This window comes from Notolepis coatsorum (assembly GCF_963971535.1).
Source record: "Notolepis coatsorum genome assembly, chromosome: 16".
Taxonomy (NCBI): domain Eukaryota; kingdom Metazoa; phylum Chordata; class Actinopteri; order Aulopiformes; family Paralepididae; genus Notolepis; species Notolepis coatsorum.
Genome location: NC_140180.1, coordinates 75,962,478 through 76,106,656, shown reverse-complemented (window position 1 = coordinate 76,106,656; position 144,179 = coordinate 75,962,478). Strand labels below are relative to the sequence as shown.

General features: G+C 44.3%; 3 protein-coding genes across 3 annotated transcripts; 1 reads left to right on the top strand and 2 right to left on the bottom strand.

The window, feature by feature from the left end:
* Nucleotides 1-4,811: 4,811 nt before the first annotated feature.
* Nucleotides 4,812-54,248, bottom strand: thg1l (tRNA-histidine guanylyltransferase 1-like). The gene is made up of 7 exons (XM_084332246.1): nucleotides 54,119-54,248; nucleotides 52,300-52,505; nucleotides 51,038-51,214; nucleotides 48,439-48,608; nucleotides 35,160-35,248; nucleotides 6,608-6,715; nucleotides 4,812-5,979 (listed from the first exon to the last, which is right to left on the bottom strand). Exons 2-7 carry the CDS (start codon nucleotides 52,491-52,493, stop codon nucleotides 5,818-5,820), a joined length of 900 nt encoding a protein of 299 aa, XP_084188372.1. The 5' UTR covers nucleotides 52,494-52,505; nucleotides 54,119-54,248; the 3' UTR covers nucleotides 4,812-5,817.
* A 14,874-nt stretch (nucleotides 54,249-69,122) lies between these two features.
* On the top strand, nucleotides 69,123-84,438 carry lsm11 (LSM11, U7 small nuclear RNA associated; the record flags this gene model as incomplete). Its single annotated transcript, XM_084332565.1, has 4 exons — nucleotides 69,123-69,561; nucleotides 70,661-70,800; nucleotides 72,710-72,793; nucleotides 83,632-84,438. The coding sequence occupies 4 exons, from the start codon at nucleotides 69,123-69,125 to the stop codon at nucleotides 83,914-83,916; spliced, it is 948 nt and encodes a 315-aa protein (XP_084188691.1). The 3' UTR covers nucleotides 83,917-84,438.
* Nucleotides 84,439-86,883: 2,445 nt separating this feature from the next.
* Nucleotides 86,884-142,149, bottom strand: clint1a (clathrin interactor 1a). Its single transcript, XM_084331871.1, has 12 exons — nucleotides 141,998-142,149; nucleotides 126,801-126,905; nucleotides 126,208-126,304; nucleotides 125,952-126,060; nucleotides 122,561-122,731; nucleotides 121,807-121,981; nucleotides 120,841-121,054; nucleotides 117,320-117,407; nucleotides 104,976-105,041; nucleotides 100,246-100,502; nucleotides 89,964-90,150; nucleotides 86,884-89,827 (listed from the first exon to the last, which is right to left on the bottom strand). The coding sequence occupies exons 1-12, from the start codon at nucleotides 142,036-142,038 to the stop codon at nucleotides 89,601-89,603; spliced, it is 1,737 nt and encodes a 578-aa protein (XP_084187997.1). The 5' UTR covers nucleotides 142,039-142,149; the 3' UTR covers nucleotides 86,884-89,600.
* Between the last annotated feature and the right edge of the window lie 2,030 nt (nucleotides 142,150-144,179).

Genomic DNA, 144,179 nt, shown 5'->3' with positions numbered 1-144,179 from the left:
CCGTGTGATGTGTGCTGTTCACCCTGTCATGAAAAAACCCAGATCTGAGTCACTTTGACTGCAGTCTGAATGTAGCCTTAGAGAGCCATGCATGGTAACCAAACCTGGTACAGTAACAAACTACAGTATGTCTCTCCACTACAGGCAGCCCTCCGGTCATTCATACTGAGCCGTTATTTCTAAGTGTGTTAAATGTGTCACAGGCTGCATGCCAGGTGGAGTGTGTGTGGTATTCTTAGATCTGGTGACAGTACAGCTAAGCACATTCATTCAGGTCTCCTCTAAATAGGAGTCCTGGCAACAAGACAAGGCTCCTCATTATTGAGCCAGGTATTGATTTTCGAGGTTATTCCATTAAATCCTACCGGCCTCTTTACCGGCAACGAGCGGGAGATGTTATAAAACACTAATATATTCAAAAAGACTGAGAACTGTGACTTGTGTACTGAAACGGGGACATTTGATATTCACCCACAGAGGGGACCACGCCCCGGCACAAGAGGCTTAGGGGTCTGAAAGAGGATCATGTTAGGGAGTTTGACAGATCAAGTGCGGTTAGGCTACTCTGTATATTCTAAATGTCATTCATGATATCAAATGATCCTATATTTTCAGAAGAGCGCACTAGGGGAGAGACATACAGTATGTGCCCAGGGTGTGTGGGCTAGGAGAGGGACAGGCAGATGGCCAGGGTCAGCGTGCAGAGACTGCCCACGGCAGATAGCTGGCATTCCCCCTATAGCTGCCAACGCCAACTTGACCAGGCATGCATGTGTGTTGCTATAAAAGTTTGCTTCTCTTTTCGACGTAATGAAACTGTGACCGTTTTTACAAGGAGACAGCAATTGGCCACAGAACCCACTGCTTAACATATCCAGTGCCGTTCACGTGAATTCTCGTTTCTGTGCCCCAACGGTTCAGTGCCATAAACGAAGATTCTCGTTTCTGGGTTGTTTTGAATTTTTTCCGATTTTAATACCCGATTCATTCTCAGGGTGCTGTGTGTTGGCTGACAAATGCATAGTGGGAATCCGAAGGTGCAGTACCGGCCGCATCCTACCAGGCGGCGGTATCGAGCTACATTTCTAACATTGTATCCTCAGCTGTGGAATGACTCCAGGTCTCAGATTTCATTTCTTGTTCTCGGCGAAGCACACAGTTCAGCCGGTTACATCGAAGCCCATCAATTATGCTTGATCCGTATGTTATGGTTGTTTATAATGTCGATCAAATGGGGATTGGATCTACCAGATGGCGATCAAGAAATTGGAATATTTTTTTTGGATTACTTTCGGCCGAAGGTAAGAGCGATTTGACGTAAATTCTAGCCTGATCCTGCAATGCCTTCTTAGCGATCGGGCTGGTAACCGTGTCGTGTTCAATGCGAATGCCGTTACCGACACTCGAATAATCAGAAACGACCCCCCCCCCCCCTTTCATGCGTTCATGATGGAACATAATACCGATAATGTGGACTTGAATCCGGAACAATAGCGGGTTCAGGCGAAGAACGCTAGAGTCCACAATGTAATCGATGTGTAGCGCTATTACTCAGCATTTCATGGATTACGATAGACCGCCCTAAAACCATACTTATATTCACCACGGTATAACACAGGAACGTATGGATGAATTTTTTATTTTTTATTTGCATCTTGACCGGAAGAAACCCAGTGTCAAATGACTATAGTACTGTATCCACATAGGCTAGCTATAATATAGAATATGGTTATAGCTCTACAAACAAGGTGACCGTTTACATGGGGTTAATAGGTGGCATGAGGGGTTAACGATGAGTAAGAGGCGTGGCACTGGATGTGTTAAAGGGGCACATCACCCAAAACATGCAGATTTATTTTGCACATAATCTCACACACAAGTCCAAAAACTCTAAAAAGTTTTGCGCACGTTCATTTAGTTTGGCGGCTATTGAGAGTAAATAAGTTTGAATATGGCCACCAGTGATGTCATTGGGGGACATTGAATCCTTGTGTTGTGTTAAGTTAATTACAGCACTGTGAAATAATGTAGATGAAAAAAATAATAGCAATAACTTGTCTTATACAACTCAGGTCCATGGACGACAGTTACGGTCTGGGCAGCTCTCAGTTTATGAGCCTATAGGGTTCCTATTCACAGAATGGCTTTCTGTCTACAGCCTGCCGGCTGTGGAACTCTCTGCCCAGGGCCATCCAAAACTCCCCCACTATTGCTGTCTTCAAGAGGGGTGTGAAGCGACATCTGCAACAATAGGTTGCAGTGGGTGCTTGGCCACCACTCTTGAAGAACAGGAACATGACAAAAAGTAGATAAAAAAAAAAGAACAGGAACATGACATGCTGTAATGAGGCTCTTTCAGAAAATTGTGTAGTCTATTATCTACTTGTTTTATCTATCTTGTCTTCTTAACTCTTTCTTTGTGATTTATTGTATTCTTCTTGGGACCATGTTGGAAACCAATCGACAGACTTTCACATGTTATCCTTGTACCCCTTGTTTTTATACTTTTGTATAAATTGTATGTACTAAATAAAAATCAATCATACCTTACCTTATAATTTTATTGAGCTGTAATTAACACAAGGATTCCCAGATGACATCACCCATGGCCATATTCAAACTCATTCACTCTCAATAATTGTCAAAAATGAATGTCATTGTCATAAATGAATGTGAGCAAAACAGTTTTTGGATGTGGGTGAGATTATGAGCAAAATAAACCAACATTGCTTTTTGGTGAAGTGCCCCTGAGATTATGAGCAAAATAAATCAACATTGCTTTTTGGTGAAGTGCCCCTTTAACTTCTCTAGCTCCTTGTCAGCTGTATTAGGTAAAGAATCTGCAAGTCGTGTACACTCCCGTACTATGCTCACAGATGGTGTATTTCTTTGATTGTACGTACTAAGCAGTTTTTTTCTGTGTTTTCGCTGTGACCGGCGTTATCTTTGGAGTGCCCCTTTAACTGCTTAATTCATGTCACCCGTTATCATTTTTGTTTGGCTCCTGCTTAAACTTCTTATCCATTCCGATGATTTATTTGTTTATATACCGGACTGTGGAATCTGTTCTGTATATAATATGACAGCACTTGGTTTATGGTTCCATCTTTGGCTTTGTTTCACTGGGGCTTTGTCACTTTTAACTTAGCTCTATGAGTGATTGCTTACTTCTATACTTTGCCTTTTCTGTGTGAGCTATTGGACACCTGAAGTTCCCTTGGGATGAATGAAAGTACCTATCTAAGTTGTTAAAGGAACACACCAACTATTTGGGAAATTAACTTATTTGCCATCTACCCTGGAGTTAGACAAGCCGATACATACCCTTTTCTTCTCTGTGCATGCATTAGGCTTAGGGAACAGCCGCAATGTTAGCCTAGCTTAGCGTCATTCACTGGAAGTAGGTGTGCCAGTGTAGCCTAGTTCCCAACAGTCACAAAATACACTCCAAATACAATTCCTGTAAACATGCTGTGACCTGTGTATTTACTAGGGCTGTCCCCGACTAAGGATTTGGATGGTCGACTAGGATTGGCCAAAATTTGCCATTAGTCGACTATTGGTCGACAAAAAAAAAGAAAAAAAAAAGTATAATATTTTAAATTGTTTATTAAATTTTTTTATCATTCCATTTGGGCTGTGGGGGGTGCTTAATGTTTGAAGGAGTCGACTGAAGGCTTCTTGTCCTCTGCAAAAGCATGCAATTGGTCCATCTTGATATTTGTCTAGTATAGTGTGTTCATTAGATGGGTGAAATCCTCTTTCAGTGCCTCTGTGCCTGTTTTCGTAGGCAGTTAGCCTCTGGTATGCGTGCCATTAGCGTTAGCCACGCTTCTATGCCTCTTTTCTTTTGAAAAAAATGATAAAAAAAATAAAATAAAAAAATTAATATATATATATATATTTTTTTTTTATTATATTCGACTAAGAGGTTGGCCAGTCGACTACGGCCCCTTTCTACCGATTAGTCGACTAATCGATTAATAGGGGTCAGCCCTAGTATTTACCATGTGAAAAAAAAACAGATATATACTCGGATTTTTTTTTGCCAAACCACTGCTGCCTGGGCAACAGGGCATAAAATTATTGCTTCCCCCCGACAAAAAATATTGATTAATGAATTTATCATTTAAAGAATGTTGGCAGGTCCAAAAGGAATATTGTTTACATGTTGCAGGCATGTATCCCCTCCATCCATACTTCCCATTTCCCTACGTGGAATATACCTGATTGAATAAATGACATGCTGATGCTCTAGTGCAACATCTAGTGGCTAAATGTTATCTATAGCACCTTTAAAGAGGACATTATGTATCTTTTAAAATAATGTATACAACATGTTTGTTCAAGTCTAAATCTAATTGTAATTGTTTATTTTCAAACACATCTTTTCTCCCTTGTATTAAACATAGTTTTTTGGTCGGTGTAGCAACACACACATTTTCAAATTAATTATTTCCTTCCCTGCCTGGCTACCACACACCTGAGAGCAAAACAACGTTTACAGATGGGTAGGCCTGGGCCATGTTCCTATCTCCAAAAGGCACAAGCATATTGATAAATCAAAGCCAATTCATCCCATTGTTGTACATCATGAGGGGAAGCAATTCTGAACAGCTTGTTAGGCTTGTTAATCTCAAGACGCCAAACTATTTTCCATATTAAATGAAGAAAGACAGTGACTGTAAGGGGAGAACATGACAAAACAGTTTAATTAAAGATCCAGTACAAAGAAAATCTTGTTTTTCAATCTTATTAAATCTTTTTAGAATTTTCTTTTACAGAAAGTATGTTGTATCATGTTGTTAACATTTGCCAAAATGATGACTAAAGACCTTTGATGTCTATCCCCGGATATCAACAGAATCAAGCCATGTATCAATCATCTATATAGTGTCTAGTGAACAGAAGACCACGCCCCCTGAGCCTAGTGAGTTAAGCATCTATATATAGTGTCTAGTGAACAGAAGGCCACGCCCCCTCAGCCTAGTGAGTTAAGCATCTATATATAGTGTCTAGTGAACAGAAGGCCACGCCCCCTCAGCCTAGTGAGTTAAGCATCTATATAGACCTGTTCGCTGTATACAAACATACTGTGTTCGAGCCAATCAGCAATACCAACTGAGTCACATGACTAAGTTGCCACATACCTGCACGAGCTGCTGCGCTAAAATAATATACGACGGGGCTCTATGGAGAAACCATGACACTCCCCTGACTAAAAGTAGTTTCAAACGAAAACGGCTGGATGTAATTTTGCCAAATCAGCAGGGCTGTCAAATATATTGTAGTCTGGCCCATTGTTCTGACCAGGATTATGTTCCTTTTTCCCCCTGTGATGCACGCGCACACCGAGTCTGACATGCACAGCGAACAGGTCTATAGTGTCTAGTGAACAGAAGGACACGCCCCCTCAGCCTACTGAGAGTTGGCTGTGCTGAGAGAGGGGCGACCTAAAACACTTGTCAAAACAAATTATACATCTGAAACTGCAGAAATTATACCTATGACACAATAAGCAATTTCTGACTGGATTAAAAAAATCTTTAAGGAACAAATGGCACGACGGCTGTGCGAGAGGTTTCCTGTGAAAGTCAACCAGTGTCAGGTGTCAGATAGGGTTTCACTGTGAGACGGCAGGCGGACATATTGGAACTCAGTGACTCATGGGAAGCAGGATGTTACTTAACACATGGTGTCACTGTCATTAGTCTACATCAGTCTACATCAGTCTGTCTCTGGTCAGACGCTAAAGCCCCTGATGGATCCACTTCAACCGATTCGGAAAAGTCTGGGCTTCCTTCGTGGGAACCATCGTTAGCAGTTCTCATCTTCGAGGACGTCTGCGTGTTCCTCCCAGAACCCGTCCCCTATGATGTCACAGTGGTGGGCCTGCACTCTCCTCCTGCTGCGCATCACGCACACCTCCTTCTCCTCCTCATTGGGACGCTTCACTAGCCTGGTCACGGTCTCCTCTTCCTGAGGAGGAGGGATGAGAGCGGGAGGTGAGCTCGACGAGGGCATTTTTAATTTTATTGTCAAATATTTTCACCCAACAAAACATTTTTTTTGTTCAATAGTGTATCAACAACTTGTTTAGCTTGTTTTCCTCCCAGCTTTTTGTTTCCCCCTCTCCCTTTTGTGAGAGTGGCCAGCAACCTTTACACCAGTACGTACACAAACACCAGCCTGTTCACAAACATTCCTACTAGAGATGTATCTACACACTGTGCACGCACGCACGCACGCACGCACGCACGCACGCACGCACGCACACACACACACACACACACACACACACACACACACACACACACACACACACACACACACACACACACACACACACACACACACACACACACACACACACACACACACACACACACACACACACACACACACACACACACACACACACACACACACACACCTGCATGGGTGTCCACCTCCCACCACATGCACGCACACTCACACACGATCATAATAGTAACAATACTTAAATCAATTAAACAACAAAAAGACAACAAAACAAAATGAGCGAGGGCTTTACTTGCTCATCTACAAAATAAAAATCATTCAAAATGTTTCTTGTCAAGGGACCCACCTTCTGCCAAATGAGAACAGTGCCTTTCCTGTGGAGGAGAGACTCGTTGTTGTAATTGATGTTAAACTCGGCGAACAGGATCTCGTTTTTGTCTGCGGCTAATGTTCCCTGGAAGAGAAAACATTGTCAAAATTACAAATTATGCACATATGATTTGGGGTTTTCCCCAGGGCTGTTGAAGTTACGTTCAGACTGCAGGTGAAAGTGGCCCAATTCTGATTTTCTTTCACTCATGTGACTGTGTGACTGATCACATTTTTTGCGTCACACTTGGACCTTTATCACAATTCTGCGCTGGTGAGTCAGTGAATACAAACATGGAAGACAGCTGTGATGGAGGTGGTCAGTGGAGGGACAGGGAGGTGTTTACCTTTTAAGTATTTGGGGTGATACTTCTGTACAAGCAAAACTTGAGGGGGCGCATCATAACCGGTCCAGTGTTTGAAAGCATATCGAAAGAAGAAATAGCTCTCTATCACCTCCTCCTCGCCTCCATTATCACTACTCACAGATTATCTGGCCTCCACTGCACATCAATTTATAAATTAAACCATGGCATAAACTGTGACTAAGTTCAGTATCCTGCCTGTTTATGTCCATCTTCATTATTGTTCATATGCACCTGCGGGTCAGTCAGTTCAGGAGCGTGACCAGTTCACACTGGATATTGGCCACATTTAAAACACAATGTGAACAGCCAAACAAAAAAATCGGATCTGAGCAACAAATCAGAATTGAGCACTAACGGCCCAAATGCACCGAACGCGGGACGCGGGCGATCAGCGCTTCACTTTCGCTCCCATGTTAACGGGCGTCGCTGTTTACACCGGCCATGAGCAGGCGAATCGCGGGCTGGAAGCGTTGGATTCAGAGGCGTGTGCCACGCGCATTTTCACAGAAATACACTCAATATCTGCATTATTACCACACATATAGATGTTGTTCAACCAGCTAATGTGTCTGTATCTTTCCCAATAGAAATAAAACATACTATACTTTTTCAGGAGTACAGTCACACTGATTTCATCATTCTAAAATGTATTCTAACATTCTAATTAATGAGATAATAACGGGTTATACATGCAAAATGGACAATAGAACACTGGAACTGGAAATCTTTAAAAAATCTTAAACGGAGACTGACTTCGCATAGACTAGGCATTTACAGCTGTTCCAATGTAAATCCGTGCGCTTCCGCCCGCTCTGAAGTCGGACTCGGTGTGGACGGCCACGCAAGCTGTTCTCGCACGAAACCAGCGAGTGCCTGCGGGTGAGGTTCCGGCGTAAGGCTTACAATATGAACGTAGCCATAGTGGAGTTGCTGTACGTCCACTAACGCTGGTCAGGAATGCATTTACATTCAATTAAACCTCAAGACTCTGACTATTCTAATGCTTAATTGTGTTTAAATGTATTTTCTATTTTTCAACCACACAAAAGATTTGCCTACATCACCATAAGAAATAGAATGTCGAGACTCCCGAGGCTCTGGAACTGTCAATCATTCGCCGATTGCGAATGATTATTGGATGATATTGGACAGGGTTGTAGCCAATGAGTGTAGCTTTCCAATGATACCCCACGTGGGGTTGTGCGAATCAGGGATCTAGGTGAAAATTGACGAGCAAAAACCGGAAGTGAAAAACACATGGAATGCTTTGCCGTCAATGAGGAAATGGATTACTGGAGAACTTCATTTTTTTTTACACAGTTTAGCAAAATCACCCATTTCTGAATGGATTCTTATGAAATTTGGACCTGTATTACATAAGACTTCAGGCTATGTTTCCCAGCTTATACAATTCTTTGGGGATATTGCAACTACTACAGAAAAACGTGAGTACACAATTACAAGTACAACTCAAGTTCAGCCCTATGCTACTCTATTGCATTAGCAGCACTAAAAGTGATTTTTCTTTATTGTGTAAGAAACTTCAGAATGTTATCTTTCAAAAGAGACCAGGCTTATGCATGTGCTATAAGTATAAAGATATGCTTTTCAAAAAAAGTATGCAGTTCAAGTAAAAAAAAAATTCCACTTTTCTGGGTGCCTGTTAAGAAGTTAAAGGTCCCCTGTCTTATAAATGGCCTTTTCCAGTGTTTAGCATTGTTTTCTAGCAATCTGGGGCTGTATCAACAATGTCTATTTCTCTAATTCTCATTTTGGCGCACTCCGCCAGTTCAGATCTCAGGAGATGCTCCCACACTGAACTAAGCCATTTGAATTTGACTGTTTTGCTGATGTAGAAAGAATTCTCATCTGCATAGTAACGCCCCCTCTATGTAAGAATTATCATCTGCATAGTAACACCCCCTCTATGTTTGTAACCACCGCGCACACTCAACCATTATTTATTGCAGTACACAAGCAAATGCGTTGAATTGAAGTTTAACAGTTAGTTAGCATTGGGTTAGCATTTTAAAACGTTATGAGCAAGACGGGCAAGATATGTTGTGCTGTTCCTGACTGCCAAGCAGCGAATACGTCCTTGCATTAATTTCCTGATGATGTCGTGATCGGCCAGCAATGGGCCAAGTTTGTTTTGTTTTTGGAGACCCACCGAATGTTTGTCCCAACTGCTCGGAGTCCGGTGTGTACCGCACATTTTTGCAAGGAGGACATTGAGAATCAAGGACTTTATAATGCTGGGATGATTTCCAGGATGATTTCCAGGATGTTACTAAAGAAGGGAGCTGTACTGAGTAATCGGGTATTCGGGACCCGAAAAGAAAATATCGAATCAGTAAGTACAAATGTCGTAATTAGTCATTGATTCACTGTCAGGGTTATATTTATTATGGACAGAAGTTGTCAAATCATTACTCAGCAACAGTCAACTGTCTGCACATGTGTCAATAGTGTATTAATGTTACTATTTTACTGTAGCGTTTCTGCATTTAGCGATTTTCCTCTTTCTTATACAGTAGGAAGGGGGAAGCACGTGGGTGTTCCTATGACTTGTATTCAGCTTACAGCTTCGAAACTCCACTTATTTTGTTTTTACTATGTCAAAGCCTTTTAAATATAATCAAAACGTTCCTGCATTTCTGTCCGCTTTATCGTTTTATGACAGAAATCTGATAGTGTATGCGCGCGTTCACGTGAGGGGGAGTCGGATTCTGGCAGGGAGTCCGAATTCGGCATAACACCGGCCGAGGCATTATTTGTCGCCGAGTTGAGAGCTCCCCAGAGTTCAGACTACAGCGAACTATTGAATATTATTATGAAGAGGAAGAGGACAAACGGTGATGATCCATCCATAACATAACTATGTTGGATTCTAGTATTTTCAAACAGGCTGGATGTAACGTTGGTTGGTGACTGTCACTCAAAGCGCTTTGCGAGTATGGGTGGAGCCCAGCCAAAAACAGCTTGAAATCTTGAAGTGGAAAAATGCTGCTTTAGAGTACTTGATTAGAAATACGAAACAATGAATTAAAAAAGAAAAACACTTACAGATGTGTTCCATAGACTCACAGGAATTGTGTAAAATTGCCCAAATAGTGAAAGGAATAGCAAAACAGGGGACATTTAACACAATCTGCACCAGAAACGAGTTAACTCGTTATTGCCCGCCATGCGTTCAGCGCCAGAAACGAGTTAACTCGTTTTTGGGATCGTTATTTCGTTTATTCGCTATATCTATTCATAATTCATAGCTGCAGCCTCTGGTATACCCTTCAGACCCTGTCTGAGCTGGCAGACGGTCAACCCTGCCATACAGAGCTATTGCATCTCATTGAAAATTGGCTGGTGTGTTTTAGGAGCCGATCTGAGCCGGGCGGGCGGGGTTTAAATACTCAGGCGAGCCAGTTCTATACAACGATGGCATCGAACAGTAACCCCGCCTGCCCGCCCGCCCATATGTAACGGTCGGTAGTGTGGTACGGACCTCCACAAGCAGTATTTGGAATTGCGATCAGATAATTGGATTATTTCTTTTGCATTACATCAGATACAAGGTAAGAACACTATATATAAATTTGATCATTGATCTGACATTTATTTCTACCGCGATCACAGCTATCTGTGTGTAAGTGTATGTGCTTATTACCATTGACTGCGGTGGGGGGGGGGGGGGGGGGGGGCGAGCGCCCCGCTACGACGGTAATTTCATGTATGCACGACGAGATATAATAATGATAATTGTAACTGAGGGGTACAATTCCCTGACTGTATTACTAGATATGATACTTACTACCACTACCTTTGTACTTAATATTCGGCCACCCAGTACACGGCATAAATATATTATGATGAACACTGTCACGTAGATGAAACGGATCCAACACAAATGTACGAATTAGAAATAGGTCTTTATTTCTACACAGCGATGGTGTGTAGAGCAAGCACTTAATCAAATCAATCACATTTATGAATGGGAATTAGTATGCACTTTTATGGCAAGAGTATTCGTCAGTATATCAATAGAGAATGTCCAATCTCTGAAGGCGCAGGTGGTACATATACGACCTGGAATAGTTTAAGGAATAACAGCAATGATACTTTAATGATTATAGGCTGGATACACTAGGGGGGGTTAATCCGGTCGCTTGTAAGCCGACAGGAGTAGGAAGTGGGGGGGGGTAGAATCCGGCTGCCTCATCCGGCCAAGGGTATCCCAGGTGAACCCACTGTAGTGCCGTTCAATGCGCCGGCGATCCTTGGACCACAGATGAAAGCAGATGGACTCTTTGTGGGCCGGCGTCCTCCGGTCCACGGAGGAGAGACGTGAAGCGACCTCGTCTTGCAGAGCGTCTCCTCACCTTGCGTCCTCTCCAGGGGGGTGGGTTCCAACACACGGCAGTGTCGGGGGTCTTTATCCATGGAATAATCAACGTATACAAAGCATAATCCGTGCCTGGGAAGGCGGGCTGTCGTCGGTAGAATAATCCGGTATACAGGTCCACTCGCTCGTCGGCTCTGGGGCTCCTCGGGTGCAGCTTCACGTGGGGTCAACCACCCTGGATAAGCAGCCAGTTTTCTGCCCGAAACGATGGGGTGCTGACTACGGTAGTATTCTCACCGCACGAAGCACTATATATTAACAGACTATTATTAGCTTAATAGACTACGTCCAACTCGACAATATAGTGCCAAATATGACTATTCAAATATTAATATACACGATGTCTCAATACCGATGGTAAGCCGAACTTGGCCTTACTCCCACACGTGGCGTCGCGGGGAGGCTTTACGTCTGTGACTCTATTGGAGGGTAAGAAACTGGACTGAAAAGGAAGTCCTACTTTAGTAGCGCAGTATATATACGCACTATGAACAAATAGTCCCATTAGTGGTGCGGTAGCCAGATTCCTACGCGGAACTAGGACTTGTTCGTACATGTTGAGCGGTACGTTTGAACTGGGTCTGGGAGGTATGGCAGCCTGGCACCAAGGTCTCGACCAATAGTAGAATGGAGACTATTATGGGATGTTCAGTAGGCTAGAATGGATATTCAATGCATATTGTACAAGGAATATACAAGGGATATCAGGGAATATTAGAGAATATACAAATACAATTAAATATATATATATAAATAAATATATATATTCGGTTTAATCTGGCCCTTCACAACAGCCACCCCCTGATTGGTCCCAGACCTAATCAGTTAAACAGAGACAGATTAATCGCGTTGTCTATTTACACATAAGGGTTTGCTGTAGGGGTCAGTCAACTTCACAAAGTCATAGGGTTATAGGGTCATGGTCATCATCGATTGTGTCTGGGAGTCGGGGCAGTTCTATGAGCCTCGCCACGGGACGGGTGTAAGTGCGACCCTGGACAAGCACTTCAGCTGCTCGGACCTTGCCGTCGGCACCGGTGATCACTTTGCATACGCGGCCGGCCGGCCACATAGCTCTGGGCAGTGATTGATCAATAATCATGACGACTGTTCCTTCTGTCAAATTGTCTCTCTCCTTTACCCACTTCTGGCGGGTCTGTAGAGACGGTAGGTAGTGTAGTAGGAAACTGCTCCAAAACTTGTCGGCTAATACTTGGCTGTACCTCCACATTCGTCGGCCGTTCGCTTCTTCAGGCCGGTACATTGTCTGGGGTAACGCGGGATCTAGCCGCCCCATCAGGAGTGTGTTGGGGTCTGCGGAGATAACAGTGCTCAATCCACAGAACACAGACTTCTTATTTTCCACCTCCTCTGGACTTGCTTCCCTCGGGATAGGCATGGGCCACTGTCCTTCCGGGAGTCTTAGGAATGCGGGGCCGTCACTGTAGACATTGCGACGGGTGAGGTCATCTAGGGGCATCCCCCGGGTGATGACGTCAGCTGGGTTCTGTTTTGTATCAACGTAGCGCCACTCTGTTTCTCCGGTTAACTCTTCGGTTAAGTCTTGAATCTCGGTGACTCTGACTCCCACGAAGACTTTGTACTTGCATGAGTCCGATTTGATCCAGGCGAGTACTGTCGTGGAATCTGACCACAGGATTGTTCTAGACACCGGTATGGTGAGCTCACGTTGGATGAGCGTGGCTAGGTGCGCTCCGGCTAGGGCTGCGCAGAGCTCTAGACGTGGGATAGATTGTTGCTTGCGTGGGGCTATTCTCGAGCGGGCGAGGACAAATGCTGTGTAGATCTCTCCCCCCCTTTCTTGGGCCCGCAAGTAGGCTACTGATCCGTATGCGACCTCTGAGGCGTCACTGAAGACGTGTAAGTCCATTTTACATGTCTCTGGCCTCACCGTGGGTGGGAAGTAGCTTCGGCGCATATTAACGCCTGGGAGTGAGTGGAGCTCCATCTCCCACTCTCTCCAGGTGGATGCAAGGTGTGCGGGAATGGGGTCGTCCCCGCCCTGGTCCTTGTCCCACAATGCTCGTACAATCATTTTTGCCCTGGTGGTGTACGGTAGAATACATCCTAGCGGGTCATATTGTCGGGCGAGTGTTGTGTACACACTCCGTCTGGTGGTCGGCGCCGCCGCCGGCCTTCCCTGCTCCGTAGTCAAGGGCTTGTGTCTGTAGTGAAGCGAATCTGTTTTGAATCGCCACACCAATCCCAGGGTCATCTCCTGGGCTTCTCCCGGGATTGTAGCCATCCAGGTCTCGCTGCTGGCTGCCTTGTCCTCGGAGGAGAGGCTGCGCAGTACTTGCGGATCGCTGCTGGCCCACTGCCTGAGATCAAAGCCGCCTTTGATCAATGAGGCGCGGAGTTTAATCAGGAGAGCCTCGGCTTCTTCCTGGGTTGAAAGGCTTTGTAGACAGTTGTCTACGTAGAAGCTGTTCTTTACGCTGTGTCGGACCTCTTCGTCCGCTGCTGGGTCCTCTGCTACATGTTTCTGTAGTGCAAATGTAGCACAGCAGGGGCTGCACGTCGTTCCGAAGGGGAGGACTTCCCATTGGTAGATGGCTGGGTGCTCATCTCCAGGCTTCTCTCTCCATAGGAACCGTAACAGGGGCTTGTCCTCCTCTACTAATCTCACCTGCAGGAACATTCTTTTAATGTCCCCGCTGATGGCCACCTTTTCCTGGCGGAAGCGGAGTAGAACGCCGAGTAGGGAGGGGCCGAGTGTGGGACCGGGCAGTAACTCTTTATTCAGATTTTGGGATCCGATCTGGTAGCTGCAGTTAAATACTATGCGGTCTTTACCGTTGTGATGGACCTTGTGGTGAGGCACGTACCACGATTCAGTGGTCTGGTCAGCCTCTTTAATGTCCATCTTTGTGACGTGTCCCGCTGTGATGAGCTTCTCAATCTCAGCGCGGTATACACTCTCTTGGGCGGGGTTCTTGGCTAAGCGCCGCTCCGTGTTCAGCAGGTACCGTTCTGTGGCGTCTGTCTTGGCGTGGAAAGTAGGCATTCCTTCTCGCCGCAGGAGTGGCGTGGCGTATCTCAACACGCCGTTGACCGGGACTCTCTTGGTCCCTGTCTCGAGGAGGTGAATGGCGTAAATGTCATCTTTAGAGCGAATGTCTTTCTTTCCGTTCTTAAAGGGCATTTGTTCCAAGGTCCATAACCGCTCTACGTGTTGCAGGAGTGCGGTTTCTCCCTCTGTGACTCGGGAGTGGAGACATCTAGTGGCTGTACTTCGGTTGAGAGATTTGGCGAGCGGGCCTTGGAGAGTCCATCCCAAACGGGTCTCGACTGCTGCAGGACAGCCTCGGGGTCCGGTATGAACCCGGTCTATCGGGACAATGAGGTCTGCATGGTCGGAGCCTATCAACAGGGTCGGCATAGCATTGTCTATGAGCGGGATCGGTAACTTGCGCAGATGTGCATATTTCTCCATCAGCTTGGCGACGGGGTATGTGTACCGCGACAGTCCTATTTCTTGGCTGGTGAAAGCGTCTGTAATCTGGTACCGTCGCTCAGGCTGGCCGCTTGCTGCGATAGAGAATGAGACATTCTCGCCCTTTATCGTCTTCAAATCTCGTCTTATTGTCCGAATTGTCATTTGGGTTTCGCTTCCCCGCAGCCCTAGCTGGGCCGCAGCGGAGGCGAGCAGAAGGGTCTTCTCTGACCCGTCATCGAGGACGGCGTAAGTGTCCAGGACTTTATTCTGGTAGCTTAGTGTCACACGCACTACTTTTAGGAGTACTCGGGCTCCACTGCTGCTGGCGGGATCGATGTACATGACGCTCGCTTTGCTGCTGGATGGTGCGGGTGAAGGGCGCCGTCTGTTACTGTCGTGAAGTATGTCCAGATGGGCTCCATCGCACTTGGTGCACCTTTTCTTTAAGCGGCATTCGGCTGCCATGTGTGAGCGCGCACAGCGAAAACAGCGCTTGTTGGACTTTATCCATTGACTTGCTTCCTCCGCGTTCAGCTTGGGGAAGGAGTCACATTGCGCTAGCCAGTGTTCTTTCTCACAGTAGGGGCACACTATCTTCCACTTCTCCGTTCTGGAGGGGGTACTGTGGCTCCTGCTGCTCGGTACTGACTCCGATTGGTGCATCACAGTCACCGATCTTCTTCCATCATTTAGTCGTCTGGTTCCTTCTCTGGAGCCAGGGGTGCTCCGTCCGAATGTATCTAGCCGTAGGCTGCTGACTTCTCTCGCCAGGAAGTCTGCTAGATCGAGGAGGTTCGGTTCGGGGCCATTCGGGTCTCGGTGGTCTCTCTGCCGCCTAAAACGCTCCTGTCGAGCGGGCGGCAGCTTCTCCAAGATCCTTTCCACATTTGAGTTGGCGTAAAGTTCATGCCTCCCCTTCTCTCTCTGTGCTCCCAACATCCCTACCAGGGACTGCACTCTGATGGACAGGTCGTCCAGTGCTCGATTGTCTATTGCTGGGGGTAAGCGGTCGATGTGTCGGATCTCCTGGATCACGTAATCCCATATGCGCCCATACCTCTGGTCCAATGCTACCAGCGCTGCTGTGTATGGGGTGGTGGAAGTCGCGTAGGCGAGCGCTATATTATGTGCGCGGGGTACCTTTAAGTGCTTCAGTAGGATGGCGTATTTATGGCGTTCATCCAATACATCCACCAACATGGTCTCCAGACACATGCAGAGTTCTGTATACTGGGCCCGGTTCTCTTGGGTGAAGTCGGGTACCATAGGCGTGCCAATGTATGACGCTGACTGTGGATACATCGGCGAGCGTTGGGGGAGAGGCCTCCTAGGCGAGTCTCCTCCCGCTCCTTGGTATGGGCTGGTACCGGCAGTGTACCATGGCCCGCTTGTCCAGGTGCTGTTCCTCGGTGCGGGTCGTGCGTCGTGCTCACCCGGGTATAGAGTCGGGGGTCTGTAGCGCAGCTCCGCGGGAGTATAGCCTGGGCTGTACCGGACCTCCTGGTCCGGTAGAGTACTGTGCTGTCGTCGGGCGTGGTTCTCCTCCTCTTCCTCTTCGTCTTCAGTTAGGTCATCCAGTGCTTGTAGTCTCTGGTTTAGCCTCTCCACAGGATATGCTGCTCCTTCCCGGTTGCTAGGTCTCGCTTGGACCGGTGGGGGGAGGTGGTCTGTGGGGGGTATAGACCTCGTCTGTTGGTCAAGTTCAGGGTTGTTTACTCGGCTAGGGGATGCCGCCCTGGAGGTGTGTCTAGACGAGTTCCTGGAGCCTCTGGCGGAGGGAGAGGGTGTTGTCCGTCTGATCAGCTGTTCTATTAGTTGCGCTTGCTGTCTGTCGCGCTCTGCGTCCCGTAGAGCACCAGCAGCTGCTCGCTGGCTGTCTGCTCGGTCTCGGGCCACATTCTCTTCTCTCTGAATGCGTCTTATTTCTAGACGTATATGCTCTTCTTCGCTCCGCTGCTGGATCTGCAGTCGGTCGCGTTCAGCAGCGGCGTTCAGGCTGATAAGGAAGGCCTGCTGTAGGGTCCTCTCTGCCTCGCTGGGAGAAGGCGGTTGTATAGGGGAGCCTTCCCTCGGGGTACTCATGCGGAGCCTTGGAGCTCTATCTCCACGGTGCTCTCCCCGTCTTCTTCCGTGCCGAGTTCTCTCTCGGTAGCGTTGTATTCCTCCCGGGACTCGTCGGGGACTACTTCTTCAGTACTGGCGGGGTGTGAAGTCATGTCTGGTTCCCACTGGTCCCCACCGTGAACTTGGTCAGTTACATTAGAACCCGTAGGGGCCTCTATGGTCGGGGTAGTCTGGGCGTTGGGGTTAGACATACTTTTACTTTCTAGTTTTACCGCGTTTACTGTTAGTAGAAGACTAGGTTGTTGACTGACAGCGTAAGCCTCTAAGTACTGAGGGAGCCGTCGTTCGCGCTGCGGGCGTTGGTTAGGAGGATCGTTTCGTGGAGTGTTCATCATAGGCCATTTCAATATTAATAACACTATATTAATATTACACTAATTACCCTCCGGCTCGAAGGACCAATTTTAACTGAGGGGTACAATTCCCTGACTGTATTACTAGATATGATACTTACTACCACTACCTTTGTACTTAATATTCGGCCACCCAGTACACGGCATAAATATATTATGATGAACACTGTCACGTAGATGAAACGGATCCAACACAAATGTACGAATTAGAAATAGGTCTTTATTTCTACACAGCGATGGTGTGTAGAGCAAGCACTTAATCAAATCAATCACATTTATGAATGGGAATTAGTATGCACTTTTATGGCAAGAGTATTCGTCAGTATATCAATAGAGAATGTCCAATCTCTGAAGGCGCAGGTGGTACATATACGACCTGGAATAGTTTAAGGAATAACAGCAATGATACTTTAATGATTATAGGCTGGATACACTAGGGGGGGTTAATCCGGTCGCTTGTAAGCCGACAGGAGTAGGAAGGGGGGGGGGGTAGAATCCGGCTGCCTCATCCGGCCAAGGGTATCCCAGGTGAACCCACTGTAGTGCCGTTCAATGCGCCGGCGATCCTTGGACCACAGATGAAAGCAGATGGACTCTTTGTGGGCCGGCGTCCTCCGGTCCACGGAGGAGAGACGTGAAGCGACCTCGTCTTGCAGAGCGTCTCCTCACCTTGCGTCCTCTCCAGGGGGGGGGGTTCCAACACACGGCAGTGTCGGGGGTCTTTATCCATGGAATAATCAACGTATACAAAGCATAATCCGTGCCTGGGAAGGCGGGCTGTCGTCGGTAGAATAATCCGGTATACAGGTCCACTCGCTCGTCGGCTCTGGGGCTCCTCGGGTGCAGCTTCACGTGGGGTCAACCACCCTGGATAAGCAGCCAGTTTTCTGCCCGAACGATGGGGTGCTGACTACGGTAGTATTCTCACCGCACGAAGCACTATATATTAACAGACTATTATTAGCTTAATAGACTACGTCCAACTCGACGATATAGTGCCAAATATGACTATTCAAATATTAATATACACGATGTCTCAATACCGATGGTAAGCCGAACTTGGCCTTACTCCCACACGTGGCGTCGCGGGGAGGCTTTACGTCTGTGACTCTATTGGAGGGTAAGAAACTGGACTGAAAAGGAAGTCCTACTTTAGTAGCGCAGTATATATACGCACTATGAACAAATAGTCCCATTAGTGGTGCGGTAGCCAGATTCCTACGCGGAACTAGGACTTGTTCGTACATGTTGAGCGGTACGTTTGAACTGGGTCTGGGAGGTATGGCAGCCTGGCACCAAGGTCTCGACCAATAGTAGAATGGAGACTATTATGGGATGTTCAGTAGGCTAGAATGGATATTCAATGCATATTGTACAAGGAATATACAAGGGATATCAGGGAATATTAGAGAATATACAAATACAATTAAATATATATATATATATATAAATAAATATATATATTCGGTTTAATCTGGCCCTTCACAACAATAATCTAGCATTGATTTCAGGATGATTAGATAATCAGCCGAAAAATTACAACGTGATGACTGGATTACAGTAAAATGCCTTTTTCTCGTCTTTTTCCTGGAATTACTCAAAAGCACCCAAACCATACTCTATTCAAAACGGTATGAAACGGAAATGTATGGATGAAAAAACAATCTGTTTTGGGCATGTTGACTAGAAGCAACTCACTGACAGTCGACGGCGTTATTAGACCCATAGATATAATATAAGATATATTTTAAGTAGGGATGTCCGATATTATCGGCCGACCGATATTATCGGCCGATATCGGCAGTAAAATGTGATATCGGAAAATATCGGTATCGGTTTAAAAAAAAAAAAAAAAAAAACAATATTTGTTATATATATATATATCCAGTGAAATTATTAGTTACCTGAAATTATTCCGTTTTTTGGACGGGGAAACCCTGCATATATCGGTATCGGTTGATATCGGTATCGGAAATTAAGAGTTGGACAATATCGGAATATCGGTATCGGTAAAAAAGCCAATATCGAGCATCCCTAATTTTAAGCACTCGCAAATGTCGCAGTCTAAAACTATATCCATTGAATAAAGACCTGGCGATGAAGGGGGATCAGCGCCCCCTGCTGCTGGCGGTCAATGTGTTAAGCAAGGTCAAGTGGATAATATTGGAGGAATAATATTGTTGACAATGAGACAATTCCTTCATCCATACAACCATATAAATGAGGGCGGTCAGTTTATCGCGTTAGATTAATTAATTACACAGCAAATTATTGCGTTATAATAATAATAATAATTTTCTTTTTTATTATTATTTTTTAGCTCATTCATTCCATATGAACGTAGAATACACATTTACAGACTTTTTTTTAATATGGACCATTTGCATGTTCTTGGTATCTGATTCTAGGGACATCTATATGGATCTCAGGGAATGTATTCCCAGTGTCAGAAATACTGTGTCTGTTACTAGGCTTGAGTAAATTGTAATGAACCAAATGAGAATATCAATAAAAACATTTTTATCTTTAACTGTGAATAACACCATGCTAAAATTGACCAGACCTGAAAAATCTAAGCAAATTAATAAATGGAAGATGATTAAACAGAAGGTTTTGTAGATACAGTACTGAATTCTGCCATCCGGACACATTTGAAATATGATTATTAAACAAACACATAAACAAACATGACAACACACGATTAGATATACAAGCATTGTAAAACAGTGTAGATCAGTTAACTCACCGTTTGGATAAATGTCTTATACAAGATATACCCCTAATACCTGCTATCTATTCCCCTACACACATATGCTCTTGCTCGCACCCCCCGCCCTGGACCCCCCAATGGATAATCCATCCATTATCCTTCGCTCCTAACCAGACACTACCATTAAATGCTAGCTTTTATTCTCTCCACCACTTCTAACCACATTGTCAATTTGGATTCATTGAGACCCAAAATTCTTGCTGTAGATATTTCTAGATAAATCACATCGAGATATGTAAGAATCCAGACCTTTCGGCAATTTTTTTCCGGTTGAAACCATCGTGATGCTATCAGTTTTTTAGCCACTGTAATACCAGATAAAACCAATCTCTTTTGCTGTATAGGTACTGCATATTCAAAAACATCATTCAGCAGTAATATAGAGGGGTGTACAGGTATATTCAGAATTAAGAGATTTGATAATTGCTGGGTCACTTCTTCCCAGAATATCTTAACTGGTGGGCAGTCCCAATACATGTGCATAAATGTCCCCTCGTCCCCATTTGTACATAAGGAGCATTTGGAGTCTTGTTTAAGACCCATTCTGTTCAGTCTTATAGGAGTCAAGTATGTCCTATGAATATAGTTAAGATTGATTTGTTGATGGTCCGGGTTCCTTGATGCAAGTCGAACATTTGCCCAGGCTTCTTGCCAATCAAAATCTTTTTCTAGGTCTGGTATATCCCTCCTCCAAACAGAGTCTAGGTGGAGGGTTTCATACGAAGCCGTTAGTAATTGATGATAAAAATCTGATACAAAACCTCTCGATGTCTCTCTTTCATAGAAAAATTTGTGGTATCTGTGGTGTGCAATTGGTATCCTTAATGGAACACTGTGAGTCTTCAAACATAACAATAATTGTGCGTAAAAAAGATATGTGGAACCGGTGAGATTAATTTTTTTCTTCTATTTCATCATAGCTACAAATACCCTGTTTGTTGAAAACATCTCCTAATGTATGTATGCCTTGCTTTTCCCATCTAGGGAATCTTATAGGTCGTTTTCTAATCAGGAGTGCATTGTTATTGAATAAGGGAGTATGATTATGCCATTTATGTGGATTAGAATATTTTCTTTGTGTTTCACGCCATATCCGGATCGCATGTGTAATTATGGGGCCAAATTTCAGTTTGCATTGCTTAATTGATATTTTGGTGTATACTATGTCCTGCAGTCTCTGTGGTGCTACTATATTTACTTCTACATTTCTCCAGGATACTGATGCTTGGGGTTCAAACCAGGTTGTCAGTGGTCTTAAAGTGTACGCCTTAAAATAGTGGAACAAATTTGGGATTGCCATCCCTCCGTCGGCTTTGTTTCTCTGTGCGGTGGATCTTTTTATACGTGGTGGTTTGTTATTCCAAATAAATGTATATGCGGAAGAGTGTAATTTTTTCCAGTAACAATCTGGAGGGGGTAACGGAAGCATTGAGCTGATGAAGTTGATTCTAGGTAAGACATCCATCTTAACTATTGAAACCCGTGCCTGTACTGAGTTTTTAAGTTTTGACCACCTGTCAAGGTCATATTTTATTTTATTTTGGATTTCTATGTAATTGTGTTTCACCGTTTGGCTTATGGTAGGGAATACTTCAACTCCCAAGCATCTAAAGTGTTTAACCATTGGTATTTCTTCTGGAAGACTTGTATTCTTTGCAGGGGCGTTCAGTGGAAGGAAAGCCGACTTTGGCCAGTTTATTTTAAATCCTGATAGTTCGCCAAAGTCATTAATCAACTTGAGAAGATGAGGCATTGCGGTGTTAGGGTTTTGCATGAACAGTATTATGTCGTCCGCATATAGACTAATTTTGTTAATTACAAATCCTGTAATTAATTAGATACATTTTTTTAATCGCCTGACAGCACTAATATAAATATTAACAACAAACATTGTTAATGCCGATTTACAAGCCTATGCCCTTTAATTGATTAAACACCCCTTGGTACTCGACTGCACTTGGTACACTCTGGGTCTCCCGACTATAAAATGCCTTGGACTCTCCCAGTTCTAGTTTGGCAATCAGTGAGCCTACCTGGGAGAATCACAAGTGCAGGTAAATGGTGTTAAATGGTGTTAGTAATGCATACTGTGAAAATAAACAATGAAATAAATGGCCTAAGCTAATGCTTGGCTAGCTTCAGCCTCAACACATGTGAAGACCAGCATCAATAAAGTAACAACAATAATTCTACATGCCGGCAAGATGTATTATACATAGAATTGTGTTACTGCGGGTGAGTTGGCCTAACTCTACAGGGCATAGAGCAGCACTGTGACAATGCACCTCCTCGAATGTATGCCGTTTTGAGCTAAACACCGGATCGATAAGCATCACACGGCTGCTCTTCCTCTGAGGCACTTAGCAGCACCTCCGCCAACTAAACCCTGAGGCTAATGTACATCAGCTATGGCAGGGACGGAAAGTAAGTATAGCACTTGAGTAAGTACTTATTTTTTTTAAACTTAAATGTTTATTTAACATTTATAGACATACAACACAACATTTACAGTGACATCCATAAGATAACAACATACAGATATGGGTCCCTTGGCGCAGCCTCTCAGATCCCCCTGAGAGAAACCCCTCCCTCGCGCCCTCCTCCCCGAGAGATAGAACACCCCCATATCCTGGTCCACCATGCACGGAGCCGAGCACCCAGAGCCCCCACCCGCCCCCGCCCGACCGCCAGGCCCCCGGTCCACGAGAGCCCCAAGCCCAGGTCCGCAGAAGGCCCAAGCACCACACCTCAATGGCCCCCCGACCCCCCGCGACCCCAAGCCCGGAGACCAGACCGCCCGGCCACGACGGCCGAGGACCCCAGGAAACCCCGCCCCCCCCCACACCAATCCCACAACACGCAAGGCCCCCCCTCCCCCGGGTCGAACCGCCGGAACGATGGCCCCTCCCCCCGACCCCACTGAACCCACTGTGCCTCCCATGTCACTGACATCCCCGCATACATTTATGAAATTAAAACTAACAACACAATAAGAAAAAATTACATGGATATAAATGGTTATATGGTTCGCACTCTTTCCCCGGTTGGCGGTTTGGAGGGGGATCAGCCCTCCCACTGGAGAAGCCCCCCCCCCAGAGACGAAGATACCCCCCGAAGGAGGCTCTCCAAGCCTCTCTTCATGTCCAACATTTTGAATTCTTGTCCTTCATATTTGTCCATGTGCACATTTAAAGCAACTGCTATTCTAACATAACTGAAGAAATAATATAAAAGAAGACTAAAGACAATTGGCACTTCCCAGGTAATTCCTTTTAACCCTGTTTGACCCCTGTTGGCGGGTTGGAGGGGTAAGGCTCTCCTGGAGAGGGCCCCTCCTATAACGACGGAGATGTCCCCTGTGGGGGTTCTCCAATGTCTCTATTATTGTCCAACATTTTATTTGAATTTTTATCTTTTATATGATAGTACATTTCCAGAGCTCCCGATCAGGTCTCTGAATGTGATTCCCCATGTTCCCCGTCCTCTTAGCTGTGTATCCTGTGTGTTAGTGTCTATAGTTTAGTACGTATTATTTGTATTATATGTCCCGAGTCAAGTCTCCATTTCCCCAACTAATGTGTTCACCTTGTCTGTATTCCCAGTGGTCTGTGTGTTGTCTGCAGTATGTCTTGAATCATTGCCTCCATTCACTATCTAATTATATGCATATGTGGTATTGAATCTTGGTCGGTGTGTATGACCTCAGTGCTCGAGTCCTGCTTGGTGTGTGAGACTTCGTTATTCGATTTCTGGCTGGTCCGGTTGATCTCGGTGCTCGGGTCCCGGTTGGTGTGTGTGGCCTCCGTGTTTGCATCTTGGCCGGCCCGGGCGACCTCCGCGCCTGCATCTCGTGTGCGGATGGTCCGGCCGACCTCGGTGCCCGAGTCCCGGTTGGTCCGTTTGTATCCAGCGTCTCCCTGTCCCTCTCCCGGGGGCCGTCTGTTTCGCCTCTCCCGAACCAGCCTCCATGCTCCTCCGAACACCCCACCCTGCATCGAGTCCAGTCCGCGTGTTGGCCATGTTAGCTTGTACCTCCCTCGCCCACCAGGCCTTGCTGCGGCCCCACGTCCCGTTAGCTTGTATCCCTTGCTGCTTCATTTTCACCGTGATAACTTCCATGTTAGCTTGCAGCTCCTTCTCCGGCCAGGCCTCGCTGTGGTCCAACGAGTAAGTACTTTTACTCAAGTACTATACTTAAGTACTTAAAAGTGCTATAGACATAACATTTTTATGTAGAGAAAACACTACAGAGCTTTTAGAAAATGTGTGGAATAAAAGTATTGGTCCAAAATTAATGTTGTTGTTTACATGTTGCATGCATGTATGCCCTCCCTACTTCCCATTTCCCCACGTGGAATACACCCGATTGGATAAATTACATGATGGTGCTCTAGTGCGACAACTAGTGGCTGAATGTTATCTATAGCACCTTTAACTTTGTGCATTTCCATTTTAGTGACGCTTTTATTCCATTTATGTTACAAAGCAAAACATTCTCCTTTACACTCCGCTACCTTTGTCTATGCCTCCTGCACCTACCAGTTACTTTTAATAAAATGCTTTTTGCATATAAGACATGCAATTAGTGTATGAAAGTGATGTACTTCTTAACATTGATCCAGGCCAACCTTCAGGACATAGAGAAGAACCATAAGTGGACCACCAATCTTTTTATCTTAAAGGAACACGCCAACATTATGGAAAATACGCTTACCTCTCTGTGCATTCAGTAGAAAGGAAAGCTATCCGACTACAAGCTAGCCTAGCTTAGCAGTTGGTGTTCTTAATTAGTAAGGGATGCAGAAAGTACAGTTTTAAAAACGACAATATTACATTGATTCTGATAGGGGCTTATTATGGGACCTAATTTGTCACCCAGAGTTGTCCTAGTATGTCTATTACAAAGAGGAGGGGTTGACTGAGAAATCTGCCAATCATCATCATCATCATCATCATATTTATTTATTTGTACATGGAATTATTACAATCCAACAGTACATATTAATATGCTCCACTAAATTCCATGGCCGAAAGGAACAGGAAGAAGAAAATTAAAAATATAAAATGCCTCGTGTGCATTTTGTGTTTAGAATTTTGAAGCGTTGCAAAAGCTGTGTGATGCGCAGCACATGAAATGTCACGTCCATGACGTTATGGAGGAAACGTTTTGATAGCACAAGCATTTTACACAGGACTGTATCTAAACCTTCTGCGCAAAGCAAACTTTCATGAAGGTTCTGTGTGATCAATAAATGGCCCAGCTCCTGTGTTTATGAGAGCAGATATTTGCGTAATGGATGTGACATGTCTGTAACTACTGTACCGATGCACTGTGTGCAAGCCAGAGGTGAAGCATTTATGCCACTTAGTGAGACGGTATGTCTTAAATCTACATGAAAAAATGTAATCCATGTTACATTAAAAAGGTAAAAACATGTTGCAGAATGAATAGGCCTATAAATACATTTTATAATTTACAAACTACAGAAAATATAATAATCTTTCACCCAAATTTGAACCCTTTCACCCTATGCTCCCTTTTAGCAATGTATCCCGTTAATCTTCATTCATAATAGTTAGTGTTATTGCACTCATCACTTGAACTGTCATTCATAGTTAGTGTTGTTGCATTAATCACTTGAACTGTCATTCATAATAGTTAGTGTTGTTGCATTAATCACTTGAACTGTCATTCATAATAGTTAGTGTTGTTGCATTAATCACTTGAACTGTCATTCATAATAGTTAGTGTTGTTGCATTAATCACTTGAACTCGTGAGTCACATTGTGCATACCACACGTTTCCTATTCAAAATATACATGCAAGTAATTATATGGGCTAAAAGAGTATGTAAGAAATATTACTGTGTAAATAGTTGTCTAACTCCATCAATATTTGGTGACAAGTGACAAGCTGTAAAAATTGTGACAATCATCAAGATCCAATCTACAAGAGGAAGTTGACAATTAGATTTATTGTGACAACAGATATAGGCTAAAATAGAATATAATGTGGTTTTGGGGGGTATGGCTATATGTGTGTGTGTGTATGTGTGATCTGTGAAAGAGAATTTCTGAGAATGTTCTGCAACACACCAGCCTGCGTGTGTGTGTGTGTGTGAGTGTGGCATGGGCATGACCAAATTAGGATACGTTCAATGTCTCTGGGCAAAATGGCCAACAGTGTCAAACTGTGGTTGCTATAAAAAAAAGCATTCGTGCTCATCAAACCTACCCTGGGTAAATTAAGATAAAAATGTGCCATGAATTAAATCTACACTTGTATGTGACCCGACACGGTCTAGGCCGCCATATCTCGGAAGAGAGGATTCTTCAGAAATGCCGTAAACGTTGCACAATTCAGAAATAGGTAAAAAAATTTGATATTAGATTCGTTATTTGCTAAATGTAATACGACTTGTAAATGTGTTAATTAGAGAGAGAGAGAGAGAGAGAGAGAGAGAGAGAGAGAGAGAGAGAGAGAGAGAGAGAGAGAGAGAGAGAGAGAGAGAGAGAGAGAGAGAGCAAGAGTGAGAGCGAGAGAGAGTGAGTGAGTGAGAGTCAAGAGTTGTATTTGTCACGGCATAGTAAGCATACAGTGAAATGCGGGGGGAGTGAGTGAGTGAGTGAGTGTGTGTGTGTGTGTGTAGGGTTGGGTACCGTTCACATTTGAACCAATACCGGTACCTGTGAATCGATACCGGTACCCAATGGTACCTTTTTTTGGTACTTTAGTCTAAAAATTTATCTACCTACCTCAGTTGTAAAAAAAAAATCCAAACTTCTAATTATTTATTATCATTATTATTTATTTAGAACAATTTGTTAATATATTGTTAAGCTTTGTAAAGTGTAACCACACTTGCGACAGTTTTCGGCTTGCCATTGCCCCAACTGCTTTGTTGTTGAATCAAGTCAAATCCTAGGTAAGCGTGTATTGTGCGCGTGAACGTTGAAGTGAACGTGCGGCACACTTCATAGGTTTCGTTTTGCGGTAAACTAAACGTTGAGTAGTAAGTAGTACCGACGTGATTTGGTCGATACCCTTAAAAGTACCGGATTCTGTACCCATCCCTATGTGAGGTGGGGTGATTGTGCAGGGAGTGATGTCATTTGACAGTTAAATATTCCTTTAATGTTTCTCACACGATTCCTATAAGATGTGAATGCTTATTTCAGACGTGTCACATCCATAATGACATCCATGTCAGGATAGATAACACAAGTTCTCCATCTCCCTCTTCCTTAGAGGAACACACCAACATTATGGGAAATGTGCTTACCGTCTTCTCCAGAGTCAGACAAGATAAATACCAATTTTCTCTCTGTGCGTTCAGTAGAAAGCTATCTGCCTGCAAGCTAGCCTAGCTTAGCACAAATTAACGAAAGTGGATACGGACCACTAGCCTACTCCGGGAGAGGTGTTTTTGACCAACAGCTAGGCTAGCTGGTCCGTATCTACTTCCATTAATTTGCTTCCCTGTCGGTGGAAAAGGGGTAATAGAGGTCCACTCACTGTGAGGAGCGAGACGTCATCAGAATCGCAGAGGCTCAACGCTCTATCGCCGTTAAGACGAGTGAGGCACAATGCTATATCGCCATTAAGAGGAGTGAGGCTCAATGCTCTATCGCCGTTAAGAGGAGTGAGGCACAATGCTATATCGCCATTAAGAGGAGTGAGGCACAATGCTCTATCGCCATTAAGAGGAGTGAGGCACAATGCTCTATCGCCGTTAAGAGGAGTGAGGCTCAGCGCTCTATCGCCGTTAAGAGGAGTGAGGCTCAATGCTCTATCGCCGTTAAGAGGAGTGAGGCTCAAAGCTCTATCGCTGTTAACAGGAGTGAGGCGCAATGCTCTATCGCCGTTAAGAGGAGTGAGGCTCAATTCTCTATCGCTGTTAACAGGAGTGAGGCTCAGCGCTCTATCGCCGTTAAGAGGAGTGAGGCTCAACGCTCTATCGCTGTTAACAGGAGTGAGGCTCAGCGCTCTATCGCCGTTAAGAGGAGTGAGGCTCAATGCTCTATCGCTGTTAACAGGAGTGAGGCTCAGCGCTCTATCGCCGTTAAGAGGAGTGAGGCTCAACGCTCTATCGCTGTTAACAGGAGTGAGGCGCAATGCTCTATCGCCATTAAGAGGAGTGATGCTCAATGCTCTATCGCCGTTAAGAGTGAGGCTCAGCGCTCTATCGCCGTTAAGAGTGAGGCTCAGCGCTCTATCGCCGTTAAGAGTGAGGCTCAGCGCTCTATCGCCGTTAAGAGTGAGGCTCAGCGCTCTATCGCCGTTAAGAGGAGTGAGGCTCAATGCTCTATCGCCGTTAAGAGGAGTGAGGCTCAGCGCTCTATCGCCGTTAAGAGTGAGGCTCAGCGCTCTATCGCCGTTAAGAGGAGTGAGGCTCAATGCTCTATCGCCGTTAAGAGTGAGGCTCAGCGCTCTATCACCGTTAAGAGGAGTGAGGCTCAACGCTCTATCGCTGTTAACAGGAGTGAGGCGCAATGCTCTATCGCCATTAAGAGGAGTGATGCTCAATGCTCTATCGCCGTTAAGAGTGAGGCTCAGCGCTCTATCGCCGTTAAGAGTGAGGCTCAGCGCTCTATCGCCGTTAAGAGTGAGGCTCAGCGCTCTATCGCCGTTAAGAGTGAGGCTCAGCGCTCTATCGCCGTTAAGAGGAGTGAGGCTCAATGCTCTATCGCCGTTAAGAGGAGTGAGGCTCAGCGCTCTATCGCCGTTAAGAGTGAGGCTCAGCGCTCTATCGCCGTTAAGGAGTGAGGCTCAATGCTCTATCGCCGTTAAGAGTGAGGCTCAGCGCTCTATCACCGTTAAGAGGAGTGAGGCTCAGCGCTCTATCGCCGTTAAGAGTGAGGCTCAGCGCTCTATCGCCGTTAAGAGTGAGGCTCAGCGCTCTATCGCCGTTAAGAGGAGTGAGGCTCAGCGCTCTATCGTCGTTAAGAGGAGTGAGGCTCAATGATCTATCGCCATTAAGAAGAGTGAGGCTCAGCACTCTATCGCCGTTAAGAGGAGTGAGGCTCAACGCTCTATTGCCGTTAAGAGTGAGGCTCAGCGCTCTATCGCCATCAAGAGGAGTGAGGCTCAATGCTCTATCACCGTTAAGAGGAGTGAGGCTCAATGCTCTATCGCCATTAAGAGGAGTGAGGCTCAGCGCTCAATCGCCATTAAGAGGAGTGAGGCTCAATGCTCTATCACCGTTAAGAGGAGTGAGGCTCAATGCTCTATCGCCATTAAGAGGAGTGAGGCTCAATGCTATATCGCCGTTAAGAGGAGTGAGGCTCAATGCTCTATCGCCGTTAAGAGGAGTGAGGCTCAGCGCTCTATCGCCGTTAAGAGGAGTGAGGCTCAATGCTCTATCGCCGTTAAGAGGAGTGAGGCTCAGCGCTCTATCGCCGTTAAGAGGAGTGAGGCTCAGCGCTCTATCGCCGTTAAGAGGAGTGAGGCTCAATGCTCTATCACCGTTAAGAGGAGTGAGGCTCAATGCTCTATCGCCATTAAGAGGAGTGAGGCTCAATGCTCTATCGCCGTTAAGAGGAGTGAGGCTCAATGCTCTATCGCCGTTAAGAGGAGTGAGGCTCAGCGCTCTATCGCCGTTAAGACGAGTGAGGCTCAGCGCTCTATTGCCGTTAAGAGGAGTGAGGCTCAATGCTCTATCGCCATTAAGAGGAGTGAGGCTCAGCGCTCAATCGCCGTTAAGAGGAGTGAGGCTCAGCGCTCTATCACTGTTAAGAGGAGTGAGGCTCAATGCTCTATCGCCATTAAGAGGAGTGAGGCTCAGCGCTCAATCGCCGTTAAGAGGAGTGAGGCTCAGCGCTCTATCGCCGTTAAGAGAAGTGAGGCTCAGCGCTCTATCGCCGTTAAGAGGAGTGAGGCTCAGCGCTATATCGCCGTTAAGAGGAGTGAGGCTCAATGCTCTATCGCCGTTAAGAGGAGTGAGGCTCAATGCTCTATCGCTGTTAACAGGAGTGAGGCTCAGCGCTCTATCACCGTTAAGAGAAGTGAGGCTCAGCGCTCTATCGCCGTTAAGAGGAGTGAGGCTCAGCGCTCTATCGCCGTTAAGAGAAGTGAGGCTCAACGCTCTATCGCCGTTAAGAGGAGTGAGGCTCAACGCTCTATCACCGTTAAGAGAAGTGAGGCTCAGCGCTCTATCGCCGTTAAGAGGAGTGAGGCTCATCGCTCTATCACCGTTAAGAGAAGTGAGGCTCAGCGCTCTATCGCCGTTAAGAGGAGTGAGGCTCAGCGCTCTACCGCCATTAAGAAGAGTGAGGCTCAGCGCTATATCGCCGTTAAGAGGAGTGAGGCTCAGCGCTCTATCGCCGTTAAGAGGAGTGAGGCTCAGCGCTCTATCGCCGTTAAGAGGAGTGAGGCTCAGCGCTCTACCGCCGTTAAGAGGAGTGAGGCTCAGCGCTCTATCGCCGTTAAGAGGAGTGAGGCTCAGCGCTCTATCGCCGTTAAGAGGAGTGAGGCTCAGTGCTCTACCGCCGTTAAGAGGAGTGAGGCTCAGTGCTATATCGCCATTAAGAGGAGTGAGGCTCAGTGCTATATCACCGTTAAGAGAAGTGAGGCTCAGTGCTCTACCGCCGTTAAGAGGAGTGAGGCTCAACGCTCTATCACCGTTAAGAGGAGTGAGGCTCAGCGCTCTATCGCTGTTAAGAGGAGTGAGGCTCAGCGCTCTATCGCCGTTAAGAGGAGTGAGGCTCAGCGCTCTATCGCCGTTAAGAGAAGTGAGGCTCAGCGCTCTATCGCCATTAAGAGGAGTGAGGCTCAGCGCTCTATCGCCGTTAAGAGAAGTGAGGCTCAGCGCTCTATCGCCGTTAAGAGAAGTGAGGCTCAGCGCTCTATCGCCGTTAAGAGAAGTGAGGCTCAGCGCTCTATCGCCGTTAAGAGGAGTGAGGCTCAGTGCTCTACCGCCGTTAAGAGGAGTGAGGCTCAGTGCTATATCGCCATTAAGAGGAGTGAGGCTCAGTGCTCTACCGCCGTTAAGAGGAGTGAGGCTCAGTGCTATATCACCGTTAAGAGAAGTGAGGCTCAGTGCTCTACCGCCGTTAAGAGGAGTGAGGCTCAACGCTCTATCACCGTTAAGAGGAGTGAGGCTCAGCGCTCTATCGCCATTAAGAGGAGTGAGGCTCAATGCTCTATCGCCGTTAAGAGAAGTGAGGCTCAGCGCTCTATCGCCATTAAGAGGAGTGAGGCTCAGTGCTCTATCGCCGTTAAGAGAAGTGAGGCTCAGCGCTCTATCGCCGTTAAGAGAAGTGAGGCTCAGCGCTCTATCGCCGTTAAGAGAAGTGAGGCTCAGCGCTCTATCGCCGCTAAGAGAAGTGAGGCTCAGCGTTCTATCGCCGTTAAGAGAAGTGAGGCTCAGCGCTCTATCGCCGTTAAGAGAAGTGAGGCTCAGCGCTCTATCACCGTTAAGAGGAGTGAGGCTCAACGCTCTATCGCCGTTAAGAGAAGTGAGGCTCAGCGCTCTATCACCGTTAAGAGGAGTGAGGCTCAACGCTCTATCACCGTTAAGAGGAGTGAGGCTCAATGCTCTATCGCCATAAAGAGGAGTGAGGAACTGATTGAGGCCCACTCGCTGTGAGAGACGTGGACGTAGTCTGCGTGAGAACTATGTAGGGTGAACTACGTGCATCTGAGCGAGCCGGGGCTGCACTACGACCTGCACGGAGGGCATCTCTGTCGGCACTGGGACGGTGTGAGCTCCGAGGGGAGGACACAACCAGCCTGTGCTTGAACTTGTGTGCGACTGACTGGGAGCCGTCTGCACAGGGGGGGATGTGGAAAGTGGCCGCAGATGAGGAAACCGTATCGGCAAGCGACCTTGGGTTCTATGAAAGGCGCTATATAAATTTGATCTATTATATTATTATTATTATTAGCCAGCTGACAGCGGAAAGTCTGCCATGGCGTCAGCTTCCTATCTGGGTGCCAGGTGGAGTCGTGGGCAGAACAGGGATACCAGGGCCTTGTCCAGGGGTGGGACACAAGACGTCTGCTGGCACACGCACCCCTCCACCTGCATAAACAGCAGGTAGATTGGATGCAGGTGCTTTAATCCCGGCCATGTCCATACCAGCCAGAAGAGAAGTCGTCCTCGATCAGCGTCAGAAGGTATAAGCAGAATCTGGGGGGAAGGAAGGACGGCGGCCGGCCACTGTACCTGCTTATATTCCAGCAGGGGGGGGCTAGGCCCTGGTCAGTAATAATAATAATAATAATTTAGGACCTGCTCCGAGGTCATCATTTGGCACACATGCGAACCATGCATACAATGCGTATCTGCGATTAACCCATCCCGTCGTCCTTCCCCCCCAAGGGCAGCCGGGAGCAGACAGGCGCCACGTGAGCCGCGCCAGGGGACCAATCCAAGTGCTCCTGTCCGTCTTCGTCAAGGACGCCACAGCGTTAGCGATCTTGTTGTTGTGATTGGTGCATTGATGAAAAAGATTTCAGCAAGCGCTCATTGGCACATGGACTAGTCCAATAGATGAAGCCAGATGCGCAGCCAGTATGATATACTGTATAACACCATGTTCCCACATTTGGCCTAAAGCATACAAAGAAACAGAAAACCTACCTAGATAAAGACATTGGTCTTTTCACAGATTTTCTACCGGGATCCTATTGTTCTGTTGTGAGGAGGACGTGAGATAATCAGACACAAAACGAACCACCATGTTCTGTGTCTCAAGAGCTCAGCCGCATCGACCTCCTCCTCCCCCACCAGCGGAGAGCAGACCTCTAGTGAACTGCAGACACTATTTCCTAAACTACTTATTAAATAGTTGGGGAAATATAATCTTCTGCACTTCACCAGACATCTGTTCTCCGTCACCCGGGGGAGGTCCTCAGAGGGCCAAGCTCTCGCAACACAGAACATGTTTCTGAGGGCCAATAGTACTTGATATGATATGGGGTATTAAAATTGCAATATCAACATCTGCCACTAGGGAGGAGCGGTGAGGCAGCTGAATCAAATGCCTGGAGGCTGATATACAACTACGGCATTACTATAATAACATTACTGTAATAACATCATGGTCCAAAAACGAAAAGACAAGGCATGTGGTACACACAGACACACACACAGACATAACACACACACACACACACACACACACACACACACACACACACACACACACACACACACACACACACACACACACACACACACACACACACACATGCTCTGGAAAGCCAAATAATCTTGGTGAGCTCAAGAATATTTGTGAATATGACCAGCTGTCTCTGAAATAAAGAAGGAAGACGGCCTTGACTAATCTGTGATGTCATCACGTGGCATCTTCTGGAGCAGCTCCTTTGAACACTACTAAGATGCTGACTGTGTGCACTCAGAACATATGTTTCAACGTCTGCATGAATGAGACGTATTTATTTCATGGCGCTGCCAACAGCCATGCACCAGAGAATGTCCCCATGTCATGTCACACCAGAAAGCTGTCCTTTGTACTGACTCGCAACGCAGTGTGCAGTCGTCTTAAATGTATTAGGTGGTCCCAGAAGAACCAGTATATATAGAGCCGTACATGTGACCACGCCCCCACTGCAGTGGATCTCTGGTAATGACATGACATATTCAAGTCTGGGCTCTCCTGTAAATGGAGAAAGACTAAACGATTGCCAGAGGTCATAAGGATTTAATGTGCTTTCTGCTTTAGGATGAATTTCTGCTTTACATTTAGCTAACGCTTTCATCCAAAGCGACTTACAAATTGTGAACAAGTCAGCAGGAGGGGTACAACTTTAAGCGCATAGTTGTATAGACATAATTGGCATTATAGTAAATGGTGCATTTATTGTTCCTCAAATTTTACCCACTGTTAGATTCTGATCATTCGGCCAGTATCACGTCTTCTTGTGTTATCCTCTCTCCATCCACTCCTCTGCGTTGTGTACTTTTAATGGTCCTGACGTCTCATATACTGGCTGATACAATCCTTATCTCTCCCCGTTAGTGCGATCCGCAAACCATAATAATTCTCCACCTTCGTAAGAATTCGACACTTTGACACAGCGTAATACCTTACAAGGAGAAGCGTTGTTTATTGATGTAAACAGAACCTCATAATCAGATGTTATCAAATTGTATCGTCCTTGCTATCGTCCTTCTGCTATTCAGTCCAATGGTGGTCAGGCCTGGTCGTTAGCCAAGACCATCCTCGTGGTAGCCGAAGCTAATAATGATGTGGCATCCTTCCTCCCCCCCCCCCCTCTCCGTGATGAGAGGAGAGAGTCTCTAGTCAGATTGTAGTCTGCCCTTAGCCGCTTCTGGTCTGCCTTACACCCGGAAACACTGTTCGACTTATAGATCTTCGTCATAGCAACGACGGCCCCCGCCCCTCTCCTGGTTGTCATGCGACGCGCTGTCATGACAACTGCTCATAACCTTTCACACATTTCAAAACGTTTCATTACTGTCAAAACCTCCATCGCGCTCTACCTCCGTGTCTCCTGTGCTGCTCCGTTATCTTTGTGTCCTGGATCGGAATTCAAAACATTCTGCTCTGCTAACGCGGCCTGTGCCTGTGAAACCGCTGGTTCACCACCGTCTATATCATCCCGTGATGATAATGGTATTACCCTCTTAAAGCCTCTTTATATCAGTTTATAAACCAAATATACATTGAAAAAACACCGTTTTCTCTCACCATGCAGAGGCAACCATGCAAGGTGCCTGCCTGCTCATTGGGAGCAGTTAGGGGTTAAGTATCTTGCTCAAGGACACTTCGACGGGAGGAGCAGGAATTTAACCGGGAATACCAGACGACTGCTCTACCTCCCGAGCCACTATATAGGTAATAGTATAGGGATAGTAACAAAGTACATAGTAGATAGTGGTATGGTACATAATAGTCAAATGTATTTCATGTGATTTCTGCTTCAGGGTGAATTCCATGTGATTTCTGCTTCAGGATGAATTGCATGTGATTTCTGCTTCAGGATGAATTTCATGTGATTTCTGCTTCAGGGTGAATTTCATGTGATTTCTGCTTCAGGATGATTTTCATGCCATTGTGTTCTTACCTTTAAACGGTCATCTGCCTGGGTTGTGGTTAGCCCCCCCTTTTGCACCAATGCCCAAAATACGGTGTTGTACATGTTGTTTATATGACCTGGAGCAGAGAAAAACACGAAATATGCCATGTCATGGATGGCCAATGTCATATACAATATAATTTGTATCTATTATATTTTGTTTTTAGCGGAGGTGGGAAGTTGGTAAAAACGTGGACGCTCACACTGAACTTTTTTGGCAATGTTTTCTCACAATTTGTCTTTAACTTGCATGATCACAAAGACAGTTTACAACGACATATAATAATAATAATAAACTTTATTTGTATAGCACTTTTCATACAGAAGTTGCAGTTCAAAGTGCTTCACAACAGTAAAGAATACAGGCATAAGCAAACATAAAAAAAGATAGAGAGGTAGCAAGGTAAGGTAAATCACAGTGTTTCACATTAGGATCTAGCATCCCAATAGGCCTTTCTGTTTACAGTTTCATTCAGTAATACAAATAATAAAAATAGAATAGACAGAGTAAAAACAAAGTGCGTTGGATTCAGTTTAAAAATAGGCAAACAATTATAAAATACAACGGACATACAACAGGGTATTTAACATACAACAGAGCAGTGCATCAGTAAGAAGTAAAAAAGTGTGATAAAATAGTTCAATTTTGAATTACAACAGAGCAATGCTCTTAAAATTACAGTGCATAGAACCTACACATGAATTTGATAGGAAGTGTAGGTAGGGTAAGAATATTGCAGGTAAAGTACAATTTGTTCAAGTACAAGTTCAAGTTCTCAAGTTCTTTAATAGTTGTCATACAGAAGTACAGAATACTTTCATACAAAATGCTTCTTACTGTTACGCTCCAGAGACTGTGCTAGACAAGATAGTATCAAATAACATAATAACATAATATAGCATGAATTTAGAAGAAGAAAATGAGGTCACAGTGTTCGGTATAGACATATGTACAATGTTCTGAGTTACCATATAATATACAATACACAATACTATGCAGTGTACTAATGTACAGTACTATCTAGTGCAAAGCAGAAATGGGATGAGGTACAATTTTAGGTACAATTTACAGTAAGGTGTACGAGTTGTAGTGCAATCCTTCATCCATAAATATAAAGTGTGGGGAGTGGGTGCTACAGTGTGTTTGTTTAAAGTGGGTGTGTGCTATAAGTGTGTGGAGTGGGTGCTACAGTGTGTTTGTTTAAAGTGAGTGTGTGCGTGTGGATGTGTGTGCTATGTGCGTTTGGTGGTTGTTGTTGTGTAGTGTTCATTCATTGTTCGTTTAGCAGCCTGATGGCCTGGGGATAGAAGCTTCTTCTGAGTCTTTCTGTGCTCGCCTTGAGACTCCTGTATCGCTTGCCTGACCGCAGCAGTTCAAAGAGGCAGTTGTTCGGGTGACTGGAGTCTTTAATGATTCTCTTAGCCTTGCCCTTGCAACGCTTGTAGTAAATGTTCTGGAGGGTGGGGAGCCCCCCTCCAATTGTGCGTTCGGCTGAACGTGTCACTCTTTGTAGTCTGCTTTGGTCTTGTGCAGTGCTATTCCCAAACCAGGAGGTGATGTTGCCGGTCAAGATGCTCTCTATTGTACATGAGTAGAAGTTCTTAAGGATCTTCTGGCTGACTTGGAACTTCCTTAGGCGCCTGAGGAAGTAGAGGCGTTGTCGTGCCTTCTTCACAACACTGTTAATGTGTGTGGTCCATGTCAAGTCCTCGGATATGTAGGCTCCGAGGTACTTAAAGCTGTTGACTCTCTCAACAGCTTTAGGATATCCCTGATGTTTCATTTAAATGCCTGAGCAAAGAGATTTAAGCTGTCTTTTGAAGATGTCTAGCGAGTTGGCTTCCCTGATGTTTTGGGGTAGTTTGTTCCATAGTTTTGGGGCATAGTTGATAAAGGCTGCATTACCGATCCTCTTTTGACTGTGTCTGGGAGCCTCTAGTAGTCCAGCAGCTGATGATTGCAGTGTTCTTGCTGACCTGTAATGTATTAGAGTGTTGGCGATGTAGCTAGGTCCCTGTCCATTTAGAGCTTTGTATGTAAGGAGAAGGACCTTGAAGTCAATTCTAAATGTTACAGGAAGCCAGTGTAGAGCAGCTAAGACTGGACTAATGTGCTCTCTCCTTTTGGTTCTAGTAAGCAGTCGGGCTGCAAAGTTTTGGATTAGCTGAAGCCTCTCTGTGGTTTTCTTAGGGAGACCTGTAAAAAGTGCATTACAGTAGTCTAACCGGCTAGATATGAATGCATGAATTAGCTTCTCAGCATAGTTTTGATTAATAAATGGTCGTACTTTTGCTATATTTCTGAGATGGAAGAAAGATGTTTTGGTCACTTTGTTAATATGAGAATTGAAGTTCAGTTCTGAATCTATGATAACCCCGAGACTTGTGACCTCAGATTTGATCCAAGGGGTTAGTCCTCCCAGGTTCTTTATTAACGTTTCTTTTTTTGTTTTGGGGCTGATAATTAGAATTTCAGTTTTGTTCTCGTTTAGTTTCAGGAAGTTCTTACTCATCCATTTATTTATTGCCAATAAGCAGTCTGTGATGGAGTTAATAGCTGTATCATTTGGTTCAGCAGATATGTACAGTTGTGCATCATCCACATAGCTATGGAAACCTACATTATGTTCTCTGATGATATCACCCAGCGGTAACATGTAAAGGGAGAAGAGTAAAGGACCTAAGCAACTCCCTTGTGCAACTCCATAGTTGTTGTCATATATCTCAGACATGTGGCCTCCTAGTTTAACATAGAATTTCCTCCCTCTGATGTATGGTTTAAACCAGCTTAGCACATAGTCTGAGAAACCGACAAGGTTTTCAAGACGATTGATTAGAATATCGTGATCGATTTTATCGACATATAGCTAATATACCGTACTTTTCGGACTATAAGCCGCGGCTTTTTCCCCCATTTTTCGACCCTGCGGCTTATATAACGGTGCAGCTTATATGTGGACCAAACCCGAAAATATAGATTTTTTTACTGCATTGAAATGTTATTTATCTGTTCCCTTATTTGCTAAACTTAATAGAACTTGTAAATGAGTTAATTCTTGTTATTTGTCCGACAGTATTGTGACAATCCCCTCTGTGCACGAACCCTTACATATGGTAATTAAACATTAAAACACCTGCGGCTTATAGTCCAGTGCGGCTTATATATGTACACATCATTCAATTTAGCTGCTGCGGCTTATAGTCAGGTGCGGCTTATAGTGCGAAAAGTACGGTACTTACAAATGTACTTTTAAAACAGCTAATAACATTAACGTTTACAAGATGTGGGACGTCAAATGACGCTGAGGCTTGAACTGGGGGTTGAGAAATCGTACCTGAGTTTGCGACTAGGAACTCTGAGCTGACACACCGTTTTATTAGATTTTTCCTAGTAGGAAATAGTGTTGTCAGTCACAATACCAACATTTTGACTTCGATACCAAGTATCACGATACCGATTATAAAATGATACCATGGTAAAAAACTAAAATATCAGGAAAAGTTATGGAATATATTATTAGATGACAGAAAATGAAGAATTATAATTAACACTTTGGTTGCCTAAGGTTAAATTCATGATATACCATAGATTGCCAGCGCTATTTGTCTATGGAGAAAGTCCCCTTCTTTGCAGGGCTATAACTTTTTAAATTCTATTGCTACATTGCCATTATTAGGGCCCATTCAAAGTCCTATATGTATTGTTCATTGTGTAGCAACGTTAAACTTTTTCATTCACATATTCATAGTAAAGTATGGTCTAATCATGAATAAGTATGTTTTCATCTCTTTCTGCAGCTTTCTCCAGAACGTGATATATAGCCCCAAATGCATTATATTGATGATGAAATACAGTTTGATGGCAATCAGCGCGATATAAAAAATTCCAACTAGACGTACTTCTAGAAGTTACTACACGTCATCTGATGTTGACCGGATGGGCGAGGGGGCGTTTATAATTCCGTGGGCAGCGTTATACCAATCATCTAATGTGGGTCAAATGTTGATAATAGCAGTTAGTATCAAAGACGGTAACGTTACACGCTGAAACTCACCCCAGTCTCCGCGCGCCGTTGGGCGATCATCGTCGAGTAGAAATTTTATCATTATGGGATATATTTTTACCCGGTCCATCTCCAGCTTGTATAATGGTATATACGTCCAAATCATGTTGTTTATCGAGTTATTGCCAATCGATCACCGTGTAGCGTGGCGAGCCAGAGTCCCATGAACTATAGCGAGCGCCCGGAAGTACTACTGTTGTGAAGGGCCAGATTAAACCGAATATATATATTTATTATATATATATATTTAATTGTATTTGTATATTCTCTAATATTCCTTGATATCCCTTGTATATTCCTTGTACAATATGCATTGAATATCCATTCTAGCCTACTGAACATCCCATAATAGTCTCCATTCTACTATTGGTCGAGACCTTGGTGCCAGGCTGCCATACCCCCCAGACCCAGTTCAAACGTACCGCTCAACATGTACGAACAAGTCCTAGTTCCGCGTAGGAATCTGGCTACCGCACCACCAACGGTACTATTTGTTCATAGTGCGTATATATACTGCGCTACTAAAGTAGGACTTCCTTTTCAGTCCAGTTTCTTACCCTCCAATAGAGTGACAGACGTAAAGCCTCCCCGCGACGCCACGTGTGGGAGTAAGGCCAAGTTCGGCCTACCATCGGTATTGAGACATCGTGTATATTAATATTTGAATAGTCATATTTGGCACTATATCGTCGAGTTGGACGTAGTCTATTAAGCTAATAATAGTCTGTTAATATATAGTGCTTCGTGCGGTGAGAATACTACCGTAGTCAGCACCCCATCGTTTCGGGCAGAAAACTGGCTGCTTATCCAGGATGATCGACCCCATGTGAGATTGCACCCGAGGAGCCCCAGAGCCGACGAGCGAGTGGACCTGTATACCGGATTATTCTACCGACGACAGCCCGCCTTCCCAGGCACGGATTATGCTTTGTATACGTTGATTATTCCATGGATAAAGACCCCCGACACTGCCGTGTGTTGGAACCCCCCCCCCCTGGAGAGGACGCAAGGTGAGGAGGCGCTCTGCAAGACGAGGCCGCTTCACGTCTCTCCTCCGTGGACCGGAGGACGCCGGCCCACAAAGAGTCCACCTGCTTTCATCTGTGGTCCAAGGATCGCCGGCGCATTGAACGGCACTACAGTGGGTTCACCTGGGATACCCTTGGCCGGATGAGGCAGCCGGACTCTACCCCCCCCCCCCTTCCTACTCCTGTCGGCTTACAAGCGACCGGATTAACCCCCCCTAGTGTATCCAGTCTATAATCATTAAAGTATCATTGCTGTTATTCCTTAACTATTCCAGGTCGTATATGTACCACCTGCGCCTTCAGAGATTGGACATTCTCTATTGATATACCGACGAATACTCTTGCCATAAAAGTGCATACTAATTCTCATTCATAAATGTGATTGATTTGATTAAGTGCTTGCTCTACACACCATCGCTGTGTAGAAATAAAGACCTATTTCTAATTCGTACATTTGTGTTGGATCCGTTTCATCTACGTGACAGTGTTCATCATAATATATTTATGCCGAGTACTGGGTGGCCGAATATTAAGTACAAAGGTAGTGGTAGTAAGTATCATATCTAGTAATACAGTCAGGGAATTGTACCCCTCAGTTACAATTGGTCCTTCGAGCCGGAGGGTAATTAGTGTAATATTAATATAGTGTTATTAATATTGAAATGGCCTATGATGAACACTCCACGAAACGATCCTCCTAACCAACGCCCGCAGCGCGAACGATGGCTCCCTCAGTACTTAGAGGCTTACGCTGTCAGTCAACAACCTAGTCTTCTACTAACAGTAAACGCGGTAAAACTAGAAAGTAAAAGTATGTCTAACCCCAACGCCCAGACTACCCCGACCATAGAGGCCCCTACGGGTTCTAATGTAACTGACCAAGTTCACGGTGGGGACCAGTGGGAACCAGACATGACTTCACACCCCGCCAGTACTGAAGAAGTAGTCCCCGATGAGTCCCGGGAGGAATACAACGCTACCGAGAGAGAACTCGGCACGGAAGAAGACGGGGAGAGCACCGTGGAGATAGAGCTCCAAGGCTCCGCAAGGAGTACCCCGAGGGAAGGCTCCCCTATACAACCGCCTTCTCCCAGCGAGGCAGAGAGGACCCTACAGCAGGCCTTCCTCATCAGCCTGAACGCCGCTGCTGAACGCGACCGACTGCAGATCCAGCAGCGGAGCGAAGAAGAGCATATACGTCTAGAAATAAGACGCATTCAGAGGGAAGAGAATGTGGCCCGAGACCGAGCAGACAGCCAGCGAGCAGCTGCTGGTGCTCTACGGGACGCAGAGCGCGACAGACAGCAAGCGCAACTAATAGAACAGCTGATCAGACGGACAACACCCTCTCCCTCCGCCAGAGGCTCCAGGAACTCGTCTAGACACACCTCCAGGGCGGCATCCCCTAGCCGAGTAAACAACCCTGAACTTGACCAACAGACGAGGTCTATACCCCCCACAGACCACCTCCCCCCACCGGTCCAAGTGAGACCTAGCAACCGGGAAGGAGCAGCATATCCTGTGGAGAGGCTAAACCAGAGACTACAAGCACTGGATGACCTAACTGAAGACGAAGAGGAAGAGGAGGGGAACCACGCCCGACGACAGCACAGTACTCTACCGGACCAGGAGGTCCGGTACAGCCCAGGCTATACTCCCGCGGAGCTGCGCTACAGACCCCCGACTCTATACCCGGGTGAGCACGACGCACGACCCGCACCGAGGAACAGCACCTGGACAAGCGGGCCATGGTACACTGCCAGTACCAGCCCATACCAAGGAGCGGGAGGAGACTCGCCTAGGAGGCCTCTCCCCCAACGCTCGCCGATGTATCCACAGTCAGCGTCATACATTGGCACGCCTATGGTACCCGACTTCACCCAAGAGAACCGGGCCCAGTATACAGAACTCCGCATGTGTCTGGAGACCATGTTGGTGGATGTATTGGATGAACGCCACAAATACGCCATCCTACTGAAGCACTTAAAGGTACCCCGCGCACATAATATAGCGCTCGCCTACGCGACTTCCACCACCCCATACACAGCAGCGCTGGTAGCATTGGACCAGAGGTATGGGCGCATATGGGATTACGTGATCCAGGAGATCCGACACATCGACCGCTTACCCCCAGCAATAGACAATCGAGCACTGGACGACCTGTCCATCAGAGTGCAGTCCCTGGTAGGGATGTTGGGAGCGCAGAGAGAGAAGGGGAGGCATGAACTTTACGCCAACTCAAATGTGGAAAGGATCTTGGAGAAGCTGCCGCCCGCTCGACAGGAGCGTTTTAGGCGGCAGAGAGACCACCGAGACCCGAATGGCCCCGAACCGAACCTCCTCGATCGAGCAGACTTCCTGGCGAGAGAAGTCAGCAGCCTACGGCTAGATACATTCGGACGGAGCACCCCTGGCTCCAGAGAAGGAACCAGACGACTAAATGATGGAAGAAGATCGGTGACTGTGATGCACCAATCGGAGTCAGTACCGAGCAGCAGGAGCCACAGTACCCCCTCCAGAACGGAGAAGTGGAAGATAGTGTGCCCCTACTGTGAGAAAGAACACTGGCTAGCGCAATGTGACTCCTTCCCCAAGCTGAACGCGGAGGAAGCAAGTCAATGGATAAAGTCCAACAAGCGCTGTTTTCGCTGTGCGCGCTCACACATGGCAGCCGAATGCCGCTTAAAGAAAAGGTGCACCAAGTGCGATGGAGCCCATCTGGACATACTTCACGACAGTAACAGACGGCGCCCTTCACCCGCACCATCCAGCAGCAAAGCGAGCGTCATGTACATCGATCCCGCCAGCAGCAGTGGAGCCCGAGTACTCCTAAAAGTAGTGCGTGTGACACTAAGCTACCAGAATAAAGTCCTGGACACTTACGCCGTCCTCGATGACGGGTCAGAGAAGACCCTTCTGCTCGCCTCCGCTGCGGCCCAGCTAGGGCTGCGGGGAAGCGAAACCCAAATGACAATTCGGACAATAAGACGAGATTTGAAGACGATAAAGGGCGAGAATGTCTCATTCTCTATCGCAGCAAGCGGCCAGCCTGAGCGACGGTACCAGATTACAGACGCTTTCACCAGCCAAGAAATAGGACTGTCGCGGTACACATACCCCGTCGCCAAGCTGATGGAGAAATATGCACATCTGCGCAAGTTACCGATCCCGCTCATAGACAATGCTATGCCCACACTGTTGATAGGCTCCGACCATGCAGACCTCATTGTCCCGATAGACCGGGTTCATACCGGACCCCGAGGCTGTCCTGCAGCAGTCGAGACCCGTTTGGGATGGACTCTCCAAGGCCCGCTCGCCAAATCTCTCAACCGAAGTACAGCCACTAGATGTCTCCACTCCCGAGTCACAGAGGGAGAAACCGCACTCCTGCAACACGTAGAGCGGTTATGGACCTTGGAACAAATGCCCTTTAAGAACGGAAAGAAAGACATTCGCTCTAAAGATGACATTTACGCCATTCACCTCCTCGAGACAGGGACCAAGAGAGTCCCGGTCAACGGCGTGTTGAGATACGCCACGCCACTCCTGCGGCGAGAAGGAATGCCTACTTTCCACGCCAAGACAGACGCCACAGAACGGTACCTGCTGAACACGGAGCGGCGCTTAGCCAAGAACCCCGCCCAAGAGAGTGTATACCGCGCTGAGATTGAGAAGCTCATCACAGCGGGACACGTCACAAAGATGGACATTAAAGAGGCTGACCAGACCACTGAATCGTGGTACGTGCCTCACCACAAGGTCCATCACAACGGTAAAGACCGCATAGTATTTAACTGCAGCTACCAGATCGGATCCCAAAATCTGAATAAAGAGTTACTGCCCGGTCCCACACTCGGCCCCTCCCTACTCGGCGTTCTACTCCGCTTCCGCCAGGAAAAGGTGGCCATCAGCGGGGACATTAAAGGAATGTTCCTGCAGGTGAGATTAGTAGAGGAGGACAAGCCCCTGTTACGGTTCCTATGGAGAGAGAAGCCAGGAGATGAGCACCCAGCCATCTACCAATGGGAAGTCCTCCCCTTCGGAACGACGTGCAGCCCCTGCTGTGCTACATTTGCACTACAGAAACATGTAGCAGAGGACCCAGCAGCGGACGAAGAGGTCCGACACAGCGTAAAGAACAGCTTCTACGTAGACAACTGTCTACAAAGCCTTTCAACCCAGGAAGAAGCCGAGGCTCTCCTGATTAAACTCCGCGCCTCATTGATCAAAGGCGGCTTTGATCTCAGGCAGTGGGCCAGCAGCGATCCGCAAGTACTGCGCAGCCTCTCCTCCGAGGACAAGGCAGCCAGCAGCGAGACCTGGATGGCTACAATCCCGGGAGAAGCCCAGGAGATGACCCTGAGATTGGTGTGGCGATTCAAAACAGATTCGCTTCACTACAGACACAAGCCCCTGACTACGGCGCAGGGAAGGCCGGCGGCGGCGCCGACCACCAGACGGAGTGTGTACACAACACTCGCCCGACAATATGACCCGCTAGGATGTATTCTACCGTACACCACCAGGGCAAAAATGATTGTACGAGCATTGTGGGACAAGGACCAGGGCTGGGACGACCCCATTCCCGCACACCTTGCATCCACCTGGAGAGAGTGGGAGATGGAGCTCCACTCACTCCCAGGCGTTAATATGCGCCGAAGCTACTTCCCACCCACGGTGAGGCCAGAGACATGTAAAATGGACTTACACGTCTTCAGTGACGCCTCAGAGGTCGCATACGGATCAGTAGCCTACTTGCGGGCCCAAGAAAAGGGGGGAGAGATCTACACAGCATTTGTCCTCGCCCGCTCGAGAATAGCCCCACGCAAGCAACAATCTATCCCACGCCTAGAGCTCTGCGCAGCCCTAGCCGGAGCGCACCTAGCCACACTCATCCAACGTGAGCTCACCATACCGGTGTCTAGAACAATCCTGTGGTCAGATTCCACGACAGTACTCGCCTGGATCAAATCGGACTCATGCAAGTACAAAGTCTTCGTGGGAGTCAGAGTCACCGAGATTCAAGACTTAACCGAAGAGTTAACCGGAGAAACAGAGTGGCGCTACGTTGATACAAAACAGAACCCAGCTGACGTCATCACCCGGGGAATGCCCCTAGATGACCTCACCCGTCACAATGCTTACAGTGACGGCCCCGCATTCCTAAGACTCCCGGAAGGACAGTGGCCCATGCCTATCCCGAGGGAAGCAAGTCCAGAGGAGGTGGAAAATAAGAAGTCTGTGTTCTGTGGATTGAGCACTGTTATCTCCGCAGACCCCAACACACTCCTGATGGGGCGGCTAGATCCCGCGTTACCCCAGACAATGTACCGGCCTGAAGAAGCGAACGGCCGACGAATGTGGAGGTACAGCCAAGTATTAGCCGACAAGTTTTGGAGCAGTTTCCTACTGCACTACCTACCGTCTCTACAGACCCGCCAGAAGTGGGTAAAGGAGAGAGACAATTTGACAGAAGGAACAGTCGTCATGATTATTGATCAATCACTGCCCAGAGCTATGTGGCCGGCCGGCCGCGTAAGCAAAGTGATCACCGGTGCCGACGGCAAGGTCCGAGCAGCTGAAGTGCTTGTCCAGGGTCGCACTTACACCCGTCCCGTGGCGAGGCTCATAGAACTGCCCCGACTCCCAGACACAATCGATGATGACCATGACCCTATAACCCTATGACTTTGTGAAGTTGACTGACCCTACATCAAACCCTTATGTGTATATAGACAACGCGATTAATCTGTCTCTGCTTAACTGATTAGGTCTGGGACCAATCAGGGGGTGGCTGTTGTGAAGGGCCAGATTAAACCGAATATATATATTTATTATATATATATATTTAATTGTATTTGTATATTCTCTAATATTCCTTGATATCCCTTGTATATTCCTTGTACAATATGCATTGAATATCCATTCTAGCCTACTGAACATCCCATAATAGTCTCCATTCTACTATTGGTCGAGACCTTGGTGCCAGGCTGCCATACCCCCCAGACCCAGTTCAAACGTACCGCTCAACATGTACGAACAAGTCCTAGTTCCGCGTAGGAATCTGGCTACCGCACCACCAACGGTACTATTTGTTCATAGTGCGTATATATACTGCGCTACTAAAGTAGGACTTCCTTTTCAGTCCAGTTTCTTACCCTCCAATAGAGTGACAGACGTAAAGCCTCCCCGCGACGCCACGTGTGGGAGTAAGGCCAAGTTCGGCCTACCATCGGTATTGAGACATCGTGTATATTAATATTTGAATAGTCATATTTGGCACTATATCGTCGAGTTGGACATAGTCTATTAAGCTAATAATAGTCTGTTAATATATAGTGCTTCGTGCGGTGAGAATACTACCGTAGTCAGCACCCCATCGTTTCGGGCAGAAAACTGGCTGCTTATCCAGGATGATCGACCCCATGTGAGATTGCACCCGAGGAGCCCCAGAGCCGACGAGCGAGTGGACCTGTATACCGGATTATTCTACCGACGACAGCCCGCCTTCCCAGGCACGGATTATGCTTTGTATACGTTGATTATTCCATGGATAAAGACCCCCGACACTGCCGTGTGTTGGAACCCCCCCCCCCTGGAGAGGACGCAAGGTGAGGAGGCGCTCTGCAAGACGAGGCCGCTTCACGTCTCTCCTCCGTGGACCGGAGGACGCCGGCCCACAAAGAGTCCACCTGCTTTCATCTGTGGTCCAAGGATCGCCGGCGCATTGAACGGCACTACAGTGGGTTCACCTGGGATACCCTTGGCCGGATGAGGCAGCCGGACTCTACCCCCCCCCCCTTCCTACTCCTGTCGGCTTACAAGCGACCGGATTAACCCCCCCTAGTGTATCCAGTCTATAATCATTAAAGTATCATTGCTGTTATTCCTTAACTATTCCAGGTCGTATATGTACCACCTGCGCCTTCAGAGATTGGACATTCTCTATTGATATACCGACGAATACTCTTGCCATAAAAGTGCATACTAATTCTCATTCATAAATGTGATTGATTTGATTAAGTGCTTGCTCTACACACCATCGCTGTGTAGAAATAAAGACCTATTTCTAATTCGTACATTTGTGTTGGATCCGTTTCATCTATGTGACAGTGTTCATCATAATATATTTATGCCGAGTACTGGGTGGCCGAATATTAAGTACAAAGGTAGTGGTAGTAAGTATCATATCTAGTAATACAGTCAGGGAATTGTACCCCTCAGTTACAACTACGGTCGTCATGACAACCTCTATTCAACATCCTGTTTGGCGATTGCGCCGATCGGCCACCAGATGGCGCTCCTGAACCGCCAGAGAGCTCAGTGGGTCCTGCTGGTGGATCTCAGGCCAGCGGAGGGGAATCCGATCGCAGATTTTTGAAATATTGATATAAGGACGCTGTACAGCGTCCCCCGGCAACTTGAGCATGGCCAGCAATGACGTGAAAAGATGTTTCATGGCAGTCAAAGTGTTAATATTTTGACACTTTTGAAATGTAAATAATCAAAAAATAATAAAATGATTCTGTTATAGCTGCTAAGCTATATACAGTACTATAGCTAATGTCCATTTGTTATTATGTGTATTATGAGTTATCTCTCCACTCAAGCACTAACACTGTTAGTGCTTGTGCCAGCACAGGAGATAAGATTATATTAAAAAGATGATATATATACACATATGTAAATCAATATCTCCCTTTTTAATAAAATAGGTTCAGGCAGGAATCAGGATAGTTAGCCTAATTCATGTCAAAAAGAGTAGCCTATAGCAAATGTAGCATTATACAGGTAAATCTCATTAAGACAGAGATCTCTATTACAAGAGTGACCTGTTTACAATAGACATTATAATGGACATGGAAAATAGACTGCATTTATAGAACAGCTTTTATCCAAATCCAAAGTGCCTCACATTCACCCATTCACTAACACATTCACACACTGACGGCGGAGGCGACCATGCAAGGTGCCAGCCTGCTCATCGGGAGCAGTTAGGGGTTAAGTGTCATGCTCAAGGACACTTCGACACACTGCCGGGAGGAGCCGGAATCTAACCGGGAACCATCTGATTACCAGACGAGCACTCTACCTCCTGAGCCACTGTCACCCCCACCTCCTTAATGATCTAATAAAAGGAGAGGTGTGATTTGCGCGAGTGTCTTAAGTACTTACAGTCGGCTTGCCTCCAGCTGAGGTAGTCTCTCAGGTTGCGGTTGCTAGGATAGAGGACCACCCTTCCGTCGAACCCTGGGGGGTAGAGGAGGGGCTGCTCCCCGAAGAACTCCTTCCAGTAGAAGACGTAGGAGGAGGAGAACTGGGAGGCCACATGGGTCATCAGCTTACTGCCAGTAGAAGAGAAGGAGGAGAGGGGGTGGGGGGAAATAATGTAGTGAGGAGGCGGAGGTATGGAGAGCAGGGATTTCCCTAAACAAAAGGTATAGGGGCGCAGCCCCGCTATGATAACGCGTCAGCGCCACCATGTGTTTAATTTAATTGTTTTATTTTTTGCAGTGAAGGCTTTGGAAACAGACGCATCATGATGGGGTGGGAATCACCAGTTTCATCACGATACGATACGATATCGATTCTTTGGACAACGATACGATATTTTCCGATATCACAAAGTCTGCCACGATACGATACGATTCGATTCAGGTGCCTGCGATCGATATGAGACGATATTATATGCCCATTTAACACAATCAGTAACATTTAAATCAACAAAAAAAAGGCAATGGAAATATCATTTGAATTTTTTTTTTTAGCTCTTCCAGACATTTAAATGAAAAACAATCTATTGTCTTTAATACAAATAGACCTCTTGTTCACTGTTTTTGGTTCGTTTTTCCTTTTTTTTCTCGATATTAATATCCTATTCACTGTCAGAGCTGTATTTTGGTGGGGCGCCCCAGTGGCGAACCACATAGCGCGCTCAGCCGCGACACGGCCGACCCGGGTTCGACTCCCGAACCCGTCGTTATTTGCCGAATGTCTTCCCCCCACTCTGTCTCCCATTCCTCCTCTGTCTCTCTCTACTGGACTGCCCAGTAGCAATAAAGCGATAAAACGCCAAAAAAAATCTTAAAAAAAAATAGCTGTATTTTGGCTGGAAAAGGCATATTGGGAGTCCGAATGTGCAGTACCGGCCAGATCCTGGTAGTGGGGCTATCTCGAGAATGCAGTAACCCCCCTCCTTCCCAGTCTCTAGTGGACCTCGGCACGGTGGTGTAGTGGTTAACACTGTCGCCTCACAGCAAGAAGGTCCAGGGTTCGATTCCCGCTTGGGGACCAGGTTTCCATGATGCCAGTTACCCAGGTGGGGTATCTCCCAGGCCTTTCTGTGTGGAGTTTGCATGTTCTCCCCGTGCTCGCAAGGGTTTCCCCCCCCGATAAGATAAACCCAATGGAAAAACATGCACTACAATAGATCGCTAACGCTGTGGCGTCCTTGACGAAGACGGACAGGAGCACTTGGATTGGTCCCCTGGCGCGGCTCACGTTGACGCCTGTCTGCTCCCGGCTGCCCTTGGGGGGGAAGGACGACGGGATGGGTTAATCGCAGATATGAATTGCATGCATGCATCGCATGTGTGCCGATTGGTGACCTCTGAGCAGGTCCTAAATTATTATTATTATTATTATATTCTCTTTATATGGCTCTGATCAGCTTAGCTTAGTTAGCTTACGCTAACGCAACGTTAATTTTGGTATTTAACGCGACGTGGGCATAAAAGAATGGCGAGGATGCAAAGCATGTTAGATGCATTTGACCCGTTGTGGGGAAAAAAACAACAGCCACTTATTTCGGGTCGCAAAATAGGCGGACTCTGAAGCAATGCTGTCTAACGTTAACACACACTGCTACTGAGCTACTGTTGCGGCCGGGCGGATATGCATTGCTCACCAGGGGATTTTCAAAATAAGAGTATCGCAATATGAATCGATCTTTTTACGTTGCATCAATCCTATTTGATAATTGATAATAGATCAATATATCGATCTGGATCGATGTATCGTCCCACCGTAATATGTGACTGCTCGGCCCTCTGTTCCTGTGTGTGTGTTTTCATATTCAACGTTAAACTATTGTGCAACCTTATACACTGTACTGAAATGAATAATTTGGAAGTTACCCATGTGTTTGCTATTTTATTCAAATGATGTTGCATTACACAATTACAGAAAATGTCTTTATTGCAAATAGTTTTGCCTCACAGGGACAGTGCCCCCCTCCAGACCCACGCCCTAGTTGCAACTCACCACCATCTTGTTTGAAAGTCCCGGGGAAAGCCCTGGAGAGCATGAACATGCCAGTGTTGTAGTCAAGTCACTAAATCTCAGTCCCCAGTGTTCAAGTCCGAGTCACCAAAGAAGAGTCTGAGTCGAGTCCCCATTATCCTAGTCTGAGTCCAAGTCCAAGTCATCAAGGTTGAGTCCGCTCCACTCTGGCAGAGCTGACATAGAAATAAAAAAAGATCTACATTAAACATAAATGACACAGCGGCCACCATTTCAATGGGAGTTTATTTACTTTGTGACACAATAGCTTATGCCAAATGATTAGGGCCTATTACAAAAAATTAAAACTGTATTTATCAATTAACAAGTCCGAGTCCGAATGCAGTCAATGCTTGAGTCCGAGTCATCAGTGCTCAAGTCCAAGTCGAGTCACGAGTCCTGAAAATCAGTCCAGGACTCGGACTTGAGTACTACAACACTGGAACATGCATATACGAAAACAGTGCCATGGGGAGGAATGCGGCTCCCGTACCTGGCTCTTCTCTTGAACCAGTTGGAGCTTCTTTTGAAGACGAAGCTGAACTCGTCACTCTGTCCGTAAGCGATGGCTATATCCTCCAGATCCTCCACGACAGAGCGAGCGCTGCGTGTCATCAGGCCCAAGGCCCTGTTGTCGTTGGGCTTCTCAAAGTTATGCTGCTCTGCAAACCTAAAAAAATAACCGGGTCAAGATCAGTATTGAAAACATCTTATTATTCACCGAATACAATGAATGTACACGGTACAATGATAACATGACCTCACATGCAGCACACAGGGAAAACGGCCTACTTATACATATCACGTTCCATAAAACAATACATAACATTACAGATTTATCTAATTTAAAGGAACATGCCAACATTACGGGAAATGCGCTTACGGTCTTCTTTAGACTCCAGGTATGAATGGAAGTGGATACGGACGGACCACTAGCCTAGCTAAAATCTCCGGAAGAGGTGTTTTTGGTCAACAGCTAGACTAGCTGGTCCATATCCACTTCCGTTCATTTGTGCTAAGCTAGGCTAGCTTGCAGTTGGGTAGCTTGTGGACTTGACAAATGCACTACTAGTGTGTTTCATGCGGAGCCAAGTCGCTTGAGTGTGAAACTTAGGGTGACTAACTGTCAACATCCGAAACTGCATAGTGCTTTTAAATGAGTATCTTTGTGAGGTCACTGTTTTATTATAGACATTATTACATTGAAAAGATACAAAGATATGTTTTAAATTAGTATCTTTGTGAGGTCACCATTTTATTATTTACATTATTACATTGAAAAGATACAAAGATATGTTTTGAATGAGTATCTTTGTGAGGTCACTGTTTTAATATTTACATTATTACATTGAAAATAGACGAATATGCTGGGTTTTCTAATACAGAAGAGGTATTATTTAGAACATTATTTAACTTTTTTTGTTAATAATTTTGTCCAGTAGGACTTGAAAAAAAAGCTATTATTTTGTTACAGGTTGATTCTTAAGTTATTTTCGTACAATTGAGATTTGTAAGCGATTACTTTAGGCCTAATAAAGCATGTTGAGTAACTTTGGTTATAGAGAGATATTATTTTGTTATATAAAATAATATAAATAATAATTTTCTATCCATACAGAGGAGGCATACTTTAAATATATAAAAATTATAAGGCATCTTTGAGTAAAGCGTGAGTATCATTTAAGTATCTTGAGGCTGGGGGCAGAGTGTCCTCTTTTTTGGAAATCACAATATGGTCACCCTAGTGAAACTCACTTGTGAAAGTTGCGTCCGTCCAGTCGCACAACAATGTAGCAGTTTCGTAGACAGGTGTCGTCCGTTTCAAAGTTACGGACGTACTCGAACTTGCTCTTGGCCATGACTACGGAGTGGCTGAACAGACGAACCACCGGTGTCAAAATGCAGGTCTTGACACTTCCACTGAGTCGGCACGCGTTGCGAGTCAGCATGAGATGAGGGTGCTGCAGAGAAATGCAGACATTACAGTTAATTCATTATAGTTCATTCACGAGGTTGAGCTTCTGTTATCAACCGACTGAAATGCAGACATTAGAGTTAATTCACCAGTTTAAGCTTCTGTTATCAACTGACTGCATGAGAGGAAGGTGATGGGTTTACGGGACATGGACTGGCAGGGTGACATCGGTCCAATGCCATCGAGGTAGGTTCGATTTGAGCTTTGGTGGGACTTTATTATTATTTTTTGCACAAATTTTAGCGTTATACTCAAACTTTCACTGTTTTTTTTAGCTACAAAGAACATCATCAGATGATCTTGATGACCGTTTCTTTAATTAACCTCCTGAGCTGATGCATTTATGTGCACTTGCTGCATTGCATACACATTGATAATGAATCGGGTCCAAAAAACCTTACCAAAAGAAAAAAATATTTCAGATTAAATAACCTACAGGTGTGCCTATGACTTTTCTATTTGGTCACTGACACATTAGCATTTGAGAATTACGTGGCTTTGGTAGGGAGTAGGGACTGTCTACTCCCTAGCATCCCTATATAAAACTATGCTTATGCAGCCCATGTTGGCTGGCACACCTGGCGAGCAGCGTCAACAACAGGAACAACCAGGAGCATGTGGAGACCTGCGGTCTTGGACCAGGGTGTAGGACTGTGCGATATCCATATATCGTGAGATGATAGAAAACGTTCTATCGATAGAGATGATCAGACGTCAATAATTCAGACCATGCTTTACAGCAGTATTCTATGTCATTCCATTCAGACCCTGTTTTATCTTCTCTACAGGAGGGCTTGAATATCAAACACTTCGAGAGAGAGAGAGAGAGAGAGAGAGAGAGAGAGAGAGAGAGAGAGAGAGAGAGAGAGAGAGAGAGAGAGAGATGGTTGGGGCTTGTATGAGTCATTTGAATACTCCAGCTCTGGTCGGGCTACCAGCATAACACGAGTGATGACAGGGAAAGTACACTAAAGATAGATACACTTAGTCATAGTTGCTTCATTAGCTGGGCATCATTTACTGGCAAATCAAGTCAGTGTCATCCTGTGACATCAGTGACACTGACAAACACAGTAGAGTTGTTGAGTTTCCAAAGAGGGCAGACGATAGCTGCATCAAATGACATTGTATTTATCATAGTCATAACATACTCAAACAATGGATGGATTCACTTTAAAACACATAGCCAGACCGCCTAAATATTAAAGGCAACCACCAGACCTCTATTTCTTCAGCCCAATTAACGTTAGTTAGCTAAGCTACCGTTACTCTCTCCCACCCACCCACCCCCTCCTAATGCACAGTCCCCTCCCCATCCATCATAATACTCTGTCAGGATCTATGGGTAACAGTACTGCATATTTGCATATCGTATATGTCACAAATGTAACAGTACTAAATACCTGTATGTCATGTATGTCCCTATGCCATAAATGTCATGTATGTTGTATATGTCATAAATGTCACTATAAATTGAAAATGGGGGACCCTGATGTAAACAAGACAAAAGTCTTTCTCTGGTCTGCAATTGTGTGTATTGAGCTGTACTGTACCCATTCTGCAATCTGTTAAATAAAGTTTTCATTCATTCATACTTACAATTAATTTGTTGTCAGCTTCGGCATAAAGTTTACTTAGTTTCCGTTAGTTGTACAACACCTTTAATTTATGTACATAACTATGAACGCAAGAAGGCGTTATTTACATCAATGTTATTATTAGCCCTAGCTACCTCACGCACGTTGGTTTGTGTACAGTCCATCGATGAATTGCGCCGGAGTGGCACAAGCACTGGGAACTTCAGTTCCGTAACACAAGCGAGAGCGAAATAATAATCATTAGGAAACCAGTATGGAAATATTGTGAATTGTCTAATGCAATTCCCAAAATGATACACATTATGCATTCATGATTTGTATCACTCAGCAATTAGGTTTGCAACAAATACCCTTTTCAACAGAACACTGTGTGAGTCTGTGACAGCCTACATTGATTGATTGATTGATTGATTGATTGATTGATTGATTGAAAACGTTATTAACAGATTGCAAAATGGGTACAGTACAGTACAGCTCAATACATACAATTGTTAAGGGGATGTAATATTCATGCTTTGAATATATCTTTACTATATTATTCATGCTGTGAATATATCATTTACGACAGGCGCGCCAGGCGCACCTTGCTTATATATACCTGACCAGGGGTACCTTTGAATTTACCTTTGAATAAATATATAAACGCTATCGCCTCGTCCTGAAGATTATTCTATCTAAATCGAATACGACATGGTGTCAGAAGCAGGATGAACATGGATATCAACGGAGTCCCGTCGCCACGGATGAATTGGGATTCTCTGGACTTACCGGGAGAATGGAAGAAGTTCAGGCAGCATGCGGAGTTGATGTTTTCGGGCCCACTCAAGAAGAAAGGAGAGGACGAGAAATGTAGCTACCTGCTATTGTGGAGCGGAGAAAGAGGGAGAGACATTCACAACACATGGACTCTCAGTGAAGATGAAGCAAAGGTATTGAAGAACTACTATGACAATTTCGAAGCATACGTACTTCCAAGGAGGAACACAATTTTCGCCAGGTACAAATTCCATGAGAAAACCCAGCAACCGAGCGAGTCATTAGAACAATTTGTCACTGCATTGAAACTATTGGTGAAAGACTGTGCATATGTGAACAATGATGAGATGGTTAGAGACCGCATAGTGTTTGGCATACACTCAGCAAAAGTAAGAGAGAAACTATTAAACGTTGGATCAGACTTGTCGTTAGACAAAGCGGTAGATATAGCTAGAGCCCACGAGCTAGCACAATCACAGATAAAGAGCTTTACTGGCGCCACGAGCAGCGCGCAGGAGCAGCTCGTGCACGAGGTGCACAGACATGAACAGAAGTATAGCGCTCAGAGATATCGCCCCAGAGCAGAGTGGACAGAGAGAGCGAACAGAGCGAGCGACACAGACACACGTAAGAACTGTGGATACTGTGGGGGTAGAGCTCACAAGGAAGGGGATAACTGTGTAGCTAGGGGAAAACAGTGCACGAAGTGTGGAAAATGGAACCACTTTGCCAAAGTCTGCAGGGCCGGTAGTTTCCAGAAAAAGTCAGTACACGAGATTAGCATGCGCTCTGAGTCAGGAGAAGAGTCAGACGAACTGTATGTAGACACCGTGACAGACAGACGGTTTGATGCAACAGAACAAGCGTTCGCAGACATACAAGTAGGAAAACAGGGCACAGAGCTTAAATTTAAGCTAGACACAGGTGCACAAGTAAATGTAATTCCTTTGAGAGAGTATCACAGTTTACAAGATAAACGAAAAATACAGCCTACTTCACGCAGACTGACAGGATATGGTGGAGAGAAGCTAGTGGTAAAGGGCACATGCACGTTAAAGTGTAAATACAAAGAGCGTGGCATGTTGTTAGACTTTTACATAGTAGACACTCAGGCACCCCCAGTTCTAGGTTTACAGGCATGCCTGAATATGGACCTCATTAAACTAGTATTGTCAGTAAATGCACACACAGATAAACAGACCATCATGGAAGAATACCACGACGTGTTTAAAGGGATAGGACTATTCCCAGGAGAGTGTCACATCCATATAGACCCAGACGCCACGCCAGTAGTCTGCCCACTGAGAAGGACACCGATCGCCCTGCGTGGCCGACTAAAGAAGGAGCTACAGAGTATGGAAGACACACAGATCATCGCTAGAGTCATCGAACCAACGGAGTGGGTCAGTGCACTGGTCATTGTTGAGAAACCACGCACAGGCAAGCTCAGACTATGTTTGGATCCTAAGGAGCTAAACAAGGCTATCAAGCGCCCGCACTACCCTCTGCCGACACTAGAGGACATCACACCCAGACTAACAGGCGCACGCTATTTCAGCGTACTGGATGCAAAGTCGGGATACTGGTCCATCAAGCTCTCCACAGAATCATCGAAGCTGACGACGTTCAACACACCGTTTGGACGATACAGATTCCTACGATTACCATTTGGGCTCGCTTCTGCCCAGGACGAGTTCCAACGAAAAATCAACGAGACATACGAGGGACTGAACGGAGTAGCAGCTATAGTAGACGACATCCTTGTATATGGCGTGACCAGAGAGGAACACGATAAGAACCTACATGCAATGATGGTGAGATCACGGGAGAGAGGCGTTCGGCTCAACGCAGACAAGTGCACCATCGGAGCCACCGAAGTGAGCTACTTCGGGCACATCCTTTCAGCTGACGGCATGAAGCCTGACCCAGGCAAGATAGCTGCCATCAAGGAGATGGAGGCGCCAAAGAGCCGTGCAGAACTGGAGACCGTGCTAGGTATGGTCAACTATCTGGCGAAATTCGCCCCGAGCCTCTCCGAGATCAACGCACCCATGAGACAGCTGCTTAAACAATCGAATGAGTTCCTGTGGGACGCGCAGCACGACGCTGCATTCCAAAAGATGAAAGACATACTTACCAGTGAACCTGGGCCAGTCCTCATCTACTTTGACCCAGATAAGGAGCTCAGCTTACAAGTGGACGCATCAAAGTATGGTCTGGGTGCTGTGCTGATGCAGGAAGGAAGGCCCATTAGCTACGCATCCAGATCACTCACGGACAGCGAGGTCAACTACGCACAAATCGAAAAGGAGATGTACGCAGTCCTTTATGGATTCAATCGTTTCCACCAATATGCCTACGGTCGCCATGTTATGGTGCAATCTGACCACAAGCCCCTGGAGTCGATCATGAAGAAGCCGATCGCCGCAGCCCCACCGCGGTTACAGAGGATGATACTACAACTACACAAGTACAACTTCACGATCGTGCACCGCCCTGGGAAAGACATCCCAGTAGCCGACACGCTGTCCAGGAAATCACTCACCTCTCACGACGACGGTCTCAGTGAAGGGATGGACCTTCAGGTACACATGGTGTACAACAGCTTACCTGTACACGACGACAGGCTACAGGAGATCAGAGAAACAACAGACAATGACACACAGCTAAAGCTGCTCAGCCAGGCTATCCTGGAGGGATGGCCTGAGGAAAGAAAACAATGCCCCCAGAACATCACCGAATACTGGAATCACAGAGATGAACTATCCAAAACGAATGGAATAATTTTCAAAGGGGAGAAAATAGTCATCCCTACCAGCCTCAGAGGAGAGATGCTGATCAAGATCCATGCAGGCCACATGGGAATGGAAAAATGCAAACTGAGAGCACGAGACATCATGTTCTGGCCTGGAATGGGTAGACATATAGAGCAAGTCGTGGAGAAGTGCTCAATATGCCAAGAGCGCCGCCCATCAAACACCAAGGAGCCCATGATGCCTCATCGTATCCCAGACCGCCCCTGGCAGGTTGTAGGGACAGATCTCTTTAACTGGAACAACCAGGACTATGTTGTGACCGTCGACTACTACAGCAGATTCTTCGAACTAGACAGACTTCACAGCACCACATCGGCAGCTGTTGTCCACAAGCTAAAGGCAGCCTGTGCCAGGCATGGCATCCCAGAGACCATAATCTCAGACAACGGACCACAATACAAGTCTAAAGAGTTCGAGGCATTCGCCAAGTCGTGGGAGTTTACACACGTCACGTCAAGCCCACACTATCCGCAAAGCAACGGACTAGCGGAGAGAACCGTGAAGACGGCAAAGTCACTCATGGACAAGGCTAAGGCAGACGGAAGAGACCCGTACCTAAGCCTCCTGGAATATCGTAACACCCCAGTCGACAACTTCAAATCGCCGGCACAGCTGTTGATGAGCCGCAGGCTACGCTCAACCCTCCCGAGCACCAACCAACAGCTGCGGCCAGGGGTAGTAAGCCAAAAAGATGGACATGACAAGCGAGTGCAGAGACAAAAGCACCAGAAGAAATACTATGACAGATCAGCTAGACCGCTGCCCCCACTACAGTGTGGTGAATCTGTCAGGCTACAAGAACTTGGACGCTGGAGGCCAGCAGTAGTCATACAACCAGCCGACACTGCGCGGTCATACCACGTTCGCACCCAAGATGGACGCGAATACCGCCGCAACCGCAGGCACCTGAGGGACACAAAAGAGGAACACTTCCAGGACAGCGACGGTATGCCAAGTCCAGAGTGCGTCGATCAACCTCCGGAGACCAACGACCCTGAACTGTCAGAGGACTCAGAAGAGAACTCAGCTTCATACTACACCAGATCCGGCCGAGCAGTGAAGCCTCAGGACATTTTAGACCTATAAATGTACAGGGTGCAGGCGGATCGCTGCCCTATTATAACACCATTTGCCCCATTGAAAAAAAAAGGGGTGGTGAAATGTAACAATTATTAATTGTATTATTGTATTATTAATGTATGCTGAAATGATGACTTACTATATGTGTTGAATCTATGACCTACTTACCTTGCTTAATTGTCGATATATTCCCATTTTGTTAGCAAGCTACTTCTACAAATAAGAACTGCATATGGTAAGAGTGTTGAGACACGACCAAATAAGCCATGAATACATACCTTATTCACAGCTGAAGTATTCAAATATTAAAGCAGACTATACAGAATAAGAGGGCACACAATACGAACTGTAATACCTTGATACATGAATCTTTATGTTTAACATATTAATCCTACCTGTTTACATTGCCTGGTCCCGACACAGGTAACGCACTTGTTATTGTTTACAAAGAAACTCTTACAGAGTATTGCACAACCCTTCTTAATTTCAATTTTGTTCATAGCTTATTTAGCTTTCTTTAAAAGAAGGAGGATGTAATATTCATGCTTTGAATATATCTTTACTATATTATTCATGCTGTGAATATATCATTTACGACAGGCGCGCCAGGCGCACCTTGCTTATATATACCTGACCAGGGGTCCTGACAGTCAGTTGGCTGCCAGCCGTGAATGGAGTTACACTCATGCTGAACGATACTTACCTTTGAATAAATATATAAACGCTATCGCCTCGTCCTGAAGATTATTCTATCTAAATCGAATACGACAGGGGATGCAGACCAGAGAAAGACTTTCGTCTTGTTTACATCAGGGTCCCCCATTTTCAATTAATCATAACAAATTTACAACATACAGATAGACAGTACTACATCTATACATTTATGACATACCAGATTTGCAAATACAGTACTGTTTGTGATACGAAAAAAGTCCAGAAAAGAGAGTATACATTTGACGTAGAAACTGTACATTAGAGGAGGTTGGGTAGGTGGGGGGGTTGTGTTAGGACATTTGCAGGAGCCAGTTTCGAATTGCAGTCTCCCGTAGATGTATTTTGAGAGTGTTTTTGAAAGTGGGTAGTGATTCACATTCCTTTACAGCTTTGGGCAGGGCGTTCCACATTGATGTGGCATAATTGCGAAACGTGTTTAGTCCCTTGTTTGAGCCGAATCTGGGTTTAACATGATTTGTGGAGCTCCCTCTGGTGTTGTGATCGTGGTATTCACTGACCAACGCGACCTGTCTGTAAATGTGCCGTCATTACACGCTCTACTGATTGATTGACATTTTTATTATCAGATTGCAGAATGGGTACAATACAGTAGGCCTACGGCTCAATACACACAATTGTTAAGGGGATGCAGACCAGAGAAAGACTTTCATCTTGTTTACATCAGGGTCCCCCATTTTCAATGCATCATAACATTTATGACATACAGTACTGTTACAGCCAGACATTTATGACATACAAGATAACAAATATACAGTACTGTTTATTTACAGACAGAGTTTCAAAAAAATTGAATATATACATTTGAGGGGGAGGAAACTGTACATTGGGGGGGGGGTTGGACATTTACCGGGGCCAGTTTCGAATTGCGGCCTCCCGTAGGTGCTCTTTTAGAGCGGTTTTGAAGGTGGGTATAGGGATTCACATTATTTTACGGCTGTGGGTAGGGCGTTCCACATTGTTGTGGCATAATTGCGAAACGTGTTTAGTCCCTTGTTTGAGCCGAATCTGGGTTGAACATGATTTGTGGAACTCCCTCTGGTGTTGTGACCTTTGGGAAGTATTTCGACATGTACATGGGTACCTTGGCCCATTGTAAGTTGCTGTACTCTGTCTTCTACTCTAAGCCATCCTAGGTAGTCAAAGTGGGCAGGGGTGAGGTGGGTTTTAGGAGTAAGGTGTAAGATTCTGATCAAACTGGCCAGTATCACGTCTTCGTCTGTTTGGCTCTCCATCCAATTCCTCTGCGTTGTGTACTTTTAATGGTCCTGACGTCTCCGATACTGGTAGATAAGATCCTTATCTTCCCCCGTTAGTGCAATCCATAAACCATAATACTTCTCCACTTCCGTAAGAATTCGACACTTCGACACTGTGAGATACCTTATGAGGAGAAGCGTTGTTTTATTGCTATAAACAGAACCTCATAATCAGATGTTATCAGATGTTATCAAATTGCATCGTCCTTGAAGAGTCTATTCTAATGATCTCTCGGTGTGTTCAGAATTGTCCTTTTGTTATTCAGTCCAATAGTGGTCAGGCCTAGTCGTTAGCCTGAACCCTCCTCGTGTTAGCCGAAGCTAATGATGTCGTGGCATTCTTCCTCCTCCCCCCCCCCCCCCCCCCCTCTCTCGTGATAAGAGGAGAGAGAGAGTCCTCTGTGTGATCTCAGTCCTACTCGCTCTCGGTCAGATTATCGTCTGGCTTACACCCGGAAACACCGTTCGACTCATAGATGTTCGTCGTCGCAACGACGGCCCCGCCTTCTGGTTGTCATGCGACGTGTTGTCATGACAACTGCATAACCTTTAACACTAATAAACTCACGTTTCATTAAGATGAACCTCTCTCCCTCCTGTCCTGGGAGACAGTACACTCTAATCTCAGATGTTCTTCTAAGGAATTCATAACAAAACCCTCGCTGACGCGGCCTGTGCCTGTGAAACCACTGGTTCCACCACCGTTCTATCACCGTCTCCTGCTTCCATGCACATTTCGATCTACCATTTTAGCTGTGGTCATCTCTCCCCAATCTATACATCACATACATTGAAAAAGCACCGTTTTCTCTCAATCCCCCCTTGATTCTTATCACCCCTCAGAATCATAAGACTACTTGGTTTTTCAATTAATTATACACAAAAATAGACTCATAACAATGAGGGCCCCGCCGTCTGCTGTTTTTTCCTCGTTTTCCATTACCCGCATCACACCCAAACCAGAAAGGATAAACAACGGTCATGGAGGAGAGAGAGAGAGAGAGACAGAGAAAAACACAGATTGCAACTTTTCAGACGACACACCTAAAACCCTTCGGCCCCCCTATCTAGGTACCCCACGTCCAAATCAGAGCGCTCCCTTCCCTCTCTTACAGTACACCTCCCATCTTGGGCCGGTCCCATCTTCTAGGGCAAGGGCCCCTTTCAGTGACGGCTCCTTTCCTGAGCTGGTCCCCCTCCCAGGGCGCGGTCCCCTAGGCAAAAGTGTCCCCCCTGGTCTGCTACTGCTCAGTGTCTCTGGCTGTCCTCTCCACATCTGCTCCTCCACCGCCGCCGTCTCCTCCCTCTCGTCGTGGATCATCTGTGTACCAGGCTGCGGTGCCTGGCCCCTGCAGCTTCCTCCTCCTCCAGTCTGTCTCCTGGCCATCTCCATCGCTGTCGGTGTCATTCCCCCCTTGAAAGCAGAAACACAACACCGGCAGTCGTCTGTCCATTCGACTTCCCTTGTTTTGCTATTAGTCTACCATGGCTTTGGGCCTGCAGCTCGTTCTCTATATATTTTTTTCCTCTGCAAGCCCCTATTTGTTCTATTAGTCCCCCACCTTCTCAACACCCATATCTAATCCTACAGGGCTGTTCCCTGTTTTGTTGTCTTCCGGCGTGACACCAGCAGCTAAACGATACCCACTCGGCGCTCTACGTTTGTCCCACGGGTGACCCCCAGCGCGCGCCAGTTCTTTCTGGTGACGTGTCCCCTCAAGACTCTGCCTATTTATTAGGTGTGAGAAGGCCCCACTGGAATTCAAACTCCCTCTTTAATTCCATAATTAACCCATTCTAATAACTGCACCATCTTTCTGTGCAATTCTTATTTAATCAATTAATAATTAAACTCTATATCTAATATTATTATTGTAATAATAATCCCCTCTCTGTGCTAAATATTCCCCTATGGGTAATGAAAACTCCCCAGCACTACCCCCCCTCCACCACTAGGTGGCGATCTACTCCTCCTCTATGGTGGATCAAATTGACGTGTCATTTCCTGATTCTAAACCCCTCGTGGCTCTGCGGCCATTTTGACTCAGTGCAAATGGCTACTCTCTCAACAAACGAACGCTGCCCTTCCTTCCAAGGCCTGAAAACACTGCTGTTTTTCCTCTCTTTCCTATCCATTATCAGGGGACGCTTTCTCAGACTAATACTCTTGCCTGATCGGACATAATACACACTGGTACAATCTCCTTTCGACTTTCCTTCTGTTATGAAAACAGTCCCGCCATAAAAATTTTTCGATCTGATTCAAGCGCCCCCCCCCCCCCCCTTTCCTCATCTCGCATTTACCCTCCTTAAACCAAAACTGTGCAGCCTGCCTCATTTGCTTTTCATTCTCTGTAGATAACACCCTCGATTTTCACCATGGCTCTCTGCTCATATTATTACAGCTGGCATTCTCTCTCTGTGTCAAACTAGAAATGTTTACGTTTACGGATTCACTATCTGTTCGTTTTTATTTGGCTATAAAAGATCAAAACAACCGTGTGCACAGTGAACTCACATTTTTGATCGGAGCGCTGTTTCCCCTACAGCGCTGGTTCGCCTCCTGACCACTCGACTCGCCGCTCTCTCCCAGGGCTGGCCGGCCTTGCTTCGATCATGATTCTCCCACACATTGATGACTGTTGTCCACTGTCGCCCCATTATTGAAAAAGTCTTTATCCGTTGTTCTTATCTCTTGCAAATCCGGCTGTCATCAACAACCAACTGTTCCCGTTGTTTTAATCTCTTGCAAATCCGGGTCACGGCACCAACTGTAAGATTCTGATCAAACTGGCCAGTATCACGTCTTCGTCTGTTTGGCTCTCCATCCAATTCCTCTGCGTTGTGTACTTTTAATGGTCCTGACGTCTCCGATACTGGTAGATAAGATCCTTATCTTCCCCCGTTAGTGCAATCCATAAACCATAATACTTCTCCACTTCCGTAAGAATTCGACACTTCGACACTGTGAGATACCTTATGAGGAGAAGCGTTGTTTTATTGCTATAAACAGAACCTCATAATCAGATGTTATCAGATGTTATCAAATTGTATCGTCCTTGAAGAGTCTATTCTAATGATCTCTCGGTGTGTTCAGAATTGTCCTTTTGTTATTCAGTCCAATAGTGGTCAGGCCTAGTCGTTAGCCTGAACCCTCCTCGTGTTAGCCGAAGCTAATGATGTCGTGGCATTCTTCCTCCTCCCCCCCCCCCCCCCCCCCCCCCTCTCTCGTGATAAGAGGAGAGAGAGAGTCCTCTGTGTGATCTCAGTCCTACTCGCTCTCGGTCAGATTATCGTCTGGCTTACACCCGGAAACACCGTTCGACTCATAGATGTTCGTCGTCGCAACGACGGCCCCGCCTTCTGGTTGTCATGCGACGTGTTGTCATGACAACTGCATAACCTTTAACACTAATAAACTCACGTTTCATTAAGATGAACCTCTCTCCCTCCTGTCCTGGGAGACAGTACACTCTAATCTCAGATGTTCTTCTAAGGAATTCATAACAAAACCCTCGCTGACGCGGCCTGTGCCTGTGAAACCACTGGTTCCACCACCGTTCTATCACCGTCTCCTGCTTCCATGCACATTTCGATCTACCATTTTAGCTGTGGTCATCTCTCCCCAATCTATACATCACATACATTGAAAAAGCACCGTTTTCTCTCAAAGGTCAAGCAGTAGTCTGACCAGTTTGTTTTGTGATGTTTGTAGTCTTCTCAAAGAAAAGTCGCCTATTCTCAGTCCTTGCCCCACAATGGTGGAATGAACTACCCACCCCAGTTAGGACAGCAGAAACACGTCCAATCTTTCGCCGTCGACTAAAGACGCACTTCTTCAACCATTATCTGAATTAAAAAAAGAAAAAAATATCTAACCCTAACTAACCGTACTGTCATGCACTTGTCCTAATAAACTAACCTACACTGTAGCACTCAACACTTGATGGACGTTGTTGCTCAGCTGATAGAGTTGTGCCCTTCCTGATGGCTTGTCGTACAGAACTTGTAAGTCGCTTTGGATAAAAGCGTCAGCTAAATGACTAAATGTAAATGTATGTGTAAATGTAGTGCCTTTGAGGTGCTTTGGTACAATGAGGTGCAAGAATAGGCGTAGTACCCTTGAATGAGTGCTCCTGCCAGAGTCTTCAGAGTATTCTTGTTTACCAGAGAGGAGATCCGGTACAAGAATCTTGTTAGTTGGTTGACTTTTTTGATTACATTGGTTGCCATTTTGTCACAGGAAATATTTGCCTCTAGGATGGAACCCAGGTATGTAATTTCATCTTTCCATGTGACAATATTGTCACCCACTGTAACAGAGAAGCCGTTGGCCTTGCTGTGTTTGTTATTTGATCCAAAGAGAATGGACTCTGTTTTACTCAGGTGTACACCGTGTAATGATAGTTTGTTATCAGCGAGCCAGGTGCAGATTCTGCCGAGTTCAGAGCTGAGGGCTTTTTCAACCTGCAACTTGTCCCTGTCAGAGACCAGCAGGGCTGAGTCATCCGCGAACAGGAACAAGTTGCAGTCACAAGCTGATGACATGTCATTTGCATAAATTAGGAACAGTAACAGTCCTAGTATGCTTCCTTGTGGAACACCACAGCTCACTGAAGGGGGGGGGGGGGGGGGGGGGTAGTGTACCGTTTACCTCCACCATCTGTTCTCTCCCCTCCAGGTAGGATTGCATCCAGTTCACTGATGAACTATCAAAACCAATTGCTTTTAGCTTGTCAATCAGAATGGAGTGATTGACAGTGTCGAAAGCCTTTTGGAGGTCCAGCATGACCATGAAGCAGTATTTGCCCGCATCCACCTCTTGTTTGATGTGGTCGTTCAAATAGAGAAGGCATGTGTCAGTGGTGTGGTGTGGGATATTCTGAAGCCAGATTGGAATTCGTAGATTCTTTTTTTTTCACAAGGTACTTTTCGACCTGTTCGTAGACAATTTTGTCCATGACTTTCGAGATGGAGGTAAGAATAGAAACAGGGCAATAGTTGCCTGGGTCTAATTTGCTGCCTTTTTTGTGCAGGGGGGTCACTCTCACAATTTTGAAGTCTTTGGGGACATATCCCTGTTTTATGGAGAGGTTTATTATGTGGGTGATGACTGGGGTGATGGCGGCTGCTGAGTCTCTGAGGAATAGCCTTGTTACGTTGGAGGGCGCTCAGTTTTTTGAGTACCTCATCTGTTGTTGCCATTTCAAGTTTGAAGTCGTCTTTGCGGACCCCTAGGTTTTTGTAGAAGGCTATGATGTGTTCTACCCCAAAATGCCCTGAGTGGGAGGGTAGTTTATTAACCAGTGTTGTGGCTATGTTTGTAAAGGAAATGTTTAAGTAATTGGCCACATCCAGCTTGTCTGTGATGAGTGTTTTCTGTCCGATCACGCCGCCATTTTTCTTTTGCCAAAGTATAAACAAAGTCTCAAGCGAACGCCGGTGGTCTCGCGAGAGGTTAAGCGTTGGACCGTGACGTCAGAGGAGACACTCCAAGCTGCACTTGAATGCACAGACTGGTGGAGGGTATTCCGTGATAACACAGCCAATATTAACGAATACACTGAAACGGTGCTTGACTTTGTCTGTACTCTGGTAGAAGAAACAATCCCCTCTACCACAATTAGAATCTACCCAAATCAAAAGCCCTGGGTAGATAAATCCGTCCGTGAGGCTCTGAACGTGCGCACATCAGCCTACAACTCCGGCCTGGTGACAGGCAACATGGAAGAACACAAGACGGCAAGATACAACGTCAGGAGAGCAGTAATAAAGGCAAAACGGCGTTACAGGGATAAAGTTGAACTTCAGTTTGAACAGGCTGACTCTAGAGGCATGTGGCAGGGCCTCAGAACAATGACAGATTACAAAGGCACCTCCCTCAAGCTGAACAGTGACATATCCTTAGCAAATGATCTCAACTCCTTCTATGCGAGGTTTGAGGCTGTGAATAACAACACCAGCCTACAAACCACGGCAATGGGGGGGGGTCTGCTGATGGAGACTCAGTGTTCAGGGTAACAGAGCATGAGGTGAGACGGATCTTTAAAAAAGTGAATATCAGGAAGGCAGCAGGACCGGACGGCATCCCCGGCCGCGTCCTAAAAGTCTGTGCCGACCAACTGGCCCCGGTATTCACTGACATCTTCAACCTGTCCTTGGAACAGGCTGTCATCCCCACCCGTCTGAAGAAGTCCACCATCATCCCTGTACCCAAAAGATCTACGCCCGCTTGCCTCAACGACTACCGCCCTATAGCCCTCACCTCCATAGCCATGAAGTGCTTTGAGAAGCTAGTGAAGGGCTACATCTGTTCCTCCCTCCCCATCAACCTGGACCCCCTGCAATTTGCATATCGCCCCAACAGGTCCACGGAGGACGCCATAGCCCATGTGCTGCACACAGCAGCATCACACCTGGACAAGAGGCATGGGAACTATGTGAGAATGCTGTTCATCGACTACAGCTCAGCATTCAATACCATAGTCCCCTCCAAACTCATAGCCAAGCTCAGGGACCTGGGCTTGAACTATGACCTCTGCCAGTGGGTCTTGGACTTCCTGACGGGCAGACCCCAGGTGGTAAGAGCAGGCAACTGCACCTCCTCATCCATCACGCTCAACATAGGGGCCCCCCAGGGCTGTGTTCTGAGCCCCCTCCTCTACTCCCTGTACACACATGACTGCGTGGCACAGCGGAACAACAACACAATCATCAAATTTGCTGATGACACAGTAGTGGTGGGCCTGATCTCTGCCAACGACGAGAGGGCCTACCTGGAAGAGGTAGAAAATCTGTCACAGTGGTGTCAGGAGAACTGCCTCTCCCTGAACGTCAGCAAAACAAAAGAGATGATTGTGGACTTCAGGAGGTCGGGGGTCAAGGACTACAGCCCCCTCAGCATCGACGGGGCACCGGTTGAGAGAGTGAACAGTTTCAAGTACCTCGGAGCCCACATATCCGAGGACTTGACATGGACCACACACATTGACAGTGTTGTGAAGAAGGCACGACAACGCCTCTACTTCCTCAGGCGCCTAAGGAAGTTCCAAGTCAGTCAGAAGATCCTTAGGAACTTCTACTCATGTACAATAGAGAGCATCCTGACTGGCAACATCACCTCCTGGTTTGGGAATAGCACTGCACAAGACCGTAGCAGACTACAAAGAGTGACACGTTCAGCCGAACGCACAATTGGAGGGGGGCTTCCCACCCTCCAGAACATTTACAACAAGCGGTGCAGGGGGAAGGCTAAGAGAATTATTAAGGACTCGAGCCACCCGAACAACTGCCTCTTTGAACTGCTGCGGTCAGGCAAGCGATACCAGAGTCTTAAGGCGAGCACAGAAAGACTCAGAAGAAGCTTCTATCCCCAGGCCATCAGGCTGCTAAACGAACAATAAACACTATGCAACAACCATCAAATGCACACAGCACACACACCCACACACTCACTTAAACAAACAACACACTGCAGCACCCACTCTCCACACTTTAGATCACACAAACACACTTTATATTTATTGATAAAGGATTTGCACTACAACTCGTACACCTACTGTAAATTGTACCTAAATTGCACCTCATCCCATTTCTGCCTTGCACTATATAGTATTGTATATTAGTACACTGCATAGTATTGTATATTATATGGTAACTCAGTTACGTCTATTCTGCATCGAACATTGTACATATGTCTATACTGAACACTGTGACCTCATTTTATTTTTTTTTTTACTTCTAATTTACATACTATACTATGTTATTTTATTTCATACTTATCTTATCTTGTCTTGCACAGTCTCTGGAGCGTAACAGTAAGAAGCATTTTGTATAAAAGTATTCTGTACTTCTGTATGACAACTATTAAAGAAACTTGAAACTTGAAACTTTGTTTATAAATCGGGTTTTTAGTTTTTTACTGCAGCCTAGTTGGTTGTTGAGTAATTTCCAACGATGAGAAATGAATAGCCTTAAGTTACACTAAATGAATTGCCTTACACTAATTTACAAAACCTTCCTTGGTCTGACCCCTCCTTATTTGATACACCTATTAAAATTGTAGGTTAATTCAATATGGACCTTGAGTCTGGAAATATGGACCTTGAGTCTGAAATAAAGTCTTCATCATCATCATCATCATCATCATCATCATCATCATCATCATCAATATACAAATATACATATATCATGTAACGGCCGTACTAACAAAATGAGACGTCAATCAACCAGACAAACGGAATCACCATTACATGTAACACCAGCGCCTCACCGTGGCGAGATGTAGAAACTACAAATGGTTTGAAAAACCTCCCACAATGCTCTGCGGTGCTGGCCGCCTCTACGTGCGGTTGTTTCAAACATGGAGGAGAAGGAACGAATTGAGAGACCCGGTGGCTCAAGAACCGACAGGAGCAGAGACGTCGTCACAGCCCCGGAAAGTACACCATCCTTTTCGGACGAAGCCGGGGGAAGTTCTAGTCTAGACGTGTGTTCGGATCAGTTCGACCCGCTCCTGGCTCTGTACTCCCCTGCGGTGTCTCTTCCGTTCCCGAACATCAAGTGCTTCAACAACGTCGCCGAGTACGAGAGCTTCCTGAAGGGCGGCCGCGGCCGAGCCAAGCCGCAGAATGTGGAGAAGAAGCTGCGGAAAGCCACGAAGGGCGTGGCGGACCCTGAGCGCATCGAGAGGCTCAGGCAGCTGATGGTGAACAACCCCGTGAAGGAGGGAGACGAGAAGGGGGCCAGGCCGAGGCGCAGGAACCAGAGGCCCCCCAGGAACGTCCTAACAAGGATGCCTCGTATGTCATAGTAACAGGCGTAGTAACTGGAGCCAGTTCGTTGTGTGCCATGTGTTGCTATAAGTGTATGTGTGTGGTATGTTGTGTGAATGTTATTGTTGTTACCCTACCTGCGCACTAGATGGCGGTGGTGGGTCATCTCAGTAGTAGTCGCATACAAAAAGGGATGGTGTTTGGAATCATGGACTTTTTTCTAGGGGAAGCCACACAACTGCGTGTGATGTTTGTCATGTTTTATTATTTGTGTTATTTATTTAACCAGGAAAGTCACATTGAGATTAAAAATCTCTTTCAAGTCAAGCTGCAGCAAAGGAATACAATAGTTGCACATAAATACAAAAAACAACAACAAATTAAATTACACAGATACACTAAACAACCAATATCAGAGCCAGAGGCAACCCAGCAGGGCAGGCAGCAACGATAGACTATTAGAGCAAATCAAAACAATGACATACCATTGATTCAACCCCTAGTCTAGTCCCTTCATGAGGCATTTAAAAGCATCCAGTGATACAGTTTCAGGTCATTCTGTAACATGTGCCAAGCTGAGGGAGCAGAATAACTAAATGCTCCCTTTCCCATTACAGTACGAACAGACAATAGGAGCAGACTTTGTGCAATATTGTATTGTGCAAAAAGTATGAACGAGTATGAAAAGTCTTGAGTGTATATAAATATATAGTCCAGGAAGGGTGTGTTAATGTTAGTCAGTGGGGGTCCCAAGTCTTGTTGATGAGGCCCACTGCAGAGCTGTTCTTGTGGCATGCGGTTTTGGCCCTGATGGACCGCAGCTTCCAGTAATATTAGCTCTTGATAATCAGAAAACTCCAGTGATTTATTATATTCAACATTATAATACAGTACTTGTATTACTAATGTACAGTAACATTAAAGGTAGAATCTGTAATTCCATCAGACACTTTGTTTAATTTTTTTTTGGTCAGAGTTGAGTTGGGGTATGGGATGTGTAGCTGGTGTACTAATGCTCGACTGCGTAGTATGAAGGTTGGGAGAAAATTAATGAATGTCCCTTTTTTAACATTGCATGTCGTGTCTCCACCACGTCACTCTGCTAACTGTTGTGATGTGTGTTCAGTGTGCAAAGGAAGTCCTTTGGGAGTACTGCACCGCTGTGTTGAGGAGAGGCTACGGGTCAAAGTTCACATCAGGAGCTTCAAGGGGCTGCGAGGAGTCTGCTCCGGCTTCCTCGTGGCGTTCGACAAGTTCTGGAACATGGTAAGTTCTGGAACATGGTAAGAAGCGTCCTCGGTTCCCCGCAAGAGCCCCGCTGCCACAGTCCGTTCATTCACACGTCACTTCATGGACGGGTTTTTCGTCTACGTCAGACTCGGTGTGTGCGCATCAAGGAGGCAAAAAGGAACACAATCCTGATCACAACAACTGGGTAGACTACAATATATTTGCATTTGTTAGCCATGCTAGTGAGATCTAAACAATCAATCCATGACAAAGCTAGATATTTAAAAGGTGAAAGACTCCATAGAGCTACATTATACTTTTAGTCAGGTGAGTGTCATGGTTTCTCCATAGAGCTCCATTCCAGTCGCGAGTCACGGTGCATGTGTGCGGTGGTTTGTCCACCAAAAAAGCGTCAAAAGATAGAAAAGAAACTAGCAGAGCCAGAACTGTTCAACTCCCCTGGAGCCACAGCCACTTTTTTTTTGTACTTTCGCTTTCAAACCAGCTGCAGCCGGAGAACTTGAGTGTGAGGGGCTGTAACACTAAAGATGGCGGCAACGACAAAGAATTGCTGAAAAATAAACATACATTTGTTGTTTAAATAATAATAATAAAAATAAAAACTTTTTAATACTAATAAAAATATCGAACGATATGAAAAATGTTATCGTGATATAGGGCTGGGCGATAAAACGACAACGATAATTATCGCAATAAATTATTTCCTCGAAATAAACATGAAACGTGGTCACAAAGTTTCGATATCGATTTTCCAAGCTTGGATATCAGCACACGCACTAACAACCAATCAGGAATAGAGCTACGTTACGTGATGACGCGCTTACGCACCACAGCTCCAGATGTGCTACTGTTTTGGTTTCGATTTCCGAAGAGATTAGTTTAGCAACTTTAGTTAGGAAAATGCATGAAAATTCCAGCGAAGGAGATAACAACCCTACGCCTACGGCCACCGCAAGCCTTAGCGCCTCAAATGTAGAGGAAATTGTTAATAAGAAAGGTGTTTCGACGTCTGCAGTATGGACACGTTTTGGCTTTTTAAAGTCGGACAAAAATCAGAGCAGCGTTTGCTGCAAACTGTGTCGACGACCGGTGCTAACAAAAACGGGGAACACAACAAACATGTTCTATCACCTAAAAGTTTATCACTCATTAGAGTACACTGAATGCAAACGCATTCAGTCGGAAAGGAGTGGTGGCGTTAGCCGACAGCCACGAACAAGAACCATTGAAGTTCGTGCTGCTCCTGGAACTGGAAACATTCATTCAGACAGTACAGTTGGATCTAACAAAATGGATTTATATGGACACATTCATGGAGAATTCAAGCCGGGACCACAAAGCTTCTCAAAGGGTTGGCTCGACACGCGACGGCTCTCCAACTCGTCTCGTAGTGACGTCTTTGTTCTACCGCAGCAAAAAAAGTTAGTCTATCTATTAATAGCCCGCCGGTGCCGGGCATAAGAAGTTAATTAAACTTGACAGAAATAATTATTTCATGTATATCGACGATAATTATCGATATCGAGTGATATGAAAATTATTTTATTTTATCGCGATAACGTTTTTGGCCATATCGCCCAGCCCTATCGTGATATATCATGATAACATATTTGGCCATATTGCCCAGCCCTATAAAACTCAGAGAGAGGTGTTTTTGGCCAACAGCTAGGCTAGTGGTTTGTATCCACTTCGATTCATCTGTGCTAAGTTAGGCTAGCTTGCAGCCGGATAGCTTTCTAGAGTCTCGTCTGACTCTGGAGAAGATGATAAGCGCATTCCCATAATGTTGGCGTGTTCCTTTTAAACCAGCCTTCCCCACACGCCACATAATGGGTACAACTAGCCTATACAACACAGTTTTGGGCATTCCGTTGATCTTCTATGTATCGTCTCGTCTAACTCCTTTTTCTTTCTTCTTTGCCAGGCGATGGTTGACGTAGATGAGACGTACGGGGAGCCTCTCCTTGGAGAGGCATTCTACCATGAGAAAGCCCTCACCGTCTCACGGGTAAGTAGTCTGGATCAGCGCCATGAGACTGAGGGTATATAAACATGCCACTGGCTGACTATTTCAGTGTGAATTCTCCTCCGCTTCCGCTATCTGTGACACTATTTTGCAAGGACACCATCGCCGCATCCTGGTCTTGGAGCCACCCGGGGCCCTGTTCCTCGTACCTGGCTAACTGAGTTAGCCGGATAATTTTCAGCATAGCTTGACTTAAGCCAGACCTTTCCGTTCCCCAACGTCGGATTTTCTAAATCGCTATGGTAACAGATCAGACATTTTTAACCTGCTCCAGAGCAGGGTTTAGTTCAGTTAGCTGGATAAACCATGGCCACACCCTCGCAAAGAAATGCAGCTCGCTTCCTGAAATAATTCTCAGTCTAGATCCGATTATACCATCTGAATTATGTTTTTGTGCGTAGTTGTTCTAGAGGGGGCTTTTGAAATGTAAAATAATAGACACAAAATGCTGATAATAAATCATATTCAGCCTATAGATTTACTTTGTCCTAAATAATGCACGTCATATTTATACGGATATGGCGCGTAGCGACACGCAGGAGTGGTTATTTTAATAACGCGGAGCATTGCAAATGTGAATCCCGCTGGGATATTTTTTATGAATGAAACCTATCGGGCTATCGGGGGTTTGGCTCTGATTAGTCTCGGCTGTGGATGTATTTGCTTAACGGAGCGCCCGGATTGTGTTTCATTCAAGCATAAATTGAAGGAATCTGAATCTGTGGATTGTTTAATTGTATCACTGTCACTCACACGTTATTGTGATATTGTAACTGGGATTAAAAAATTTGATGAGATGCGCTGTTTGACGGATTTGAGAAATTTAATGAGCCGTTGACATTAATGAATTTGAGAATTTGTTCAAGCACTGTTAGTGTTATCTGATGATGAACATGAGGTGTCACTGGTATAAACCAAAGGTTAATCAATTAAATGCATGTATGGATGATGTGCGAAACAGATTAAAACCTGATTAATAGTGAAACTGTATAGCCTCCCTTCCAAGCCTCTCTGACACCGTTATTTCGGGTTGCGCCTTGAACATTTTGGGAACCGTGTATTTATATATAAAGTACATGATGCCTAAGCCGAGCGCATACAGTACAGATATCCTCATAAGTATCTATTAATTCGTATCAATTAGATGCTCTTTGGGCTTGTTTGTATCTACTTATTCTGAAAGAGTTGAACTAATTATTTTCGCTAGCAATAGATCTCATTCGATTATTCATTCCATTAAGCCTACTGCCAGCAGGCACATTTAAAGAAATATAATCTGATTGATTGGGGTAATGAGGGACTTAAAATTAGCCTATAGATGATGCATTTAACTTGTCGGCGAGGCTATTGAGCCGTACTGTATTGTACCCATTCTGCAATCTGTTAGTAAAGTTTTAAATCAATCAATCAATCAATGCTGTTAGAAAATCAGGATTTCTGCGATCGACATCTGCTGTCTTTTCAACTGAGGCGGCCGCGCGCAATTATCCTGATAGTATCAAGTCTGGTTCGAATTAACGAGACAGAATCAGCGTTCGAGGAACAGGGAAAGCGCGGATTCAAACATCGGGTTAATTTAATCTGGATAATGGGACTTTTTATCGACTTAGTTGAACCAGGTACGGGGAATAGGGCCCAGGATGATTGTGATTTGGTTTAAAGAAATACAAACAAGCCAGAGTGTTTTTCTCCCCTATAGTGGAATGATGATAGGATCAGCCAGACCTCTCTCCGGCACTGGCACAGCGCTAATGTAGTGTGGAGAGAGGTATGGCTACACAAGACTGCTGATAGGTGACATGATACTGGGTGGGCGTCGCACGCAGCATGTATGAAATCAATGTTGGGTATATTATTAAAGACCCCTTAAATGTGTTTTTCTAATGGTCAACTCTTCTTGGAGGTTTGCTGTATATGTACCGCTACGCTTTGCTCACTTCATATCACAGCTGGGCAAATAGAACATAGACTGAAATTAACTAATTAAAATGTTATTTTACTGACTCTGAAGCATTTTATATGACCTAAACATAAAATCCGGGCCTGTTAAATGGTCTCACTTCTCAACATTTCAATGGAGAGAGTGTTTACTGGGTGCTGTCATGATGAATTGAATGTGAATTGAATGAGACTTGAATTAATTGGAGTGAATATAGTTTTCTGATGACTCTGCGATAGTGGGATGTATAAAGGATGTGATGAGAGGGAATACCGGGAACTGGTAGTGGACTTCGTCACATGGTGCGATTTAAAAACCACATGCAGCTAAATGTGGCGAAGACCAGGGAACTGGTTGTGGAGCTGGGGAGGAGGAGGAGGAGGAGTGCACCTGTGACCCCCGTTTCCATCAGGGGAGTCTATGTGGACAAGGTTGAGGATTACAAATACCTCGGTGTGCACATCGACAACAAACTGAACGGGTCAAAACACACAGGCACTCTACAAGAAGGGCCAGAGCCGACTCTACTTCCTCAGAAGGCTGATATCCTTCAATGTCTGTACAAGGATGTTGAGGATGTTCTATGAGTCGGTGGTGGCGGGCGCCTTCTTGTACGCTGTGACCTGCTGGAGCAGCGGACCGAGAGCAGGGGACGGATAGGACGGACAGGCTGGATAAGCTGGTCAGGAAGGCCAGTTGCGGTGGAGCTGGACTCGCGATGGTGGTGGAGAGGAGGAGCCTTGCTAATCTCCAGGCCATCAGGGAAAACCCCTCCCACCCACTATACACAGACTTGCTGACAGGAGGAGCATGTTCAGTGCTAGGCTAACACTCCCTAAATGTAGCACTGAACGGCACAGGAAGTCCTTCATTCCGACAGCCATCACAATTTACAATGCATCACTGTGCCTCACTGCATCACTGAGCACAGAGTCTTAGACTGGTTCCGGTCCTACTTAAGCAATAGGACCTTCTCTGTCCAACTTGGTGACTTCACTTCCTCTGTGGCCCCCCTCACCTGCGGGGTGCCCCAAGGCTCGATATAGGGTCCCACTCTCTTCCTCCTATATATATATAGGCCAGATCTTGGCAAAACATAACATCTCATTCCATTGCTTTGCCGATGACGTGCAGGTCTACCTCCCCTTAAAACCCACCCAAGGGAAAACAATAAAACCACTACTTGACTGCCTGGCAGAAATCAAGTGCTGGAAGTCTGATAACTCCCTGACACTAAACGAAGGGAAAACTGAGGTCATTGTTTTTAATAGTGCCCCCCCAGCCCCCCTCATTGACGCACTTGGTCCCCTGGGTCCAAACCTCTCCACCTCTGTCAGGAACCTCAGGGTCATCTTCGACAGCAATTTTAAATTTGACAAACCGGTCAGCGCCGTAGTCAAAAACAGTTTTTAACACCTTAGACTCCTGGCGAAGACAAAGGCATACCTCTCCCAAAGTAACCTAGAGACGGTGATACATGCCTTTGTCACCACTTGCCTCGACTACTGCAATGCCCTTTACACGGGCATCGACAAATCCCTGCTTCGCCGCCTACAACTGGTGCAGAACGCAGCCGCACGCCTCCTCACCAAAACAAAAAACATGAACACATCAGCCCAGTTTTGGCCTCGCTCCACTGGCTGCCTGTTCGCTTTAGGATCGATTTTAAATTAGCCCTAAATGTTTTTGAATCACTAAATGGCATGGCTCCTGAGCTCCTGCACCGCCACACCCCCCACGATCCCTCAGATCAGCTGACCAGCTGCTATTGGTGGTGCCTAGAACTAGGCTCAAGACTAGGGGAGACGGAGCTTTCTCCACTGCAGCGCCTAGATTGTGGAACAGCCTCCCCCTCAGTGTACGGACCGCCCAGACCGTGCAGGCTTTTAAATCACTTTTAAAAACCTACCTGTTTTCCTTGGCCTTCCCCCCCACTTAATCACTACTAGACCCCTGGCCCTTCTATCCTCTTTGTTTTACTGTGCCCTACCTGTTTTTATTACTTTCATTGCTTTACTATGTTTTTAATCTTATATCTTTCATCACATTATTTTGTTTTTATCAACCTGCCTGTGAAGCACTTTGGTGCCAGCTACCGCTGCCTGGAAATGTGCTATATAAATAAAATGTACTTGACTTGACAGAGTGACCGTTACCATCTTCCTGGACTTTTACTTTTGAAACAACAACACTGTGCAATATTACTTACTGTAGACTTCTGTATATTTTTACTGTATTTCTTTTACTGTATATTTTAGGGCTGACTCCTATTAGTCGATTAGATACATTATTATTATTATTTTTAATCATTATTTCCAAAAGAAAAGAGGCCTAGAAGCATGGCTAACGCTAATGGCACGCATACCAGAGGCTAACTGCCTATGAAAACAGGCACAGAGGCACTGAAAGAGGATTTCACCCATCTAATGAACACACTAGACTAGACAAATATCAAGATGTATCCATCAGTGGACCAATTGCATGCTTTTGCAGAGGACAAGGAGCCTTCAGTCGACTCCTTCAGACATTAAGCACCCCCACAGCCCAAATGGAATGATAAAAAAAAATATATATATTATACATTTTTTTTTTGTCGACTAATAGTTTCAACAACTTGGGCGTAAGTTACCTAACAGAGCTGGAAATCGCATCCATGCAGCATTCCGATTCAATAGCCTCTGCTAGGTCTCTCTCTCTCTCCATGCAGCATTCAGATTCAATAGCCTCTGCTATTGTCTCTACATGGTCTTTGTAGAAAGTAGGGCTGTGTTGGCAAGAATCTGGCTGTACAACACGCATCACCATATGGGGGCTACAACTCGATATGCCATACTGTAAGAAAGGCAATATATTGCAATAATGTAAGCAAGGTGATATATTGCGATAATCTTTTTAGTTTTTTTTTTACAAAAACTGTCAGTTTAAAGAACACACATCCATAGGTGTAAAATGTGTCATGAAATGGTGTTATGATACATAGTGTGTGTGCATGCTCTCCTCTGACATCACCAACGTGGTATCCTTCATTGGCTTGAGTCAGCCTGGCACACACTGTGAAGTTATCCTTTTAACTCTGATAACCTCTGCTGAAAGGAGCGCTGCACAGATGGTACAGATTTGTACTGCATGCAAAAAGCTGCATGGTTTTTGCCCAAACATGCATGAAGTGGGCGTGTCTGTGAAGGGGAGTCTCGTGGGTACCACAGCATTAGGGATGCACCGACGGTTCGCTCACTGAAAATATTTGAAACTGTGGGGAAAAAAATAGCAAATGTATAGACATTAATGCGACGCTGTTTCCAAAGAGTTTGATTATCTCTATGGCTGTTTCGTTGCTCTCCTGCGGCTATTGATGATGCATTCAAACCCCGACCGCATCCCATTCATTTCCTATTCGAGCCTGAAGCAAACGTTGCCGCCAAGCCCCTCCTACTCGCTCAGACCGTGGTTCAAACAGTTACCACGTGCTCCATCATCAACTGGCGTTTCCACCAAATCCATTTTTCTCCACATCAAAGTAATGGTATTTATACCGCAGAACAAGTACATCATAATAGACCACCCCTGGAGTGGGGGTGCTGGAGACATGATCCAATAGACTTTTATACACCCGAGTCTCCTGAACACAGATTGCCCACGGAGTCTCTCTGGATTGTCCAGAGATCTAGGTTTATCAATCTGCGCATGCAGAGTTCGGGGGCAGGTGCGGAAAAGTGACTATAGCTCAGCCGAGAATGTGCCGATTGACTTGGGATTGGTCTCTCCTTGTTCACGAGACTCTGGCGTATAAAGGTATATTTGATCATGTCTCCAGCACCCCCACAGCGGTAGCTACAACCACTTAATGTCAAGGCTCTCATCCACATTAATTAATTTTCTCCCCCCGCTCTCTCCTCCATGAGCTCAATGTAACGTGGAAGTGCAGTGGTCTATAGCCCTCTTGGATATTGGAGGACCAATCAAGGCTGCTTTCCAGAGCTGGCACATTTTGGCAAATTGGCAAATAAATGAAAAAGTACCGGTATTTGGCCAAGTGTTTCCTTATTTTTGGTTTTCGGCCAAGAATTTTCAAAGGACCCATTTTCATTCAGATATCTTGAGATGAGAGGTCAAGAGGCCCCTTTGAAGATGGCCATGCCATTTTCCCCTCGCCAAAACTTATTTAGCCCCCTTCCTGACAAGCGGGCATGGTTAGGTCAGATTTATTTATATAGCACATATAAAAACAACCAAGGTTGATCACAGTGCTGCACAATACAAAGTACAAAAGTACTGTAAATACAATATAAATACAACACAAGGTGCACAATTTACACAAAACAGAAATGGTACTGCAAACAGTACTACATATATAACAATAGAAATGCAATATCAAAATAGAAAAACGGATGTATGGCTCAACCTGAATGAAAAGCCAGTGAGAAGAGGAGTATTTCTGCTAGGGTTGGGGCAGATCTAATGTGTAAAGGTGAACTGTTCCACAGCTTGGGGACAGCCACACCAAAGGCTTGTCACCTTTTAGATTAAAGCCTAGATTTTGGAACATCCAGAATGGCTGCATTTATATACGGCTGGTGTGTGAACAGTTGAGGATTTCAACTAGGTACTAAGGGGCTGGACCATTTAAAATCTTAAAAACAAACATGATCTTAAAATGAATCCTGAAACTGACAGGGAGCCAGTGCAGGGAGGCCAGAACCGGGAGTAATATGGTCACGCTTTCTTGTGCCGGTCAAAAGGCGAGCTGCAGCATTCTGCACTAGCTGTAGGCGTCATAGAGAGATTTGGTCTCGGCCCACATACAAAGAGTTACAGTAGTCAAGCCTAGATGTAATGAAGGCATGCATGACCCTCTCCAAAATCTTTTTGGAGAGATAGAGCTTTATTTTGGCAAGGAGCCTTAACTGAAAGAAGGCACCTTTTGACTAGAGAGCCGATTTGTTTATCAAATTTTAAATCAAAAGTGACATCAAGGCTTTTAATATTAGAACGTTTTTTTTGCCCAGAGCACAAACGGTCATTCAAACATTCTGGATGTCCAAACACAATAACCTCTGTCTTTTTGTCATTTAGATTGAGGACATTTAGGTCCATCCAAAGCTTTGTCACTAAGGCAAGCTAGCAGAGGCAGCAAAGAGTCGTTACACTTTAATTTGAAAGGAAGGCACATTTGGCCATCATCAGCAAAACGGTGAAAATAAATCTTATTCTTTCAAAGAATAGAACCCAGAGGCAGCATATAAGAAAATAAAAGGCCCCAAAATGGAGCCTTGAGGGACCCCACAGGTAAGAGGGGGCACATTGGAGGGAAATTCCCCTCAAATGTATAGAAAAACTCCTCAGTCAAGTATGACTGGAGCAACAAGAGGGCAGCACCTTCGATTCCTACGCACATACTGTATGTAGGTGTGATATAAGCGGCATGATCTACTGTGTCGAAGGCAGTGGACAAATCTAGTCACCAGGATAGCGTCACACCTGGAGTAAACAGTTAAAACGAGATCGTTAACACTTTAATCGCCGGAAACGCCGAAACTCGTCATTGCTCATTCTGCCGAAGACACTGTAACACGTCTTTGATATCAATATTTCAAAAATCTCTCCCGGGGACCTGAGATATACTGCTGAGCTCCACTCAACTCTCTAACGGTTCAAGAGCGCCATCTGGTGGCCGATCGGCAGATCGCCCAACAGGAAGTCATGTGGATGAAGTGGTGCTCACCCATATTTCGTCCGGGCACTCGCTATCATTAGCAGGACTCCATCTTGACACAGTGAACACCGATCGGTGCACATAACTCAATAAACATGATTTGGACGTATATACTATTATATAACCTGGAAATGGATCGGATATTTCGACATCCCATAATAGAAAAAAATCTATTCCACGCTCATCCCCCAACGGCGCGAGGAAGATACGGTGAGTTTCAGCGTTATTTTCTAATGTCTGCTATACTAACTGCCCTGATGATCATATGACCCACACTAGATGAATGATATAACGTTGCCCACGGAATTATAAACGACCCCCCCGCCCATCCGGTCAACATCAGATCATACGTAGTAACTTCTAGAAGTACCTCCAGTTGAAATTTTTTATCTGGCACCGATCGCTACCAAACTGTATTTGATCATCAATATAATGCATTTGGGGCTATAAATCAAGTTCTGGAGAAAGCTGCAGAAAACGATAAAAACATACTTATACTTTAGACCGTATTTTAGTATGAATATGTGAATGAAAAAGTATAACGTTGCTACACCCTGAACAATAGATATAGGACATTGAATGGGCCATAATAATGTCAATTTAGCAATACAATTTAAAAAGTTATAGCCCTGCAAAGAAGGGGAACTTCTCCATAGACAAATAGAGCTGGCTAGGGATGGTAAATTATGAATTTAACCATGGCGATCAAAGTGTTAAAAGAGGTTTCAGTTCTATGACTAGGTCTAAAACCAGATTGAAACTTCTCATAAATATACATGTTCACTAGAAAGGATTGCAACTGAATAAACGGTACTTTCTCCAACACCATGGACAAAAAGGGCAGTTTAGTGCTGACGGAAGAGCAGAGATTCAAGGTTGATAATCTATTCCTTAAAGGAGCTATGGAATCCAAGATGCTAGTGCAGGTAGAGTTAAAAAGAGCAACAAGCTCCTCTGCACTAAAGGCACCACATCCGTCCAGAGTAGTACATACAAATTAGGCAGAGAATGATTAGAACAAAGGAGGCGTACAGTGGGATGAGTAGAGGCCAACAAGCAGGGGACGGTAACTGAAAATAAAATGGGCAGGTGATCAGAAATGCAATCACTGTCACATATTTCATTGACACAGACAAACCACGAGACAGTACTAAGTCTAGCATTATGCCCCTTTTCATGTGTCAGACCAGAGACAATTAAGAGTCTGAGACAAGAAATCTTTAACCACAACACGCATGAATGTTCAGGTCACCAGAATTCAAACAGAAACCACCAGAATTCCAGACAGAATATATTTTGGTGGACGATATACCACCGCACACAATAAGGGAGAAGAATAATTCAATTTAAAAAGCTGCAGTACGTAGGGGATGGAATCCTCAGACAGTGACGACTGGATTTGAAAAACGCAGACCAAGGTTGGCCAACTTTGCCAGTGGTTTGAGGAAAACTGAGGTTGGTACCAATAGATACCTCAGGTTTCATGTGACACCACTAGCTTTAAATAAATGGGCCACAGCCTCTGAAAGACATCAATATCAGCCGAGATAAGACGCTCCTGCGGGTCTCTGAGGGTTAATTAAAAATAAAGTGTTTTTGAGAATCTATACAAAACATAATATTGTGATACTAAGTATCATTATTTTCTTACACCCCTAGTAGAGAGGGGTCATATATTTCTCTAGGTGTAGCATCATATTTCATATTTTTCCACCTGCACGATAAACTTGCCATCATCCATCTTCAACTTCTGACCATGAGTTTCTAGTTGTAAACCAAATGTTGGCAAGAGCAGCCAGCGGAGTGTGTTGTGCTGTGTGCACAGATGAGTGAGAGATGGAACAGCTTACATGGACCAACTTCAGAGTTTTAGCTGTTTGATTATGATTTGGTGCAGATCTCTGATCAGCTGGTAGCTGCTTGGCATGCATGAGTACTGTATCCTGCCTGAACTAATGCAAAGCTCCATCTGTATTATTTTATCAACCAACTGGATTCCAGGCCAAGAGCTAGATTTCCTACAATGAAATCCAGACTTGCACTTCTGAAAACAACATTGTCAAAATTGTTTGGTTTTTATGCCTCTGACGGCACAGCCGTGGCTGGAGGCATTGTGTTTTCGGGTTGTCCGTCTGTCCTTCCCATTCTCTCAGCAATGCCTTGCGGGAATTTCTTCAAATTTGACACACACGCCCACTTGGACTCGGATGAACTAGATGTTGGTGGTCAAAGGTCACTGTGACCTCGCAAACCTTTTGGCCATAACTCAATAATTACTAGGCTATAGTCTATTTAGGTAAACCTAAACACACATTTGAGTACATTTGGATTACCGTAAGGCAGTAATGCACACATAGAAATAGTGATGATCACGATTTACAATGATAATTGCAGAGAAGCAAATTGGAAAGTGTGAAATTCCGCTACAACTCTCATTGCATTTGTGTAAAACCATTCTGAACCCCCCAAAATGCTTCCGCTGCTAATTGTATCTAGTCGGGTCCATAAATAACACGATCTTCATCATTTTGGCTCTGTACACCACCACAATGGATTTTAAATAAAAAAATTGAGATGTGAATGAATGAATGAATGAAAACTTTATTAACAGATTGCAGAATGGGTACAGTGCAGTACAGCTCAATACATACAATTGTTAAGGGGATGCAGACCAGAGAAAGACTTTCGTCTTGTTTACATCAGGGTCCCCCATTTTCAATTCATCGTAACATATGACATACATGACATACAGATACAGTACTGCTCCATCTATACATTTATGACATACCAGATTTGCAATTACAGTACTGTTTGTGATACAAAAAGAGTCCAGAAAGAAAAGAGTATATACATTAGGCGTGGAAACTGTACATTGGATTGGGTAGGTGGGGGTGGGGGGGGACTGTACATTTGAGGTGGTTGGGTGGGTGGGGGGGGGGGGGGGTTGGTTAGGAGTGGGGGGGTTGGGTAGGAGGGGTGCTTCAAGTGCAAACTTACATATTTCTTGGTATCAGATTTTATTGAGGAAATTCTGAGATACCGATGCCCTGTTTCAGCCTGGTATCGGAACGATATCCCATCCCAGTATCAGTGCATCCCCATCATGTACATTTGAGCCAGAAACATGAATGACTCAAGACGCCACACTCTCCTCCCTCTCTTCCCTAGCTCTTTGAGAAGCTGAAAATCCAGGAGAGCTCAGAGGGCGGTGAACATGTAAAGCAGTCGGACAAGGAGACGACCACCCTGCAGCCTCCCCCAGGTAGCGGGGCTAGGAGAGACCCCCGGTTATCAAGAGACACTGTTCGAGCCGAAGACCGGGACAAACACAAAGCCATGGCGAAGGCTCAGAAGAAAGTCCCCCAGCCCTATGGTAGGGTCCATACGCGCCACATCAAACAGCTGTTCATACGGGGAGAGAACGTGCTCTTGGTCAACCCACAACCACTCTGACATGGGTTGTGTCTTTTCATTTTATTATATTCTTTGTTTATTATTTTGGATCCAACACCATTCCTTTCAATTAGGGATGCCTCAATGATTTCCCTTGATCACAACATACCTGGTAATAATGACGTACCAAACTTTATTGACATGGGGCAACAGTGGCTCAGGAGGTAGTGGTTGTCTACTTGTCTGGTGATCAGAAGGTTCCTGGTTCGATTACGGCTCCTCCCAGCAGTGTGTCGGAAGGGTCCTTGAGCAAGACACTTAACCCCTAACTGCTCCCGATGAACAGGTTGGCACCTTGGTTGCCTCCGCAGTCTGTGTGTGAATGTGAGCTTTGGATAATAGCATTATATAAAAATGCAGTCTAATAATGTACCATACTGTATGTGGACTGTCATGAAATAAAACCCTGGGAAATAAATAGGCTTGGTTGATCAATAGTATATCATATTGATATGTAGGCTATTCTCCCACCAGAGAGAATATATACCCACCAGAGAAATTAACTTGTGATTAAAGCTTCATTACCCATTTATTTTCTGGTGTTTTTTTGTCTGACTAACTACTGTATCAATTAGCTCTTAATAAAGGAAATTTATTTCTCTTGCTTTTTACATAATGGAATATGGTGCCAGGAAACGTTTTACTTGTATTGCCCAGCAGGTGGCAGTATATACTCATTACAATACACACCATCTGTGAAGCAGTTGTCATCTCAAAAGAGCTTGTCCCTTTGTGTGTTTTTATTCTCCCCCGTTAGTTTGAACGGGAATGACAGTGAAGGCCTCAGTGGACTTCATAAATGCATTATGAATAATTGAGTTTGTGAAGCTGGGAGATTGCAGATGGCATTCAGAAGCCGTCATTTGTCTTGACGTCTTAAGATTGCCTTTATTCTTTAATGGGCACATTACCCATAAAAGCACAATTTCCTGCATCTCAGAAGTTGTAAAGATGTTTTTTGTTTCTGTTTAAATGGCAGAGGTTGCATTGGGGATGAGTGGCACGGAATGATTGTGTATGTCCTGTATTTCAAGAGACCACGCAGCAGAGTTTACAAGACCGGCTCCTACAGCGGACCACAGGGACCGCTAAACGATAACTAGAATAATGGATCTTTTTTCATATGACACTTAATTATCTACCATAAGTAGGACATGGGTGGAAGATTGTTATTGGTAGAGCTTGTTCACCGCCCCATCTGTAGCGCCATGTGGGGCCCGCTACACCAAACTGAAATATTGTTCATAAATGTGTCGGAAACGTGATCGGTTTGACCCATTTCTTTGTCTTCCTCTTCCTCTCCTGAGAGACTGAACAGGGTTAAGTGTTTGACACACTTCATCCTGTTTGTGACGCCAGTCTGTCCCAATAAATGGACCTCGGTAGAATATGAGAAGGTAATGAAGAAATTAGGTTGTTCAAATAGTCCCTCCAGGATGGTACACAGGTTATGAGGTTAAGTAAATTACATTCAAATAGTACTCCAGTGCGGTACACAGGTGATGAAGGGATTAGGCTACGTTCAGATGGTCTCTCCAGTGCGGTACACAGGTGATGAAGGGATTAGGCTACGTTCAGATGGTCTCTCCAGTGCGGTACAGCGGTGATGAAGGGATTAGGCTACGTTCAGATGGTCTCTCCAGTACGGTACACAGGTGATGAAGAGGTTAGGCTACGTTCAGATGGTCTCTCCAGTACGGTACACAGGTGATGAAGGGATTAGGCTATGTTCAGATGGTCTCTCCAGTGCGGTACACAAGTGATGAAGGGATTAGGCTACGTTCAGATGGTCTCTCCAGTACGGTCTCTCCAGTGTGGTACACAGGTGATGAAGAGGTTAGGCTACGTTCAGATGGTCTCTCCAGTGCGGTACACAAGTGATGAAGGGATTAGGCTACGTTCAGATGGTCTCTCCAGTACGGTACACAGGTGATGAAGGGATTAGGCTACATTCAGATGGTCTCTCCAGTGTGGTACACAGGTGATGAAGAGGTTAGGCTACGTTCAGATGGTCTCCAGTACGGTACACAGGTGATGAAGGGACTAGGCTACATTCAGATGGTCTCTCCAGTACGGTACACAAGTGATGAAGAGGTTAGGCTACGTTCAGATAGTCCCTCTGCTTTGTAAGCAGTAGTGTATTTGGGAGTGTAGGGTAAATATAGTCAAGTTAGACCGCGCTCACAAGTTCTCACACTGGGTGCTGTAATCCCATAAAGTTCAGTATATCAAAAAGCAGGGTAGCCGGACCAGCACTCACAGGTTCAATGTTTTTTTTTAATGGCAGCCATATCACTGAAGAAGGACATTGTCCGAAACATGTCTGCTTTTTATTCAGGCTGCCATTAAAAAACATTGAACCTGTGAGTGCTGGTCCGGCTACCCTGCTTTTTGATATACTGGAGTGTAGGGTAAACCCACCTCTTCTAGGCATGATGGTGCATTTACCCATCAACAGAATTATCGACACATGGATTATGAGATCACAGCGTCAACATACTACTCATCTCAACTGCTGTCACATGACTTGCTTTTAAGTTAGTAACTCTTAGTGAAATAGGACTCAAGTCTTACTGCCACAGGTGCCTACGCTATAAAGTAGTAACTCTGTGCTTCTACTGTTCTCATCTCTGCACCATGTCAGTAACATCATGTTTATAGTCTCATCTGCAGCGCTAGGTGTCTCATTATCAAAAGGACTGACACACGGGGCAGATAACGGGGCTATGGTTTTGGTGGATGCTTTTTTGCCCCCTTAGTCTGCCCACAGCAGCAAATTGCAGGCAAACACAATTCCAATTCCAACACTTTTTGTACATGAAAATCACAGGGTGAATTTAACAATCCCATTAACGCTAAATGTAATTTAGTGTCAGGGGTAATGTTTCCAAATTCGCTGCTGAAGCCCTTTTCTAAGAGGCTAATGACGTAGCACGCCAAATAACACACACCATTAACACGTTTCAATCAACGGTTTAATGTTGTAGATAAAGGATCATGATGTGAAAATCAAATCATAAACGGGAGAAAGAAAAATTGAATTTCATTTTGATGCTTTTTTTTCACATTTGCATAAGCTAGTGTTTTCAGTAACAATCCTATATTACAGAAGATCTCAAAACAATTTAAAGTAGAAAACAAAAATAAAATAAAAACAACCCCTATGGATAATATATTTTTCAGAAGAAAAAAAGAGTAAATAGATTTTGGTCATTTTTTAAAAACAGGTAATGCCTCACTCTTGATACAAGGCTACGGGTGTGAGTGTGCTTTAGCCTCACGCGCCCCTCCGGAAAGGACGTCACAACCTCCGAGCCTCTTGGGGGTGCTGCAGAGTCCACTGTCTTTTGCTCCGGTCAGTGAATTATTAATCTAGACTTTTGAACATACTAGAAATGCCACAAAAATGTACTCGTTATCAACCTCCCGTTTCAGAGTCCCTCAATCACTGATCGTAAGGCGAAGGAGGGGGCGGGAGGCGAACACCAGCAGGCACTTAAACCCCTGAAGAGTAATTTTGTCTGTCGTGTTTCAGATATGGATTAGACTAGTACTCTAAAGACAAACCAATTGGTATGGAAGCTAGTTGGGATAGTTTGGGTCCCGTTGCTCGCTCACTCAAGGTGGCATTTCCCCACCGAGTCTAGCTGCGTTCTTTAATTTCCGATGTAGAGGAGCATATGCAGCCACGAGGTACAGCATAGGCTCCTCCACATTGGAAATTCATTTAATGCAGCCGTGCCGCTACTGGGCTGGAGTCAGCGGCCCAGTCACTCACCAACCGCATTGTCCCACAGCAGTAGACAAACTTTCAAATGTTTTTTTTTAAAGTACTTTATCTCATTATCTTCTACTGCAAGCTGCTGCAATGTGAAACTAGACGTGTAACCAGGGCTGTCCTCTTAGTCCATTTATCATTTGGTTTGGTCTTAGTCCACCAAGACTTTGTCTTTAATCAGGTTTTTTTTTTATGCCGCTCCCCCCCATACGGAATGAGTTGTTTTCTGGAAGAAGACATAAACTGAAGTCATATCTCTGGTAGCACTGGATTTAAAGAGGCCTTTCTGCATAATTATATGTGGGGAAACACAATTCTACAGATTTGTTGATTTTTTTAAATCAACAAATCAATTAGTCGACAAAATCCGATTTTTTTTTATTGACTAAGAGCTGCAGCTGAGGACAGCCCTGCATAACAGCAAATACCAAGTGGAGGTAGCTACAGTGTCTGGCTACAGTGTCTTCTAACACATGACTTCATTTTTACCATATCGGCCTGACGGAGAGGAGACACGAGGCGAATGGGGAGCGTTTACCGCAACGCGCCGGCGGACTCTGTTCTACAGACAACACTTACAATCACTCTTTTCAACACCTATTCTTCAGGTTACTGGATGGAAGCTTGAGGTCATTTTAGGTCCTATAGGTTTATCTGAAGCATTCTAGTTACCACTAAGTCTGAAAGTCTCAGTGGTCCCAACAGGACAGAACAAGGGAATGAGCAACAATCACATCAGAGATCTGAAAAGATGAGGGAGGAGGGGAGGAAGGGGGGTCAGAAGTACGAACACACACTGCATCTCCCTAGAGCGACTGTCATCAGCACCGCACAGTTATGTCCGTCTTCAATAAAGAGGTTAATTGGAAAAAGGCAAAATGACTTACAGGCACTACGTGCTGTAATGACGAAAAACACGACCCCCTTTTAACAAGGCCATTCTATCTAACCGATTATCTCATTTGGATGCAAGGCGATTATACTCATCGTTCCATTTTTCCTTTTAAAAAAATATACCCCTAAGAAAAGGCCACGAAGGATGGGTCCGTTGACGGGAGCGACATTTCCCCCCAAAATCAACGGGTCTCAATCACACCGTTCATTCACTCATTCATAACGTCGGGGACAGGCCACGTTCGTTTAGCGTGTGTGGACACTAAAGGTACAAAGGTAAGGTATCAAACTGGCGACGTGCAGCACAGTACCTTGCGATAGGATAGGTCTCGATTTGACATCAGGATTAGTCCACATGATATACAACTCTTCACGTCGTTGCCGTCTCTCGACCGAGGACTTAATAACTTATTTATCTGGGCACCACAAGTCTATTTACAGGTCAAAGGGGAAAAATAAGAGGTAACATGACATTCTTAAAGATACATTAGCAAGTTAAGAAGGCTGATCATTTTTAACCAAACTTATATCCAGTAATGTTACTGAGAGCATATCCTTCTCAAAAAATGTATATAATTATATATATGTATATATAAATTTCTTCTTTTTTGCAAACCTGGTGATTTCATTTGATTGAGGTTATAAAGCAATATCCCCCCCCCCCCCCCCCCCTGACATTCTCATTGTGGAAGATAAGTGCCTCACACACTCTTCCTCTCTCTCACACCAATGAAACACAACCGCTTACAGCACACCGTCAGCACTGTGTCGGTCTGCCCTCGTGTCCATACCTCATTGGTTCCCACTGATAAAAATGCAAACATTCATTTAGATCCATGTTGCTAGACACCATTATTATATAAAAAAAAAAAAAAAAAAAGGGTGTTGGTATTTTGATATTTGACATCATTCAAGTACTCTTTGTTTGCAGCTCGTAACAATCCTTCACCGGCGGACGGAGAGAGAGAGAGAGAGAGAGTGACGCTGCTCCTCCAGGTTCTTTGTTGTTCCATCACTTCCCAAAGTTACCAAAGTCAGCGAAGGCATCCTTGGGCTGTTGGACCATGGAAGAGCTCATCCCCATGCCAGCCTGTGGCATCCCCATGTTCATTCCCATCATGCTCATGCCCATCCCAGCGCCGGGGTGCATCATGGGATTTGTAGGCGGCCTCACTTGGGAGGGGCCGAGGTTCATGCCGGCGAACCCTTGGGAGAACATGTTGACGGGTAAAGGGCTGCCTGGGGAGAAGAACACAAAAATAGAACAATATACTCCAAAAGCCCCATTTCCATATTTCATGAAACACTATTAGGGACAAAATGTTTTGACGGAGATGGCTAAACCTAGCTCTCTCGCTAAAACCCTGTCTCTCACCTTGCTGAAGTGTGTTGAGGCTGGGTTGGGCGGCCTTGGGGGGCTGCATGCCCGGACCCAGGAAGTCAAGGCTGATGTTGACTGAGGGGTCCGACCAGGTAGAGGGGACACCTGCTTTCATTCCAGTCCCCTGGAAAGCCATTCCTTGCTGCATGGGCTGTAGGGGAGACCCCATGTTATGGATGAGCTGGGAAAGATATAACAGATCACAGATACATCAAAAGCATAGAAATATACAGATTAGAGCTGTCAATATTTAGAGCCCTTTTAAATTGGGCAATATTATCACAAACGTATCGGTGTACAAGTTGGCCAATATGAAACCTTTTTTAACAGAATATAATGCAGATAAAGATATTTTGCGTGCTAATATTATATCAATACAATGATGCCAAGTATTGATATTTTAAAATAAATATATAAAAAATTATTCGACAATCTTATTTGCAATAAAAATTTTAATTACGTGAACAGACGATATCTTATTAGATAAAACAGATGATGTATATATATATATGTTTATTGCAAATATTCGTGACATTACAATAGCGTGACTAGTATCGTGATATCGTTACCCCCAATAAAAGGTTCCGGTGAAATCGAAGGAACTAACCCAGAGTTCCAGGCCTCCATCATGACCTAAATAACACTGATAGCGTTTGTAGACAAGTGCTACCGTCTCTTCACAACTCATTAAAAACGTGCCATCAACGGTAACCAGGATCAAAGAGGCAGTGGTGGGCGTCTGTTGCTCAGTGAAACAATTTTTTTTTTAAGTGGGTCAACAACCTTTTAATATGCTAATACGGCCTACGTACAAGGGCTTTAGGGTTGGGTTTTTATTAATAAAAAAAAAAAAATCAATCCGTGTGTCAGTAAGAGGAGGAGTAGTGGGTGGTTAGTGGGACGTCTAGGGGACTGGGGCATCTGGCAAGGCTGTGTGTTGTTCCCCCTCTATATCATGACTGTCCCTGCATCTTCCAACCACACTGGGTGTGTCTGCAATGTACTTCATGTATACAGACTGTTGTGAAGGATCAGATTAAACCGAATATATATATTTATTTATATATATATATTTAAATAGTATTTGTATATCGTTGATATCCCCTGTATATTCCTTGTACAATATGCACTGAATATTCCTTTAGTCTACTAAACAGCCCATAATAGTTTCATTCTACCATTGGACAAGAACCTGGCGCCAGCAGCCATACCCCTAGGTTCAAGTTCAATCGTGCCGCCCAACATGCCGAGGCAAGCCCGGTTCCGCGTAGGAATACGTCTGGCGAAATACGAATGGTACTATTTGTTTACAGCGCATATATATATGGCGCAAGTAAAGTAGAACTTTCTTTTTAGTCCAGTTCTTTACCCTCCAACAGAGTGACAGACGCGAAGCCTCACCCACGACGCACGTGTGGTGCAGTAAGGCCTACTTGGCCTCAGAATAGGCATTGAGATATCGTGTGGATTAATAGTTGAATTGTCATAGTTTATACCGTCGAGTTCGACGTATTCTATTAAGCTAATAATAGTCTATTTATGTATGGTGCATCGTTCGGTTAGAGTTATAAAGTTATCAGTACCCCCATCGTTCCTGACGTTATCTGGAGTCTTAACCAGGCTGGGCAGACCACTAGTGGTGCTTGCATCCGAGGAGCTCCGGGCCAGGGCGACTGGACCTGTATATTGGATTACTCTACCCGGACGACGGCGAGCCTTCCACGGCTTGGATTATGCTTTGGGTGCTTTGATTATTCCATGGATAACGGCCAACACTGCGGAGTGTTGGAACTACCCCCCGGAGAGGAGCAAGGTGAGACGGCGCTCTACACCAGTGAGGTCGCCTCACGTCTCTCCGTTGTGGACCGGCAGCTACTGTCCACCAGAGGGTCCAGCTGTATTCGTCTGCGGACCGAGGTTCTGTGGGCACCGTGTTCAAGACTTTGAATTCTCCCAAGAAATCGTCGGCCAGATGGGATACCGCCAGCGGCTTCTCTAACCCCCCCCTCCTACTGTCTTACAACCAGCGGGACCCCCCCCCCCCCCTTAGTGTATCCAGCTATAATCATTTAAGTACCATCGCTATAGTTTCCTAAAGAAACGGGTTGTATACTTACTCCCTGCGTAACCAGAGATTGGACATTCAATGTTGATTTACCTACGAATACTCATTTGCCATACAAGTGCATTTCAAATCATAAGTGTAAACAAGTGAACGTTGTATATACCTTTTGCTATATTAAATATTCGATTTCTACATTTGTGTGGACTTCGTTTCATCAGGTGGGAAAGTGTTCATCATATTTATATCATGTACTGGATGGCCAGAAGTTAAAGTACAAGAGGTAGTGGTTTAATATTACCATATCTAACAATACAGTCAGGGAATTGTACCCCTCAGTTACAATTGGTCCTTCGAACCGGATGGTAACTAGTGTAATATTAATATAGTGTTATTAATATTGAAATGGCCTATGATGAACACTCCACGAAACGGTCCTCCTAACCTAGAACGCCCGCGGCGCAGACGACAGCCACCTCAGTACTTAGAGGATTACACTGTCAGTCAACTACCTAGCCTTCGACAAACGGTAAACGCGGTAAAAGTAGAAAGTAAAATTATGTCTGACCTTAACGACCAGGTTTTCCCGACCACAGAGGCCCTAGTAGGTTCTAATGTAACTGACCAAGCTCACGGTGGGGACCAGGAGGGAGCTGACATGCCTTTACCCCCCGCCACTACCGAAGAAGTAGTCCCCGACCAGCCCCGGGAGGAAGACAACCCTACAGAGAGAGAACTCTGCACGGAAGAAGAGGAGGAGAGCGCCGAGGAAATAGAGCTCCAGGACTCCCCAACGAGTACACCCAGGAGCGGCTCACCCAGGAGCGGCTCACCTCCACAACCGCCTTCCCCCAGCGAAGCGGAGAGGATGCTACAACAGGCGTTCCTCGTCAGCCTGACAGCCTCTACCGAACGCGATCGACTCCAAGCACAGACGCTTAGCGAGCGCGAACATTTTACTATTGAAAGAGAACGCCTCCAAGCACAGCAACGGAGCGAAGAAGAGCGCACACGCCTGGAGATGAGACGCCTTCAGACGGAAGAGAATATGGCAAGAGACCGGGCCGACGCCCAGCGCGCCGCTGCCGGTGCCCAAAGAGAAGCAGATCTCACCAAGCGCGAAGTCGAGCGCGACAAGTTACAAGCGCAGCTAATGGAGCAGCTGATCCGCAAGGCAACACCCTCTCCCTCCGCCAGGGGTTCAAGGAACTCGTCGAGACAACAGTCAAGGGCAGCGTCTCCTAACCGAACAAGCGACCCTGAACTTGACCAACAGACCGAGCCTATACCCCCTGCAGACCCCCTTCCCAGACCGGTCCAAGCGAGACCCAGCTACAAGGAAGGAGCGGCATACACTGCGGAGAAGCTAAATAAACGATTACAGGATCTGGAAGATCTGATAGAGGAAGAAGAGGAGAACCAAGCCCGACGACAGCACAGTACTCCACCGGACCAGGAGGTCCAGTACAGCCCAGGCTATACCCCCGCGGCGCTGCGCTACAGACCCCCGACTCTATTCACGGGTGAGCACGACGCACGACCAGCCCCGAGGAATAGCACCTGGACCAGCGGGCCATGGTACCCTGTCGGTACCAGCCCACAGAGAGGCGCAAGAGGGGACTCGCCTAGGAGGTCTCTCCCCCAACGCTCGCCGATGTATCAGCCATCCACGGCGTCATACATTGCCACGCCGTCGTTTCCAGACTTCGCCTATGAGAGTCGAGCACAGTACACGGAGCTCCGGATGTGCTTAGAGACAATGATGGTGGATGTCGCTGATGAACGCCACAAGTATGCAATATTACTGAAGCACCTGAAAGTACCGCAAGCGCACAATATAGCGCTGGCCTATGCTACCTCTTCGACCCCATACACAGCGGCCCTAGCCGCGCTGGACCAGAGATATGGACGTATATGGGATTACGTAATCCAAGAGATAAGGCATATTGATCGCCTACCCCCAGCAACAGACAATCGCTCATTAGACGACCTGTCAATCAAAGTGCAGTCCCTGGTAGGGATGCTGGGAGCGCAACGGGAAAAGGGCATGCATGAGCTATACGCCAACTCTAACGTCGAGAGGATTTTGGAGAAGCTGCCACCCGCAAGACAAGAGCGTTTTAGGCGGCAGAGAGACTACCGGGATCCCAACGGCCCCGAACCATCCCTCCTTGATCTAGCCGACTTCCTGGCGAGAGAAGTCAGCAGCTTACGACTGGATACATTCGGGCGGAGCACGCCAAGCTCGAGAGAGGGACCCAGGAGAATAAATGATGGAAGAAGATCGGTGACTGTCATGCACCAATCAGAGTCAGTACCGAGCAGTAAGAGCCACAGTACCCCCTCGAGAAAAGAGAAGTGGAAGATAGTGTGTCCCTACTGTGAGAAAGAACACTGGCTGTCACAATGTGACCTATTCACCAAGATGAATGCAGAAGAAGTGAGTCAATGGATAAAGTCCAACAGGCGCTGTTACCGATGTGCGCGACCACACATGGCAGCCGAATGCCGCCTAAAGAAAAGGTGCAGTCGGTGCGATGGAGCCCATCTAGATATACTACACGACAGTAACAGAAGACGGCCTCCACCTGCACCACCGAGCGGCACCAAGGCAAGTGTCATGTACATTGACCCCGCCAGCAGCAGCGGCGCCCAAGTGCTCTTAAAGGTAGTCCGTGTGACATTGAGCTACCAAGATAAAGTCATGGACACTTACGCCGTCCTTGATGACGGGTCAGAGAAGACCCTTCTGCTCGCGTCCGCTGCGGCCCAGCTGGGACTGCGGGGGAGCAAGAACGAAATGACGATTCGGACAATAAGAAGAGATTTAAAGACGATAAAGGGCGAGAATGTCTCCTTCACTATCGCAGCAAACGGGCAGCCAGAGCGACGGTATAAGATTACAAATGCTTTCACCAGCCAAGAAATAGGACTATCGCAGTACACCTACCCTATCGCCAAGTTGATGGATAAATATGTGCACCTGCGACAACTACCTATCCCGCTCATAGACGGCGCTACCCCGACCCTGCCGATGGGCTCCGACCATGCAGAACTCATAGTCCCGATTGACCGGGTCCATACAGGACCCCGAGGCTGTCCTGCAGCAGTCGAGACCCGCCTAGGGTGGACCCTACAAGGCCCCCTCGCTAAATCTCTCAACCGAACAGCAGCCACTAGCTGCCTCCACTCCAGAACGACAGAAGAAGACACCACTCTCCTGCAGCATGCCGAGAGGCTATGGACACTAGAGACAATGCCCTTTAAGAACGAAAAGAAAGATATTCGTTCTAAAGAAGACATTTACGCCATCAACCTACTCGAGCAGGGGACAAAGAGAGTCACAGTCGGCGGAGTGATGAGATACGCAACTCCACTCCTGAGGCGAGAGGGAATGCCCACCTTTCACGCAAAGAAAGACGCCACGGAGCGCTATCTATTGAACACAGAGCGGCGCCTAGCCAAAGACCCCGCTCAAGAGCGTGTGTACCGCGCTGAGATTGAGAAGCTAATCACAGCGGGACACGTAACAAAGATTGACATTAAAGAGGCCGATCAGACGACCGAATCATGGTACGTGCCGCATCACAAGGTCCATCACAACGGCAAGGATCGCATTGTGTTTAACTGCAGCTACCAGATCGGATCCCAAAATCTGAATAAAGAGCTCTTGCCCGGCCCCACACTCGGCCCCTCCCTACTAGGCGTGCTACTGCGCTTCCGCCAGGACAAGGTGGCTATCAGCGGGGATATCAAAGGGATGTTCCTGCAGGTGAGACTAGTAGAGGAGGACAAGCCCCTGCTGCGGTTCCTATGGAGAGAGAGGATCGGAGATGAGAACCCAGCCATCTACCAGTGGGAAGTACTCCCCTTCGGAACCACATGCAGCCCGTGCTGTGCTACATTTGCACTGCAGAAACACGTCGCAGAGGACCCAACACCAGATGAAGAGGTCCGACACAGTGTGAAGAACAGTTTCTGCGTGGACAACTGTTTACAAAGCGTTTCGACTCAAGAAGAAGCCGAGGCTCTCCTAATCAAGCTACGCGCCTCCCTGATCAAAGGCGGCTTTGATCTCAGGCAGTGGGCCAGCAGTGACCCGCACGTATTGCGCAGCCTCTCCCCCGCGGACAAGGCTGCCAGCAGCGAGACCTGGATGGCGACCATCCCAGGAGAAGCCCAAGAAATGACACTAGGACTAGTCTGGCGCTTCAAAACAGACTCGCTCCACTATAGACACAAACCCTTGACTCCAGAGCAGGGAAGGTCGACGGCGATACCGACCACCAGACGGAGTGTGTACAGAACACTCGCCAGACAATATGACCCGTTGGGATGTATTCTACCTTACACCACCAGGGCAAAGATGATTGTACGAGCACTATGGGACAAGGACCAGGGCTGGGACGACCCAATACCCGCACACCTTGCCTCAACATGGAGAGAGTGGGAGATGGAACTCCGCTCACTCCCAGGCGTCAATATACGCCGCAGCTACTTCCCATCCACAGTGAGGCCAGAGACATGCAAGATTGATCTACACGTCTTCAGCGACGCCTCCGAAGTAGCCTATGGATCGGTGGCCTACTTGCGTGCCCAAGAGAAGGAAGGAAAGATACACACTGCTTTCATCCTGGCCCGCTCAAGAATAGCCCCACGAAAGCAACAATCTATCCCGCGTCTAGAGCTCTGCGCAGCCCTAGCAGGAGCGCATCTAGCCACGTTAATCCAACGTGAACTCACCATTCCGGTGCACAGAACAATCTTGTGGTCAGATTCCACGACAGTACTCACATGGATCAAGTCTGATTCATGCAGATACAAAGTCTTCGTGGGAGTCAGAGTCACAGAGATTCAAGAGTTAACAGAAGCAGCGAGCTGGCGGTATGTGGACACCAAACACAACCCAGCTGACGTCATCACCCGGGGAATGTCTCTGGACGACCTCACCCGTCGCAATATCTACAGTGACGGACCAGAATTCCTTAAGCTCCCGGAAGGAGAGTGGCCTACGCCCACCCCACGGGAAGCAAGTAACGAGGAGGCTGAGAACAAGAAACCTATGTTCTGTGGACTGAGCACAGTCGCCTCCACAGACCCCAACATAGATGACTGCATTACCCTAGAGAGTGCGCAGCAGAGGACATTCCTGTGGCACCACCCAGAGATTCAGTCCACCACTGACATGTCAGCAGCTGACTACGAAGAAGCAGAACTTCTTCTACTACAACGAGCCCAGAGAGACTCGTTCCCCGATGAGCTAGACTGTCTACAGGGAGGAAAGCCCGTCCCATCAGACAGCAGACTGCTCCACCTGGCACCCGAGAGTGACGCCCATAATCTCATCAGAGTGGGTGGTCGCCTGCGGAGAGCCCCCGATCTACCGGATGACATTAAGTACCCGATAGTCTTGAACAGCCGACACAAGGTCACAGAGCTGATCATAAAGAAATACGACGAGGATGTACACCACGCAGGAGCAGAGAGAGTCTTCGCGGAGATCAGACGTCGCTATTGGATACTTCAAGGAAGAGAAGCGGTGCGACGCTTCCAGCGAACCTGTCTAGACTGCCAAAAGTGGCGCGCGCAGCCCAGCATACCACGGATGGCTGACATACCTCCCTGTCGCCTCCGACTCGGCGACAAGCCATTCCACTCCACAGGCATGGACTGTTTTGGCCCGTTGTATATAAAGAGAGGAAGAGGAACCGAGAAGCGGTGGGGTATTGTATTCAAATGCATGACCACCAGAGCGATACATATCAAGCTCCTTCCGACCATGAGCACAGACTCATTCCTTATGGCCTTCCGAAGATTCACATCACGGAAAGGAAAACCGTCTACATTGTTGTCTGATCACGGGACAAACTTCAAAGGCGGAGAAAGAGAGCTGAGAGAGAGCTTCCAAGCTATGGGCCCAGAACTTAAGACCCACCTCGCTCCATCCCAGATTGACTTCCAGTTTAATCCCCCGAACGCACCCCACTTTGGTGGAACCTGGGAACGAGAAGTACGTTCTATAAAGACAGCCCTGTACGCCGTGCTTGGGGCCCAGACTGTGGCGGAGGAAGTCCTAATGACAGTCCTCACGGAGATCGAGGGAGTATTGAACTCAAAGCCCCTCGGTTACGTCTCCAGTGATGTAGCAGATGTCGACCCAGTCACCCCCAACACACTCTTAATGGGGCGGCTGGACCCCGCGCTACCCCAGACAATGTACAGGCCTGAAGAAGCGAACGGCCGAAGAATGTGGAGGTACAGTCAAGTACTAGCTGACAAGTTTTGGAGCAGCTTCCTACTCCACTACCTGCCGTCTCTACAGACCCGCCAGAAGTGGGTAAAAGAGAGAGACAATTTGACAGAAGGAACAGTCGTCATGATTATCGACCAGTCACTACCCAGAGCTATGTGGCCGGCTGGCCGCGTAAGCAAAGTGATCACCGGTGCCGATGGCAAGGTCCGAGCAGCTGAAGTACTCGTCCAAGGGCGAACTTACACACGACCCGTGGCGAGGCTAATAGAACTGCCCCGACTCCCAGATACTATCGATGATGACCATGACCCATGACTTTGTGAGTTGACTGACCCTTACAGCGGACCTTGAGTGGTAGACAGTGCGGTTAATCTGTCTCTGCTTAGCTAATTAGGTGGGACTAATTAGGGGGCGGCTGTTGTGAAGGATCAGATTAAACCGAATATATATATTTATTTATATATATATATTTAAATCGTATTTGTATATCGTTGATATCCCCTGTATATTCCTTGTACAATATGCACTGAATATCCCTTTAGTCTACTAAACAGCCCATAATAGTTTCATTCTACCATTGGACAAGAACCTGGCGCCAGCAGCCATACCCCTAGGTTCAAGTTCAATCGTGCCGCCCAACATGCCGAGGCAAGCCCGGTTCCGCGTAGGAATACGTCTGGCGAAATACGAATGGTACTATTTGTTCACAGCGCATATATATATGGCGCAAGTAAAGTAGAACTTTCTTTTTAGTCCAGTTCTTTACCCTCCAACAGAGTGACAGACGCGAAGCCTCACCCACGACGCACGTGTGGTGCAGTAAGGCCTACTTGGCCTCAGAATAGGCATTGAGATATCGTGTGGATTAATAGTTGAATTGTCATAGTTTGGCACTATACCGTCGAGTTGGACGTATTCTATTAAGCTAATAATAGTCTATTTATGTATGGTGCATCGTTCGGTTAGAGTTATAAAGTTATCAGTACCCCCATCGTTCCTGACGTTATCTGGAGTCTTAACCAGGCTGGGCAGACCACTAGTGGTGCTTGCATCCGAGGAGCTCCGGGCCAGGGCGACTGGACCTGTATATTGGATTACTCTACCCGGACGACGGCGAGCATTCCACGGCTTGGATTATGCTTTGGGTGCTTTGATTATTCCATGGATAACGGCCAACACTGCGGAGTGTTGGAACTACCCCCCGGAGAGGAGCAAGGTGAGACGGCGCTCTACACCAGTGAGGTCGCCTCACGTCTCTCCGTTGTGGACCGGCAGCTACTGTCCACCAGAGGGTCCAGCTGTATTCGTCTGCGGACCGAGGTTCTGTGGGCACCGTGTTCAAGACTTTGAATTCTCCCAAGAAATCGTCGGCCAGATGGGATACCGCCAGCGGCTTCTCTAACCCCCCCCTCCTACTGTCTTACAACCAGCGGGACCCCCCCCCCCCCCTTAGTGTATCCAGCTATAATCATTTAAGTACCATCGCTATAGTTTCCTAAAGAAACGGGTTGTATACTTACTCCCTGCGTAACCAGAGATTGGACATTCAATGTTGATTTACCTACGAATACTCATTTGCCATACAAGTGCATTTCAAATCATAAGTGTAAACAAGTGAACGTTGTATATACCTTTTGCTATATTAAATATTCGATTTGTACATTTGTGTGGACTTCGTTTCATCAGGTGGGAAAGTGTTCATCATATTTATATCATGTACTGGATGGCCAGAAGTTAAAGTACAAGAGGTAGTGGTTTAATATTACCATATCTAACAATACAGTCAGGGAATTGTACCCCTCAGTTACACAGACTAAAGTGGGGAAACAAGCGGTATCAATGCAAAGTGGGGGAGTTGGAGTATTTATGTCGCAAGGAATATTTATATCGATAGATAGGCATTTTCTGCATTATGCATGAAGTGGGCAGTGAATCTGGTGTGTGTGTGCATTCATCCATACCTGTGATCTGGACTGAGGGAGCATCGTGGTGCTCATGCTCTGTGTGCTGCTCATGCTAAAGTTGAGGCTTTGGGAGGTGGTGAGGGACTGCGTTGGCCCCATCAGCTCAAACAGGTCCGCTGATGGAGGAGCCTGGGCCGGGACCGGGGCTGTGATGTCTCCAAACAGATCAGTCCCACTGGGATCCGGAGGCTGGACAGAGGCTGGCATCTGACCTCCAGGGAAGGCATTCCACTCCCCGAAATCTGGGGCTGGGGCTGGAGATGCAAGAAGCAAGTCCTTTATCTTTTTTTTTTGAACAAATGTTTTTTAGCAAGTCCTTTATCATGAGTAGGTTTCATATTATAACTTAATTAAGACTAGGTTTCATATTATGACTTTATTATGACTACATTTTAACACTTTGGACGCCAGAGTCCAGACCCAATGATAGTCGGGTTAACTTGCCGACACTTGGGCACCAAACCCGATTATAGTCGGGTTTTCATCGTTATTTCTTTTATTCGATATTTCCATTCATTACAGGCACACAGACATCTGGGTTAACATGGGGAATCATTCTGAGAATGCCAATGTGCAATACCGGCCGCATCCACCCAGGTGGCAGTATCGAGCACCCTTTGAAACATGATATCTTGGCCTGTGGGTCGATCAGAAGTCTCCGGTCGGATTTTTATTGGTCGGGCAAGGGGATCGGTTGTCCCGATCGGATTGAGAAGCGCGAATTGCTCCCGGTGCATGATGTGTGGCGGATTATGTTGGCGACACCAATACTGGGACTCGCGATCAGATAATTGGAATATTCTTTTTGGGGTACATCCTAGTGAAGGTAAGGCCTATATGGTATCAATCCTGCTGTGATCCAACCATGATTTCACTTCGATAACAATATATGTGTGTAACGTTACTCCACAATGTGTGCCGTTGGTGACGATCAAAGCATCAAAAAACTGCCACCCCCCCCCCCCCCACCCTTTCATGCATTCATGATGAAACATAATACCGATAATATAGATGTGATTTCAAAATAGTAGCGTGTACAGGCGAGAAATGGCAACGTTTTTAATGAATTGCACGTATTGCTGCATAGCGTCGTTTTCTGGGATTAGACGGGATTATTCTAAAACTAGTCATATTCACCACAGTATAAAACGGGAATGTATGGATGAAAATTATTTCTTTAACACATATTGAACGATAGTCGATGTCAAATGGGCCATAGTATTGTATCCATAGCTATAATATAGAATATAGTTATAGCCCTGCAAACACTGCCATGTATTCCTATATTTTAGAGCGTAATGCTTTTAACTAGGGCTGTCTTAAATACTTCGAAGCTTCGTTCGATGGCACAAGCTTCGAACATAAAAAAAAAATCGAAGTTAAAAAAAATTATATATATAAATTAATAATTAAAAAAAAATTGCCTCAAATCTTGTGCCTCCATTCCAATGAAACTAAAGTAAGCAGCGCCTTCCCGCCTCCATTCCAATGAAACAAAAGTAAGCAGCGCCTCGACTCCACCTCTCTACAACAAGCACGTGGAGATTATCTGTGTTGAAAACAACAAGGACATGTCCAGCAGACATGTCGACGAAGAAGCGAAGCAATGCCGTTTGTTATGTAAGACTATGTCGGACAGATTTGTGTTCATTGTGCTGCTTTTTTAAAGTGTCCCGACCCATAAAAAATATGTCTTAATAAAACGTGCTTAATTAAGTCGAATTCTGCCTTTGTCTCTATCAACTACATATAAATATTTATATAATTGTTTGCTTGATAGACGAAGGTTGCAACATAATTATGTAATGTCATGTCGTTGGCTGTGAGAGCAGCCCCACTGCACCCAGGCAGCGCAGCCGAGTGAAAAAAGCGTCACAGTCACTTAATTCATTAATCCAATCCACTTTATTTATAGAGCACATTTAAAAACAACAAAGTTTACCAAAGTGCTGTACAAGTCCCACAACATAAGATACAAATAAATAAATAAATGTTTAAAAAAAAATCAAAAAAAAAAAATATCGAAGCTTCGAATTAAAATCGAAGCTCGGCCCCGAAGCTTCGATTGCCAAAAAAAGCTTCGAAGGTCAGCCCTACTTTTAACAACACTACACGCATGTCGCTGTGGCGTCCAAAGTGTTAATATTGTAACTTTATGACTACATTTAACACTATGATCGCCGTGAACGAGTTTACACGTCATTCCTAGCCATGCTCATTCTGCCGAAGACGCCGTAACTCGTCTTTGATGTCAATATTTCAAAAATCTGTCATCGAAATCATATTTCCTTTCCGGAGCCCTGAGACACAGTGCAAAGCTCCACTCAACTCTCTAGCGGTTCAAGAGCGCCATCTGGTGGCCGATCGGCAGATCGCCAGCCGGAAATTAACCTTTGAACCGGTAGTGCTCATCCATATGTGGTCCGGCCACTCGCTATCGTTAGAGAGACTCCGTATAGACACAGTGAACATCGATTGGTGCAAATAACTCGAAAAAACAACATGATTTGGACGTATATACTATTATACAACCTGGAAATGGATCGGGCATTTCTCCATCCCATAATAGAAAAAATTCTGTTCCACGCTCATCTGCCAGCGGCGCGAGGAAGCCACGGTAAGATTCAGCGTTATTTTCTAATGTCTTCTATACTAACTGATCTGATGAACATATGACCCCCTCTGGATGAATCATCTAACGCTGCCCACGGAATTATAAACGATCCCCCGCCCATCCGGTCATCATCAGATGATGCGTAGAAACTTCTAGAAGTACGTCCAGTTGACATTTTTTATCTCGCACAGATTCCTACCAAACTGTATTTGATCATCAATATAATGCATTTAGGGCTATAAATCACGTTCTGAAGAAAGCTGCAGAAAACGATAAAAACATACTTATACTTTAGACCATATTTTAGTATGAATATGTGAATGAAAAAGTTCAACGTTGCTACACCCTGAACAATACATATAGGACATTGAATGGGCCATAATAATGGCAATTTAGCAATAGAATTTAAAAAGTTATAGCCCTGCAAAGAAGGGGAACTTCTCCATAGACAAATAGAGCTGGCGAGGGATGGTAAATTATGAATTTAACCCATGGCGATTAAAGTGTTAATATTGTGACTTTTATGAATTTTTTTTTTTGATCCACTTTTTCTCCCATTTTCTATTTTTCTCCCATCCCAATTTTCATATCGTCCAATTCAACCCTCCCCTGTATTCGAACGTTGTTTCTTGCCTCCCACAAGCCGGCTGCAATGTGGACCAAGTCATACATAGCACGAGTCCCCTCCGATACTCGAGGTAACAGCCGTCGCATCTTTTCACCTGCGCGGCTCAATCTTTCAGCGTCGGGGGTCTGGGCTTTGGAGGGGCCCCGCCCCTGTCGCTTCTTGATTCTACTGTGCAGGCGCACCAACCGACCTGTAGGAGTCGCTGTCCACAACGCCCGATCCCCACCCTTAAGTTTCCCTCCCCGTAATACGGCCAATGTGTATTACTGTGGACGACCAGCTAAACTGAAAGCAATGTGGAGAGCGGGGCTCGAACAGGAGGCATCCTGTTCGAGCCCAGTCTCCAGCATTCGTTGCGAGCGCCTTGCCCACTGCGCCACGTAGCCGCCCTGTGACTTTTATGACTATTATGACTAGGTTTCATATTATGACTAGGTTTAATATTATGACTAGGTTTCATATTATGACTAGGTTTATTATCATGACTACCGGTAGATTTATAATTATGACTAACGGAACGTAGACCAATCTCAGTCACTCTTATTGTCTGGGACCAAATTCGGTCACGCCCCATTTTGAGCGACATCCAGGCTTTTTTTACCGTCAGCGTTTGGGAATTTCATGTGAAATTATACTTATTTTAGAATATATATATCAAATTTCATGAGTATTCATCTATATTTGGGCATCTAAAGACTATTAGATATGAACCTATGTACCAATAAAAAGTGGGAATCTCTAGAATGTGTTTTGGGCGACGGTGTTTACGGAAGTGCGGGTAGCCTCTCAAGTTGACGATACACAACACTTTCTGTTGTCAGTAGATGGCAGCATTGGTTTAAAATTAAAAGGTGAAAATGTTATGACTACAACATGAATACAATTCCCAAGACCTTTAGCACAGGTCAGCACCAGATTAGGAAAACACGATCTGAACAGCGTTAAACTATTAATGGGACCCGAGTACAGTGATCGAGAATGGTCACCCAATTATCTTAACAAAAGTGCATCATTAGCATTATGTTTGTCGTCTAAACGGGAACATAATGGTACAATTTAAGATTTGAATGTTATCCGCATATAAAGGACAAATAAAACATCGTTAATTTGTAAGAAACCTCAATGAAAACGGCGCAGGGTAAGTTATATTCGCTAATGTTGTGAAAATGTGATAGAATCCTATAAAAATGTGGACGCATTTGGTCACTGTGACGTTAGGTTTATCATTCGTTCGGTGACTACTGCTACATATCAAGTTTTCATCAAGTCCTCTACCTCCTCCTCCCCCCTCCGTCTCCTTGTCATACATAACAGGACTTGATGTGTGTCTGTTCTTGTTATGCAGAGCAGGTAGCAGGCTCCATATGGCCAGGGCTCCCTCCCACCCACCACCCCTCTGAATATTCTAGCAGTATGGCTGTAACAGCACGGCACACACACATGCATGCACACGCACACAAATAAATAGTTCCCAAAAAATCCTACCAGGTCCTGAGGAGATGCCTGCAGAAGCAGCAGGCGAGGAGAAGTCAGCAAATGCACTGATCAGGTCTGCATTGAAACAGGAAAATTAGAGAGACAGACATACATAGGTTAGTCAATAGGGAGGGTTCCAGGTGTGGTTCCACCATAGTTAGCATTCCTTTAGTGTCAGAAATTAAGGAGGGGAGGGGTGGAGGAGACCAAACATCTGCTCCGTCCTCCCTCCCTCCACCAGGGACTGCTGCAAAAACATCTGGTGCACTTAGTCGCTATATATCAACCCCCTCCTCCTCCTCCATCTCCATGCCGCCAGCATCTCTGTCCTCAAACCTGCAGTGAACGTCATCCTAATGCCTACTGCCTCCCAGCAGGTTGAACCAGTGGTGCCAGAATTAACTAAATAGTGGGAGAGTCAAGGTTACTCTTATGAATGTTAAAAGAACTCTCATGCAACATTGCATTTATAAGATTTACAAGATATATACCGGTATATAAAAAAAGTAAAAGGTGTATTTTGTTTAGTGTATTTTGAGATGAATTGTGTGCCTACAATAATCTTTTATTTGAACTGAAATGTTGTGACAAGTTCCATAGGAGAAACACACTGCAAGCGACAGAAGTGAAAATAAATGTTCTATGGTATGGGGGGGGGGGGTCAAAAACAGCACTTTTTAAACAGATGTTTTTTAATTAAATATTATTGAACTAATGCATAAATGCATAGGCTACAGTCTCAGCCTGGATAACACGTCTAATCTTATCTAGTAAAGATCCAGTACAATGATTTTTAATTCAGTCATAGATGATTTACTGTGGGATGTTAATGCCATGAGTATAAACCTTTCAGCTTCAGATGTAGCCTATCATTTGATTTGTTATAACAGTTTTAGTGCACCCTCTCTGAGCACAGCCAATTCTCAGTAGCTTGAGGGACACTTAGGTAGAACAGCAGTAGATAGTAGAACAGCAGTAGATAGTAGAACAGCAGTAGATAGTAGAACAGCAGTAGATAGTAGAACAGCAGTAGATAGAACAGCAGTAGATAGTAGAACAGCAGTAGGTAGTAGAACAGCAGTAGGTAGTAGAACAGCAGTAGATAGAACAGCAGTAGATAGTAGAACAGCAGTAGATAGTAGAACAGCAGTAGATAGAACAGCAGTAGATGGTAGAACAGCAGTAGATAGTAGAACAGCAGTAGAACAGCAGTAGATAGTAGAACAGCAGTAGATAGTAGAACAGCAGTAGATAGTAGAACAGCAGTAGATAGTAGAACAGCAGTAGATAGTAGAACAGCAGTAGATAGTAGAACAGCAGTAGATAGTAGAACAGCAGTAGATAGAACAGCAGTAGATAGTAGAACAGCAGTAGGTAGTAGAACAGCAGTAGGTAGAACAGCAGTAGATAGAACAGCAGTAGATAGTAGAACAGCAGTAGATAGTAGAACAGCAGTAGATAGAACAGCAGTAGATAGTAGAACAGCAGTAGATAGTAGAACAGCAGTAGATAGTAGAACAGCAGTAGAACAGCAGTAGATAGTAGAACAGCAGTAGATAGTAGAACAGCAGTAGATAGTAGAACAGCAGTAGAACAGCAGTATAGTAGAACAGCAGTAGATAGTAGAACAGCAGTAGATAGAACAGCAGTAGATAGTAGAACAGCAGTAGGTAGTAGAACAGCAGTAGGTAGTAGAACAGCAGTAGATAGAACAGCAGTAGATAGTAGAACAGCAGTAGATAGTAGAACAGCAGTAGATAGAACAGCAGTAGATAGTAGAACAGCAGTAGATAGTAGAACAGCAGTAGAACAGCAGTAGATAGTAGAACAGCAGTAGAACAGCAGTAGATAGTAGAACAGTAGTAGATAGTAGAACAGCAGTAGATAGTAGAACAGCAGTAGAACAGCAGTAGATAGTAGAACAGCAGTAGATAGTAGAACAGCAGTAGATAGTAGAACAGCAGTAGATAGAACAGCAGTAGATAGTAGAACAGCAGTAGATAGTAGAACAGCAGTAGAACAGCAGTAGATAGTAGAACAGCAGTAGATAGTAGAACAGCAGTAGAACAGCAGTAGATAGTAGAACAGCAGTAGATAGTAGAACAGCAGTAGAACAGCAGTAGATAGTAGAACAGCAGTAGATAGTAGAACAGCAGTAGATAGAACAGCAGTAAAACAGCAGTAGCAGGGCTGTACACTGAGACGAGATGATCGCAAATTGCTCCTTAATTTGGCCCGTGCGAGTGGAAAATTATATTTGGGGGCAACCTTGCGAGTAGTGATTTCAACCCTTCATTTGCATTTCACTCCTAAATGATTCCATACAAATTGGATAAAAAAATTGTAAAACATTAGCCTACAACCAGGGCTGTACAGTGCGACATAATGTCGTGGTGCTATGAAATAATCTGTCGGCAATGAATGAACTTACTGCGATAAGCCTGTGTGAAAAAAAGATTTGCGTGTGGAGTGAATCTGGGCCACGCTATATACTTGGTAGTTGTAGTCTATCGTGCGATTAAATACCATGTCCCTGTCTGCGTAGAGTCCATACATCCAACACCAAATCCCATAATTCCTAGCGAACAATCTAAACGAAACTGAATGTGGCATCTTCCTTGCAATAATAATATGGGCTATTGCATCGCCAAAGAAGAACTTCATTTCAATAAGTTTAAGCCGCTAATTTTGCTCTGCAAGAAGAACGGAGCGGATATCAGTCCATCTTATGACAACCATGTCCGATGTGGAGAGATGATAAGAGACCATAGCCGATTAAATTAAGTGAGATCTGGCAGTGATGATTGGCGGGGACACACTTCTAACGTTAGGTGAGTCGCCCACTATTAGGACGTTTTTCATTAAATACTGTCTACTTAAATTTCCCTCCGGGGATCAATAAAGTATCAACCTATCTATCTATCTAATAATGAGACAATATGCAAATAAGATAATACTAATAATTGTCACGGTTCCCCGTATATGAAATAAAAGTGGCTTGCAACTTACTGCTGGTAAAATCACCGTTTATTTCTCGTTTTGCATAGTATTACATTCCACTTCTATAAACAATCAAAGTCCTACCGTAAGAGCCTCATACGGGTCAATTAAACCTTTTTGATTAGTCTTTCCTTCGAGCTAAGTTGAACTGAACATTTCACTGTCAAAAGCGCAAACTTAAACAAGGTTGCGTCGCGACACGGTTTTCAAAATAAAGGTCACATATACAAATACCTCTCAATTCTTATAAAAAAGTCCCGGATATACATAAACATTAATTGGCATAGATCTCTATAAACGGCCCAACACATTGATCACTTTAGGCACACCCTGAAACCAGTAACATCACAAATATGAAGCGGGTATTTACCCATAAAAATAATAAACCTTTCATGGGGTTATTTACAATAATAATAATTCATTTGATTTCTAAAGCACTTTTCATTGTGAAACAAAGGTATGCAGAGTTTCTTGTCCTCCTGATTAATGCAATGGTGTGTGTGTTGTGGTGATCTCATTCAAGGAGCACTACACACTTTCTCAGTTGGTTCATTATAAAAGATACAAACCTGAAAACAAACGCACTTGAATGTTAAATAAAAGGACCACAGTAATGAGGCAGGAACATCATATTTTTTTAATAATGGTAAAATTGTTATTAAAAAATTTGACCCTAAAAAATATTCTTTGCCCCTAAATGTCTCATTTAGGGGCAAGTGTGCCCCTAGTGAAAAAGCTTAGCGTACAGCCCTGCAGTAGATAGTAGAACAGCAGTAGATAGTAGAACAGCAGTATAGTAGAACAGCAGTAGATAGTAGAACAGCAGTAGATAGTAGAACAGCAGTAGCTTGTAGAACAGCAGTAGCTTGTAGAACAGCAGTAGATAGTAGAACAGCAGTAGATAGTAGAACAGCAGTAGATAGTAGAACAGCAGTAGATAGTAGAACAGCAGTAGAACAGCAGTAGATAGTAGAACAGCAGTAGATAGTAGAACAGCAGTAGATAGTAGAACAGCAGTAGCTTGTAGAACAGCAGTAGATAGTAGAACAGCAGTAGATAGAACAGCAGTAGATAGTAGAACAGCAGTAGATAGTAGAACAGCAGTGACATGCCAACTCGCTAAACAGTCCTGCTGCCAGCACATCGATGACTGTAGCTATTTTGGTAATTTTTTGTCATACTGTGGGCTGGCAAAAGACTAGACTAGCATAGTCAGCCGTGGAGAGCCTCGCCATGTCTCCTGTGCGTCCCGCCCACATGTCCTTTTTTTATTTATTTTTTTACAAGCAGTGGCAGGACAAAAGCATAGCTCATCTGATTCAGCAGAGACTGAACACAGAACACCGTTTATACAGTTTTGGTACCTATTTTGATGTAAATGAAGGTCCCGCCCGCTCCCAATGTAAATGAGATGGTTCTCGATAAGCAAACTCCCAGAAACCTGTAGAACCGAAACCAGACACCCCTCATGGAGACTGGTTTGAAACTGAGCCAGGCCCAGAGGGACTGCCGGTCCTGGCTAGACGGGAAAAGTAGGGGGACAAAAAGATTCTCTGTGTCCCCCTATTTCTGGCGCCAGAGGTTTGAACATGTAAAAGGGAACTTTAAAGGCTTTCATAATCTGTAATTGATTGATGTGTAATGGTCTTAATTGATTGTACACATTTTATTTTACGATTGCACGTATTGTATACAGTATTGTTTATTGTATTTGTACTGTATTTATCATGTATTTATTATTAGGTTTGTATGCTCAACAAGTCAACATCATTGGGAATGAGGGCTTGCCTTCAATGAATTTTTTTATTGAATGAAGATTGAATGAATTAATGAAAAGGCCCAATCGGTGATCCAAATATAAACAAAGTGGGGGGTAGAACAGATCTGTACTTAGTTTTACAATGAGTTACGGAAGTTCCAAATAGTGTATTTTCCATCTACAGATGAACCTCTTAAAGAACTTATAGTAATATTACCCTGCATTGATATAGAGGAAAAATAAACATGGATTGGAGCTTTAAAAAAGGACCATGCCAACATTATGGGAAATGTGCTTATGGTATGAAGATAGATACCAATGTCCTCTCTGTGTGTTCAGTAGAAAGCTGTAATTAGGCTGTAAGCCGTTGTTACTGTAAAAATGTAATGATTGTGATTAGGGATGCTCGATATTGGCTTTTTTACCGATACCGATATTCCGATATTGTCCAACTCTTAATTTCCGATACCGATATATGCAGGGTTTCCCCCCAAAAAAAACGGAATAATTTCAGGTAACTAATAATTTCACTGGATGCATTCAAAAGGCTTTCTAAATGTAAGCATTATCTGTGCAAAATATGATCATTAAAAAAGTAAGAATTAACATTACATATCTCTTGTTGTTGAATTAAACCAACATGCATACTTTTGACAATAAATAAAATAAGAATTGGTTCTTACTTGCTTGCCTGGGTAAATAAAGGTTAAATAAATGTTTAAAAAAAAAAAAAAAAAAAAAAAAAAAAAAAACGGATACCGATATTTTCCGATATCACATTTTACTGCCGATATCGGCAGATAATATCGGTCGGCCGATAATATCGGACATCCCTAATTGTGATATGATGTTGTTAATGAGACGATGAGCTGTATGTGTATGTCACTGGAATTTCCCCAAGGGGATCAATAAAGTACCTATCTAGCTTGACCCAACAAATGGAAGCGGATACGGACCGCTAGCCTAGCTTAAAACTCAGAGAGGGGTGTTTTTGGCAAACAGCTAGGCTAGTGGTCCGTATCTGCTTCCATGCATTTGTGCTAAGCTAGGCTAGCTTGCAGCTGGATAACTTTCTACTGAACATAGAGAGGAAATTGGTATCTTCTTGTCCGACTCTGGAGAAGACGGTACATTTCCCATAATGTTGGTGTGTTCCGTTAACACATTGGGCGCCGGGGGTTGTGCCCATCAAAGTACCCAGTCTGCCACCGTTGAAAGCCTATGGAGATGTTTACCTTCTTTGCAGGGCTATAACTTTAAAAATGTTATTGCTATATTGACATTACTATGGCCCATTCAACATCGATTATCTATCGTTCAAGATGTGGGAACGTTATATTTTTTCATTCATACATTGTTGTGTTAATAGCGTCGAGAATATAAGTATGTTTTTAATCTTTTCTGCTGTAATTCCAAAAACAGTAGTTATAGGCCCTGAAGCATAATGATAGATTATCGATTGGCGTTTCTTTCCTATACACGCTATATTAAAAAATTCAAATGTATATGATCGGTATACATTATGCTTCATCATGCGTGAAGGAAAGGGGGGGGGGGGGGGTCGTTTATAATTCCTTGATCGTCAGTAACAGCTTTATTTAGTATGGGTTGATGTATTGATCAGATGGTTTGCAGTGAAATTAATAAACAATCGGGCTGAAAATAACGTTACGGTCCTCTTACCGTTCGCCGATGAGACGGAACAGCGGCTATACACACGCTACTAACAGCGAGCCCTGTACGGAAAAACTTACCCCCGACTGGCAGATTGGACCGTAGGACCATGATCATCCTGGTTCTGCTACTTTCGGGAGACATTCATCTAAACCCAGGCCCGGTTATGACCAGAACTCAGGCTAGAAGACTTGGTCTGGCAACGCAAGAAGCGATGGAGGTTCCCATCGCGACCAACAACAACATCAACAACGCAACCTGTGGCTACATCCACAGCGCGGGCGGCGATTCTCCCCCAATGACGCCGCAGCAGACAAGCACACGTGAGGCAGAGACGAGAGGAGGTGAACCGAGGGTCGAAACCATGACGACCAACTCGACGCGGGATTTAAACATCTTGACGCCCGATAGCCGGCTAGCTAGCAGAGCTAACAACGAAAACATCCAGGAACGAGTCCTTTGTTGTTCCAGCACGGCGCGGGACCCGACCCCCCCCCTCCCCCCTTCTTTGTTGTTCCAGCACGGCGCGGGACCCGACCCCCCCCTCCCCCCTTCCCACCCACAACAACAAAGCCCCCCAGCCCCACACAGTGGAACAGATCACAAACGAACAATACTTCGAACCTGCCAACATCAATGAAATAACCAACGCCAATGGACTGAACATTTTTCACATTAACATTAACAGCTTAAAAAACAAATTGGATGAAATCAAACAATTATTCATAAATGGTAAGGCAAACATACTGTGCTTCTCAGAAACTAAGCTTGACGATTCTGTAAAAGATCCAGAGATAGAGATTGAGAACTACTCAATAATCAGGAATGATAGAAACAAACATGGAGGTGGTGTCTGTGTGTACATACACAAGGACACCAAATTCATCAACAGAAATGACCTGAATCATAAATCAATTGAAACTGTATGGGTGGGTGAGAGGCGGTTAGGTGGTCGAGCGGAGATTGCGTTCGTCACCATCCCCGGAGCTGTGAGCTTGGTTCGCCTGTTCGAATCCAGCTCACAGCTCCGGGGTTGTCACCAGCTTGGCTGGCCGTCTGCACTGATACAATTGGCTGTATCAGAGGGTGGGAGAAGCTGGCGGGGTGGGTCCGGGTCGTTGTAAACAGCGACTCCTACAGTTCGGTCGGGGCGCCTGCTAAGCGCGGATTGGACGTGAGGGGGATAGTGTGGTCCTCCCACACGCTACGCCCTCTCAATGAGAATCCGCGCTGCCAGGTGAAAAGAAGCGGTGATTGGCTGGACGTGTGTCGGAGGAAGCACGTGGTAGCCTCCACTCTCCCAAATGATCTGACTGTGGGGGGTAAAGCGCAGCGACCAGGAAGGGACTGGGAATTGGCATACGACTAACATTGGGATGGGAGAAAATCGGAGGAAAAATGGAGGGGGAAAAAGACCAATAAAAAAATTAAAAAAAAAACTGTATGGGTGGAAATCCTATTCGAAAGGGCGAAATCCCTACTGGTTGGCACAGTCTACAGGCCGCCAGATCATAGTGGCTTTTATGATACACTGGATGGGTGTTTAGCTGGAGTTGAGGATGTAGACAAAATTCTTATTGGAGACTGGAACACGGATATGCAACGAAAAGATGCACCCGTCTTCAAGTCATTCAGTAGGTTTTGTGATCTGCACGGCCTCAGCCAGCTAATCACCCAACCCACACGTGTATGTGAATCAACTCAGACTACCATTGACCTCATTCTGACCTCCGACAAGTCCAAGATCTCCAATAAAGGGGTTATAGCATGCGGGTTAAGTGATCATTATATGATATTCTGTACCCGCAAAAAACTAAAACAAAAGGCTGGCTGCCACAAAACAGTCACATCTAGAGACCTAAAAACCTACTCTAGCGAGGCCTTCAACCTTGAACTGGAGAGTCTGGACTGGTCAGATGAACTCAATGGTACACTGGTTGAAGAAACATGGCTTGGTTTCAAAACCAAATTCTCAACAATACTAAACGACATGGCCCCCCTAAGAACCACCAGGGTAAAAAATCGCGCTGAGCCGTGGATGCACTCCGAAATACTGGCCGCTATGAAAACCAGAGACAAAAAATGCTCTGAGTTTCGTAAAAGTCAGTCAAAGCTTACTAAAAGCACGAGCAGTGAACTCCAAGCCCACGTGACTGAACTCAAACTAGAAAGAAACAGACTAAGAAACGACGTAAACTCCATGATCAAAACTGCAAAAAAGAATTTCATCAATGACAAAACTGAGGAAAACAAAAACAAACCACGTGAACTTTGGAAATTACTCAATAATCAACTAGGATGCAGTAAAAAACTTAAAACCAGATTCTCAAACATAAACATAAAAACGGACAACACGCTCATCACAGACAAGCTGGATGTAGCCAATTACTTAAACATTTTCTTCACAAACATAGCCACAACACTGGTAAACAAACTACCCTCCCACTCAGGGCTTTATGGGGTAGAACACATAGTAGCTTACTACAAAAACCTAGGGGTCCGCAAGGACGACTTCAAGCTGGAAATGGTAACAACAGATGAGGTACTCAATAAACTGAGCGCCCTCCAACCTAACAAGGCCACTGGCCACGACAACATCCCTTCCAAATTCCTCAGAGACTCAGCAGCCGCCATCACCCCAATCATCACACACATAATAAACCTCTCCATAAAACAGGGACACGTCCCCAAGGACTTCAAAATTGCGAGGGTGACCCCTCTGCACAAAAAGGGCAGCAAATTAGACCCAGGCAACTACCGCCCTGTTTCTATTCTCACCTCCATCTCGAAAGTCATGGAAAAAATTGTCTACGAACAGGTCGAAAAGTACCTAGCGGAAAAAAATCTAATCTACGAATTCCAATCTGGCTTCAGAACATCCCACTCCACTGACACATGCCTTCTCTATTTGAATGACCACATCAAACAAGAGGTGGACGCAGGCAAATACTGCGGCATGGTCATGCTGGACCTACAAAAGGCCTTTGACACGGTCAATCACTCCATTCTGATTGACAAGCTAAAAGCAATTGGTTTTGATAGTCTATCAGTGAGCTGGATGCAATCCTACCTTGAGGGGAGGGAACAGATGGTGGAGGTAAACGGTACCCTATCCCCCCCCCTCACAGTGAGCTGTGGTGTTCCACAAGGAAGCATACTAGGACCGCTACTGTTCCTAATTTATGCAAATGACATGTCGTCAGCTTGTGACTGCAACTTGTTCCTGTTTGCGGACGACTCAGCCCTGCTGGTCTCTGACAAGAACAAGTTACAGGTTGAAAAAACCCTCAGCTCGGAACTAGGCAGAATCTGCATATGGCTCGCTGATAACAAACTATCATTACACATGGGCAAAACAGAGTCCATTCTCTTCGGTTCAAATAACAAACTCAGCAAGACCGACGGCTTCTCAGTTACAGTGGGTGACAATATTGTCACAAGGAAAGATGAAATTACCTACCTGGGTTCCATCCTAGAGGCTAATCTCTCCTGTGACAAAATGGCATCCAATGTAATAAAAAAAGTCAACCAACGAACTCGATTCTTGTACCGGATCTCCTCTCTGGTAAACAAGAATACCCTGAAGACTCTGGCAGGAGCACTCATTCAGGGGTACTACGACTATGCTTGCACCTCATGGTACCAAAGCACCTCAAAGGCGCTAAAAACAAAATTACAAACATCTCAAAACAAACTGGTCAGACTACTGCTTGACCTTACTCCTAGAACCCACCTCACCCCTGCCCACTTTGACAACCTAGGATGGCTTAGAGTAGACGACAGAGTACAGCAACTTGCAATGGGCCTGGTCTACAAGATACACTACACGACCAAGGTACCCATGTACATGTCAAAATACTTCCCAAAGGTCAGTGAATACCACGATCACAACACCAGAGGGAGCTCCACAAATCATGTTAAACCCAGATTCGGCTCAAATAAGGGACTAAACACGTTTCGCAATTATGCCACATCAATGTGGAACGCCCTACCCAAAGCTGTAAAGGAATGTGGATCACTACCCACTTTCAAAACCTCTCTCAAGGGACACCTACGGGAGACTGCAATTCAACACTGGCCCCTGTAAATATCCTAACCCAACCCCCTCCAATGTACAGTCATTTACCTAGTATGGTTGTCAATAGTCCAATGTACAATTTTGTTTGTTTGTACAGTGTCTCCCCCCCCCCCCCCCCTCAATGTACAGTTTTGCTTGTATATACAGTGTGCCCCCCCCCCCCCCAACCACCTCCAATGTAGATTACCCAGTATGGTTGTCAATATCCCAGTGTACCCAACCCCCCCCCCCCCACCCAACCTCCTCCAATGTACAGTTTCTACGTCAAATGTATATACTCCCTTTTCCTGACTCCTTCTGTATCACAAACAGTACTGTATTTGCAAATCTGGTATGTCATAAATGTATAGATGTAGCAGTACTGACTATCTGTATGTCATGTATGTCATATATGTCCAGATGAATTGAAAATGGGGGACCCTGATGTAAACAAGACGAAAGTCTTTCTCTGGTCTGCATCCCCTTAACAATTGTGTGTATTGAGCTGTACTGTATTGTACCCATTCTGCAATCTGTTAATAAAGTTTTCAATCAATCAATCAATCAGACTGGAGGAAAAAGATCCCAATTATTTGACGCCGATCTCCTAGATCCATTTCCGGTTTGTATGGCGCAATAAACGCCGAAATCATATCGATTATTAAGTTTAGAAAGCGATCCAAATGCACTATAGTGTTTGTCTGGATCCACGTAACAAGATATCACTGCCGGAGGGATTTCCTCGAGGCACTGATCGGCACTTCCGGTTTTGGCAATAGTGTAACTCGCCCGACCATCCACCAGGCGGCGGTATTGAGGCGTTGCAATCTCATACAGGGTCCCGCTGCAGTCCGGAGGTTGACTGGATGAATTATGAATGCCATGGCGAAAAAAATTAAATATTGATCCCAAAAAGTTGTTCTTGGCGTTCAACGCATGGCGGGCAAAAACGGCGTAACTCGTTCTTGGCGACCAATGTGTTAAAGAATGTATGTAAATATTAGGGGTGGGGGAAAAAATCGATACGTAGTAGTATCGCTATACTTTGCGCGGCGATACTGTATCGATACAGGGACGGCATCGATATTAAATTATTCATAAAAAAAATTAAATCAATACCAATAGTACAGTAGTCCACACATACATGTGCATTCAGTTACCGGTAAGTTGAAATATGACTAATACAAACAGTTCAGTTTGTCAAGTACATGCAACCATACCTGTCAACCATCCCAATTTCAACCTTCCTTCCGGCCGTCATCCCGTTAAAATATTTTCCTGTTTTTTTTTTTTTTTTTTTTTTTTTAATGTTTACAAAATGGCTGCAATTCCCCTCCGTGACGACAGGTGGCAGCAGTGTAGATTAGAACGTTAGCACAGGAAGTCAGACAGCGCAAAATGTATTACATTCTACAACTACCCAGAGCCATATCTACAAAAGGCAGAGAAGCCCGTTTTTTCAAATCCCAATGTTGACAGCTATGCATGCAACACAGATTACAGTGTTTACATCGGTCTGCTTGAGAAAATACCATGTTCTGCAATAAAAATTATTGAAGTGAGATGAACAGACTGAACTTTATTTTATTAGATAAAACATGTTGACAAAGTTTTACTTTGCAGTTGAAAAAGATAATAAATTAAATTAAAAAAAGAATAGATCGCAAAATATCATGATATATTTTGTATTGCGATACTATCGTATCGTGACGCAAGTATCGCAATAGTATCGTATCGTGAGGTCTCTGGCGATTCCCACCCCTAGTAAATATACCCAGCATTGATATGTAGGGGGGGGGGGATATGGACTGGGGCTTTAATATTAGCAATAAAGTATAGAGTGTTGAATAATCCACACTGTACCTGAGGCAGCAGGCTGGCTGGGCCCCGTGTCCACCATCATTAGGTCGGCCAGGCCGCTGGTAGAGGGCTCTGGGGCTGCTGCCTGGGGCTGAACAGGGGACAGAGACTTCATACACATACTAATGTCCAGGGCTGTGGGCAATATACACATTTATATCATTCATTGTCACATCTGTGTTATCGTATCATGCGACTTTCATTTTGATACTTCATCACACTTCGCTCTTACGACTAGGGATGCACCAAATGGGAAATTCTTGGCTGAAACCGAATACTGAAAATAGGAAACAGTTGGCCGAAAACCAAATACAATTAATATAAATATATAATGCATTTAATTTTTTTTGTTCAGCTACCCGATTATGGTAAAAGACATGATTATGGCTAAACTTAACTTAAATAATATTAATAATCACTTTATGGGTCCATAAAACATTGATTCAGCACTTTTGAATGCATAAATTAATTCCAGACTGACCGCTGAAAGATTGTACAATTTAAACATTTTGTCTTTGCATAAAACAAAATGTGCATTAAAGTCAAGTGCAGTTTCTTTTCTCTGTAGGATAACTACAACAAAGTGCATTCAGAACAAAGCCAAGGTGCTTTAAAACTGCATAAAGATCTAGGCCAGTAGATAATATATAGAAAAGTATCAATTTTCAAGTTTTACTGGACAAAATAAATACATTTAATATCAATATCTTCCTTTTGAATAAAATAGGCTCAGGAATCAGGATTGTTAAAGCTAATTAGCCTAATCCGTGTGAAAAAGAGTAGTATAGTAAATGTATGCACACACACACGAGAGGGAGATTAGCTTATAGCAAACTTAATGATGTTACTGTAGTGGCTACAGAGTCATAATTCACGGCGTTCTAGCCTACATGGAAGGACTGTTGTATTTACTACATCTCCCGTGACGCTTAGCGGGGGATGACGTAGCTTAATTTAGCGTTGTTAGCTAGCTTAACTTAGTTAGCACTAGCAGCTAACGTTAGTTAAAAAAGTTTTTAACCGCGACGGGCATATAGTAATGATGAGGATATATGTTAAAGACGCATTTATTGGACGCGTTGCTCGCGGCGTTTACATAGAAACAGTGCTACTCCCAAGATGAGTTATCACATGCTGTAGAACGCAGGACTGAAGAGCTGCCAAGCTCTGTAATGTGTGGGTAGTGCTCAACCCCTCCCTGCAGCTGGAGAGTTATGTGACTGTCGAGTCCTGGCTCAAGGCAGAATCACGAATAGTGGTCTGAGAGAAGTTAATTCTATTTTGAACATGATTCACTGCGCATTAGTTAGATTACACGTTGCGCATGTTATGACTAGCCGCGCTTTGATTACGTCATCACAACATGTTAGGTTACGAACGTAACCCTGTTCTTTGACATTCTGTGATATTTCTTCGATGTTAAAACACTTTGGGCTTTCCTTTAACCATTTTCAGCCGATGTGTTTCGGTGGCCGAATATTCGGTGCATCCCTACTTACGACCATACATGCTAGCTCTACTTACGACCATACACCCTAGCCTTACTTATGACCATACATCCTAGCTAGGGATGCACCGATATGAACATTTGCCACCGATAGTTCAACTAATATATATATCTTTTTTTTATGAAACTACTGTATATTTGTATGTCTCTAAATGTTTTGATGAATTGAAAATAGAGGACCCTTATGTAAAAAAGACGAAAGTCTTTTTCTGGTCTTCCTCCTCCAGTCCACTGAGCTGTACTGTATTGTACCCATTCTGCAATCTGTTAAAGTTTTCAATCAATCAATCAGACAAATGTATAGAAAAGCTTTTATTATAACCATATAACAAAAAATTATATTATTGTTTATGAAAACGTTTTAGCCCTATGCTTGACTATTATTTTAGGCATGGCAACAAATAAAATAATAATAATATGAATAAATAAAATATTAAATAAATAAATAGGCTACACGTCTCTCTTTTTGTGTTACAAATTGTGCTCACCGATATGAACATAGGCCTCTTTACTTACTTAAAAAAAAGGAAACATCAAGAAATATGTTTATGGTATTGTATTAATTCCACCATGCCGTGTGTGTTTTTATTTTATAATGCTCATGAGTCATGATTATTGCTGAAGTCTGAGTCATACAATACTCACCGGCTTTCATAACCTAACAGACTAACTTGTCTTGCTCAAGACTCGTTTATGAGTTTTAATAAGAGAGCACTATCTCTCTCAACCAAAGCAATGCAGGTAGATGGCAACAGAACACTTTTGATTGACAGTCGATTCTGCCAATTACGTCACACCGCTTGCACCTGCCTCTGCTGTTCTTACCACCAATCGGCAAGTGCTTATTCGTTTTTTACTTCCGGGAAGTCCGCCATTGATTTACACGAGATCAACAACAAACATACCGTAGCTAATAACGTTAGCTCCCCGCCAGCCACAAGTAGACTACCAGCGCTCCGCAGGATGACCAAACGAGGCATGATGATTTTACTGCAACGAATGTTATAATAAAAGCTTTTCTATACATTTGTCTGATTGAAAACTTTATTAACAGATTGCAGAATGGGTACAATTCAGTACAGGCTCTCTGAGCAAAGGAAGGAACTGAAATATGAATGACCAACAATGCTATATGGTCGGGTAAATATGCTGTTATTGAACGTGTAACTATATGTAACGTTAATTAATGCCACAAAACTAATGCCTTTGTTAATCATAAGTAACTTTGATGCAGTAGCGCGTGTGTGTGTGTGGGGGCGGGGTTGTGCAGGTCGCTTGACTGAAACTTTTTTCAAAGTTTGAACGTGTGGACCAGATTGACGCGACACAAATTGACGGATATTAATCGGCCACTGCCATCGGCAAATTTGAGATTATCGGTGGCAGTCAACAAGGCACTTATCGGCCGATACCGATACCGGACAGATATATCGGTGCACCCCTAATCCTAGCCCTACTTATGACCATACATCCTAGCCTTACTTATGACCATACCATACACCCTAGCCTTTATGACCATACATCCTAGCCTTACTTATGACCATACACCCTAGCCTTACTTATGACCATACACCCTAGCCTTACTTATGACCATAAACCCTAGCCTTACTTATGACCATACACCCTAGCCTTACTTATGACCATACACCCTAGCCCTACTTACGACCATACATCCTAGCCCCCCATGCTCACACAGACATGATCACTACTTGTTACGACCATACATCCTAGCCTCCATGCTCACACAGACATGATCACTACTTGTTACGAGTCCGCCTCCATGCTCACACAGACATGATCACTACTTGTTACGACCAGACATCCTAGCCCCCCATGCTCACACAGACATGATCACTACTTGTTACGACCAGACATCCTAGCCCCCCATGCTAACACAGACATGATCACTACTTGTTACGACCAGACATCCTAGCCCCCCATGCTCACACAGACATGATCACTACTTGTTACGACCAGACATCCTAGCCCCCCATGCTCACACAGACATGACAGGTACCTGTTCGCTGTTGGTCTCTGGGCTCTTGTCTCCCGTGTAGCTGGCTGCGGCTCCCAGGTCTACCTTCTTTGACTGCCCTCTCTTCCTCGTCGCTGTGGTTTCTGTTGCCTGGACGATCTGGACGCTCTTGGTAGTGACAGTCTCCTCTTCATCTTTGAACTCTGTCTCTGACTGGCCGTTACGAGACGGTCGGCTCCGCTCCCCCTCGGTGTCACTGTGGATGGAATAGATGGTCAAGCTTGGTCGTGTAGGATAGAGTAGAATTTGTTTTATTATTTTAATTCCCAAAAGACACGCTACGTTATTGCCATAAGTAATATGTTTAGGTATTGTATGAAACATTTAAAAAAAGTTTTTAACTTTTTACATTTTCAGAACCTAACCTTAACTATATGTCTTAACCATAACCATTAAACAAATGTTAAAACTAACCTCAACTCTAACTATAATCATCGTTGGGTAGTGGTGAGAGCTCTCGCCCTGTGACTGCAATGATTGTTGGTTCAACTCCTGGTTGCTGCGTTTGTTTTGGACTTTTGCAGATACAATGCTTAATATATTACCTATGGCTATAACATTTGATTGATTGATTGACTGTTGATTGTCACATCCTGGTTGGACGCACACAATCTCGTTGCACTGTCTTGTACTGTGTAATGACAATAAAGTTAATCTAATCTAAACATAACGTTGGGCTGTACCTTTTTTCCTGTGGTCGATTAGTACTTTATTTACATTTTCTGATGAGACCGCATTGCGGATGACAGGGCTCTGATTTCACTATAAATATTCAATTTTTACATTGCAGAGCTCAAATTAACAAGGGCTGATCTTCAAGAAGCACAAAGCACAGGAGGAAAAGCCCTCGTTTTTTGTCTTTCTGATCTGACTGACTAAAGTTGGCGAGATGGAACCACCTGTGAGTGAGGACAGATATTGTCCATCCTCCCCCCCCCCCCCTCCTACCTGGATCTTTCTGGCGAGTCTTCTCGTTCCTTTTTCCTGAACTTGTTGATGGTGTCGTCGATGGTGCTGCCGATCTTGTCGCTGATCTCTCCCAGCTTCTCGCTGAAGGGGAACGGCCCTTTCCTTTCCCAGTCGTCGTCCCACTTCCCCCGGTTCTCGTCGTACTTGTCCCCCGCTGAACAGAGGAGGACCGAAGGGAGGGAGGGGAAACACCATCATAAGATATATTATAGAAGATATTCCTTTATTGAGGAGGTACAGGTATAGGCAGGGTAAATATAGGCAATACAATTAGATCTGCATTTAAACATTTGAAAAAGAAACAGTGTAAACAATACTAACTCTGAATATAAAAATATGAGAAATAGGCAGGGTGCTTCACTCTTGGCTAGTGGCTACATTTAAAAAAGAAACGCAACATCACTAAATACGGTATTGATCCATTTGTGATGTAAAGCTTGGCCCGGTACCGGGCCGATCAGGCTTAAGAGGTTAAAGATTATTTGCCAAATCCTTGTCAATAAGAGTAGTCTATAGCTAAATTACACAAACATTGTTATAATTCTTTTCATAAATAATCTTAAAATGTCATATCGTGACATCCCTACCACCGTCACACACCTTGCCACCCACCACAAGTAAATTCTCAAGTTATACTTTAGCAGCCAACTAAATTAGACATGCGTTGTTTTGTCACACGTTTTGCACCAGTCTCTTCTTAACCAAGGTGTAAACTGGGAGGGAGGAGACTCACAGTAGCCTTTGAATCCTCCTCCCGTGCTGTCGGACGAGACTCCAATGTACTTGTCTTTGGTGGCCTTCGCCCGCTGCCTCTCCACCCTCAGCCGCTCGTCGTCCTGGACCAGCTCCACCATCTCCTTCACCTTCTGACGCACGTTCACGCCCTGGTCCTTACCGTTCTCGTCTGCACAGGTAGAGAGTAGGGCTGTCACTTTAACAAAAAAATCTAATTCGAAATTCGTTACAGAATTGTTGACAAGTTCGAATGTCAGTGAAAAAAATTATTATAATAATATAAAACCTAAACATAAAAAAAGTCCAAGCTATTTTCAAAGTTTTTTTTTACCATGGTATGTTTGGTATCATTCTTTTCAGCACAGTCTTACCTATATGACCTGGCCGTTTTTTATAATATTATTATTATTATTATTATTATTATTATTATTATTATTATTATTATTATTATTATTATTATTATTATTATTATTATTATTATTATTATTATATAATATCTACAAATGCCCCGTTTTCAACACATCACTGTGACTTCTACACGTCTGTAAATTGGTCGTTATTACATACTCTACGAGAAATGCAATGGCTTACACTTATTTACAAAACCCTCCTTGGTCTGACCCTCCTTATTTAAAATTGTTAAAATTGTCATCTACTCCCTATAACACCAGAGCTGGTCGCCATATCTCGCTAGATGTTCCCTGTGTTAACACTTCCTTTGGTCAATCCTTCCAATTTGCTGCTCCCAGCCGTTGGAATGAGATGCAAAAGACAAATTGATCCCCATCACTACTTTTAAAGGACTCTATCGCAGAGTTGTTTACACACACCTGCAACTGTCACCCAGCCTTTTAACTGTAATGTGTCTGTTCTGCTTCATGTATTACATACCATGTAATTTTATTTGTTTGTTTGCTGTGTGTTTTAATTACTGTAATGTATCATCAGTCTCTTTTATATTTTATTGTATCCCCTTTGAGAGGCCCTATTGTCCTCTCAACAGTCACCAGGACATGATTGTAAATACGAATTTGTTCTTAATTGACCTGCCTGGTTAAATAAAGGTTAAATAAATATAAATAAGAATATCTTTCATTGTCTGCCATCTCTTGTCAGTTGTTCCTAGGGTTTAAATATTAGGGTTGTCACAATTCTATGTGTAACTACATAGGAGTCACCACTTCCACCATATAGTCCACTGTTTACTATTGTGCATAAAAATAAAAATAAGATTTCAACATTGATTTCAACATCGATTTCCAGTTCTCTAGTACTCGAATAACCAACCATGCCCATCCCCAACATGTTTTAAAGAACCAGCCCATTATTTCTTTGACTATATCAGTAACAGGGTATATGTTTGGTCTGTAGATGAAAAAATACACTTGTAAATAGATCTGTTGCAGTCCAATATTTACAAACGCATATGAACCTGTTGTCTAGTGTTTTATCAAGTTGTTTTATTAAAAGGACACTGCATTTAAATAGTAATGTTATTTTGCCACATTATGCAATTTTTTTTTTTATATATAATAATATTTTTACCAATTCTTACCTATTATGTCCATGTTCATTTATTCAGTGGTTTGTTTCATTATTGTTTGCATTGTATATTAAAGTTCTAGGTTTATTTTTGATCTCACCTGTGTACATTTGTTGCTTTGATATTTTTCTTTGGTTTCATTGTGCAAATAAATAAACATAAACAAAGCTGACTTAAGAATAAAAACATGTCTACTTCTTATTTTCCGTGGTGGGGCAACCCATTATGTTTGTATTATTGATGTTGGCGTTTAAAAAGAAAATACCCGTACTTTCAAAAAGTGATCCGACAGTCTAGCCATTTTGACCTTTTGAGTGAACAAAAATCAAAAACAGGATTCTGAAAAAGCAAAGCCACGGGTGACAGTAACCCCTCCTGTTTGTAAACAACACCTTGCGTGTGCATGTGGTGAGAGGAGTGAAAGCGGCTTTCGGTCACAGTGTGTGGTTCAAGGATTTGTGGTCTAAGCGGAGCTTAGCAGCTGCATCTGTTCATGATTCTCACACTGGAGCTATTGTTGTAAATAAAGTGTATGATTGAAAATACACAGACTGTACTGAGAGGTGTGGAGGAAGCCATGATTAACTTTGTGCCAAGCCAATAAAACGGGATATGGAGGGTTGGGCTTTGGGTCGGGTACCAGACTCTGTACTTTTAAGAATCTAAAAAGTTAGTTTACTTTGGTACTGTGGAACCCTTTGCTGTAGCCTAATACATCACTTCTGGGGTGTGTAACTATGGAGTGCTTCTTTGTATAACTGGTCTTTGACGACAGTATTTACATTTACTGTCATAGAACACTAAGAATAAGGAATACTAAGTTCAGTTAACATTAGTAATTCATGCCCGCTGCATTCAAATGCAAAACCGAGTGGGGCCTTTTAGTTTGTCCAGGCGAGGTGGTCAGTGCAGCTGTGTCAGAAATGGCTATTAGGCAACTGGTAAGTGGACAAGACGAGCTATATCACATAATATTCTCCAGCATCATTTAAGTCTGCTGTTTGGGTGCATTACAGATTTAGTTTAGTTTATGATAGAGATGGATTAAACAGCGATGCAAGGTGTATGCAACCTACAATACATTTAATGTTATGGGCCAATTCACCATTACCCCGGTCCATTACCAATGTACAGTATTTACACAAAAAAAACCTGTGTTTTGAGATTCTGACAGGGCAAAGTCCATAATCAAAGCCTGAATGTTGTTATTTATAGCAAACTATATTTATTAGGGGTGTAAAAAGGTACACGTATCCGTACCGAACAAGTTTCAGTGTGTACCGTACCGTACCGTACCGAATGGCTGTGTAGTGTACCGAACGAATACAACGGTATGTTAACCACTAACGACCGCCCACCGGGGCCTGTTTTTTTCACAATCTAATATAATAATAATTATTATTATTATTTTAATTTTTTTACAAGTCGATTATTAATTTCAATATAGAATATTCGTTGACAGCCCTACGAGTACAATTAGTTACTGCACACTACATCACCCCTGAGTGGAACATGGAAAGCCAAACTTTCCCCTGTACTGAAAACCGTACCGAACCTCGACTTCAAAACCGAGGTACGTACCGTACCGTGGTTTTTGTGTACCGTTACACCCCTAATATTTATGTATGAAATATATGTACTAATGTATTTGATTATTATTTTATTATAATCGATACTTGCAGTCACTGTATCGATATAATATCGGCACACAGAATCTTGCGATATATTGCTGTAACAAGGTTTTCCCCACCCCTACCCGTTACTACTCCAGATATCAAGACACTCCTCAAAGAACATGACAGTTCTTAGAAAAGACGAGACAGAAGCAGAAGGAACAAGTACTTGCCTACAAAGTGGTAGCTCTCCATGGACCTCAGGTCGTAGAGATGTTCTCTGCCGCTTGTGACGACTCTCTCCGACCCGTTTCTGATCAGATGGGCCAGCAAGAGCAGGGACTGAGTTTTGGGACAGGCAAGAAAAAGAAAAGAAATAAAGAACAGCTGTTAGGATGAGTGCCGCTCCAACAGCCCACAAGGGGCAGGACTGGAACAGCCCTGTGTGTGAAGCTCTTAGGAGACCTTAGAACAGGGCTGTTAACCAACCTTGTAAACTCTCCTCCAGTTCTTCTTGTTGTCTCTCAGCATGCGAGCCCACAGCATGTTCATCACCTCTGGGAACTGTTCGTACATGAATGTACATCTGAGCGGAGACGAGGAAAAACACGGAGCAGGGGACAGAGTGAGAGAGAGAGAGAGTATCCTGTCAGTAAGCATGTCATGTAATAGATGTTATTATATTATACACAATACAAGTAATACTTTTTTCTATCCATCTACACGTCTCTATCCATCTATCTAACAATCCATATATCTATCCATCCATCCAACTATCCATCCACCTACCCATCTAGTCATCTACTGTATCTATCCATCTATCTAACAATCCATATATCTATCCATCCATCCAACTATCCATCCACCTACCCATCTAGTCATCTACTGTATCTATCCATCTATCTACCTATCTATCCATCCACCCATCTATAGTTAATCTCTGTCTATAATTCAAAACAACACTTAATTTAGCCATCGATTCCACATATAAACAAGCAGGCACTCTTCAAGAGGCAGTGCTACATAACGCTGCAGCATGCAGGTGAAGGAGTGACGAGGAGGAGGAGGAGCGGTGTCCTGACCTGGAGATCTCACTCATCAGCTGTCCCGAGGGTCCCCAGGGGTCATCGTTGGTGGCCTCCCTCACCTTGGACTCCACCTCAGAGTAGTTCATCACCACATTGGTTCTGTAAGGGAGGAGAGAAACACTGGGTTATAATTGTGCCAAGTGTTCTATAGCAGGGGTACTAAAACTTTTATTAAAAGGTGCACATATTATACAAGGCGAATGGTCCGGAACAATGCCAGTAAAATGCACTAGGGATGAGTTACAATTTTAGAATAGTCGTGCCAGTCTCCACATTCGACTTTCATGTCAGTAGATTTTTATTTATTTATATATATATATATATATATATATATATATATAATTTTTTAAGTGAAGCAAACCATTCTTATTTAATACATTTTTATATTTAGAGGGAGCCTAATTTGCATAGCCTAATTGATCTAAAAGATGCACATGCTACTGTTTGTTTATTAAAACCGGTTGATAGGCCAATGCAATGCTGTTATTATAGGCTACGATGGTGAATGGTGTCATTTTGATTTATTGTCGGTCAGCTGAGCCGATCATCGTTCTGAAGGATTATCTGAAGTGCCTATTTAGGTGCAATACCCTTTGATTTTAATTATCCATTCTATTAAAAAGAATAACTGAATTTAACTGAAACTGAACATTTTAACTAAATTTAAACTGAAACAGTAAAACAATTTTTTTTTATTCGAATATTCTGTCTCAAGAACAGTAGACTATTCGAAAATTATTTGTCAGTCAGTAAGTAAGTATTGTGTGTGAAGGGCGGACTAGCAAAGTAAGATTTTCATTGTATGGCAAACTGTCTGTTTAACTGTGCACATGACAATAAACAATCTTGAATCAAGCCCACCTATAAGCACTAGATGTGGTCATGCATGAGCTGCTCTATCTAGCTAGCTATTCACAAGAGATCAGCTCTAGCTAGCTATTCACTAAAGATGGTTATGTATCAGCTGCTCTAGTCTAGCTAGCTATTCACTAAAGATGGTTATGTATCAGCTGCTCTTCTAGCTAGCTATTCAAACTTTACAAAAACCATTGCTACTGGGCGACCCCAGTATTTCTAAATCTGAAAAACGAAGAGATTAATGTTTTTTTATATATGCAAAACCATTTGCTGGTGCCTTCAACTAATTGAAAAGATTAGTTAGTAGTTTGTCCACATAGTGTAGTCAGTATAGTGGTGATGCCAGAAAATTATTCGAATTGAGATTAATCCATGTGATCAGTGCTGATTTTGCATCATAGTTTGTAGTAGGGCCGGGTGATGAATCACGTTTCAATTTCAATTAGGATTTTGTCTTCCCATGATCATGAAAACAAGATAATTGATAAAAAAAAAACTATAATTGTGCCACACGCCGTGCTACTAATTTAGTCTTGTGTTGTAAATGCAGCACACCCTTCCTTCACAACCCCTCCTCAAGCCCAAACAATAGTTTCAGCTTGCGTCAAGGGGGAGGAGGAGGCAAGCCACGGTGCATTTCTCCAGTTATTATGAAATGCCTTCTGGTAACTTGTAGAAGGTGACAGAAATGCAGCCTTTTAGGTCAAGATAAGGTCGTCGCCATACAATGTTCTCAAATCAATGAGTAAAACGTGTTTAATAATCGTGATTTCAATATCAATAAAAATAATCAAGCAGCCCTAGTTTGTAGATACTTTTGTCAGCCTCCCTAGACAATGACTTAAAAAACATCTCGTTGTACTACTGAATACCTTGTCTTAAATACTTCAAAGCTTCGTTCGATGGGCATGGGATTCGAATATGAAAATAAAATGAGTATAAAAAAAAAAATCAACTCTGCCTCTCTTTGTTAACTACAACAAGCAATGCTGTTTGTTATTTAAGATGAGGTCGGACTCGGCACTGACCGATTTGTGTTCATTGTGCTGCTTTTATAAAGCCTCAAATGACGGCTTACAATATTTCATGAAAGCAAAGTGTTTTGTTTGTCTAAGATTTAAAAAGGTTTAAACTTTACAGCACTGACAAAGTTGAACAAAGTGCTGTACAAGTCCCACAACATAAAAATGATTATTTAAAAAAAATAATTAATAATTATTATTTCTTTTTTATCTCGAAGCTTCGAATTAAAATCGAATCTCGGCCCCGAAGCTTCAAATTCCCAACAAAAATTCGAAGGTCAGCCCTACCTTGTCTGTACCCTACAGTAGGACTGCTCTGAATATTTACCAACCTGTAGCGGTTCTCTAACGTTGGACTTGGGAGTGTTAATACTTCTTAATGCTGCAACACTTTTAATGCAATTAAAACAGTGTGAACTGCACAAATCACATGGAATCTGATCTTTTCAATTGTGATTTGGGCCACTTTCATATGTGGTCCTAAATCAGATACAGTGTCAGGTCAGATTTTTTGCAATGCGAAGTCTGAACAGTGATGCAACTTTCACGTCACTCTAGATTGACATTTGTGATAATTATTTACGTCCAAGTTCTTTATTGTTCATTTGCGCATGCGGATCAGTTCAGGAGCGTGACCAGTTCACACTAGAATCTTGATATTGGCCACATTTAAAAGATAATGTGAACAGCCAAACAAAACTACCCCTACCTGACTGACCTCCTTCTCCCCTACCGCCCCACCCGTTCCCTCCGGTCCTCTTCCACTCTTTCCCTCACTGTCCCGTCATCCAAACTCAAAAAGTTTCGGTGACACCGGGCAGCGTGAATACTTTCGGCAGCCAACATGCCCTTCCGCGTTGCTCTGATTGCGTGACAAACCAATAAAAAAATCGCGAATTAACCGGTGGCTACAACAACAGCCCCACCGTTCATTGTAAACAATGATGCATGTAGTTACTGTGTGTTGTGTAGCCACCGGTTAATTCGCGATTTTTCATTGGTTTGTCATGACGAACAAATTACATAATCCAACATACATGTAAAGAAACAACATATTCCAGTTAACGGTATATTTTTTTTAATGATTCGTTACGGCGTAATCAATACTTCCATTTGTATAAATTGCGTTAAGCGGCTGAGGAGGCTGAGGAGCTTGTCGCGGCTCATGCGCATGCGCGCGCTCGGCCAATCAGAGCAACGCGGAAGAGCATGTTGGCTGCCGAAAGTATTCACGCGACCGGGCATTCTCACGAGCTGCACCCCGACTCTGGAACTCCCTCCCTCAGACCATTAGAGACTCTCCCTCACTCTCCACCTTCAAATCCAGACTCAAAACCTACCTGTTCTCCCAATCATTCAACCTTCCTTACCCATAACCACCCTCCTCCAACTCGCCACCATTTCCCCCTGCCCCACGTTCTCTCCTCTCCTGCCCCCCCCCCCCAAACCCCCTTGGTTTTCCCTTACTCTCCTCCCGACTGTCTCCCCTACTCACTCCCGTATTTGTTATCCGTTACTCGTGGTCTTATGTTTCCTGTGTATTCTTATTGTCCTCCGTTTCCCTATGGTTCTGTTTCTTTGTTTCTTTTTTGCCTATTGTCAGCGACTTTGGGTCTTTGAAAAGCGCTATACAAAATAAATGAATTATTATTATTAAAACTAAAATCAGATGTGAGAAATAAATCTGAATTGAGCACTAAGGCTTGCAGTGTAAACGTAGCCTTGGTCTTAGGTGGTATCTTATGTTATGGTATCACAACAACCCGGCCTGAGGTGGCTTGAGGTCAACATAGGGGAGTTGAAAAGAAAATGTTGCAGGGATGAAAGGCCCACGTGATTACAAATCTATACTGTACATAATTATACTGTTACATGCATCATTTTAGCATATTACTCAGTAGCTTGTACATTGCTATTGCACTTTATGGTTACATGAAAGCTGGTTAGATGCAAAAAAAATCGTTGTACTGTACTTTTACTGTGTGATGACAATACATTTGAATCTAAATTATAGTCACACTCACACCCTCCCTGAAATGGCTGAGTGACAAGTGTGTGTGTTTGTCAGAATGAAACAAAGTGTTAAAAATAATACAAATGACTGAGTGTACACCCCCACAGTAGACCTATGTCAGCCCTTTATTGGCATGGGTGAATGCAGGTGTAGCAGACGTCAGGGTAGACTAAATAAAAAGCTAAGATAACAATCTTCTGCAGCTTCTCTGGTGGTTATCGTTGTAGACCAGGAAGCAAAGTCAACAACAGAGACTATAAAGCTAGTCAAACCAGAAGTGCACCATAAAAGGCCAGGAGGCAGGGATCAGGATCAGCCCAAGAGATCTAATACATAGATAGTAGATACAAACGGGAACGTTTGTGTACTTTTATTGGAATGATTAAGCCATCATATCCTACTAAGCAATATGAAGAAGAAAATTAACACACACAGAATTAGGCTAACTGTTGTAAAAATGTACAAGAGACTGAACAAGGTCAGCGAATTTGTAAATGCTCTGAATCACGACGAGTACACAACAAACTAACGCAAACCACATCTACACTCTAAAAAGAATTGTGCTGAATAGCACTAAAAGTGGTTCCTTTTAAGGGGAAGCTATGGTTTAGCACCATTTCTTTTAGAATGATTACTGACCATGAGCAGACGACAAAAACAACCACAACCACAAACACCAACTATCACCATCAAACCAACTAGCAGTCATTGACAGACAGCCCGCCTGCCTATGTTCTTGGCAACCGTTTTTATAAAGGATTAGTTAGATTGGTTGTTATGTTGCACCTCCATGGCCTGCCATTGATGCCATTTGATGTAACGCAAAGCCTGTTTACACTTTAAATGTTTTTCTTTATTATTATTTAAACCATTCAGCTCCTTTCAGACTTAAACAGGTTTGTTTTTAAAATAAATTATGTATAGCGTACATTAGCTTTTTGTTAACCATCAATTTGCAAGTAGTTTGAAAGAGCCTTGTACATCTATAAGTAGGGATGGGTACCGAATTCGGTACTTACCGAAACACGTCGGTACTACCGAGTATCGATTCACGTGAGATACCGTTGTCGGTACTGTAAACAAATAATCATTTTTACACTTAAATTTTTTTTATGTCAACGTTCACACGCACAATATACGCTTACCTAGGATTTGACTTGATTCAACAACTAAGCAGTCGGGGCAATGGCAAGCCGAAGACGGTCGAAGGTGTGGTTATTTGAAGTTTGGATTTTTTTTTCACAACTGAGGTAGATAGATTACATTTTTAGAGACTAAAGTACCAAAAAAAGGTACCGTTGGGTACCGGTATCGATTCACAGGTACCGGTACAAATGTGAGCCTATATTACTATTGCACTTTACTGTTACATTTGCACTGTGGTTGGACGCCAAACTTTCGTTGTACTGTATTGTACATTTGAATAAAATCTAATCCAATCAAAATAGTCATTAGATGCAGTCCTAGTTTGTTCCTTTAAGAACTACATCGTATTGAAGAGGATGAGCTAAACCATGATCTTTTCTTCTCGAAGCAGAGCTCCAGCTAAAATGGGAAGGAGGAGGTCTGAACCCAGGCACCTCCTCACCACTGCCACATCAGCAGGAGCAGCACAGGGCCTCAAAGAACAGCATTGATGGGCAGCTAAGCTGAGCCACACCCTCTGTGGTTCTGGAGGCACTATTGCTGTAACGTAGGCAAAGTAGAGTCTGGTTCCCATACTGCAAACATGCATATGCCTTTTGTCATATCTAGCCTCTAGGTCTATAAAAAAAGAGAAATATATGAAAACTACAGTTAGTTGTTGTTCATTGAAAACAGATGAACAACTTGGGCCTTGAGCAACTTAAAAATATCTTTATTTAGACTAGGTCTCGAGTAGACAAGCTGTCCATCTGTATTATCGCCGAGGGGCAATTTGTCTCACAGCCAGCAGATAAAAGAAATATATAAAACATACAAAATAGTCGTATCAAATGTAAGTAAAAAATTACATCGTCAATCACCTTCTTAAAATCACTGGACCTCACGATGGAACAGACTTACGAGAAAGTTACGAACAAATTTCTTCGTAACTCCACTTACGAACTTCTCGGGGCAATTTTGGCATGATCGTTTCTTTTCGGAGATTCGTTCGTAGCTAATAACAGGATTTACGAAGGCAGTCGTAGATACAGACTGGTGTGCGCTAGGGGTGCTTGAGAAAATACCATGTTCTGCAATAAAAATGATTGAAGTGAGATGAACAGACTGAACTTTATTTTATTAGATAAAACATGTTGACAGTTTTACTTTGCAGTAAAAAAAAATATATATATATTTTGATAAAAAAAGAAAAAAAATAGGGGAGCTCCAGTAGCTCACCACGTACCGCGAGTGCTATTTCAGCGCCGTGGACAACCGTGCTCGTCACGGATCTGGGGCTGAGCGCGTTCGAATCCCGGACGGCAGCCGTGCCTTTCCCAGAGTGTCTTCCCCCCCATCTGAACCCTTTCAGCCTGCTTCTGTCGGTCGAACTTGACCAAGTATGAATGCGATGAAAAAGCGATAAACGCTAAAAGAACCAGCTGACTGGTCAAAGAAAAAAAAATATATATATATATATATTGCAATATTCGCGATATATCGAGTATCGAGGCTCAAGTATCGCAATAGTATCGTATCGCGAGGTCTCTGGTGATTCCCACCCCTAGTGTGCGCCTGTGTTCTTAAGGGCTTCATTTGGGAGAAATCATTGGTGATTGTTTGCACGTAGATTCTACAGACATCCTCGGATTTAAATAATTATAATAATACAAGATAGAAGATACAATAGTTTTATTTGTCACGGCATACAGGTATACAGTGAAATGCGGGGGGGTCTTGCCCGCAACGATGTGCATAATACAATAGTAATAATATATAATAAAAATCCAACCAATAGGGCGACATAAATAATAAACAATAAACAAGTAAACAAAGTAGGGCATATCGGTATCTGTACATGAGATATTTACAGAACATGGTAGGACATGCTAGGTCCTGTGGTAGTGCAGTACACTGTTAGCTACGGATGAGGCACTGGGTCTTTATGTACACTGCTATACAATCTCAAGCTCTACTATAGTATTCTTAAAGTGACCTTTCCTTCTGTAAAGTGTCCATAAGTGTGAGCGTGTGCAGCATGAGTGTGTGTGTGCTCATGTTAAAGTGTTAAAGTGGCTGCTATAGTGTGTGAGCGTGAACAGTGTGTGTGTTGTGTGTGTGCTCATGTGTGCTTGTGCGTGGAGAGTTCAGTGTTCAAGGCTCTGATGGCCTGGGGGAAGAAGCTGAGCCGAAGTCTCTCTGTCCTCGTTACTGGTGTTCGCAGCCTGACCGCAGCAGCATGAACAGGCTGTTGTTGGGGTGGTGGTGAGGGTCTTTCATTATCCTGCACCTGCAGGCTCTGGATTTGCACCTCTTGTTGTATAGGACCTGCAGGGTTGGTAGTGCAATACCCGTGGTACGCTCGGCTGAGCGCACCACTCTCTGTAGGGCCTTCTTGTCCTGTGCCGTGCTGTTGCCATACCAGGCAGTGATTAGGGATGGGTACCTTTCACATTTGAACCGATACCGGTACCTGTGAATCGATACCGGTACCCAACGGTACCTTTTTTCGGTACTTTAGTCTCAAGACATTTTATTTACCTACATCAGTCATGAAAAAAAAATCCAAACTTCAAATAACTACAATTTCGACAGTTTTCGGCTTGCCATTGCTCCGACTGCTTTGTTGTTGAATCAAGTAAAATCCTAGGTAAGCATATATTGTGCGTGTGAACGTTGACATGAAAAGAAAAAAAAGTTTAAAAAAATAATAAAAAGTATATTGGCTATATATAATACAAAAAAAAAAAAAAAAAAAAAAAAAACTGTAGTACCGACGTGTTTCGGTTCGGTACCTCAAAAGTACCGAATTCGGTACCAATCCCTAGCAGTGATGGAATAATAAATACGATAATATTTGTATCATTAACAATTACGTTTGACATTTATAGTCATGACTCAACCTCAACGAGGCATCGTGATGTCGGAAAATAAATAAAAGCACTACACACACTGCAAATGACTGAGTGACTAAATAAGAACTAAACTCAATCGCGCGGATATAATTTAGCTATAGTGGAATAGAATGGAAACATCTACATTGTGCTCTCAGCACATGCCATTCCTTTCATGTAAGCTATATATTTGCCATGTTGTATTCAAACTCCATTTACCGTCTTGTTCTTTATAGTTATTATTTATTGTTGGTTTTATTTATTATTTACATTGCTTAGTGTGCACATTGTAAGAGCCAGTGGAGCGATATGATATGTGACCAAGACCTGTGCAATACCCTGGAGCCAGCACTGAGGAGCCGGACCAGACGCTCAACCCCTGTGCCAGCACACGTCCAGGTACTGTCCACCCAGGGGCGCATGAAGGCACCCTCCTCAGATGCGTTTCCATATCTCAACAGAAAGCAATACCACTCCATCAATATTCAAATAATCAGGAGGTGTACATGACTCCTACATCTTACAGAACAGATCTGTGGGTGAGCAAGGAGACGCATGGCTAATTGGAACGTACTGTATATGTGTGTAATGAATCATTCCAGCAACAGTAGGCTTCTATTATTCTAATGACTCATTTTATTAGGAGATCGTAGATATGCACTGGCCCCCTGGTTGATGACCACACTCACACAACCCTGAGGCTGAGCCCACTGTTCCTCCTCCAGTGGCCAGCATCTCTCCTGTGTTTTGCAATTCTATTTTTAGACTCTGATTTAAGCCCATTTCTTTTTCACGTTTTCCGCTGTGCGCTCTTCTCCTGACACAACGTTAACCTCACCTGTTAACTCGTCCCATGCCACTTTCTTTGGGTGGCCTTGTACCTGTATTGACACTACTAAATAAGATGTCACGCTAAGATGTACAGTATGACATAGGGTCTTTATACCTGTATCACTGTACATATTAATTAGGGATGCACCGATCCGATATTGATATCGGATATCGGCCCCGATCTCACTAAAATAGCTGGATCGGGTATCGGTAAAAGAAAATCAGATTTTTTTCTTTTATATAATAAGAAATAACAATTCAGTACATTTATATCTATGTGTTAATTTGTTACATTTAGTTTCACTAAGTTAGGAAAGTAATGTTTTAAGTCAAGCCTGGTGTTGCCTTGCACAAAAGAATGATCCCAGTATCTTCCACACAGTGAGGCATAGTTTATTAATTGAACAATGGGTATTACATTTAAATTAGGGATGCACCGAATGGGAAATTCTTGGCTGAAACCGATACCGAAAATAGAAAACAGTTGGCCGAAAACCGAAAGCAAATGTTGTGGAACATTATGATTATGGAAAAATATATGATTATGGCAAAACTTAACTTAAATAATAAATAATCACCATTATGGGTCCATAAAACATTTATTCAGCACTTCTGAATGCATACAGTACATTAATTCCATCTTTTCTCTGGCTGCGCAGCGGACATCTGTGCTCTACTGAGCGCACCTTTCTAGTCCCCAGCTGAATGTGCTCGCTTGACTCGGCACAGTAGACGCGCGACAGACAGACAGCTGGGCTGTGTTAACATTACAATGTACAGTCGCGCGAAATAACGTTATGAATGCCCGAAATAACATAGCATTACAAAGTACAGTTGACAGCTGGGCTGTGTTAACGTTACAATGTACAGTCGCGCGAAATAATGTTATGAATGCCCGAAATAACATAACGTCACAAAGTACAGGTCCAGCTCAGTATGATGTCATAATCAAACATTCTAGAACATTTGTGTATCTATTCAACAATTCTCTCACAGCTGAGTGTGGACGAGGGAGAGTAACTACATAACATAGGCAGAAACACAATCCCCCCCCCCCCTCTCGCTCTTAATAATATGCATATTAGATCACTCAGTGATTAACCGCGGCATATAGCAAATAAGGATATAAAGCATGTTAAAGACGCATTTATTGGACGCATTGCGCGCAGTTTACATAGAAACAGCGCGACTCCCGACAGCGCGACATCATCACAACAACACGCAAGGTTGTTAGGTTGTTTCTGTTTCGGTGACATATTTTCGGTGAAAAAACTCTTTCGGCCAAAAGCCGAAAGGCCATTTTTTGCCATTTTCGGCCGAAAAGTTTCGGTGCCGAAATTTCGGTGCATCCCTAATTTAAATTGAGTCATTTAGCAGACTCTTTTATCCAAAGCAACTTACAAGTTCTGTACGACAAGTCATCAGGAAGGGCACAACTCTATCAGCTGAGTAACAATGTTCATCAAAGTGTTGAGCGCTACAGTGTAGGTTAGTATATTAGGACAAGTGCATGACAGTAAGGTTAGTTAGGGTTAGATTTGTTTCTTCTTTTTTTCAGATAATGGTATGGGTATGGATCGGTACTCGGTATCGGGCACCTAAAGCCAGGTACTGTATCGGTATCGGGACTGAAAAAGTCGGATCGGTGCATCCCTAATATTAATACTACAACTATGTACATGCACCTGATCAACTCAGTAGTATTTATATATTTTATACCCAGTTTAACCACCACAGTTGGGTACCTACCTCAGTTTTGAAGTCACAGTATGGTACATTTTCGGTACAGTGGGGGAAAGGTTGTCTTTCCATGTTCCACTCAGGGGTGATGTAGTGTACAGTTACTGTTAAGTAGGGCTGTCAACGAATATTCTATATTGAAATGAATAATCGACAAAAAACATACATTAGATTGTGAAAATTAATATTAGATCTGCCTGAATGCTGGTCCCTAAGGGTTTGATGGCTATTTCCCGTTTTATGCCAAGGAAAATATACGTTTTCATGTTTATCACACCTTGTTCGGAGGTGCGTTGCGGTGTATGAATGTCCGTTCTATATATGCCGTAAACGCTCATTAACTTGACCTTCTCAATCTAGCACCAATTCCTCCTCACGTTTCGTAACCCGTTAGTAGTAACTGAACTGAAGGTCCTGTACCGAAACGAACATCTTTTCACAAGTTCAGGCATCCGGAGGAGATCTTTCGTATATTTTTTCTTACGCAGATAGTTACGAAGACACTTACGAGAATGTTCGATCATGTGGTCCACAGTTTGTTAGGTGTTGCTTAATTATTAAGGGATGGATGTTTTCAAACTTTGGAATTGTAACATTGACTGGCACCTTCATGGACCGGTGATCGTCATGTACACCATTAGCAAATGATTAATAGATTCATTCATTGGTTGGCTGTTTGATGTTTATCAATGTACTGATTAATGTTGATGGACATTGTGCCCTTACTGTAAAGTGTTGCCAATGTAAACTTACATGATTATGATTTCTGCCTATTACTATTTTCTATTAATTTCTTCTTATTTTGGGGATTACATTTTTCATTGTATTGTATCAATTAGATTAAAATATATTGGCATCATACAGCACAAGTACAGTACAATGCAATTAAGTTTGGCATCCAAACAGAGTGCAAATGTAACAGTAAAGTGCAATAGTAATATACAATGTACAGGTGATTAAACTGGATATAAAATATATAAATGAGTACTACTGAGTAATACATAGTGCTGAATCAGATGTGTACAGTGTTATAGTACTACTATGTACAGTTGTGGAAAAATATATATGGTAAATAATATGCAAGATGCATATTATTGTTGAAAAAATATATATATTGAAATGAAAAAAGAATGACTGTCAACAATTCACACCAACATAACAAAGCAGGCCTGAGCTACACCTAGATATCCCATCCTCACTAGACCTGAACGCCCCGGGTCCGGCACCTACACTTCACTTCACGCAGTCTGGCTGAAAACGACATGTCTTCTGAGCCTCTCTGTGTCCGACTGTCCGCGGCTGGGGATAATGCAACACGTTTGTATGGATGACAGCACACACAGCAAGAGGATACCGTGAGATGATGTAATAAGCAGTTTCTTATCTCTCTGCATCAGTGGCCCCTGTTCTACATACCAGTATCGGTTTGATCAAACGGAAGCTTTGCTATAATATTACTCGCGCAGTGACTGTGTGTGTGACACAAAACCATAATAGTTTTCCGTTTAGCTGCAGTGATCTGTCAGCAACTTCCTTCACACAGCCACTGATTGACACCAGTTAAGCCTAAAGTCTAAATCCTCTCAATTTAACATTCCTGGTCATTAGTGCTCACATCACACCAAAACACCACACTTTAAGAGCCTTCACTGTCATGCTTGGATTTTATAGGGAATGTCACCTCCTTCAGTGCAATATGATATAACAGGAGAGGATTGATCACAGTCAGTGATTGACAGCATTGCCTTCCATGTCCATGTCCAGGGCATGAAATTAAAAAGGGGCACTTCACCCAAAAACAAAACAATGCCATAATCTCACACATCCATAAACTGTTTTGCACACATTGATTTAGTTTGACAGTAATTGAGAGTAAATTAGTTTGAATATGGCCACAGGCCACCAGTGATGTCATCGGGGACATAGAATCCTTTTGTTGCGCTATGTACACAGCTCTATGAAACAATGTAGATGAATAAACAGCAATATGGAGAACTGACAGCAGAACTCGAGAACTACTAGGAATGTCTGCTCAGTGTGCTCACTGAGTGTGTCTTGACTCCCACAGACAACGTATAATGCATATCACGGCACGCCATACGTACCTTATGCATTCTGCACCTGTGTATTACTGTATACTTACTTACTCACTCATAGTATATATTTAGATAGTGTCTATTGTAACTATATTTATTGTAATGCAAATATAACTGATAAAGCATACATACCCGCTCATCTGCACCTTGATTTACACTGCCTACTTGCTCATATGCGTATACTCAGTTAATTATATTGTTATAGTGTTTACACTGCCCATTTTTCTTTTCTACTGTACTATAATTGTATTACCTGTATTCTGCTATTACCATGTACCTGTACCTCCCCCATGCTGCTATGATGCCTGAATTTCCCCAAGGGGATCAATAAAGGAATATCTCATCTTATCTTGTCTTATGTTGCACTGTAATAAATTAACACAACAGAAGGACAATGTCCTTGATCACCGGTGGCCACATTAATTTGCTCTCCAAGTATCCAACTAAATGGACGTGTGCAAAACTGTTTGGATGAGTGTGAGGAGTGAGGTTATGTGTGAAATAAACCAGCATGTTTTTTTTTGGCAAAGTGTCCCTTTAACTTCCATGTCATCCACTGCCACATATACCTGCATTTAGCCACTGGCTGTAGATTCCCCACCCGGCTTGTGTCGTCGTGACAAATTGACACTCCGCCTCGATCTCTCAAAAACTAGGCTGTTCTCATGAGAGTCTGTAGAGTTCAAATAACCAGTGAGGAAATTGAATATGTAAAGTCCCCTCCCTCCTTTCAGCTCTATCCTCTCCTGCTTCCTTATTTCTCCCTCCTCCACTGTAGCTCATGGTGGAAAACATCACCCTGCAGGGGAGATGAGTGGAGGGGACTTGACTTTTAAGGAGGAATGCATTCTGCGCAGAGAGAAGCTGCTGTTGCCGGGGCAGGCCAAACCAGCCGTTAACACGTTTGAAGTCGAAAGAGTTGTTGTGCAATAGCTTTGCCAACAGTCAGTACAGTGCTGAGGGCCCTCTGTCACCCCCGCTTTACGGACAAGTAAACTGAAGCCTATATGACACAAAGAATGTTAACAATAGTCAAGGTGTGGCTCTCGCTCAGATGTGGAGAGACAACCACTTGAGTCACGGCTGAACTGCAGTGAACCATGTGGTCTAACTGATAATTATTTGTTATCACCCTGTACAAGACACTTTTGCTGTGCGCAGTGCACACTCAATATCTACTTGTCTTTGCACAGTGCACACTCAATCTCTACTTTTCTGTCAACATTTTGCCTGATTATGGGAAGTCTGACTCTTTCCCCTTCAGTTCAACCAATACACCCACCCACACATAGGTCAACAGTGTGTCAGGTGGTCATTCCTACTGGAATCAGCTGTTTCTCTTACCAAGCAGACGTTTATTAAAGGTGACACCTAACGTTGCAGAATCAGCAATGGGTGAACTGCCTCTTTAATGTTGTTTCTATATCCTTTGCTGTTATCAACTCCAATGACAGCGTAATGCTGGCGGTAATGGAATAAATGTGTATTGTTTTAGTTATGATATATAGTTTCAAGTTTCTTTAATAGTTGTCATACAGAAGTACAGAATACTTTTATACAAAATGCTTCTTACTGTTGCGCTCCAGAGACTGTGCAAGACAAGATAAGTATGAAATAAAATAACATAGTAAAATTAGAAGTAAAAAAAATGAGGTCACAGTGTTCAGTTTAGACATATGTACAATGTTCGATGCAGAATAGACGTAGTTACCATACAATATACAATACTGTGCAGTGTACTAATATACAATACTATATTATTGTAGCCTACCTGCACCTGGTTACCACCACTACCATAGACTAAACAGGCCTAGCTGCAATTGTGTCCTGTGTTTGTTGTACTAGGCTTGGTTGGCAGTTTCGATAGTGACGTTTAGCCCATCTTGGGCAGCTGGCAAAAGTAAACAAACAAGCTGGACTTGTAAGAAATACTTAGCCAATTCCTTTGCCGTCTGATCAATAAGAATTTAGCCAGGGGGTGTTAGCACAGCTTTCTCCTGGAAACATGCATGAACTGTGACGTTATACAGCGTTAGCTAAAGGCTTATAAAAAAAGTGTTATAACTTCCAGGGGGGCGTCTCTCTAGTCAAGTCCAGCGTTCATTTAGTTGACCACCATAAACATTTTACCCAAGCTGTCCAGCAACACTTGAACCGTAATAACACAGTGTGCTTGACATGATGTTAGTGTGTAAGAGACATCCCACGGACATCAGACATTCTTCAAGACCTGGAGCTGTCAAACTAGCTGCGCTGCTAGCGTGGAGCAGCTAACGTAGCTTAAGTGTTAGCTAATTAGCTAAACCAGCTAGCTCGTCCTGTCGGGAGAATACAGCAAACAAACCTCTCAAAAGTCGAGCGAACACACCATTTTGTCATCTCTTGTCTTACACGAGATACACAGCTGGCTAATGTAATGTAATGAAAACCAGGGGGCTCTTGTTTTTTCGAATAGTCACAACTGTGGCCCAACGAGCTAGCAGCGAAGCTAACTCACTGAGCCGACGTGACGTCAAAGTTTTGGGTACGTGTCTCTTTCAGACAGCAGGTAAACTCGAGGCTCGAAAACAATATACGAATGGTAGGATATATTTCAAGGATATATACTCACGCTTTGTCGACCAGTTCCCTGACCTTCCACATGTTCAACATCTCGGCTCTGTGGAGAGGGTGGCTTTCCGCCTCAGTAACCCTTTAATCCAGACAATACGCCGAAACCCACAAACCTTGAACTCTGGAAAGTAAACTCTTCACCTCTTTCAAGACAGGAGGAGGCGCGCGCGCACTGGGCAGACAGGTTACACCGGGAAGTGTCCTTGTGACGTCAGCCGATAAACACGCACATCAGTATGGGAGATGTAGTTTAATAAGCCTACTACTTTCTAGTAGCCTAGTGTTGTACCCTTCTGGATTAGACAACCAACCGAGTCATGTCAATAATCTATTCTAGATGAATCGTAACTGAAAGAGAAATGGTCAGAGACAGATACTATTGAAAAAGCAATGCCATATAGGCCTATGGGGGAGGGGAGGGGAAACTATTATGCTGAAGTTGAACTCAGGTATATATTCGATTAAATTATTAGATTAGGATAGATTCGATTCGGTTCGATTCGATTTGATTCAAATGTATTGTCATCATCATACAGAACAAGTACAGTACAATGACAAGAGGTTTGACATCCAACCAGAGTACAAATGTAACAGTAAAGTGCAATAGTAATACAATGTACAGGTGATTAAACTGGATATAAAATATATAAATTTGTAATACTGAGTAATAGTGCTAATCATATGTATGTACAGAGTTGTAGTATAATTATGTACAGTGATGAACGTATAAAGACACTATGGTAGTAAGTCATACTGGCCAGCGGTATAACTATGGTACGAGTATAAATAAGGGATATGTACAGATATAGATATAGTATTATACAGGTATGTAAACAGGATTATATGCAGATATATACAGACATATGTGGATATATTTGGTACTAAAGTTGGAAAAAAGGTACTTTATATACAGATTTGTTTTAATATAATAATAATAATAATATCTACAATTTCAGCGAATACAAAATTATAACATATAGGCTGACACAAAATTAAGTGACGCACTTAAAAAAATAATAATAATAATAATAATAATGAAAGTGGAAACTAAGTGCTCAGTGTAGATATTCCTCACAGCTCTCTGCCAGTCGGACATGAAGTCTAAACATGTAAACCTGTAAAACAGGATTTATATGCAGATGTTAATTTAAAACTTCAGACTTTACCTCCACAAAGGTCTGGGCCATCAGCTCTCAGGAGAGGGTGGGTCAGTCAAAGGGGTTTCACAGATACTGGAATTCCTTTCTTTTCTAGTAGCCTCCAGATACAATTGTAGTGTCAGTTAACTTTAAAAATGTTTTGATCTTAAACCATTTCACTACAGAAGTTTAACCTTTCACTACCACACTACAGACGGCTGTATTCTGTATTGTCGCAGTGAAAGAGTTAACCATTTGGTAGTGTGGCAGTGAAAGGGTTAACCATCTGTAGTGTGGCAGTGAAAGGGTTACCCATTTGGTAGTGTGGTAGTGAAAGGGTTCAAATGAAGAAGAATAGATATCTATGGGAAATTCCCGGAGAAATCCTCCAGTGCACAGGAAGTGATGTCACCATCAGTTTGTTTGGAACAAAGCCAAGACTAACTCCAGTAGTTGGCATGAATTTTCAAGATGGACAGCAAGTCAATACAGTGAAAAAACCCAATGATTGCTCAAAAACAAACAAAGATGAAGATCTTGTGGATTACCCCTTTAAATCGACTATGTAAGATACATAGAGCTTAACTGGGATCACATTTATTAATTTAGTTATGTTTAGTGTTTAGTAGTATTTTCAATATATCTAAGATAAGATAAGATATTACTTTATTGATCCCCTTAGAGAAATTCGGGTGTCATAGCAGCGTGGGGGAGGGTACAGGTAATAGTAGAAAGACATAAATGGTAAATGGTGCATTTATATAGCGCTTCTATCCCAAGCGCTTTACAATTTTTGTTCCTCACATTCACCCATTCACTCACACACCGACGGCCGAGGCAACCATGCAAGGTGCCGACACCTGCTCATCGGGAGCAGTTTAGGGGTTAAGTGTCTTGCTCAAGGACACTTCGCCACACTGCGTGTGAAGAGCAGGAATTGAACCGGGAACCTTCCAATTACCAGATGACTGCTCTACCTCCTGAGCCACTGTCGCCCCATACATATAGGCAATACAATTAGATACGCATATAAAAATATGA

Coding starts and splice junctions, on each gene's coding strand:
- thg1l (XM_084332246.1), bottom strand. CDS start 52,493: ATGCTGACTCGCAACGCGTGCCGACTCAGTGGAAGTGTCAAGACCTGC. Junction 51,215..52,299: donor GACGGACGCAACTTTCACAA/GTGAGTTTCACT, acceptor TTATTTTTTTAG/GTTTGCAGAGCAGCATAACT. Junction 6,716..35,159: donor AGGCAGATGACCGTTTAAAG/GTAAGAACACAA, acceptor TTTCTCTTCCAG/GGAACATTAGCCGCAGACAA.
- clint1a (XM_084331871.1), bottom strand. CDS start 142,038: ATGTTGAACATGTGGAAGGTCAGGGAACTGGTCGACAAAGC. Junction 126,305..126,800: donor CTGATGAGTGAGATCTCCAG/GTCAGGACACCG, acceptor GTCTCCGCTCAG/ATGTACATTCATGTACGAAC. Junction 121,055..121,806: donor GACTCGCCAGAAAGATCCAG/GTAGGAGGGGGG, acceptor TTCCATCCACAG/TGACACCGAGGGGGAGCGGA.